Genomic DNA, 144,179 nt, shown 5'->3' with positions numbered 1-144,179 from the left:
GGCTCACACACTCATCTTCTGCATTTCGTGTGTACAGTATTTCATGTGTGTCCTGTGGCTCACACACTCATCTCTCTGTATTTCGTGTGTACAGTATTTCATGTGTGTCCTGTGGCTCACACACTCACCTGCCTGTATTTCGTGTGTACAGTATTTCATGTGTGTACCATTGCTCACACACTCATCTCCCTGTATTTCGTGTGTACAGTATTTCATGTATGTACTGTGGCTCACACACTCACCTGCCTGTATTTTGTGTGTACAGTATTTCATGTATGTACCGCTGCTCACACGCTCACCTCCTTGTATTTCATGTGTACGGTTTTTCATGTGCGTACCATTGCTCACACACTCACCTCCTTGTACTTCATGTGTACAGTATTTCACGTGTGTACCACTGCTCACACACTCACCTCCTTTTATTTTATGTGTACAGTATTTCATGTGTGTCCTGTGGCTCACACACTCACCTGCCTGTATTTCGTGTGTACAGTATTTCATGTGTGTACCATTGCTCACACACTCATCTCTCTGTATTTCGTGTGTACAGTATTTCATGTATGTACTGTGGCTCACACACTCACCTGCCTGTATTTCGTGTGTACAGTATTTCATGTATGTACTGTGGCTCACACACTCACCTGCCTGTATTTCGTGTGTACAGTATTTCATGTGTGTACCATTGCTCACACACTCATCTCTCTGTATGTCGTGTGTACAGTATTTCATGTATGTACTGTGGCTCACACACTCATCTCTCTGTATTTCATGTGTACAGTATTTCATGTATGTACTGTGGCTCACACACTCATCTCTCTGTATTTCGTGTGTACAGTATTTCATGTGTGTCCTGTGGCTCACACACTCACCTGCCTGTATTTCGTGCGTACAGTATTTCATGTGTGTACCATTGCTCACACACTCATCTCTCTGTATTTCGTGTGTACAGTATTTCATGTATGTACTGTGGCTCACACACTCATCTCTCTGTATTTCGTGTGTACAGTATTTCATGTATGTACTGTGGCTCACACACTCATCTCTCTGTATTTCGTGTGTACAGTATTTCATGTATGTACCATTGCTCACACACTCATCTCTCTGTATTTCGTGTGTACAGTATTTCATGTGTGTCCTGTGGCTCACACACTCATCTCTCTGTATTTCGTGTGTACAGTATTTCATGTATGTACTGTGGCTCACACACTCACCTGCCTGTATTTCGTGTGTACAGTATTTCATGTGTGTCCTGTGGCTCACACACTCACCTGCCTGTATTTCGTGTGTACAGTATTTCATGTGTGTCCTGTGGCTCACACACTCACCTGCCTGTATTTCGTGTGTACAGTATTTCATGTGTGTCCTGTGGCTCACACACTCATCTCTCTGTATTTCGTGTGTACAGTATTTCATGTATGTACTGTGGCTCACACACTCATCTCTCTGTATTTCGTGTGTACGGTATTTCATGTATGTACTGTGGCTCACACACTCATCTCTCTGTATGTCGTGTGTACAGTATTTCATGTATGTACTGTGGCTCACACACTCATCTCTCTGTATGTCGTGTGTACAGTATTTCATGTATGTACTGTGGCTCACACACTCATCTCTCTGTATTTCGTGTGTACAGTATTTCATGTATGTACTGTGGCTCACACACTCATCTCTCTGTATTTCGTGTGTACAGTATTTCATGTATGTACTGTGGCTCACACACTCATCTCTCTGTATGTCGTGTGTACAGTATTTCATGTATGTACTGTGGCTCACACACTCATCTCTCTGTATGTCGTGTGTACAGTATTTCATGTATGTACTGTGGCTCACACACTCATCTCTCTGTATTTCGTGTGTACAGTATTTCATGTATGTACTGTGGCTCACACACTCATCTCTCTGTATTTCGTGTGTACAGTATTTCATGTGTGTCCTGTGGCTCACACACTCACCTGCCTGTATTTCGTGTGTACAGTATTTCATGTGTGTCCTGTGGCTCACACACTCACCTGCCTGTATTTCGTGTGTACAGTATTTCATGTATGTACTGTGGCTCACACACTCATCTCTCTGTATTTCGTGTGTACAGTATTTCATGTGTGTCCTGTGGCTCACACACTCACCTGCCTGTATTTCGTGTGTACAGTATTTCATGTGTGTCCTGTGGCTCACACACTCATCTCTCTGTATTTCGTGTGTACAGTATTTCATGTATGTACTGTGGCTCACACACTCATCTCTCTGTATTTCGTGTGTACAGTATTTCATGTATGTACTGTGGCTCACACACTCATCTCTCTGTATGTCGTGTGTACAGTATTTCATGTATGTACTGTGGCTCACACACTCATCTCTCTGTATTTCGTGTGTACAGTATTTCATGTATGTACTGTGGCTCACACACTCATCTCTCTGTATTTCGTGTGTACAGTATTTCATGTATGTACTGTGGCTCACACACTCATCTCTCTGTATTTCGTGTGTACAGTATTTCATGTATGTACTGTGGCTCACACACTCATCTCTCTGTATTTCGTGTGTACAGTATTTCATGTGTGTCCTGTGGCTCACACACTCACCTGCCTGTATTTCGTGTGTACAGTATTTCATGTGTGTCCTGTGGCTCACACACTCACCTGCCTGTATTTCGTGTGTACAGTATTTCATGTATGTACTGTGGCTCACACACTCATCTCTCTGTATTTCGTGTGTACAGTATTTCATGTGTGTACTGTGGCTCACACACTCACCTGCCTGTATTTCGTGTGTACAGTATTTCATGTGTGTCCTGTGGCTCACACACTCACCTGCCTGTATTTCGTGTGTACAGTATTTCATGTATGTCCTGTGGCTCACACACTCACCTGCCTGTATTTCGTGTGTACAGTATTTCATGTATGTACTGTGGCTCACACACTCACCTGCCTGTATTTCGTGTGTACAGTATTTCATGTGTGTCCTGTGGCTCACACACTCACCTGCCTGTATTTCGTGTGTACAGTATTTCATGTGTGTCCTGTGGCTCACACACTCATCTCTCTGTATTTCGTGTGTACAGTATTTCATGTATGTACTGTGGCTCACACACTCATCTCTCTGTATTTCGTGTGTACAGTATTTCATGTATGTCCTGTGGCTCACACACTCACCTGCCTGTATTTCGTGTGTACAGTATTTCATGTGTGTCCTGTGGCTCACACACTCACCTGCCTGTATTTTGTGTGTACAGTATTTCATGTGTGTCCTGTGGCTCACACACTCATCTCTCTGTATTTCGTGTGTACAGTATTTCATGTATGTACTGTGGCTCACACACTCACCTGCCTGTATTTCGTGTGTACAGTATTTCATGTGTGTCCTGTGGCTCACACACTCACCTGCCTGTATTTCGTGTGTACAGTATTTCATGTGTGTCCTGTGGCTCACACACTCACCTGCCTGTATTTCGTGTGTACAGTATTTCATGTGTGTCCTGTGGCTCACACACTCACCTGCCTGTATTTCGTGTGTACAGTATTTCATGTGTGTCCTGTGGCTCACACACTCACCTGCCTGTATTTCGTGTGTACAGTATTTCATGTGTGTACCATTGCTCACACACTCATCTCTCTGTATTTCGTGTGTACAGTATTTCATGTATGTACTGTGGCTCACACACTCACCTGCCTGTATTTTGTGTGTACAGTATTTCATGTATGTACCGCTGCTCACACGCTCACCTCCTTGTATTTCATGTGTACGGTTTTTCATGTGCGTACCATTGCTCACACACTCACCTCCGTGTACTTCATGTGTACAGTATTTCACGTGTGTACCACTGCTCACACACTCACCTCCTTGTATTTTATGTGTACAGTATTTCATGTGTGTCCTGTGGCTCACACACTCACCTGCCTGTATTTCGTGTGTACAGTATTTCATGTGTGTACCATTGCTCACACACTCATCTCTCTGTATTTCGTGTGTACAGTATTTCATGTATGTACTGTGGCTCACACACTCACCTGCCTGTATTTTGTGTGTACAGTATTTCATGTATGTACCGCTGCTCACACGCTCACCTCCTTGTATTTCATGTGTACGGTTTTTCATGTGCGTACCATTGCTCACACACTCACCTCCTTGTACTTCATGTGTACAGTATTTCACGTGTGTACCACTGCTCACACACTCACCTCCTTGTATTTTATGTGTACAGTATTTCATGTGTGTACTGTGGCTTACACACTCACCTCCCTGTATTTTATGTGTACAGTATTTTGTGTTGTATACTGTTGCTTACATGCTCACCTCCCTTGCCCTTCATCTCCCCACTCTTGCTCATATATTCCCCTCTTTACTCCACCCCATCCCCATTTGTGTTGATTCTAATCACTAGAGAAAGAGGGGAGCTCACAGCAGAACAGTCCTGACACCAAGTAGGAGAACTTGAGCCACGTCAAGGGGGTCTGTTTCATCTGTTGGAAAGGTTAGGCCAAATGCAACCCCTACAGTGGGTGGCCAGGCTGTCTGGGTACCAGACCCAGGGCAAGGCTGCTGCTAACCATCTCCCCTGCTGCTTGGTGCAGCATTCCAGGGCCCAAGCATTGACCTCCATACAGGCCATGCAGCCCAGGCCCCGGGTGGCTGGGAAGCGGCAATGGGAGGTGGCAGCTTCCTACAGTGAGAGGGTTGAGATGGAAAGTTACAAACTCACAGGTGGGGGAAACTCAGTATTCAGAAGAATTACCTACTGGAATGGGAACTCTCTGAGATCGAAACTTTTCTTTGTGCCTGTACCTAGAGAAATGCCCATAGTAAGGGCCCATAAATAGTTCTTAAATTAATAAATGAATGAACAATTCATTCCTTCTTCAAAGTGTCCAGTGGATCCACTAATGGGTAGATAGGAGACTTAGATAAATTAATGATACAAAAGTACTTTGTCAGCTTTTCGTGTTTTTAACTTACATAAAGTAGAAGTCACTTTGGATGTAGAGTCCTCTCTGAGTTTTAATACAAGCACAAATTCATGTAACCACCACTACTAACAAGATAAAGAACAATTCCTACATCACAAAGCATTTCCTCATGCTACGCCTTTGCATTCAGGCCCTTCCTTCATCCCAAGCTCTGTGCAACCACTGATCTATTTTCTGTTCCTGTAACTTTGCCTTTTTCAGAATGCCATATAAATGGAATTACACAGTATGTAACCTTTTGAAACTGGCTTCTTTCACTTAGAGTTTAAAGAAAGGGGAAGGAGGATGGAAGCAGTGAGTTCTGATTTGTGACAGGCCTTTCACTTAGCATCATGCATTTGAGAGTCATTTAAGTCGTTGTATGAATAGTTTTTTCCCCTTTACTGCACAGTAGTTTCCATTGTATGAACGTCCCATAGTTTGTTTATCCACTCATCCAATGAGGGACATTTGGGTTGTTTTCACGTGTTGGAGGTTATGAGTAGTGCCGCTATGCATATTGGTGTAGCTTTTGGTAGGAGCATGTTTTCATTTCTCCAGTAGAAATGCCTGGAAGTGGGATTGCTGTGTTGTATGGTAAATAGGTTCTACTTTATAAGAAATAATCAAACTATTTTCCAGTGTGGCTATACCATTTTGTATTCCCACCACCAATGTATGAGAGTTCCAGTTTCTTCACCTCCTTGTCAGCATTTCGTATCGTCGGTATTTTTAGCCATCCTAATAGGCATGGGATGGTATCTCATTCTGGTTTTAATTTGCATTTCCTTTTTTTTTTTTTTTGAGATGGAGTTTTGCTCTTGTTGCCCAGGCTGGAGTGCAAATGGCACGATCTCGGTTCACTGCAACCTCTGCCTCCCGGGTTCAAGAGATTCTCCTGCCTCAGCCCCCTGAGTAGTTGGGATTACAGGCAGCACCACCACGCCTGGCTAATTTTGTATTTTTAGTAGAGATGAGGCTTCTCCATGTTAGTCAGGCTGGTCTCGAACTCCCAACCTCAGGTGATCCGCCCACCTCGGCCTCCCAAAGTGCTGGGATTACAGGTGTGAGTCACCATGCCCTGCTAATTCGCATTTCCTTAACCACTAATAAGCATCTTTTCATGTATTTGTTTGCCATTTCTATATCTTAATTGGTGAAGCATCTTTTCAAATCTTGCCTAGTTTTTAAAAATTGGTTGTTTCTGTTCTTACTGAGTTTTTAAAATAGTCTAGACGTCTTTTTATAGTCTAGATGTCGTTGTCTGATATGTGATCTGCAAATATAGCCACCCAGTTTGCAGCTTTTCTTCTCACTCTCTTTAAAATGTCTTTCACAAGAGTAAAGGTGTTTAATTTTGATAAAGTCCAATTTATTGTTTTTCTTTTATAGAGCATGCTTTGGTTGTCGTATCTAAGAACTCTTTGTTTAACTCAAGATTACAACGATTTTCTCCTATGTTTTCTTCTAAGAGTTTTATAGTTACATACTTTACATCTAGGTCCATGATCTATTTTTAATTCACTTTTCTATAAGGTGAGGCACAGGTCAAGGGTAATTGTTTTTGCATAGGATATCTAATTTCTCCAACACCATTTATTAAAAAGACTGTCCTTTCTCCATTGAATTGCCTTTATATATCTTTGCCAAAAATCAATTGACCATATTTGTGCATGTCTATTTCTAGACTCTTTATTCTGTCTATCCTTTCACCAATACCACACTGTTTGCATGACTGTAGCTTGATAGTATCAGGTAGTGTGAGTCTCCAAATTTGTTCTTTCCCAAAATTGCCTTGGCTTTACCTTCTCATATAAGTGTTAGAATTCACTTGCCTGTATCCACAAAGAATCCTGCTGTGCTTTGGATTGGGATTGTGTTACATCTACAGTTTCATTTGTGGAGAACTGGTATCTTAACTACAAGAAGGATTCCAATCCATAAACATGCTCCCCTGGGGAAGCCAGGTGACACTAACGCCTGCCTGGGGGTGGGAGGCCCTCCTGGCCCCAGCCCAGCTCTGCCAAAAACAGCTGAGTGAGCTTGTGAAAGTTACTTTCCCTCTCTGGCCCTCAATGTCCTCAGCTGTAAAATAGAAAGGTCGGATAGTTAAACAGAAAGATTACCTTTCAGCTCAGAAGTTCTGGGATTCCCAGTGTAACCTTGAAATGACCTGCCAGGAACAGGAGTGATGTTATCAGGTCTCTCCTCAGGGCCTGTCTGATGAGATGGTTCAACAGAGCCACATACAGGAAAAGCCAAATTCACAGCAAACAGCTCAACATGAAAGCCCTGCTGAGTCCAGAGCCCCTGAGTGCAGCCAGCTGAGGGCCTTGCTCTTATTCCTGGGGCACCACAGGCCTTATAAGAAGTCTCCCAATGACAGTCTGAGATAATAGCCTGTCTGTGACAGAACAGCAGACATTGGCCTCTGTTATTCCCAGCCCAGGGAAGTAGTGTGAAGAATAGGCCTTTCTGGGAATGCAGGAGAGAAAGGGTTCCCTCCCTCATCCCATCCCATCTCCTCATGTACAGGCAAAGGAGAGAAAAACCAGGTGGCCCAGCAGCACTATTAATAGTGTTCAAACATTGGAGGCAACCCAAATACCCAACAATTAGGGAATGCTTAAACAAAGGGTGGTATGTTGGGACCCTGGAATCCGGCGTAGCTATTAACAATGACAAGTATGTGGATTATGCACTGAAGTGTGTAATAGATAAAATAATGTCAAATAAAAAATCTTGAGAACCAACTAGCACTTGCATATCATTACAGTGATGCTAACATGTTTAGAAATTGCATTGACAAGATTTGGAAAGAAATTAGTTGTAATGCAAACAGAGTTTGTGATTTATAATCTGAGCATAATTGAGCCACTGCTCCATTGAAGTTCTGTGTTAAGTGCTTTGGGGATTCAGAGATGCCGATGGCTCAAGGCTTGTCCTGGGACGACCTTGCAGCATAGTTGGGGACACATCACCAAACATAAGACTAGGAGGCGAACTCTGACTGAAGGCTGCTTTCACAATTATTCTGTCTCAAGATTCCTAGCTGAGGTATCAAGAGTCTAGGATGGAAGAGCTTTTACAAAACAGTCCTCCCAGGCTTCTTGTTGACATGGGAGGCAGTTGCTAAGGCACATAATAAAACAAAGCTGGGGGCCGGCTGGAACCCCACCATGGCTGAGGCCCCCGCCTAGGGTAATGCCCTCGGACTTTCAAAGCTCCTGGGGCCGTGTGATGGGCCTCAGCACCAGGAACCCCCCTAAAGGCTGAGTGTCCCCAGGTGCGACTTCTGAAGTTTCCCAGCCTCCCTCCAGCTCTTTGACTCCTGGAGCTCCTGGCCCTCCACCTTGGGGAGCCAGGCAGCTGGAGTAGAGATTCTCCGGGTCTGCTGTCAGGAGGGTACCCGCAAGCCAGAGTGAGCCACTGTGGGCAAGGCTGTCTGGACCTAGGCACCCTCGATTCTGACCCAGGCTCCACTTGCTTGCTGGTGGTTGCAGGCGGGGCACTTAATCCCCTGGGCCTCAGTTTGCATATATGTAGAAGTACCGCAGTGCATTACAAAGCGCCCTACGTTCACTAATGCAACAGCTCTTGTTAGGTTTGTTTACTGATGAAGAAACAAGTTCAGGGAGCCTCCGTGACTAATCCCGGGCCAGAGGCACTTCTTAAGGACACACAGTGGTCAATAGCTATTGGGTTTCTCCAGAGTCCAGTGTTCACTCTAGAAGCTGACCCAGCCCCAGCCTGGCCTCTGGGACCAAGGAAGGTGGCAAGGCTAAGGCCTTAGACACAGCTGAGTGACCATGCGGGGGTTCGAGGAAATTCTGTTTATTTAATAACACAGGCTGGCTTCTCTTGATTCAGAGAGCTTGGGGGCTCCTGGGTGGGAGACTGAAAAGCCAGGCTTATTGCGTCATAATTGCATCACCCCCTTGTTGGTAATTAATTAGTTAATTACTGTGGGAGAGGCAGAACCAGAGCAGAAATGCCAACTCTAGGCTGGAAACAGCATTTAAGCCGATTAACTCTCATTTCCTGTGATATCAGACCTCCTCTCCTGGGAGCAGGGTGTGGGGAGATGGGCTCCCAGGAGACCCTGGGTCCTAGGGCAACTGTACACCAGCCAGTTTCCAGGATGAGAAGGCAGGAGAAGAGACCTGAGTGTCCCCCAGAATGGCAGCGTCCAACCCCACAGGAGTTGGTAGCTGGGGTTTGGGTAACACCTAACTAGGTTAGTTGATTTTCGCTACCCTCCTCCCCAACCTGGGCTGAAGGAAGATCCTGCCTGCCGCCTGCTCCTCTCCCACCCTGTCCTGGCATCTCCTGGTTCTGGGTACTTCATGGCTGACCCTGGAATCTCCAGAGGCAAAACATTCTATCTTCAAACTTCTTTGGGTGACTGGCAGCGTGAATGGTGGTCACAAAGAAACTGAAGGCCGAGACCTCAATCAATTCCTTGGGTTTTTAAAGAAATAGTTATCTTGGAGGGAGAAATGATCTCATGAACGTTCTGAGACCCTTCTGTCGGTGCCCACACTCCTCTACAACAGATAAAGCAGCTGAATTTCTCTCTCCACCCCTCCGTCACAGCCCCACTCTGCTGCCTTCCATGCCCTAATAGAGATAGGTGACCAAATAATTTCCCATCCAACCCAGGCAGCTTTGAAGAGCAAGAGGAGACAGTGCCCTTCCTCACTATGCTGAGGCAACAGACATACACCACGATTGTCCCTGGAAAATGGGGATGAAGGGTTGCCTTCCCTAAGGACGAAGTTCAAACTGGTTAGCACAGCACACGGGACCCTTCAAGGCCGGCTGCACTGCAGCCTCATCTCCGCACAGACCGCCCCTGCCCTCCACCCCCAGGCCCCAGGTTTCTTTCCGCTCCTGCCCACTCTGTCGCCTCAGCACCTGTGCATGAGCTGTTCCCTTGTCCAGCCCACACTCCCACCCGATCCCTCCCAGCTGACTCCAACTCGCTCCAGCTACCAGCTTGAACAGCACTTCTTCTGGGAAGCATTTCCCATGTCTGGGTGAGAAGCTCCTCTTGGTGTATCCATGTCCCCCTGACTGCCCCTTATCACGCACTGGCTCCCTCTTTTAGAGTGCCAGCTCAATGTCTCAGGTCAGCACTGAACAGTAGCTCCATCAGCACAGAGGACGGGCTGTCTTGACCACCTTGTGTTCCCGGAGCCTGGCGCCGAGCAGGTGCTGTTGAATGAATGAATCACTTTTCTACAACTTGCACCCAAGAATGTTCATTCTCACTGAGATGGGGTATTTTCAGGTGAGAGGTGACAAAACCCACCTAGCATAAGCTAAAGGGATAATATTCTCATGATGGATTTCGAATGTCAGTCATCAGTTTGGAAATCACCCCCATGTAAGTGGTGGCTAATTCCACTTAAAATGCACCCTGGTCTGGTTGAAGGTCCTGGTGGAAAAACTGGCCCAGTATTTTCGACATGGATGCACCTGCTTGTGCTTGTCTTATCACTGTATGAACTCTCTAGTCTCTGGGAATCCAAAGGGAACTAGCCTCACACTTGGAAAATTTTATTTTAAAATACTGACCTTTTGTTTCAAGAATAATAATGACATTTTGATGCTATTTATAGTTTGCCAACTGTTTTCATGTACATTAACTTATCTGTCCTCATAATAACCCAGTGCAGGAAACAAGACAAACCATTTTGCAGATGAAGAGCCCAAAGCCCAGAAGGGTCAAGGGGTTTGTGTGAACCTCACAGCCGGCACATGGCAAAGTCTGGAAGCACATCTTGGTGGTCCTGCTCCAGACCCTGAGCGCCAGAGCTCTTTCCCCCATCCGCCCTTGTCACCACAAGCAATGGAACCTGTGACCATTGTTCTTCCCAGCAACAAAGGGCTGCTGGCTAGGTATGGATGATGGCTTTTAGATAAAATATTGCTGATTGATTATTGTGATGGTTTTTTTTTGTTTTGTTTTGTTTGTTTGTTTGGTTTTTGAAACAGAGTCTTGCTCTGTCGCCCAGGCTGGAGTGCAGTGGCGCGATCTCGGCTTACTGCAAGCTCCGCCTCCCGGGTTCACGCCATTCTCCTGCCTCAGCCGCCCGAGTAGCTGGGACTACAGGCACCCACCACCATGCCCAGCTAGTTTTTTGTATTTTTAGTAGAGACGGGGTTTCACCATGTTAGCCAGGATAGTCTTGATCTCCTGACCTCGTGATCTGCCTGCCTCTGCCTCCCAAAGTGCTGGGATTACAGGCGTGAGCCACCGTGCCCAGCTGTGATAGTTTTACACGTCAACTTGACTGGGCTCAGGGATGCCCAGAGAGCTGGTAAAACATGATTTTTGCATGTGTCCATGAGGGTGTTTCCAGAAGAGATTAGCATTGAATCAGTAGACTGTCCAGACGCCTGTAATCCCAGCACTTTGGGAGGCTGAGGCAGGAGGATTACTTGAGGTCAGGAGTTTGAGACTAGCCTGGCCAACATGGTAAAATCCGGTCTCTACTAAAAATACAAAAATTAGCCAGATGTGGTGGCACACGCCTGTAGTCCCAGCTACTAGGGAGGCTAATGCTGGAGAATCGCTTGAACCCAGGAGGCAGAGGTTGCAGTGAGCCAAGATCACACACCACTGCACTCCAGCCTGGGCAACAGAATGAGACTCTGTCTCAAAAAAAAAAAAAAAAAAAAAAAAAAAAAAGAACCAGTAGAACTAGTAAAGTAGATCACTCTTACTAATGTGGGTGAACGTCATCCAATCTTTGAGGGCCCCAATAGAACAAAAAGGCAGAGAAGGGGTGAATTCTCTCTCTCTCTCTCTCTCTCTCCTTGAGCTGGGACATCTATTTTCTCCTGCCTTCAGACATCAGACTTCTTGGTTCTCAGGCCTTCAGACTCAGACTGAACTACTGAATGATACCACCAGTTTTCCTGGCTGCCTAGTTTGCAGATGGCAGGTATGGGACTTCTCAGCTTCCATAATTACATGAGGCAATTTACATAGAAATCCTGGGTTTTTGTTTGTTTGTTTGCTTGTTTTTCAGAGATGGGGTCCGGCTATGTTGCCTGGGCTGGTCTGGAGCTCCTGAGCCTAAGTGATCCTCCTGCCTCAGCCTCCCAAATTGCTGGGATTACTGGCATGAGCCACCATGCCCAGCCAGACATCTTTTATATATATCTTGTTTTTCTGCAGAACCCTGACTCACACAATCACCATGTTTTATTTTCCCAGCTAGATTATGACTCCTTAAGGATAGGGAACTTACTCGTTTTATATTTACTATTTTCCTATCTGTATCACAGTTTTACATTCTGCTAGAATGAAGCTTTGAGAGGACAAGGTCTTGCCTTGTGGGGGACTTTTCTCTTGTTCACAGCCACAGCCTCTGCCCTGATAAGCACATTATCCATATTTACAGAAGGAAATTACTTTTATGTCACAAAGAGAGGTGGCTGCTATAGAGCTTTGGGTATAGCAGATGTTCAATAAATGCTTAAGAATAACACAAAGGTAAGCACTGGCTCCTTCTCCAGGAGGGTGACTCTGAAGCAGACATTCTGGGAAGAAGGTTGCCTACTGAGGCTGACGAAGGAGCCTAGTCATTCAGGAGACAGCTGTGCCCTCATCTGTGCACTCCTTGCACTGAGAGAAAAGGCATTTATAAGAACAGACCTAAAACAAACGGCAGAAACACAAAGGAAGCAAAGCCCAGGGCCCAGGCGTGGAAGCCTCTAAGATGCCACCTTCCCAGGCAGAACCCTTCATTTCACACCAAGATCCCAGCTCCAGATCCTCCTTTGCTGTGGGATGGGGAGTAGGTGCTGCTGCATCCAACTGTCCAGAGCTGGATGTGGGAGAGCAAGCCGAGGCTGTTAATCAGGTTTTAGGACCCAGGGTAGAACCAGCGGCCTGAGCACACCTAGTTGAAGCGAGCCCGCCTTGGCGTGTGAAGGCATGAGCGCATAATTTGTGCCAGGCCTGTTGTTGGCTAAATTACCTGAGACATGTCCCTTCCCCTCTGTAAGTTTCCGTACCCTAAGGTAACATCAGGAGAAGATATTGAGCTGGAGGTATTTGCATGGGCAAATTTTTGTTTATGGATCAGATGGTTCTTCTTTCTCTCCTCTTACCCCACATAAACTATAGGTAGAGTAAGAAATTAGTTTTCTCCCTATAGTCTATGTGAGGTAAGAGGAGGGAAAGAAGAAGCATCTGATCCATAAACATTCACGCCTGAAATGCCTTTCTATAGCAAAAGCATCCACAGCACCGGCTTTGGGGTGCTACTCTTAAATAATAAACCCTGGGCCTAGGACAAGGGCGAGCGTGGGCCTGGTGCAGCCAGCAAGCCTCCCTCCATGACCTGGGATCATCTGTTTGCAGGGAAGGAAGTCTTGGCCCCACATCAGGGAAGCGGCCAGCTCACTCAAGTAGCTCTGAGCCTGGGCCAGGTTCTAGGAATCCCAAATTTCCTCTGCTTTCATAGGTGACTGACACGGTTTGGTTAAGTCTCCACCTAAATCTCATCTTGAATTGTAGTTCCCATAATACCCACATGTCATGGGAGGGACCCAGTGGGAGGTAATTGAATCACGGGGATGGTTTCCCCCATGCTATTCTCATGACACTGAGTAAGTTCTCACGAGAGCTGATGGTTTATAAGGGGCTTCCCCCTTTGCTGGGCTCTCATTCGTCTCTCTCCTGCTGCCGTGTGGAGAAGGATGTGTTTGCTTCCCTTTTTGCCGTGACTATAAGTTTGCTGAGGCCTCCCCAGCCATGTGGAACTGTGAGTCAATTAAACCTCTTTATAAATTACCCAGTCTTGGTTATTTCTTTATAGCAGCATGAGAACGAACTAACACAGTGATTCGTGGCCGAATTCATCATTTGGACCAGAGATGTAGGGGGTGAAGTGGACCTTGGAGATCACTCAAGGTCAGGAGTTGGTGAGTTAGGACCCAGGGTGGACCCAGGGTCCTGAGCACACCTAGTGAGGGTGGCACCTGCTAGAAATCAGTGGCATGGCTGCAGGAGGAAAGCAGGCTTTCCAAGGGTGAGGCCTAGGGCCAGGGAGGAAGCAAAAGGTGGGCTGGATGTGAAGTTCCAGGAAAGGACCCCACTTGTCCTTCCCCCTCTGCCCTGACTCCATGCTGGAGATTCGGGCTCCATTCACGCAACACCTAAAGTCGAATGGACCTTGAGGAGCATCTAACCCTACCCTTTCTTTTATAAAAAGTGGAAAATGAGGTCCCCTGATGTTAAGTGACTTGTCCACGTCCTAGCTGTTGGCCAGAGGGAGAGCTGTGAGGAGAACTGGCTCACTAGGCCTGTCTCAGGGCCCTTCCCCTTCCCTACTCTGGCCTGACAGGAAGCCGGGCACCCAATGCCCAGTGCCACGTGGAGCTGGGGGACATCCAGGCCCAGAGGACATGGAGAAGCATGGCAGAGGGGATCAGTTGAGGTCGCAGGCACAAACTTCAGCATCTTGAAGGATGACAAAAGATTGTGGAAAGAGACTGGGAATGGGCAAAGACGGGCAACCTCCGAGAGTTGGTTTCACATCAGGGACAACACAAATAACTTGTTCAAGGCCCCAGGATAGTCCTCATCGTATATAGTGTGAATATTTGCTTATGCAGATGTTTCTCTCTCTAGCCTGTCAGTTCCTTGCGGGCAGGAACTGTATTATTTATCTTTAGATTTATGCCACAATCCCTGACTCATAAATGTTTGGTACAGGGATGAATGAATACATGAATGAATGAATGAATATCAGCAAGGCTTATGGGACAGGACCTCTAAGGTTCTAGCCCCAGCTCTGCCACTTACCAGCTATAAACCTAGGACGAGGAACTGCAAACTGGGAGGAATGACAGTACTCGCTTCACGGGGCCATGTGAAGATTAAGTGGGATCAGGCATCTGAATTGCTCGATAAATATTAGCTGTTTGTATGACTATTTTCAGGAAGCAGAGCCAAGGTGAAGTGAAGTTAGATGAGCCTGGAAAATGGGCCACAAGGCAGTGAGAAGCTTAGACTCAGATATGTTGTGATCTCAGTTTCCCTCATCACCTCCACTTTCCTCTCCCTCGCCGCCATCATTTCCGGAATCCACTCAGTCTCCTACACTTGAAGATCGATGCAACCTTGCCTATGTCCTGTCTATGCTGCCATAGAAATCCTTGCTTTAGAGGATGACATAGGCAATAAGTATCCCTGCTTTTTTTTTTTCTTTTTTAAGAGACAAGTCTGGCTCTGTCGCCTAGGCTACAATGCAGTGGTGTGATCGTAGCTCTCTGCAGCCTGGACTTCCTGTACTCAAGTGATCTTCCCACCTCAGCCTCCTGAGTAGCTGGGACCACAGGCATGTGCCACCATACCTGGTTATTTTATTTTATTTTATTTTTTTAAAGAGAGAGTCTCGCTATGTTGTCCAGGCTGGTCTCAAACTCCTGGCCTCAGGTTATCCTCCCATCTCAGCCTCTGGAGTAGCTGTGATTACAGGTTTAAGTCACCGTACCCAGCTCCCTGCTTTTCTTGATTCTGTAATGGGGCCATTTCCAAATCCATGGCGCCCAGGAGGAGCAGGTCTTCTGGGCCTTGGCCTTCTTGACTCAAATCACACAATTTGGATGGGCAGCCATGCCATGCCCCTGCTCCTAAGGGCCATCTTGAGCAGGGTGACAGGACAGGCCATAGGCCAGTGAAGGTCAGTCTCCCACTCCTGACCACCTCTCCTCCTAAGCCCGACAAGGTGAGAGAAGGTACTATGGAGGCAGGATGGGAGGGTAACTACCCTAGCAGACAGTGGATGCCCCAGACTCAGTGTCAGCCCTCCCAGGCCAGCATCAACTCTGGGTGGAGGAGAATGAATGCTTGATGAACACCTTTCATTTGACAAGAACTGTGCTAGGCATTTTGTGGAAAGTGAGGCTAAAATGTGGCCTAATATCTGTGGCCCCCTTGGTCATTTTCCTTCCCCCCCCACCTTTTGACTTGCTTGGCAAGCTGTAAATTTTCTTCCCAGACTGGCCACCCTCCTGCAGGAGCCAAGTGGCTGGTCCAAGCAGCGGTAGTAGGAGATCTTGGTTCTGGCCCAGAAGGTGTCCTCGGGGCCTTTTTATTTATTTATTTAATTTTTTTGAGAAGAAGTCTTGCTTTGTCGCCCAGGCTGAAGTGCAGTAGCATGATCTCAGCTCACTGCAACCTCCACCTCCTGGTACAAGCGATTCTCCTGCCTGAGCCTCCCGGGTAGCTGAGATTATAGGCGCCCACCACCACACCCGGCTAATTTTTGTATTTTTAGTAGAGACGGGGGTTCACCATGTTGGCCAGGCTGGTCTCGAACTCTTGACCTCAGGTGATCCGCACACCTTGGCCTCCCGAAGTGCTGGGATTACAGGCATGAGCCACTGCCCCCGGCCATCAGGGCCTTTTTAAAATCCGTAGTTGAAGAATCTTCCTGGTCTCTGTTAGCTTCAGAATCAGCAGCTCCCTTCTGGCCATGGTCTGACTCCTGCCTTTCCTGTTCTGCCACAGCCTGGTTTTCCAGGCTGCCCTGATTCTAGGTCCTAGAGCTCTGTGTCTGGTTGTGACTCCAGCCTGAGCCTGAGCCTGAACCTCTGTCCCCAGTTTCCTGGTCCCAGGAGGCCAACACCATCCCCCTGAGTCCTACTTGGCTTCAGTCCACAGCCAGACCCCCCCTCCACAATCTTATCTTCTGGGTCTGAGTCCTGCTTTCACCCCTGCCCACCATAGTATTCACATCCCTGTGCCAAGCTCTGTGCTGTTTTTTTGTTTCTCTTTTTGCGACAGGATCTGGCTCTGTCACCCAGGCTGGAGTGCAGTGGCGCGATCTCAGCTCACTCACAACTTCTGCCTCCCAGGCTCAAGCAATCTTCCTACCTCAGTCTCCCAAGTAGCTGGTACTACAGGCATGCACCACCGTGCCTGGCTAATTTTTGTATTTTTCTGTAGAGACAGGGTTTCACCATGTTGTCCAGGCTGGTCTCAAACTCTTGGCCTTAAGTGATCCACCTGCCTCAGTCTCCGAAAGTGCTGGGATTACAGTCATGAGCCACCACACACAGCCACAAGCTCTATTGTCTATTACCCTTCCCAGGATGACCAACTACATTCTGAAATGTCCTTTGAAATAACTGACAACAGTATTTCTACCTCGGTGACCTAGAGATGATCATGAAAAGCTGAGGCACCTGAGGGCTGAGTGAAACAATATGGACACCATACAGAAAACTTTTGTGTAGATTGAAAAGGAATTGTTATCAGCAGCTTATATTTAAAGGATGGCACAACCCTGAAAATGGCTCAAAGTTGCTGATAATAGAGATACAGAGGCATTTCAATTCCTTATCCACCCAACACATAATGACTGAGCATCTTGTTCCAAATAGGCTACGCCCTGCAGGGAGCAGCCTCAAACTCCTAGGCTCAAGGGATCCTCCTACCTCAGCCTCCCACATAGCTAGGACTACAGGCACATACCACCATGCCCAGTTAGTTTTTAAATTTTTTGTAGATCCAGAGTCTCGCTCTGTTGCCCAGGCTGGTCTCAAACTCCTGGGCTCAAGTGATCCTCCTGCATTGGCCTCTTAAAATACTGGGATTACAGACATAAACCACTGCACCAAGCACCTCATCCCCCTTTTATAAAATGTGAGTTCTATCACAATAAAAATTGGCTTAAAAAGAAAAAGAAGTGTATCTTGCTTACAGTCTTGCATGCTTGCTGCTCCGGGTTGGCAGGGTGAGCTCTCATGAGGGGCGGGAGGGGACGCAGGAGCCTGCAAGCATCAGCTCTGGTGGGCTGGCTGGGGTGAGTAAAGGCAAAGATGGGCAGGCCCCAGAGCAAGGACCTGGGGCGCAGGTAGGGGCAGTAAAATTAGCCACAGCCGAGCAGAACAGAAAGCAGGCAGAAAGTCACGGCTGTTGAGTAGCAAGTGGCTGCTGCAAAGAGCACAGGAAAATGAGAGGGAGGAGGGGACATAGGAGGGCAGTGGGTGGTGAGGGGAGCCCTCCTGCCAAGGAGCTCCAGAGAGGGGATCACACCTCACAGTACACCCACATGGAGGCAGTGGTTTCACTTTCTGGATGTTGTATCCAAAATGCTGCTCAGGTCCCTCTGAACTGGATATACATAACAAGGACAAGGGGCCAAGGGAAAGCATGATTGTCACCCAGGGTGGCCCCTCTCTGGCCCAGCCCATGCAGGCTTGCTTGCTTTCACTGGGTTCCTGGAAGCCTCTGGTGGGTCAAGTGTCAGGTATACCCTAGAAACGCTATGTGGATCATTTGGGAGGGCAGCTGGTATTGGGGTGTCTTCATTTTCTCCCCATAGAAAGGGCCTACACTGGAGGATGTCATCCTAATAGCTAAGCTAGTTAGTCCAATTTTTAAAAAAAGTAAAATGATGGCAGCCTCACACTCCTTTTTGTTGCTAAGTATCCTAATTGTTGTAGAGGAAGCAACGTGCCCTTCTTCAGTTAATACACAGACATCATTTTTTCCCCTGAAATGGAGTTTAATAATCCAAACTTGTTAACTTTTCTGCCAGGCTCTGTCCCTCCAGGGTACAGTGGAGCAGGTGGCAGCAGTCTGGTGAAATGTATATTTGGATTGTCCTTTTTTAACATATATTTACTAGCAAGTTGCTTGGCCTTTCTGTATCTCAGTTTCTGTAAAACTAGGGCACTGGGCTAGATCGCATCCCAGATGGTCCCTCAACATCCTTCTGCTCTGACTATAATCTCAGCTCTAGTCATTTTGACATTTAGTACTGTGAATGCTGCAGCAACGTGCTGGTGATCTAGTGATCACATTGGCTGGTCAATCATGTAGTCATTAGGCACCAACTGTGTGCAGTTCAACATATTAGAGACTTCTTTTTTTTTTTTAATTAGAGACGGAGTCTCGCTCTGTCACTCAGGCTGGAGCGCAGTGGCGTCATCTCAGCTCACTGCAACCTCTGCCTCCAGGGTTCAATAGATTCTCCTGCCTCAGCCTCCTGAATAGCTGGGATTATAGGCACGCACCACCACGCCTGGCTAATTTTTGTGTTTTTAGTAGAGACAAGGTTTCTTGAACTCCTGACCTCAGGTGATCTGCCTGCCTCGGCCTCCCAAAGTGCTGGGATTACAGTCATGAGCCACCACACCCCGCCCTAGAGACTTCTTGAAGAGAAACAGCAATAGCATGGTTTCTTCCCTTGAGGGCCTTAAGAGAGCACATTCTTGGGAAAATATATGAGAATAATTATAAGAAAGAAAAATACGGATTAATGAATATATACATTAAATCTCTTTGACAAGAAAGATCTCTGCCACTTCACATGAATGTGAGGAATCCTATTATTATTAAGGAGATTAGGACTGTGAAATTAGGTCACTGTATAATTATGTTTGACATTTCAGCACATAAGTGGTTGGGCTACTTTGCATATGATATAGCAACACTCGGCCCAGATAGGGCCTTGATACAGCCAGGTATTATTTTTCACTCTGTTATCCTTAAAACAATTTTTAGGTAAGTTCTTTTTTAATACAGCTTCCCATGATAACATTAAAATGCAAGGTTTAGAGAAATAAAGACCTAGCTATGACTGTTGTGTTGGTCACTAACACGTAGCTGTCCTGAATCAAGCCACAGGTTGATCTTACTGGAAAACTTGGTTTTACTTCTCCCCTGTAAATCACCCACCTGCTGCTCTGAGAGGCTCAAAGGCTCAGGGCTTTGCCAACTCTGCCTAGGGTTAGAGCCTCACGGCCTCAGCCTCCAGGGACTGTGAGTCCCAAACCAAGAAGATCATTACCATGTCTGCTCTTAGGGAATTGGGTAGGGGAGCCCTTGATTGACTTGTCCAAGTTACCTGTTCTCAACAGCTGCTTCCAAGGACAGGTCTGAGCCAAGGAAAAGGGAACGGCACACCGGACCATGAAACCATAGGGACCTATTTCCAGTTATGTTTCCTTACCCTCTACTTTTCTATTTCTTCTTTGAATGACCTCAGTCCAAGCAACAACTACTTTTACAACCACATCTGGTACAAAACATGCAGTTACAATAATCTCAGCTTCCACCAGAAACAACTATCACATGGGTTGGTGCAGAAAAAAAAAGCTATTTAAAGATCAGTACATGGCAAGGACATATGTCGGCACCCATCAGAAACTGTATATTCAACTGATTTGTTACTCATTTCAAATTTCTTTTCCATCATTTTCTCCTTACAAAAATGCTGTGAAAACAGGCCAGGCACACTGGGTCATGCCTGTAATCCTAGCACTTTGGGAGGCCGAGACAGGTGGATCACTTGAGGTCAGCAGTTCAAGACAAGCCTGGCCAACATGGTGAAACCCTGTCTCTACTAAAAATACAAAAATTAGCTGTGTGTGGTGGCAGGTGCCTGTGGTCCCAGCTACATGGGAGGCTGAGGCAGGAAAATTGCTTGAACCCGGGAGGCGGAGGTTGCAGTGAACTGAGATCGCACCACAGCACTCCAGCCTGGGCAACAGAGCGAGACTCCATCTCAAAAAACAAAACGAAACAAACAAACAAAACAAAACAAAACAAACAAACAAAACAAAACAAAACAAACAATGCCACGAAAACAGTTACTTCACTAAAGAAATGAAATATAAATTATTATATTCATTTAAAATTATGACTTGACTTTGTTTTCATTTCTTACTTGATTTCTCATCATGCTCAGCCCTTACAATGTAAACTTTGTCACCACATGTAATGTTTTCCTTTCTAGTAAAATTTTTTCAAGTTTCAGAAAAATAAGAGGGGCTAATTTTTTTTAAAAGAATTGAGCAGAAATAGGGTTAATTTTTCTTTTCTTTTTTTTTTTTTTTTGAGACGGAGTCTCGCTCTGTCGCCCAGGCTGGAGTGCAGTGGCGCAATCTCAGCTCACTGCGAACTCCGCCTCCCCCCTTCACACCATTCTCCTGCCTCAGCCTCCTGAGTTGCTGGGACCACAGGCACCCGCCCCCAAGCCTGGCTAATTTTTTGTATTTTTAGTAGAGACGGGGTTTCATCATGTTAGCCAGGATGGTCTCAATCTCCTGACCTCGTGATCTGCCTGCCTTGGCCTCCCAAAGTGCTGGGATTACAGCTGTGAGCCACCGTGCCCGGCCAAATTTTTCTTTTCATATTGAGAATTGCTATATTTTCTTTTAAGATTTTAAAAATAGGCCAGGCATGGTGGCTCATGCCTGTACAAGGTGGAAGGATTGCTTGAAGCCACGAGTTCGAAACCAACCTGGGCAACAAAGCAAGACCCTGTTTCTGCCAAAAAAAAAAAAAAGGTGTATTACTCACTGTAAGAAAAATACACCCATACACACATACACACACACACACACACACACACAGTCTACAGCCTCTGTATGCTGGTGGCACATCACAGTCACACAGGAGTTTACAAAAACCCCGAAGCCTGGATCCCATCCCCAGAGATTCTGATTTCATTGATCTGGGCTGCTACCTGGGCAGCAATATTGAGTTAAAAGCTGCCTAGGTGATTTAATCGTACAGCCAGGGCTGAGAACCACTGATCTATAGAAAGGCATAAAGAGGAGAGTGAACATCACCTACACACCCATTCCCTGGAGATAACTGCTTTTGATTTTTAGTGCAGTTAGCCAGAGGAGTCGTAAATGTGGGCTGTGGGGACCAGGTCAAGGAGTGAGGATACTTATAATCCATCTCTGGCAGGGAGCACCAACTTAGGTCCACCAGGTTTCCAGTACCAGAGGAGATCATCATCCCTTTGTCCTCCTTCAGAAATCAGGTTCCTATGGTTGTATGAGACTACCTGTCCCTACCTCCCAGGAGCACAGAGAGGCCAAAAAAAAAAAAAAAAAAAAAAAAAGAAAGCAAACACCCAGGCAGCATTTAAGGTCTGTAAGACAAGACTCCAGGAAAACCAAAGCAGAGGGTGTGAAAGTGGTTGTGGATACAGAACTGTGGGAAATCCCACAATGACTCCAGGTCAACAGTGCATTTGCCTCAGCTCACCCAACTACCAACAAAGAATGCTTAGTTAGCTAAACAACTTCTCCTGAGGGGTGAATACCGGTTGTATTAAGCAGGATGGGAATTGGAAACACAGTGGTATAATAAATGGAAGAGAAGGACTAAACCATCTGAAGAAAAAGAAGGTGAGGATTTCAGATGGACTCAGGCATGGAAGAAGGCAAGACATCCTCGTGCCCCTGAATCCCTCACATTGGCAGGAGTTAGCCATCTACTCAAAAAGATGGATCCCTGCAACTTTTTCACTAAGCAGGACGGTCAGGGTTCACTGGAGTAGTGCTGATGACCTAGAGCCTCAGCCAAAGGGGGAGAAATAACTTGAGTCACTTAACACAGTCATTCACCGCACAACCAACCTTACATAATACAAATCTCCTCTAGATGTCTTTATTCTTTCTCCTATAGCCCCTTGTCAATTCCCATTTTTGTCCCCAAAAATTCACCTCTGGTCCTCAGCTTGTGCCCAGATTGAACCATGCAGTTGGCCAGCCCACCCATCTTTGAAAGCGGATCAGTGATGACACATTTTAATCAAGCACATTTTGAAGTCTCACACCTACACACATACCCAGATTTTCACACAAAGCATGTTTCTTTCTAGGCAGGATATGGCAGATATTGTTGCTGCCTGTTTGGCCATCACTTCCCAGACTTCCTGGCCAAAAGAAAAGTCCCCAGGTGCCAGCAATGAATCATAGTTGATTTAACTCAGTCCATCCCCTTAAGGAGCCTTTTTAGATATGTTTTCCTGATTGCTTCCTCCCGTGAAAATTTAATACCTCAGATACACTGTACGTTTATGTACTTTATGCATATCTGTACTTTATACATAAAAAATATGATTTTTTTTTGAAATGGAGTTTCACTCGCGTTGCCCAAGCTGGAGTGCAGTGACATGATCTCGGCTCTGCAACCTCCACCTCCTAGGCTCAAGCAATTCTCCTGCCTCAGCCTCCCTAGAAGCTGGGATTACAGCTGTGCACCACCATGTCTGCTAATTTTTGTATTTTTAGTAGAGACATAGTTTCACCATGTTGACCAGGCTGGTCTTGAACTCCTGACCTCAGGTGATCCGCCTGCCTCAGCCTCCCAAACGGCTGGGATTACAGGTGTGGGCCACCATACTTGGCCCAGTATGATTTTTTTTTTGCCCCCAAGAACCAATTTTCACCCCCTTGAGGGTGACATCACCATCATTAAGAATATATGATCTACATCAACAAAGCAATTGCTTTTGCCAATGATTGGTCTAAGGTTGGCGTCTGGTCCTGTTCTGGCCAATGAAACATGAAGGAATTCTGTTTGGGAAAGACCTTCCTTCAGATCAAAGAGAGATGTGAAAGGAAGTGACCTTTGACCCTTGCCTACTTCTGCTCATGGTGTCTCATGTGAGGAGTTGGTGCTTGGAACTGTGGCCACCATCTTGTTCCTATAAGCGTAGAAGAGAGAAAGGACAGAAGCAGTCCATACCCTGCTGAAATCAATGGGCCACTAAACAATTGTAACCAATGCTTGCTTCCAGACTTGTTAAGCATGATAGTAAATGTCAGTATGCCATAACCCATTACCAGTAGTAAGATATTATGGACCCTGCAGCCTGAAACTTCCTGATGGATAGATAGGATTTTCATTAATAAGGAATGTGGTCCAGGCATCCCAGAAGACCTGCACCAAGGAAGCTGTGCTGAAAAGTCGGCCACCACCACTGCTCACAGACCTCCAATGGCCCACAGTGAAGTGCCAGAATTTGAACACTCAATTCACATAAAATAAATGAGGATAGCTGTTTCAAGCTGTTTTCAAATTCAGAGTGTTTTTCTGAGAGTACTTTCCCCAAAATAAAAGTGCTTTTGTTCTTGCTCTCTGAGTGTCTTACCCAGTGAATCTGGGCCCTGGGCCTGCACACTCACTCAGCAGACCCTGTCCTCAACTCTCCTAACCCCGAGTCTCTCCAGCCCATCAGGTGTCCACCCCTCACCCCAGGACCCCTTTCTCTTCTCTATTTCCACTTTGAATGTGTCTGGTGTAGGGAGGGTGAGGTACGATGAAAGGCCATACCACGTGTCCTGCCACCAGTCCTGTCATGGTCTTCCATAACAAGCCCTGCCCCAGCCATGAACTTGTGGAGCACTTATTCAGAGCCTACAGAACAGGAAAAGCAGAGGCGAGGTAGGGAGTGAGCATCCAGGCCCAGATGTATCCATAGAACAAGAAGAGTGGAGGACCCAGAGGGGTGAATACAGGGAGGTAGGAGTCCAGGCCAGCCCCTCATTTCACAGACTTGGACACTGAGGCTCAGAGAAGTCAAGGATTACTCAGGTAACAGAGCAAGATGTCGGGAGTCCCATGAGCAGAGCCCTGTCTCCCATCCTAGTGTCCTTTTCACAGCAACTATGGTCCATTTGGTCCTCATCCTGTGCTATGCTGGGATGTCCTGAACCGTCATTTACATCTGCTGTCATTTCACTATTCACCTGTTTATAGCTTATCTCCCCAAGTATATTGCAAATTTCTCAAAAGCTGGGATCTTGAGGCACCCGTCTTGTGATCCCTCATAGCACACATAGCCTTCTAGGCACCAACAGTTAGTCAACTTGATTTCTAAGCAGCCGACACGGAGAAAAGGCCAGAGGTGATGTCATGGGCTAGTGAAATGTTTGAGGAACACTTGCACTTCCTTCTGGAAAGGCTACTCCTAGTCACACCGGATCTATACGTGAGAATAACAGTAATACCCCAAGAACCTGAGTCCTCAACCTCTCATCTGATTGGAAATGATATTCTGTATTTATATAAATATTAGAATCACATAATCCCAGGGCTTGAGGGTTCAAAGATACTCCCTTGAATCTAAGCCAAGAACCCAGTGCCACTCCTTTTACCGCTCTTGTCCCCTCCATGACAATCCCTCTCCTAAGCAGTTCTTGCTCTGGTTTTCTGTCTGCAGTGGCTGCGGTGATGGGTATATCTATCACAGCAAGACAGGCCATGAGGATGGGACAGCATTTTGGGACACAATTTTATTTATTTATTTTTTTGGAGACGGAGTTTTGCTCTGTCACTCAGGCTGGAGTGCAATGGCACAATCTTGGCTCACCACAATCTCTGCCTCCTGAGTTCAAGTGACTCTCCTGCCTTAGCCTCCCGAGTAGCTGGGACTATGGGCATGCACCAGCATGCCTGGCTAATTTTGCATTTTTAATAGAGATGGGGTTTCACCATGTTGGTCAGGCTGGTTTCTAACTACTGACCTCAGGTAATTTGCCTGCCTCAGCCTCCCAAAGTGCTGGGATTACAGGCGTGAGCCACTGTGCCCGGCCAAGGGACACATTTTTAAACAATGCAAATATAAAATATTTTTTGTGCAAGGGTTTGGTGGGCTGACAGGAGAGGAGGCTGAGCGACCCAAGCTGTGTTCCTGCGGAAACACTGGAGCCATGTTCCCACGAAGTGGTAAGTGATGAGAAACTTTCTTCTATTTTATTTTTGCATCTTAAAATTATGTGATTTGATAAAGAAACCTTGAGGTCTCTCTTCTCGTTCTTTTATGCTAAGACTCTCTAAATTCGGGGAAGTAATGAAGAGCAGTGAAAAACATGAACGCAAGCCCTGCATTATGTGTTCTGCATGTTTCATCTCACAGCAACTCTAAGATGTAGGTAATGTTTGCAATCCCTATTTCACACCTGAGGAAGCTGAGACCCAGAGGAATAAAGCACTCAAAGTTATACATCTAGTCAGTGACGAGGGCAGGATTTGAACCCAGGCAGTCTAGATGCATCTTTGAGGAGGGTAGTACTGGCATCCCAGCCTCAGTGGAGAAGCGGGGCTCCTGTTCCAGTCAGCGGTCCTCCAGGGACAGGAGGCCTGGCTCCTGGGTTCCCAAGGCTCAAGCACCAGCAGCAGCAGAAAGAGGTAGGGAGAAGAGGAGGAGGAGGAGGAGGCTGGCTACCCCTCTGTTTAGGGCACACACATACCTTGCCGATTAGCAACGATGGGAAAGGAAACACACAGTGAGGGCCCTTGACAGCTTAATGGGATTTTAGAAAAATACACATCTATATTTTTAAACTTTTTTTTCCATTCGAACATTTTTAGCTTCCAGCTCTGAACTGAAATAGCAACTGTCTTAGATAACTCTTCATCCTTAGGCTCCCACATTTGGAAAAGGTCTCTCAGGCTAGCCTGGGGAAAAGAGAGACAGAGAGAGGATATACAAGCTTAGCACATAGATAATACATCTGGCACATAGATAATAGATGCCGGATGGATGGATGAATGGATGGATAAATGGATGGATGGATGGATAAATGGATGGATGGACGGATGGATGGATGGATGCATGGATGGATAAATGGATGGATGGATGGATGGATGGATGGATGGATGGATGGATGGATGCATGGATGGATAAATGGATGGATGGATGGATGGATGGATGGATGGATGGATGGATGGATGGATGCATGGATGGATAAATGGATGCATGAGTGAATGAGTGGATAGGCAAGAGAAGGAATATGGTGGGAAAGAAAGAAAACATGTTCACCCATGAAATTCTCCTGAGAATTATATATCCTTCTGGAAAGATATACTTACACTTTTTGCCACTAACCAAACCCAGAGTCATAGTTAATGGACTGACAGCCTTCCTGTAGCTTCCAGGGCCTGGCTTTCTAGAAGTGGTTTTAGCCAAACCTGTAGCAGGGCGGCACCGACAATTCAGTTCCCATCTACCAGCCCCATTTCCAGTCGCTTCTTGTGTCTTCTGTCTACTCTGGACCACTCACATTTCCTCTATGCATACTGTGGCAGAACCCATGGCTTGGCTTGATGAACACTCATTCCAGTCCCCTTCCATATTACCTTCCACTGCTGCAAAGGGTGAAAAGAGAAATACCCCAATTCTCACTCTCCCCTGCAGGTAAGGTACCAAGTGATATCACTCTGATGGGTTTGAGGCAGGCAGAAGTTCAAGAGACAGGCTTCCCACCAAAATAAATGGGCAAAGCTTTGTCCATCATTTCCCCCTTCTTCCTGCCTGAAACTCTGACATAATGTTTGGAGGTGCAGCAACCATCATGTGATGAAGACAACAAAAGCCTTGATCCAAGATGTCAGAGCAAGAGGATACAAAGAGTCTCCCAGCCCTGGGCTCTTTCCTTCTGGTCTCCCAGTTAAATGAGGAAGATGAGCCCCTTACTTATTTAAGCCACTAGGTTAGAGTTTTCTGCTACTACCTGCTAAATACAACCTTAACTGATACACAGGTGTGAACAAGAGTTCTCTGAAAAGGAATCTGGAGGAAAGAGACTTCATTCCAGTGAACAGGTGGCAAACCTGAGAGACGCAGCAGCCCGTGTAAGACCAAGGTACATTCCAGAGAACACAGGAAGGGTTCCGGTTTCATAGCAAAAGTTCCCACCCAGGTTCCCAATCAGGTCCGTTTATACAAATGAAGGACTGACACTCGCTTAGTTCTGATTGGTCGGTACAACTGAATTTTAATTGTTCCATATAGCTGAACCCTGATTGATCAAGGCAGGTGGGCTCTGATTGATTGGTTCAGGTGAGATTTGTCAGTCCCCACATTGAGCAGAGGTGTGGGTTTTGGGGAAACTCAGAGTATGTGTGTTACCTCTAGTTATCAGGTAGCCACTTTGCTCTATTTGAATTTAGGCCCAGTTAGCCACTGGGGATCCATCTTGAAATATTGGCTCTTTCAGGTTCATGTTTGTTCACAAAGTCATGCATTTTAGGGCTTCATACCTTTGTCTATGTGACTCCCCCTGCCTGAAATGCCATTCCCTGCCTTTCCTCACTAAAGTGCGGACACTAAACACATATTTTAAATGTAGAATTAAATTGGAAGTGCTGTGAAGTAGGACTGAGCAATACTTTCTTTTAAATGCAACTCCCCCCAAACCTACCCAGAATCTTTAATTTCTTCCTGTCTTGGGAGTGCCATCCACTTTGTCTAAAGAAATGCTCCAGTCACCCCAATATTGAACAAACTTTGGTTTGCCCTTGCTTCCTCTTTGAACTATCAATTTTTTCTACCCTTATACTCTCAGAAACTGTACTTGGTTTTTCTCCTAAAGGGAATACGGTGAAAGGTCAGGGGAGTCAGACAAGCTGGGATCAAATCTGACCTCCACCACCTCCATGGGTAGCATGAGAATAATCATTTCCATTTCACAGAGTTGTAGGGAGAATTAAGCTCGGTGATGCATTTCAAGTGCATGACACAGTGTGGAACTTAAATGCTAGTCCCCTCAGCCTTCTAATGGCTTTTGTTTCCTTCCTTCTTTCCTCCCTCCCTTCCTTCCTTTTTTCTTCTTTTTTTCTTTCAGCACCATTTATTAAGTGCATTCTAGGCACTGGGCTAGTTCAAGAGATTACAAGTTGAATGAAGCATGATTCATTCCCCCGCTTCTTTCCCTCCTCAATGTGATCTCAAGGTTTAATCCTCACTCACATTTTGTGCTTTCAGTGCTTTGTTTCTCAAAGATCTCATCCACTTTCACAACTTCGAGCTTCAACTCCTAGTGTATCAATCCCTCCCAAACTTGCAAAACTAGGGCTGACTTTTCTCTTAGATGTCATGCCCCATTCCCAACTCCCTGGAGACCTCTGTCCCTGGAGGTCCTGCAGTCAGCTGTATTCTTTCTTTCAAAGCAAGAAAACACTTATTAAATATATTTATTTGTCCAAAATCCCTGAGGGGTAGTGAGGAACAGGCACAATACATATTCACCACCCTTATCAAATAATAAGGCTATTAAGCCACAAGATACTCTTTTTTTTTTTTTTTTTGAGACGCTCTTATTGCCCATGCTGGAGTGCAATGGCACCATCTCAGCTCACTGCAACCTCTGTCTCCTGGGTTCAAGCAATTCTTCTGCCTCAGCCTCCTGAGTAGCTGGGATTATAGGTGCCAGCCACCACGCCCAGCTAATTTTTTGTATTTTTAGTAGGGGCAGGGTTTCACTGTGTTGACCAGGCTGGTCTCGAACTCCTGACCTCAGGCAATCCCCTCTCCTCAGCCTCCCAAAGTGCTGGGATTACAGGTGTGAGCCACCACACCCAGCCCGATACTCTCTTTCTTAATAAAATTGACCTAAAGTTGGTAAGATGTTTGGTTGTAATGCTGTGAATGAACCAGTGCAAGGGAGTCTCTTGTCAATATTGAAAACCTTGGCTCCCAGGGAGAAGGAAGACAGAAAGTAGGTACAGCTGAGCCCACATTGACAACCCTAGCAGCCTGTGTCCCCAGGGAATTCTGGGCTGCAGACTTCTGAGAGTGTTTTTCTTATGCAGAAGAACCACATTTGTCCCTTCCCCTGGGGATGAGCCTTAGGCCTTGGCTTTGCCCAAAAGCCCCTCCCCTGCGTCTCCACTTAGATGTTCCCTGAATGCTTTGTTAGCTCCAATCAGTCCCAGTTCTCTGTAGCCGTAACCCTGGCGGCCCCACCAAGCACAAAATGGGGGCTTTCTGCAAAAAGCCCCCACCCATCCCCTGGCCCTTCTCTCTTCTCAGAGCACTGCCATGCCACCAGTAGGGCCCTTTGCTCAGCTCTCCAGCTGACCCATAGCAAAAGGGCAGAGGGCAGAGGGCAGAGGGCAGAAAATAACTCATGAGAACCAAAAACAAAACCCCATTGGAACCACAAATGGAAATGGCTTGGGGAAAAAGGGTCCTGGGATGCTTGGGCTATTAATAAAGAGTGTGTGCCTCAGCCCTCTTCTCCCAGGGCACTGGCCTGACCAGCTCATGGCTGGGGACGTTTATTCTTGGGTAGGCCCCAGCTTGCCAGATAAAACGTGCCCTAGAACCCATTAGCTCCGGAAGCCCCCCCTGCAACACACACACACACACACACACACACACACACACACACACACACACACCTGTACACACAATTTTTGCCTATCGAGTCTTCTAGGTGCTGCCTTACCTTTAATCCCTGTAAGGGAAGAAATAAGAACAAATGGTAGTTGAGGTCCAAATGTTCCTGGTTATGAGGGTTTGGAGACTCCTAAGACCTTGTCTCAGCCTCACTTGGTTGGACGTAACGATGTCTTTGTACTTACCCTCTACAATCCTGGGAAGAGAGAACCACCAGGACTTGTTCTCTAAGGCGGTCAGGGACAGACAGACACATAAACTTGCCCCCAGATTGATAGAGAAAATTCCCTAGAGCTTTCATCCCCTAAAGTTGTCTGCTGTTTTCAGCTTGAGTAATTTTGGTAGCCAATGGATTTGTAATTTCCATGCCTTTCTCTCATTTCCTACCACTTTTCCCTTCTTTACTGTCCCAGGATTGTGAAGAACCCTAGAGAATACTCGGGTATGGGATATGCCAAAAGAGCTAGCCCTTCCCAGCTCACATCTTGGAAAACAGCGTGTGAACCAATTAGCACCTCTCAGCCGTGAAGAAAACGTTGAGTCACAGCCTTGTACAGGAGGTTCTCAGAGTGAGATGGGACCACATAGGGCCATCCTGCCCAGCCCCTTCCTGCAGGCAGAGAAGGCGTCATGCTCGTTGTACTCATGAGGCTACTAAGACAAAAGAGCCTCCATCTGGAGCAAAGCTAAGCTGGTCTGCACATCTGCTGGGTCCAGCTGCTTCCTGAGGGTGTCACAGCCTTGGGGTTTCTCCTGGCTCTTCACTCCCTGGTACCCTCTGAGCCAACCTGGTGCAGGGGGAACAAAGGCACAGGATCCTGACCATCCCAAAAGCATTTAGCTTGGTTAGGGACCCCAGGATAAGCTGCTCTCAATTTGATTCAGGAAGAGCACGTGTGTGTGGTTTGGTTTGGTTTGGTTTTTTAGAGACAGGGTCTGACTCTGTCGCCCAGGCTGGAGTGCAGTGGTGCCATCATAGCTCAGTTACCTTGAGGTAACAGTGGTAACTCCTGGGCTCGAGATTCTCCTGCCTCAGCCCTCCAGAGTAGCTAGGACTACAGGTGCACACTCCTGCGTCCTGCTAATTTTTAATTTTTTTGTAGAAACTAAGTCTCTCTGTTGCCCAGACTGGTCTCAAAATCCTGGCCTCAAACAATCCTCCCCCTTCAGCCTCCAATCCTCCAATCCTCAATCCCAAAGTGATGGGATTACAGGCGTGAGCCACCACACCTGGCCACATGTGTTTTTATTAGCACTGGCATGGAGATTAAGTTCCATCCAAACCACCTCTGTGCAGTGCGGGAGGCAGTGTGGCATAGTAGGAACTGTGCTAGACTGGCCTGGATGTAAGTTTCTATTCTTCCCTTTGCAAGTTAGACAGGTGACCTTGGACCACTTACAAACTTCTGGAGCCCCAGTTTCCTGATCTGTGTGATGTGGGATATAATGACTCCTCAAGGATTTGATGGGCAAGTTTCTTGAAAACTCCTAAGTGCCACGCAGATATTACTGTGAAGCTCTTTGGGTCTTTGCTAGCCAAGCAGAAGACAGCAGCAACCACTCTGCTTTGTACATAGATGTTTGTTCTTCTTACTATGGAGCCCCCAGCATCTAGCACAGCTCTGAGTACACAGTAGGCATAGAAAACTATTTGTTAAATAAATGAACAGTGTCATGAACTGAATGCTTGTGTCTGCCCTCCAAATTCACCCACTGAAATTTTAACCCCAAGGTGATGGTATTAGGAGGGGAGACTTTGGGAGGTAATTAGGTCATGAAGGTGGATCCCAAGGGAATGGAATTAGTACCCTTATAAAATATGAGACCCCAGGCTGGGCGCGGTGGCTCACACCTGTAATCCCAGCAGTTTGGGAAGCTAAGGCAGGCTGATCACCTGAGGTCAGGAGTTCAAGACCAGCCTAGGACCAACATGGAGAAACCCTGTCTCTACCAAAAATACAAAATTAGCTGGGGATGGTGGTGCATGCCTGTAATCCCAGCCAGCTACTCGGGAGGCTGAAGCAGGAGAATTGCTTGAACCCGGGAGGCAGAAGTTGCAGTAAGCCAAGATCTCGCCATTGCACTCCAGCCTGGGCAACAAGAGCGAAACTCTGTCTCAAAAAAAAAAGAAAAAAGAGACCCAAGGGTGGGCATGTGGCTCATGCCTATAATCCCAGCACTTTGGGAGGCTGAAGTGGGCAGGTCACTTGAGGTCAGGAGTTTGAGACCAGCCTGGCCAACATGGAGAAACCCCATCTCTACTAAAAATACAAAAATTAGCCAGGTGTGGTGGCGGGTGCCTGTAATCCCAGCTACTCGGGAGGCTGAGGCACGAGAATTGCTTGAACCCAGGAAGCAGAGGTGTCAGTGAGCCGAGATTGTGCCACTGCACTCCACCCTGGGTGACAGAGTGAGACTCTGTCAAAAAAAAAAGGAAAGAAAGAAAAAGAAAGAAAGAAAGGGAGAGAGAGAAGGAAGGAAGAGAAAGAAGAAAGAAAGAAGAGAAAGAAAGAAAGAAAGGAAGAAAGAAAGAAAGAAAGAAAGAAAACGAAATAAAGAAAGAAAGAAAGAAGAAAGAAAGAAAGACCTCAGAGAGTTCTCTCACCCTCTTTCTGTCATGTAAGCACACAGTGAGAAGCTAGTCATCTGCAACCAGGAAGTAAACCCTCACCAGAACAGGACCATGCTGGCACCCTGATCTCAGACTTCCAGCCTCCACAACTCTGAAAAATAAATGTCTGTTGTTGATAAGCCACCCAGCCTATTTACTGGTGCTTTGTTATAGCAGCCCAAACTAAGACAAACAGTGAGCTTATATCAACCTGTTGTTTTAGTAGGCAAATGCCATCAACATAGCCTCTTTGTTTAAAGCTGATGTTTTATCTTAGTATTAGGTGAGCATCTGTGGCCTGGCGTGTAAGAAGATTTCAGCTTTGGTTCAGGGCTTGCTGGCTACTTAGATCAGAAATATCAGACTAGGCTGCTTGGTATAGGATTAGTCCAAGCCACCTGTGGTGTGAGTGCCACTGGGGATCAATGTGGGCACTTGTCATGCCCCATCACAACAGACATCATAACAGAAGCACCTTGGCTGAGTAAGCCGGGAGTCCCCGGTGGTGGGCACAGCCCGTGCATGTTTATAAGGTGCCAGACGTACTGCGTGATTTGTCTTATTCGGTGCACAGTGCTCTATTAAGTGGGTGCTTTTTTTGATCCTTATATTTCAGGCAAGGACACTGAGCCTTAAAGAGGTTATTTGCTGGAGGTCACCCGGTTATTAAGCAGAAGAGCTAGGATTTGGAGTTTAGACTCTTTGACTTTTCTTTAACTGCTGTGACTACCATGAACCACATTGCAGAGCGAAGAACCAGTCACAGAATCACAGACTGCACTAGATGGACTCAGTCCAGACACCTCATTTTGTGCATGCGGCCCAGAGCCATTCACAGATTAGGGGCCACACAGGACCTAGAACCCAGGCCCCTATGGTTAAAGTCCATGCTGTCTGCAGCCCCCTCCACTCCTCTGTTCTGGCAGCGAGATTCCAACCACCCACCTTCCCACTGCCCCAAGGTCCTTTCCAAGGCAGGAAACATACTTCTAGAAGGAACTGAGATTTAACATGGTCCCACGCACACCATCATTTCTGCTGGAGACTGGACAGATGATTCATTCACACCACAAGGAAGTGTAACATCAATAATTTAATGAATGGATTGCTGTGGGAGGCGGTAAAATCTTTTAATCTTGAAAGCTTTAAAATGTAGGTATGTTTGCATGCATTGAAAACAACTGAGACCAAAGATGAAGTGTTGAGCTAGCTTCAAGTTCAGGGTTTTAGGCCCTATGCCCTCTTTCCATAACAAATATTTCATAACACCCCCCCCCATATTATCCTGAAACAAAATTTATAGAAATATAAACTACTTACACATATAATTTTAAAAAGCAATTTAATGAGTTAATAATAATTTAAACAGATAAAGAAAAAAATTTATATATACATGTATGTGTGTATACATATATAATATATATTATGTATTTAGTGTGTAAATGTCTAACCACTATTACACTAAAAGATGCAATGACGCTAGGCGTGGCGGCTCATGCCTGTAATCCCATCACTTTTGGAGGCCAAGGTGGGTGGATCACTTGAGGCCAGGAGTTTGAGACCAGCCTGACCAACATGGCAAAACCCCATCTCTACTAAAAAATACAAAATCAGCCAGGCATAGTGGTCTGCACCTGTAATCCCAGCTACTCAGGAGGCTGAGAAACAAGAATCACTTGAACATGGGAGGCAGAGGTTGCAGTGAGCCGAGATTGCGCCACTGCACTCCAGCCTGGGTGACAGAATGAGACTCTGTCTCATAAAAAAAAGATACGATTAGAGATGTTGGATCTTCATGTAAAATCACCATGAAAGCAATAGTTACGCACACAGGCTGATATCCATCCATGTGTTGTCTTAGCGACTCTGAGTCGGGTTCCTACCAGTGGTGTAATTTTTCAAAACAATAAACAACTCTTATTTACTGAAGTATGGAATGAAATATAAAGTACTGTTTTTCCTCAGTATTTACAGTAGTTGTATTCCTGGAATATTCAATATATATTAAAACCATGCAAAAATACTTTGGGGTTTTATGTAATATGGAGTTGGAGCTTAAAAGATCAGAAGATTATAACCAGAGTTTTCAATACATGAATGTCTGGAGAAACATTGGAAAGATGGGTGAAATACAGAACAATTCTTCATTGTACAGGACGGTCCCATGCATGATGGGACATGTAGCATCCATGGGCCTCACCCACCAGCAAACAAAAGTGCCCCACAGTTTTTCTTTTTTTCTTTTTCTTTTTTTTTTTTTGAGACAGAGTTTCACTCTTGTTGCCCAGGTTGGAGTACAATGGTGCGAGCTTGGCTCACTGCAACCTCTGCCTCCCGGGTTCAAGTGATTCTCCTACCTCAGCCTCCTGAATAGCTGGGATTACAGGTGCCTGCCACCACGCCCGGATAATATTTTGTGTTTTTGGTAGAGGTGGGGTTTCACCATGTTGGCCAGGCTGGTCTCGAACTCCTGACCTCAGGTGATCCACCTGCTTCAGCCTCCCAAAGTGCTGGGATTACAGGTGTGAGCCATCATGCCTGGGCCCCCCACAGTTTTTCAAAACGCTTCCAGGGGATGGCATTGCCCCTTTGGGACCACTGGATTAGATAACCTTTCCGGTTCTCTTCCTTCCAGCCCTTTCATCATCAAACACCCATGGAAAGTCCATGAAATGCCAGGGTTTGGGCAGGACAATGGGGCCATTGTAAATTTGGGAGAGAGAGGTTCTGAAAGGGAGAAAATACTGTCCCTACCCTACAACGTGATGGGAAACAGGGGAAGGGGATAGAAATGGGAAAATAAAGCACATAGCTCCTCCCTTCCAACTCTGAGCATCCTGAGAACAGGAGCTGTGACTTGTATTAATTTTTTTTGACCTAGCATAGGCCCTTGCCAGGGGAGGATTCCCAAGTCCTTGCTGCACGTTAAGTGAAGCAAAGACAGTAAGTTAGAGGCTGCAGCTCTGTTGCTATTGTGTCCTAGAGATAATAGAAATGAAAAGTGGTTTTTTTTTTTTTTTTGAAACAATCTCTTGGTGATAGTTATTGACCAAGAACACACTACAGCACAGGTCCCAAGAATGAAAGGGAAGCCAGAAATTGCTTCTGTGACTGGAAGTGGGTCAAGGAAACCAGGAAGGAGCCCTAAGGCAATCCGCCACTCCCAATACACACACACACACACACACACACACACACACACGGAAGCCTCCTTCATTTCTCCTCAATCAACACAGGTTGTCCTCCATGGCTGAGGGAGGGGCACAGGCCCACATTTTGCAGCTGTCTCCTGCCATTTACAGGTTTGAGGCCAAAGCCACTCCCCTTCCAGCCAAGAAGCGCTTACATGCCCCACAAAGGGCAGTAACCAATCCCAGGCTGGGTCAACCTTGAAATTTCAGGTAGAGACTGTTCTGGCTACAGGGAAAAGAAAGTAATACTTGGATTATCTGCTGGGCTGAGCAACCCATGCTTAGGGCACCAGCCAAATGGGGGAGATATAAGAGAAAACATATGTTTGGAATGATTGCTTTTTTTTTTCTTTAAGCATTAAAGTTGTCATCAAGAAAAAGGATCGAAATTCTGTGGCACTTTCTCACATTCTTTTATGATTTATTTCTGGTTTTATTTTGAACTACCTATGTTGGGGGATCAGGAGTGCCATAAGCCTTTTAGTGCTCATAGTGAAGTAGACTGTAGTGGTTAATAGTCCAGCCTTTGGAGCCAGACTGGCTGCTTCTTATTGTGTGACTTTGGGGAATGTATTAGTCAGTTTCCATGCTGCTGATGAAGACATACCTGAAACTGGAAAGAAAAAGAGGTTTAATTGGACTTACAGTTCCACATGGCCGGGGAGGCCTCAGAATCATGGCAGGAGGCAAAAGGCACTTCTTTCAAATATATGTATATATACATATTATTATTATTGTACTCTAAGTTCTGAGATACATGTGCAGAATTTGCAGATTTGTTACATAGGTACACACGTGCCATAGTGATTCGCTGCACCCATCAACTCATCATCTACATTAGGTATTTCTCCTAATGCTATCCCTTCCCTGGCCCCCGACACCCCAACAGGCCCCAGTATGTGATGTTCCCCTCCCTGTGTCCATGTGTTCTCCTTGTTCAGCTCCCTCTTATGAGTGAGAACATGCAGTGTTTGGTTTTCTGTTCCTGTGTTAGTTTGCTGAGAATGATGGTTTCCAGCTTTATCCATGACCCTGTAAAGGACGTGAACTCATCAAAACACACTTCTTATATGGTGGTGGCAAGAGAAAAATGAGGAAGAAACATAAGCAGAAACCCCTGATAAAACCATCAGATCTCATGAGACTTATTCACTATCATGACAACAGCACGGGAAAGACCAGCCCCCATGATTCAATTACCTCCCCCTGGGTCCCTCCCACAACACAGAGAGACCCACAACTGGGTCCCTCCCACAACACAGAGGGACCCACAACTGGGTCCCTCTGGGAATTCTGGGAGATAAAATTCAAGTTGAGATTTGGGTAGGGACATGGCTAAATTTGGGTAGGGACATATCAGGGAAGTTACTTCTCCTTTGTGATTCAGCTTCCCCATCTGTAAAATTGGATGATGATTATAATACTTACTTCATACGATTATTAAAAGGATTAGGCCAGTTGCAGTGGCTCACACCTGTAATCCCAACACTTCGGCAGGCAAAGGTGGGAAGATTGCTAGAGGTCAGGAGTACAAGATCCAACTGAGCAACATAACAAGACCCCTGTCTCTAAAAACAAATTAAAAATTAGCTAGGCATATTTGTGTGTGGCTGTAGTCTCAGCTGCTCAGGAGGCTGAGGTGGGAGGATCGCCTGAACCCAGGAGTTGGAGGCTGCAGTGAGCTATGACTGTGCCACTGCACTCCAGCCTGGGCAAAAGAGAAAGATCCTTTCTCTGAAAAAATAATTAAGAAGATTAAAAAGAGTTAATATGTATCCAAAAACATATAGAACAGTATTAAGCATGTTGTAAATGCCTTCTAAACATTTGCTACTATTAATAATAATATTATTACTGTCACTGTCAATAAAGATCTTATTCTGGCCCTAGGACAAAGATGGGAGCAACGGCATAGCTGTGTGCTCCCAGACCTGTGAGGGAGTCAACTGCTCAGGGGTTTCTGAATTCTATGTGGGGAGAGTTGAGAAGAAAAAAACAAGAGAGTTTCTCGGTATAGGGAGTTTAAGAACACTGGTTTATACCAAGTGCCTGCTTCTCCTCTTCCAGGGTCTCGATCTTGGCCACTGAAGGTGTTTGTAGACTAGAAAAGTAATTAGAGGACTCTGATTCCAGGGAAGATAGGTCAGAGGTGGCATCCCCCACTGCTAGGGGGGATGTAAGAAGGGGATGTAAGAAGGTCGCTCAGTGACTGTGACTGAGCTGACTGAGATCATCATCCATGTGGCTGTGAGTTCCCATGCAAGCATGTGTGTGTGTCCAAATGTGTGCATATGTCTGTGTGTGAATGTGTGCATGTGTCCTTGTGTGTGCATGTGTTTGTGTGTGTGAATGTGTCATGTGTTTGTGTATATGTGTGTACATGTCTCTGTGTGCACATGTTGTGTTTATGTATGCATGTGTCCATGTGTGCATGTGTGTCCATGTGTGTGCATGCATCTGTGCATATGCACATGTTTGTATGTCCGTGTGTGTATGTGTCCGTGTGTGTGTTTGTGCGTTCATGTGTCTCCATGTGTGTCTGTGCACATGCACGTGTCTGTGTGTGCATGCCTGTGTGTCTGTGTACATGCATGTGTCTGTATGCATGTGTTCAAGTGTGTCTGTGTATGTCCATGTGTGCCCATCTGATATGGTTTGGCTGTGTTGCCACCCATATCTCATCTTGAATTATAGCTCCCATAATTTCCACATGTCATGGGAGGGACCTGGTGGGAGGAAATTGAATCATGGGGGTGGGTCTTTCCCATGCTGTTCTCGTGATAGTGAATAAGTCTCATGAGATCTAATGGCTTTATAAAGGGGAGTTCCACTGCACACACTCTCTTTCCTGCTGCCATGTAAGAGGTGTCTTTGCTCCTCCTTTGCCTTCCACCATGATTGCGAGGCCTCCCCAGCCATGTGGAACCTCTTTTTCTTTATAAATTACCCAGTCTCGGGTATGTCTTTATCAGCAGCGTGAGAACGGACTAATGCACCATGCATGTGCATGTTTGTGTGTGTATGTGTGTCTCTGTGCATGTGTCCATGTGTGTCCGTATGTGTGCATGTGTTTGTGTGTGTCCGTGTGTGCATGTGTTTGTGTGTCGGTGTGCGTGCATGTGTTTGTGTGTGCATGTGTTTTACATCCATGTGCATGTGTTCATGTGTCCATGTGTGCATGCATCTGTGTGTCCATGTGTATCCATGTTTGTGTGTCCATGTGTGCATATGTTCATTTGTGTGCATGTGTGTGTGTCTGTGTGTGCATGTTTTTGTATCCATATGTGTGCTTGTGTGTGTGTGCCTGTGCATGTGTCTGTGTTCATGTGTCTGTGTGTGTGCCTCTGCATGTGTGCATGTTTGTGAATGTGTGTGTATCCATGTGTGCATGCATGTCCCCATGGGCCTGTCACAGCATTCCTGAGATGACAGACTTCAGGACAGATTTCAGGGCCACTTCACCAACGGTGGCCACTGAGCACCATATCTCTTTGGTTTTAAGGAACAAACATAAACTTTGGGTACTCCCAGACCATAATGATTTTATTCTTACTTCCTGGACTCATTCAGGAATTCCTTGGAGAACTGGGTCATCTATTCAACTGGTCAGGAGAACCACCATGATCAGGTGCCACACAAGGGCACTCAGATGTTGACATTTATTAAGATCATGCTCTGTTCCAGGCCCTTTCACTCTTCATGGTAATCTTACGAGGTGATGTCGTTGAAGAATGGAAATTCTTCCCCAGGAATTTCAGGGGTAGGTATCCTATTTTTATCATTCCAGGGGAGAAAATGGAGGCACAGAAATTTAATAACTTGCCCACATGTACTCATCTTGTGACAGAGTTGGAATTTGGTCTCAGACAGTCTGGCTCCAAAATCTAGAGATCATGGTCTCAACCTCCAATCTCTACTGCGTGGCTTTGACCCTCTGAGCACTTGCGAGGTGAGAGGCTGGGGGTGAACAATTCACTAGGCTAACTCAAAGAGCCTTGACCTTGGTCAAACAATGTAGCAGAGGATCTCACAGGAAAACAACCAGGTTCACATCCTGGTCTGTTCTCTTTGCAGCTCCTACAGAGGATGCTGTCATTGTTCCTATTACAGTTTCTTCTAGACTCCGGCCCTCATTTAGGGTTTTACATTGGCCATTTCCTGCTGGAGGAGGAGGGGGAGTTTATTACAATCAACTCCACTGCAAAGCGGACTCTCCCCACCTACAGATTTCATAGCAAGAACCCCAGCCCTTCTTTGGCTGTGTCTGAGTTAATCTGGGAGGAGGGAAAGACCCAGGCCCTGCTCTGGCTGTTCGTTCAGCTCAGGCACTTGCTTTATGTTGTTTTCTAGAACTGACAGTGACAAGTGTGGAGACACCTATCCACTGAATCTCATATGGTAAAGACAGATGCATGATGGGTAGGGAGTACAACACAGACTCATCCTGTCTGCCACTCGGACCTGAGCTTAGCAAAGAGGTAGATCACGAGATGGGGTGCCAGGAAATAGCCCCCAAAAGCAGAGCCTTACATAGAAGTGAGTCTTCTCTGTGAGGAGGAATTTCCTGTCTTCAGTGAGATCACTAGCACAATCACCAAGAAAAATTGCTTCCGTGGCCTTTGGGTCCTGTTGGCTTTTGCTTCCTAACCACCTTCCACAAGCCCCCGAGACTTTGGAGCAACCCACCTGCTTACTGGCTTTTCGTCTTGCCCAGATGCCCCACTCCAACTATATTAGCGAGGGTCTGGGTTGCAAGCAATAGAAACCGGCTCTAGTTAACTTAATCAGGAAAATAATGTCTTGGAAAGGTCCTGGGCCACCCACAGGATAAACAGGAAGGCCGAAGAAAAAAGTACATGTAGAAGCTAAGGGTGGCAAAGGCCCAGGCGAGTCCTCATCACAGGAAGTCAGCGTGGGAGGCTGCTACAGCCATCACTGCCCTACTGGACCCCATCACCTCTGGACACACTTACCCTGCCCCAAAACCCCAACTTCAGCACCACCGCCACCAACAATAACCTTGGGTAGAGCCAAGAGTCTTTGTGTGGCTTCTCTAGAACAAAGTCCCAGGCAGGCACCCACAGTTGGCTGTGCTTAAGTCCCTGCTAATGTTCTAGCCTGACAGGCTGAGCAAACGGGTGATCTATCCCCCACCATTGGAATGACCTTGCTGCTCATCTTTTCCGTTGTTTCCTCCCAGATAGAAAGGGCTTGGGGAGGCAGAGGATCTAAAAAGAACTTACCTTACCACAGATTCTTCTGAAGGAGAGATTAATTAGCTATGTTGAATGGAGAAAGGCAGCCCAAGTCTCTCCTTTGGCTTCTCTATACATAAATGGCTGTATTTCCATTTTAGCTAAACTAATTTAAGTATGGTCTTTGTCACTTGTAGCCAAAAGAATCCTGACTCTTACCACCATCTGCCTACCTAAGGTTCTCAACCAAGGATAGCATAGCCCCCAGGGGATCTTTGGAAACATGCAAAGTATTTGTTTGCCATTCAGTGAATGCTGTTGAAAGGTACTAATACCTGAGAGCCATAGCACTGTCAAACACAGCAAAGATAGCCCTTGCCAAATGCCAGTGGTGCTGCTGACAGGAAGCCTTGCATCTACATCAACAATGGCAGACATCACGGTCAACCTCTCCAGTCTCCCGACTGGAACTGGACATGGCTTCATCGCCGTCAACATGGTGCAGAGTCATGACAAATTCATCACAGTTGGCAAAACTACGCATTTGCCATCCCTGATTATATACCAACTCCCTGTCCCCACTCCCTTTTTAAAAAGCTATGGAAACTGAGACTTGGAGAGAATGCATCATTTACCCAAGGTCACACAGCTTATTTGGTGGCAGGTGGCAGTCTAGAGTCAGTCTATGGCCTCAGATGAAGGCTCTTTCACACTCTGCTGCTGTTGCGCTTTTCACTGAGGCAGGCTTGGAAAGTCTGGACTCGCTTTGGAATGCTCATGTTTCCAGGGACCTCCCTGAGAGCTCCCAGGTGACTGGCTTCAAGGCTCAAGGCAGGACCCTGGGTCCCACAGTGCCACCTGCAGATGCTGGTGATAAGAGAAAGAGAGGCTGTCTGTGGAAGGGGCTGAACTTTGTGGGCAGACTTGGCACCAAGCAAAAGGAATAAACAGTCAGAGAGCTGAAGTCTCACCCAGGGGAGGATGAGGGCTCCATACAGATTTGCAGAGACTTGGCGCAGTTGCTTTAGCCAGATAATCACACAGGAGCTAATTAGCACCTTCCTTCCCAGCTCAGCCCTCTGGGGCAGCAGGATGCTCAGTGGAGAAGAGAAACCCATTAATTACTTTATCAGAAAGTGCTGATAAGAACCCAAAAAAGGTATTGCTGTAAGGCTCTGAGCTAATTAAAGAAGGCTGCAGGGTGAAGGGATGTGTCTTGCCCAGGGAAAGCAGAGCACACACTTTGATCTTGAGCCCCACAGCCCCAGACTGAGCGCAAGCAAGGGCTTCTGGGCCCCCAGGGAAACTTCACCCTTGCAGGTTCAGCAACCCCAAGACTGGGATCATTATGAATGAGGAGTCTGCTGGCAGCCAGGCCAGCTCAGCCTGGGGGTGAGGGGTTCTGAAGGAGGCAGTCGGGGTCTCCCCCAAGATGCCACATAAATAGCATCACTGGCATGTGATGTAAGGGTATGCATCTTCTGACCAGTATTATTATCATACCCATTTTTTCAGGGAGGAAAACAGGGCTCAAATAACATACAGTGTCCAGTCAGGGATCATTCAAGTAGGAAGAGGCAGAAACACAACTTGAACCCAGATCTCCAACTGGAATCTGTGTTATTAGCATCACACTATGATAGTAGTCTGCAGGGTCTGAAGGTGTCGCTTCCAGCCGGGCAGGCCTGGGTTCCAGTCCTGGGATCCTTCTTTTCTTAGCTCCTAAAGCTAATTCCTTCCTTTCTCAGAACGCTTGTTTCCTCGTCACTGCAGCAAGGCTAATCACACCCACTCAAATGGTTATCAGGAGGAGTATATGAGGCAAGAAGACATGTGCCAACCACCTAGGACAGAACCTGGCAGCCATTAGTTTCAGTCTCCAGTGCACAATTTGCAAACCGGTTTTTAACTGCAAAAATTTTAGTTCAAATATAATCTTACAAAGATACCCAATATGCAAAGAGCTAAAAGTGAAACTTCTCTGAAGGAAAGGTGATGGGTGGCTCAGCACCCCACCCACTCTGGCCCCTCTCCCACCAGCAGAGGCTCTGTTGAACACTCAGAATTTCTCGGAGCACAGTCAGGCAACCTGGATCTGGGGGAAGAGGAATGCTCTGAGATCTCAAAGGACTCTGAACAAATGCCCCACATTAAGACACATGATATCCTTTTGTTGCACAGAGGACATTAACGATATCCTTTTGTTGCCAGAGTGGGTGGGGCACTGAGCCACCCAACAACAATAACATTGTTCCGCTGGATATTTATAAAATGGCCTATAGAGGGTGGAATGCCTTTGGTAAGCAGGTATCCAAAGAAAATAGCATAGGTCATACTGAAACCTATGTCCCAGGATGTAAGATGTTATGAGTACAAACCCTGATTCCTCTGAAGACATTGGAGAGATGCAAACATCATCATTGTAGTACCCGAAACATGGCATTCCAGGAGGTTGGGATTGAGGGGATGGAAAGGGGCATTTGTCATGGACTCTACCTTTGATGAACTCATTTGGAATTACTATAGAAGACACCATACCCCATGGATACACGGTTTCCTGCTCCGGCCCCTCCTCTGCTAGCTCGGCTGCTCAAAACCCAACTAATATTGACTGAATGTCTGCATGCCTGCTATGTGTCTGGAACTCCTGAGGCACACTCGGGTCTTACTTCATTGAATCTTCAAAACTGTCCAGCAATTCAGAGACTCTTACCACAGTTCATGGTTGTGAAACTGAGGCTCAAAGCGGTTTGGGACATTAGTCCCGGATTTGCAGCTATTGAGAGGTCAGGGTTCAAACCTAGCTTCATCCAAGGCCAAGTCCAATGCTCTTCCAAGCCCCCTCCATGAAGCTTTCCAGAGAAATCCTACCTATGCCCAGCCATTCTAGGTACTGTCCAGGAGGACACCTTAGAAGCTTAGGACAGCCTGGCTGATTCAGCCTAGAAGAACACACTAGAAGAATGGAGAGAGACCTGTGTTCTAGTCAGTTCTAATTTTAACCCGGTAGGTCCCTTCTCTAGATGTAGTTTTCTCATCTGTAAAGCCGAGAGAGTGGCTTTCTAAACCACTTCCTGCTCTGCCTCTCCTCCCCATGACTGCCTATGTACATCTGAAAGCAGTTGTGCTGGGGCCTGAGTCTCAGTCCGATGCGTTTACATGTCCCTGGTTTCTTTCGGCCTGTTCCCCAAGAACGGTCTCCAGGCCTGCCCCCTCAGTGCCCCTGAGCTGCAGCTGCTTGCCTGGCCTCCCAGCCCCAACTGCACCTGTCCAGCCCATGCTCTGGGGAAGTTAGCAAGGAATCAGGACCCTGGAAGGTGGCACAGGCCCAAGGTGGCTGCAGAGGAGGCAACTACAAGTGCTGCTGCGGGACCTCCTCCCGGCAGCCCTCCAGAATTAGTGCTCCCCAAAGTAACTCTCAGGCTGTTTTAATGAAAGATAAATGCACACTACCCTGTGCTCATTTTTTATTTTCTAGAATGTGTGCAACAGTGAGGGAATTGTAACATCTTTTTTTTTTTTTTTTTTTTTTTGAGTCAGAGTCTCACTCTGTCACCCATGCTGGAGAGTGCAGTGGTGCGATCTCGGCTTACTGCATCTTCCGGCTCCCGGTTCAAGCGATTCTCCTGCCTTAGTCTTCTGAGTATCTGGGATTACAGGCGGGCACCACCACGCTCAGCTAATTTTTGTATTTTTAGTAGAGACAGGGTTTCGCCAAGTTGGCCAGGCTGGTCTCAAACTCTTGACCTCAGGTGATTCATCCACCTTGGCCTCCCAAAATGCTGGGATTACAGGCGTCAGCCACCACACCCGGCCTGTAACATCATTTTTAAAAAATCAAACACCCAGTGAGGTGGTGTCACAACTCCTCAGATGGCTGAGAATTGTTAGGAAATTCAACCCCGTGGCTCAGACTCCACACTCAACTGCTCTCTGGAAGCATCGTTACCTGTGCCCAACCTCGCCTCAGCAGTGGAGAATTGCTGGATCAGTATACAGACTAGCGGAGTGGTTGGGAGAGTAGGAGCCGCTCTGAAGGGATCAAGCCTCAACTGGATGCAGGAATTCTGGTGGTTTATTAGCAAGAGAAGGCACTTGGAGGCGCAAGGAGTGCAATACTGAACAAAACAGTCACGGTCCTTACCTTCCTGGAGCTTAGAGTTGTCAGGGAAGGATATGGACAGTAAACAGGTAAAGTAATAAATACATATGTAATCTAAAATTGAGAAAATGCTACAAAGGTCAGAAGCAGAGTGGTGTGATGGAGAATAAGGGTGTTTTGGGGTTGGAGAGAGGGGCTTCTACTGAAGCAATGTTGTCAAGGATGATCCATTTGAAGAGGTAACATATAAGCTGAGAGCTGAAAGTCAAGGAAATCAACTGGGCTACAAACTGGAAAAAGAGCCAGAGGCAAGGCCAAAGGCCCCAAAAGAGGGTTCAGCAAACATTCGGTGCAGGGCCAGATAGTAAATATCTGGCTTCATGGTCCATCAAGCTCTGTCATGCCTGTGTTCCAATAAAACTTTATTTATAAAACAGAAGCCGGAAGGATTCTGCCAATTCCTGCCCTGAAACAATAAAGCATGCACTGTGTGTTAGGAAAGAATGAGGCTGGCTAGCCGGGCCAGGGAGGAAAGGGAGGGTTTCAAGGCGAGGTGGAAAAGACAGGAGTGAGATCCTGGAAGGCTTTGTAGAACACAGAAAAGACTTCGGATTTATTGTAAAAGCCACTGCAGGGGTTTAAAGCAGCCAAGAGACATGACTTGATTTATACTGTGAAAGATTACTCTGGCTGCTGTGTAAAGAAAGAACTGGAGAGAGGAAAGGGAGGAGGCAGGAAGACCTTCTTGGAATCTACTGTAATAGCCATGCGAGAGATGCTAGTGACCCACCATCTGGTGGAGATAGAGAAAGGCAGATGGCTTGAAGATCCAATTTGGAGATTACATCCACAGGACTTGCTGATGATCACATGTGGCAGAGGAAGAGCCAGTCCTCAAATATGGCCTCCAGGATTCTGGCTTAAGCGAGTGGGTGAATTTACTGAACTGTAGAAGATAGGAAACAGAGGGGCTAGGTCAGGGGATAGACTCAAATATGGAAACCAAAACTTCAGTTTCAGAAACACTAAAGTTGAGATGCTTGTGAGACATGTAAGTGTCGAGGTCCAGTAAGCAAATCTGATCAGGCTCTGAGAGGCAGGGCATATGAGGCTCATAGGACACGCCTCCTTCCTCAGCTTGGCCCCATTTTCCCCTAGGCTCAGTCATTGCCCTGATTCCTAGCTGGAGCAGCCTCACTGTGGTATGATGACCGCCCGGTGGTTATGAACCTCGCTGCCACTGCTATGGCCTCACCTTTCATTGCTGACTGAGCCCCACAGATGAGGGCCGGGCTTCATCAAGCCTTCCATGGTGCCCCTGTCAGGGGCCTCAGTGGCTCCAGAGCCCATGTCTAGCCACCTGAACTCCGGCATCTCTGACTTCTCTGGTGGCTTTCCAAAAGGGCCTAGTGACATAAGCAGAAAGTGCAAAGGACTTAACTCCACAAAGCGCAAACCTTAACCAATGTGAGCAGGAGATGGGAGGGAACTGGCAGATAATTGTTCACCTTCCTTCCCTCAACAGTTCTGCCAAGATGCAGTGGTCCCATACTGCTTCTCTCGATGGCTCACGTGATCAAGCAATCAGCTATGTGTTTTCTTGGGAAGCTGTGGCCAGCTCCACAAAAAACCATCTTGTGATGGTTTCCCTCCTCCCCCTGCCTTACTTCCCCTTTGCCCTCAGTCCTGCTTTCCCTGGGATTATGCTCTCCAGTAAAACATTAGACCCTAAGCTCTGCCTCAAGTGCAGTTTTGTAGGGGACCTGGGCCTATCCAACGAGTTTACATGCTAAAAATGTTAAGCACCATCTATTTATTTCACAAAGATTTTTAAAAGTACTTATCATATGTCAGGTATTGTTCGAAATGCCTTACAAATATTAACTCAATTTATACTTATGACGATCCTGTAAAACAGATATTATTGGTATCCCCATTTTAGAGCTGAGAAAACTGCAACAGAGAGGTCAAGCATCCGTATAGATCAGTGCTGGCTATGGAAACAATGCAAGCCTCATATGTAGTTCTAAATTTTCTAAAAGCCACATAAAAGTAAAAAGAGACTGGTGAAATTAATTTTAGTAATATTTTAATTTAACTTAATATAGCCAAAGTATTATTATTTCAACATGAAATCAACAAAAAGCATTTTAATGAGATTGTTGACATTCTTTCATACTAAGTCCGTAAAATCCAGTGTGGGCTGGGCATGGTGGCTCACACCTGTAATCCCAGCACTCTGAAAGGTTGAGGTGGGAGGATTGCTTGAGTCCAGGAGTGTGAGAGCAGACTGGGTAACACAGTGAGACTTTGTCTCTACAGAAAAAAAAAAAAAAAAAAAAAAAATTAGCTATGCTTGGTGATGTGCACCTGTAGTCCCAGTTACTCAGGAGGCTGAGATGAGATGGGAGGACGGCTTGAGAGCCTGGGAAATTGAGGCTACAGTGAGCCTAGATCATGCTGCTACACTCCAGCCTGGATGACTAAGCAAGACTTTGTTCCAAAAAAAAGTCCAGTGTGTACTTAATATTTACAGCACATCTCAATTTGTACTAGCCACATTTCAAATGTTCAATGGCCACTTGGGGCTGGTGGCTGCCCTACTGAACAGGGCAGGAATAGATCATATGCTATATGCTGCCTTATGAGTAAATGACCATGTAGAGGAGGAAGAAAAGACTTCCCTCAAAACTCAGCTGGCATTCCTTGAGCTGAACACAGGCAAGGAGGAAGACTATCTTTTCTCTATAAGAGGAAATAACTAAGTAGATAGAAATTTCTTTGCTCTTTTAAATTTTTTGTTAATTACAGTTGTATATCTACCAGCAAGTGCTGACAAAAAAATAACATGTAGCAAACATATTTTATAGGAAACATTCTGGAAATACGTGTTTATAACCAGCCTGATTGAACTTTTTTTTTTTTTTGAGACAGGAGACAGGATCTTGCTCTGTCCCCCGAACAGAGGTTTACCCACATATTTATTAACAGCAAACCAGTCATTAGCATTGTTTCTATAGATATTAAATTAACTAAAAGTATCTCTTATGGGAAATGAAGGGATGGGCCGAATTAAAGGAATAGGTTGGGCTAGTTAACTGCAGTAGGAACATGCCCTTAAGGCACAGATCGCTCATGCTATTGTTTGTGGCTTAAGAATGCCTTTAAGCGGTTTTCTGCCCCAAGCAGGCCAGGTGTTCCTTGCCCTCATTCCTGTAAACCCACAACATTCCAGCTTGGGCGTTAGTGCCATTATGAACATGTCACAGTGCGGCAGAGATTTTGTTTATGGCCAGTTTTGGGGCCTGTTTATGGCCAGATTCTGGGGGGCTTGCTCCCAACAATTTACTTCCCAATGTTTGAAATCTTTTGCAATAAAGCTTCGTTTAAAACTAAATTTCCATGGGATTGATTCATTTCATGCATTCAACGACATTTGCTGAGTTCCTAATATGTGATCAGAGAGACGTTTCACACTGGATACGGATCTCTGTAGAGTCCAGGAACAAAGGCAGCATAACGGCTTCTTTGGAGGTAACTTTGTCCTTTCTCACGGGGATCAGTGCTCAGATCTCTTTTCGGTTGGCTTCTTTTTTTCTTTCAAATGAAAAGGAGTACACAGTGAAGCCATCAAATCCGAGGACGACATAGCTCTTCTGGACAATGAACTGTCATACAGATCAAAGAAAACTACAAGAAACTTTCACAAAGCTGTGGAGGGAAAAGCAAACATCAGATGCAATTCAATGAGCTTGCAGTTAGGGGAGTGGATCTGGAGAAAATTGTCCAAAGACACTTACAGGCTGATGAGCTCTGAGCCACAGTTACAAGCTGGGAAAAGGATTCAAGACGTATCACTGGCTATTTGCTGTAGATTTCAGCTCCCAAAGCCATGAGCCCAGGTCAGAATGGGCCTGGAAACCTAAAAGAAGGCAGATTGAGGACAGGCTGGAAGGATGCAAACTATCCTATATCTTTACCCTGTATGCTATCCATTGCAATTCAATAACAGATTTGGGGGGAAAGCCCTACCACATAAAATGTACACACTGATAATAATACACACCCTAATTTCATAAATACTAAATAGTGAAAAACGTATCCCCTGAGAATTCACCATTTATTGGGAACTTAAACTTCATAGCATAATATCTACAACCTTATTTTATTCTAGTAGCAATCCTCTGTGGAAACCCACAGGTTTGGAAACCTGCCTCAGGTTGCCTGACCATATTAAGTGGTAAAGTTGGGTTTCAAATGGGAACTCAGTGTCCTCTAACTGGGATATGTATCAAATTCCAGAGGGTAATTAGGCAAAAATAATAATCAGGAAACCAATTTCCAGATCCTCAACTTGCATCAGACTTCTTCCCTAAAATGGAGTTATCTGAGAATAAGCCTGAATTAACACACTAAGGCTTTTTCCATTTTACAAAACAAAGGGACCCAACGTGGGGAATGACTCCATGAATAATTCCATAGCTCATAGGGCCTCTGCATCCTTGTACTGGTGGTGAGAATAATAACAATTTTCGGCCGGGTGCGGTGGCTCACGCCTGTAATCCCAGCACTTTGGGAGGCCGAGGCGGGTGGATCATGAGGTCAGGAGATCGAGACCATCCTGATTAACACGGTGAAACCCCATCTCTACTAAAAATACGAAAAATTAGCCGGGCGTGGTGGTGGGGGCCTATAGTCCCAGCTACTCAGGAGGCTGAGGCAGGAGAATGGCGTGAACCCGGGAGGTGGAGCCTGCAGTGAGCCGAGATCGCACCACTGCACTCCAGCCTGGGCAACAGAACAAGACTCCATCTCAAAAAAAATAAAAAAATAAAATAAAATAACAATTTTCATTTAATGACTTTGTTCTTCCCTCCCCCTGCTCTTGGGGGAGAGTCCTACGAGACCAAAAAAAAAAAAAAAGTATAAAATACTAAAAATGGCTTTTCCATGTATGTAAATGTGATCAATAAAATACTCTGAAGCATAAGAAAATAATATGTCAGGATAAAAATCTGTGAAAGAAGTTGGAATAGTAATAAGAGTTCCAGGAGATAAAAAGAAAGATGTAAAATTCCTGAATGCCAATCAGCTTTTTCATACATTTTAAAATGGATGATAGGGGATACCAAATTGTCGATGTTATATTCCACTGGATCCATTTTAAAGTGTGAAGTACAGTAGGTTTTAAATATCAATATTTACAATAAGCCAGAAACCATAGTTTTTGCAGCTACTTAACTTTTGAACTTCATTTTTTAAATGTGCTGGGGGTAGACAGTGGATAGCTTTACAAAATTCTGTTAGGGGTACATACATAAACAAGCAAGGCATGGGCCCTACCTGTCTGACGACACTCTCTCTGCTTTTTCCACTTCTCTAAGTTGGCCTCTAAACAGCACCTTCTCAGCACTTGGGTAATAATGACATCAAAAAGCAATGAAGGCCAGGTGTGGTGGCTCCTGTCTGTAATCCCAGCACTTTGGGAGGCTGAGGCAGGTGGATCATTTGAGGTCAGGAGTTCGAGACCAGCCTGGCCAACATGGTGAAACCATGTCTCTACTAAAATTACGAAAAAAATTAGCTTGGAGTGACGCTGCATGCCTGTAATCCCAGCTATTCAGGAAACTGAGGCATGAGAATCACTTGAACCCCCGCGGAGGCAGAGGTTGCAGTGAGCCAAGATCGCGCCACTGCACTCCAGCCTGGGTGACAGAGCAAGACTCTGTCTAAAAAAAAAAAAAAAAAGCGAAGAAGAAGAAAGCAACTCCCCCTCCTCCCATAGCCTAAGAAGTAGAGAGAAAACTATTCTATATGGGTTGAGCCCCTATTATGGGGCAGGTCCTATTTGGGGCATTGCATTCATCTGTCTTTATTGCTCTAATAGGGACACTATCACCCCCATTTTACTGACGAGGAAATGGAGGCTCAGAAGAACACATAAGCTGTTTATGGACTTACAGCTGCTATAGCTTACAGCTGGTAAGCACCAGAGCCAGGATTCAGCCCAGCTCTGGCTTAATCCAAAGCCAGTGCTTCTCCATGATATCATCCATGCTGCCTCCAGAAATCAGAGCAGAATTAGGGGCCACCTTGGTTTTATTTTCTTTCTTTGATAAAAGTGAAGTAGGGCACAAGACCCTGCCCAGTTCTTTTCCTACAGGCCTCCGAACATTCCCCAGAAAAGTGAGAAGGGCAAGCTCAGGACTACCTCCAGTGCTAGCGCAGAGGGCGGGAGTATCAGCTGGCTGGCTGGAGCTGGCCAAGCCCCTCCTCTCCTCCTCCTGCTTCCTCCTCCATCCAGGCTCCACCGGGAACATGTCCCAGACGCCTACCCCTCCTGAGCCAGAGGAAGGGACGAAAACAATAGCAAAAACCAGGGCCCCTCGGACTTGCCGCTGAACGGGGATTTTCGTCGGATGTTGAGTTTACCTGGAATGCCCCGGTGTTATTTTGGGAAGGCAGACATCCCACGGAAACAATGAAGTGGAAAAGAAAACAGCTAAAGCAAAATCTAGAGCCCAGTTTTTGCCATACCAGCCCCACGTGGCCTGGGCAGGCTCTGGAAGCCCAAGTCAGGCCGATGGACAGCGGCTGAGGCCGTGGGTGTCTGGTTTACCAGGAGGGCACATGGAGGATGCAGGAAAAGGAAGAGCCGTATTCAAGTCCCCAGGTCAGTGATGAGGCAGAAAGACCCTGCGCCTGACCACGTGGGAACAGCCTGCAGTGAGCGGTGACGCCGCCTGGCTTGAGCTAGATGCTGGGCTCCAGCATTCATTAGCTGAGTGACCTTAGGCAAGTCACTTAACCTCTCAGAGCTTCCTTATCCTCATGTAGAAGATGGAGGTGGGGCGCGGTGGCTCATGCCTGTAATCCCAACACTTTGGGAGGCCGAGGCGGGTGGATCACCTGAGGTCAGGGGTTCAAGACCAGCCTGGGCAACATGGCAAAACCCCATCTCTACAAAAAATACAAAAATTAGCCCGACGTGATGGTGCGTGCCTTCAGTCCCAGCTACTTGGCAGGGTGAGGTGGGAGGACCACTTCATCCGGGGAGGCAGAGGCTGCAGTGAGGCATGATTGCACCACTGCATTCCAGCCTGGTCAACAGAGCGAGACCCTGTCTCAAAAAGAAAAAAAAAAAAAGGCAGTGGGAGTGGGAGCGATTTGCTTTAAAGAAACAGAGGAAAGATAAAATATATCTCTATATAATTATATACATTATATATATAATTATATATATAATGTATATAATTATATATAAATATATATCTATATGTCCTTAGATATAGGTGTATATTTTCATATATAATTGATGAGAATTATAGATTATAGAGAGCAGTCATCTGGGAAAAAGTTTACAAACTTCTATCAGGCACTGGGGAGAATTTACTCAGGAGAAAAGGCCTAGGGAAGAAGGAAAGAGATAAAGTCCACTGAGCTAGCAGGGACTGAAAAGGGAGAAGATCCTTCGAAGCTCCCTGTGCATGGTTTGACTTTGGTTTGCAACACGGGCTCCTCCCATGCATAATATTACATAGTATTCTGGCTCTCTATGGCCCCTGAAAGACATAATTTATTTTTATGGATTTATTGAGAATCTGTTGAATGCAATGCACCACGCCAGCATGGCAGGGAATCAGCAGCTAAGTCAAATGGGTCCCCAAGAGCTGCCTCCTGGCTGTCACCAAGTCCTCAAGCCGCTGAGTTCACTTTTTCCTTTGGCGTCCGGGTCAACTGCCTGGTGCTGTCTTCCCACTTGCAGTCAGAATTTCAAGCCTTTTTTCATCCTCCTGTTCCAACCCCTGGGAATTCTGCAGAGCTACATGTCTCCCAATCTCATTTCTTGTTTAGACTGGGAGAATCGTGATAGACACCCTCATAGATGTGTCCCCTGCAGATGTTGTCTGCTTTCCATGCGGCCTCATCCCACACATGATGTGTCCCTCTCCCCACACTCCCTAAAGAAGCACTGACCCGAGACAGCTGACGGAACCAACATTTACCCTTTGGTAGGAGCAGCGGATGACCGATGACTGTGAAGTACAGGAGAGGGAACAGTTCACACCACTGCCCTGTGCTTCCTTGGCCAATCCTCCTCAGGGACCTCCTCTGCCAGCCATTCTAGTGCTCCTGGTTCCACCCACTGCCATGTTGTCCACAGACACTGTCTCCTCTTCTCCCCTCTTCCAGACTCTACCATCCCTCAAGAGGCAACAACATCATACCTCTTTCCTTTTGACCTTCCAAGGACCCTTGGAAGTTTCTGTTAGTCTTTTATGTGGAACAATTCAACCTGCCTTTGCTCCAACCCTCTCCCATCAAGGACTCTTCGGTGTAATTCTTGGAATCCTCACAGATACAGAGTGAGTGGAAATCATTCCATTAAGTCACCATGCTGAAAGAAGCTCCTTTAGAGGATGTAGGAAAGGCAGTGGAGAAAGGGCCCTACCGAGTACCAGGCACTGTGCTTGGCCCTTTACACATACGGTCTCATTTCATTCTCCCAACAGTGCTTGAGACAAGCATTATTTTAATCCTCATTTTATAGGTTAGGAAAGAGAGGCACAGAGAGGTTAAGCCATCTGCCTGAGTCAGCAAGTGAGGCCCAGGCTGTGCCTGGTGTGGAGGTTGGGAGAGAGTGGGCAGGAGAACACTGCTTTCCATTACCAAATGGGCCGTCATTTCCCAGAACAGTTCTGACTGCGGTCAGCTGGTACAAGCAACAGTTTCCAGTCATTCCACACAGTACTGTCCCCAAAGGTGCAGACGCCAGACAACTGTAAAAGCCCAGGCGTGACTGTGGGCTAAGGTTGGCACCTTGGCCAGCCTCAAATCCCCATGGGCACATTGATGTCATGGAAGGCAGGCTCTGCTCTTCAGTGGCTCCCAGCGACCTGGCTGATGACAACATCTTGCCTTAGTGTGTTAGTGTCCTAGGATTGCCTTAACAAATTACTACCAACTGAGTGGGCTTAAGACAACGGAAATTTATTCTCTCACAATTCTAGAGACTAGAAGTCCAAAATAAAGGGTGACAGCAGGGCCATGCTGTCTCCCAAGACTCTAGAGGAGGATCCTTCCTCACTTGTTCCAGCTTCTGTGGCTCCTGGCGTCCCCTGGCTGTGGTGGCCGAGTTCTATTTCTGTCTTTATCTGCACACGGCTTTCCCCTGTGTGTCTCAAGTCTTCCTCTCACTTTTTTTTTTTTTTAATAAAGACATCAGTCGTTAGATTCAGGCCCCACCTGAGAGATCCCTAGGGTCTTATCTTGAGAATAATGTTAATCCTTAATTACACCTGCAAAGACCCTAGTTCTAAATAAAGTCACATTCATAGGTACATGGAGTTAGGACCTGGACGTGTCTTTCGGAGGGACACGGTTCAACCCACCATGCTTGGTCTGGGATTACTCTAAAATTCGGGCTTGTTGGCTTTGTGACTTAAAAAATGCTAGAGAGGAAAGTTCCAGAGGCAAGTAAAGGGGAAGGATTGCAGGCCCAAAGTCACGGCAATGGAAAAACCATTAGCAGCAGGAAGCAGGAAAGCCCTCTGGAATGCCTTGCTGCTGTCCTGCCCCATTTCTCACTCCTTCTCTCCTTGCAACATCCCAGATGAGGAGAGAATGAGCCATGTCCTTCCTGAAACATCCAGTGGAGCTCGCTGGAGAACCTGCAAGAGCCGGTAAACCCAGGAGCTTGGCCGTCCATTCGTGGAAGCGGACATTGTCTGTGTCTTCATCCACCAAACCCCTGGCTCTCAACACTCACTGTGGTAGCAAGAACATGGCACCTTGACCCTACACAGTCCTTCCATTTTTCAGAAGCAGGTGAGCACAGATTGCTGGAATGGAGTGAGTGAAAGATATAAACTGAACTGGGTACAGTGGCTCGCACCTGTAATCCCAGCACTTTGGGAGGCCGAAGCGAGCGGATCACTTGAGCTCAGGAGTTCAAGACTAGTCTAGGCAACACAGTGAGACGCTGTCTTAAAAACAATTTAAATAAAAGTTATAAACCAAGGCTTGGGGTTTCTGGGTGCTTTGCCAGGACCTGTTCTTGGGCAGAACTGAATATATACTCAATTCTGAGGAGGGAAGAGGAAGGTCATGGCTAAAAGGTAGGCTCTGAAATCAGACTCCCTGAGCTCAAATCCCAGCACTCTCTGCTTGCCACTTAGACCTCAGGTAGGGGAGGGGGATATAAATGTTTGAGCCTCAGTCCCCTCCTCTGTAAAATGGGGGCAGTAAATGTACCTGCTTCACATAGCTGCAAGGTGTGAATGAGGCGATGCATGTAAAACACAGTGCCTATAGTATCACACTGGGGTTTTTTGGTGTTTTTTGTTTTTTTTTTTGTTTTTTTGACACAGGGTCTCACTCTGTCACCCAGGCTGGAGTGCAATGAAGTGATCTCAGCTCACTTCAGCCTTGACCTCCTGGGCTCAACCACTTTTCCCACCTCTGCCTTCAAAGTAGCTGGGACTATAGGCATGTGCTGCCACGCCCAGCTAATTTTTGTATTTTTCTGTAGAGATGGGGTTTCGCCATATTGCCCAGGCTGGTCTAGAACTCCTGAGCTTGAGTGATCCACCCGCCTCGACCTCCCAAAGTGCTGGGATTACAGACGTGTGCCACCATGCTCAGCCCCACACTCATCTTTAAGAAAATTAAAATAAAATTGTTTTAAGCACAGTGTCTGGCACAGAATAGATGCTCAATAAACACCAGCTGCTACAATTAGAGGGGAAATCATCATAATTGTTGGACTAAAACATAATAAAAGACCCCAGTTGCCTTGTTCAAGGCAGTATTTTCAGAAGCAAAGTTTTAAAAGTTTAAAAAGAGGTCAGTATTTTAAGTCATGTCAGCTTCACAGCCACGGGAGTGCTGAAAAGGCACCAAGCCCCCTCTCGGTTTGCAGTGAAGTGCTCCTCTCCCGTCTGGGGGCTATCGTTCCAGCAGAGATCAACACAGTGGACTCTGGGATGGCCATTGTTCTCCAACAGGCCTGGCCCCGGCCCAGCTGGGGTAAGCATTTCCTTTGCAGCATTCCAAGAGGCGACAGTCCCAAAAGATAATTAAAAATCAGCTAGCGGTGGTGACCAAGAGAAAGGCACTGAGCCCTCTGAGTGTGGAGATAGGGCATCCCGGGTTACTAATTAAGTGTGCTCACATTTGCATGGTGTAGAGGACAATTATCAAGCTGGAGCTGTCAGCTTTAAATGCTGTTTGCGTTTCTGGATGACTTTTTGGCGAGGAGGGTCAGGGAGGCTCTCTAAAGTCATTTTTGGGAGTCTGGAGGAATGGTTAGCAATTCGCACTTCACCTCGTTTTACCCTGCAACTCCATGGAAATTCCAGAAAGTCTTGGTTTTAATGGTCTCTTGCATAGGCCCATGACGTGGGTCACCTCTCTCCTACCTCCTTCCATGCTGAACACATGGAAGGGCATGTAACATAGTGTGGCAAGGACTTAGGAGTCCAGAAGCTCCCAGATGTGCGCAGCTGTGGAATCTGCCACCACGGCCTCCACACACCAGCCTCTGCAACCAGACGGAGAGATGAGAGGTAAGGGGTGAGGATGTGATTGATTTCCATCCTCGGTCCTCCAAGGAGGAGGCTGCCAAAGAAAACAAAGGCCACTGCAGGGGGGCAGCTGGTGGTGACAACCTGCACCACGGCCGGAGGGCAGCCAGCATGGCACCTGGATCTGATCAAGATGAAGTCTTCATCCCCATCTGCCTGTTAATGTCTTCTTTATCAGTTGCCGCCCCCTAATAAGGGGTATGCCATAGACTGGAAGTCACTGGGGACCTGCCCAGTACTCTGTTCTAGGCACTGACTAACCCACTCTCCTTCATCCTGCCTCCCATCCACGTGGTCCAATCAGAGGCTGCCATGCTTGCACAATGTGACACTGTCTCTATGGACACATCACATTAATTGATCCTGATGTAGAACTTGACCCAAGATCAGGGTCAAGTTGAGAGAAGACTTATTTTCTTTCCAGGTGTTTCAATAACATGTAAAACTTGGAAGACGATAGCAGCCATCTTCTGCCATGAGAATTGGGAAGAGAGAAAGCCTATAGTGATAATAAAGTCAAATTATCCCAAACGCTAATCCCAGTTCCGCTGCTTACTAGCTGTGTGTCTTTAGGCAAATTCCTTAGCCTCTCTGAATTTGATAAGAATATGAATACCTGTCACATGGGGTTGCTGAGAGGCTTAGATGATATGTATCAAAAGCCAAACACCTAGAGGTGATCAATAAATGGAGATCCTCCTTCCCTCTTCCTTCCTTTTCCAAGATCAAGGGCAGCCAGAGTGATACGGTCCTAATCCATTGTTTAAGCATAATTGCAATTAAGCAGGGAGTTTAATTGAGCCCAAATATAGTTCTTGCTAGCTCATAAAGGATTTCTTTTTACCATGTGAACATTTTAATACAATTCCATTGCAGACTCTATTGAGGAACACAAAGGTGAATACAGTGAGAGTTATACTCTCAAGTAGCTGCATGTGACATGCAATAAAGTCTATGACAGTCAGTAGGGCCCGTGCCCAGGATAGTGTGATGGGCTCATGCTAACCCTGATGCTTCACTTCACCCATCAATGAGGACCGTCTTTGGACAGGGTCAGGAAGACCTATCTGTGTTAGCCCGGCTTCTGCCTGAGTGGGTACAGTTTGTCTATAATCATCAGAGGAGAAGCCGTGATCCCTCAGCTCCTCTGATGCCCTGAAAGCAAGGGAGGTTACCAGAATGTGCTTCAGGAGAGAGATCATGTAGAGTCACACACACAGAGACAACAGGGCCTTGCGACTGGGGAGGAAGGAGGGTTGGGAGCAGCAGTCAGTGATGCAAGTAACAGTGGGGGCAGGGAAAGAGGTGTCATCTGTAGGTGTCAGCCTACAGATGGGAGTGGCTTGAACTGTGTCTCATCATCAGTGATGACCAGCATATATTTTGCTCCTATCATGGGCTAGGTCTTACATTGTGTTTTATTTGCATAGTCTTATTTAATTCTCAAAAAATCCCATGGAGCAGACATGATCAATGTCTAAACTTACAGATAAGAAAATGAATGTCAGGGAGGTAAAATGACTTGTCCAAGGTCATACTGCTGGTAGGTGGTGGAGTCAGGGCCTGAACCCAGGTCCTTATGATTTCAGAGTCCCTGAGCCACCATTTCTACACTACTTCCAATATTGAAGCCAAACAAAGCCTTTGGAATCAGCCCTTTGCAATTTGATGTGTGGTCCCTAGACCGGCATCATGGGCATCACCTGGGAGCTTGTTAGATATCTAGGCCCTCAGGCCCCACCCCAGACCTGCTGAATTAGAATCTGCATTTCACCAAGATCCCCTTGTGTTTTGCATGCACTTGCAAGTTTGAGAGACCTAGCTCCAGATTACAGCATCATTTCTCATCTGTTTTTCTTCTGTTGCTAGTACGCCAGGATGTTAATAGGAATTAAAAGGGAAAAAAGGTTCATGGCCAAATGAGTTTAGGAAAAAGTGAGTTAAACAAAGCCAGACTGGCTTCTTTGTTACTGGATTTCTCAGAACGATTAATAAGCTAACATATATATATATATATATAGATGTGCTAATTGGGGGTGGAGTTTGCAGGATTCCTCACTTATTTGACCTTTGAGACTTTTTTTTTTTTTTTTGAGAAGCAGATTGCAAAACTAGTGTACTAAATAATTCGCTTTGAGAATGACTGATTTAAACCAACTGCCTTCTAGCACAGCTGTGTAAATGAGGTCCAGAGAAGTTATCGATTTGTCCAAGGTGGCAGTCAGTGGGTGGCTTTGCCAGGACAGCACGTGAGGCCCTGCGTGCAGTGCTCTTTCCAAGACACTGAGCTGGGAGGCCCAGAACTTTGCCTCCTTCATCTCCTTAACTTCATTTCCAGCTGTGAGGAAGTAACCATGCCCTATGATCAAGCCTGACAAAAGGTAGATGGAATCAAACAGGATAACTTGTGCTGAGCTCGTCTCCAGAGGGAAAGCCACTGGCCCGAGATCACAAAGCTAACCAGTGGTGAGGCAAAGAGGCAAAGAAGGGACCCCAGATGCATTGGGTTACAGTGCTCAGGGCTCCTCCCTCCCTGGAGATGAAGGTGTTTTCAGCCTCGCAGCCACAGCAGGCAGAACTGGGCCCAGAGATAGTGCTAAGGTTGAGTCCTAAAAAAGAGGCCTGGCCTCTCCCTGGCTGAGCCTTGGAAAGCTCAACCACCAGGTCACAAAACATAATGACCTGACATAATGACACAATGAGTCACAACCCAACCTTTGGGAGAAAAAATAGACAGTGAGGTGTCATGAGAGTTTTTCTGGACCATCCGGAAGGGGACAGGGATAGAGTCAGTGCTACCACCTGGCTAGGGCTCTCATGTTAAGGGACTTCTCTGGATCTCAAAGAGGCAGCTCCTCCAACTTCTACTAATGGTTGAGCAGTTGGGTAGAGCAAGCCCAATTCCTTGTTGCAAAGCCAGCTCTGCATCTGGGCATCTCAGTGAGAGATCCCGTGAGAATGAGAAAAGCATTAGGGTTGGGATTAGAGTTAGGGTCATGGAGGCAACTCCCTAATCAGCCCCCAAAATGGGTTCATCTCCTCTGGTGCTTCTACCTGTCTCCCTTCTGGACTGTCCTCTAGTTTCCCTTTATTTGGACATCAAGGACTCTTCCATGTGATCCTTGGAACCCAGGCCTCACAGATACAGAGTGAATGGAGATCATTCCACTGGGCCGCCATGATGGAGAGAGCTCCTTTTGAGGAAGTAGGGAAGGAGATGGAGAAAGGGCCTCACAGAATGCCAGCCGCTGTGCTTGGCCCTTTTCTCATATTGTCTCATTTCATTCTCCCAACAGTCCTGTGAGACAAGCACTATTTTTATCCTCATTTCATAGGTTAGGAAACAGAGGGGCACAGAGAAGTTAAGCCATCTGCCTGTAATCACTAAGTGAGTCATCTGAGATGTGAACCCACAGATTTTGGACCCTGACACCCTCTTGGGCAAGAGAACTTTTTAGTCTGGGTAAACTGATCTAGAGACAGAAAAGAAAGTAGGGACTTGCAACATCCATACTCCTGGAAGGGACAGTCCTACTCTGGCCTGTCCATGTTTGGGCCCCTTGAACCCACTGCACAGCACAGAGCCAGAGAAGGTGAGGCTAACTTCATCCTGGAGTGATGATGTCTGAAGCCCCAGGTGGAGCCAGGTCTCAGTGTCTTGAAGCTTCTCTGGTGATTCCAAAGCACAGCCAAAGTTGAGAACCAGCTTTCTCACTTTATGGGAACATTGAGCTCATAGAGGTGAAGCCGTTTTTCCAAGGGTGAGTTGCTGGAACACCAAGGTCTTCTAATTATCCACCAACCAGAACAGGTTTCAGAAACACCTCTCCCACTTACTAGCTGTGTAACCTTGGACACATCATTTAACCTCACAATGAAAGACTTAAATGTACGTAAACTCTTCGGATGGTGTAAGTGGGCAAGAAACATCAGTCTTCTCCCCTTCCCCCGCCCCAAATCCAGCCCTCTTTCTGCTACACAGCAGTAGAGGAGAAAGGATGGGCTTGAGAATCTGACTATTGCGGAGCTGTAAGGACAGGGCAGGTGGTAGGTGCCCTGGGGGTGTTGCCTGCCCACAGGAGTCCTGGGAAAGGGCCTCTGTGTGATAGCAAAGACCAGTGTATTTCCTACTGTCACGCAACACTCAACACACTTCTGACGCCAGATGAATGGGGGCTGTTTTCCCACACACCAAGCAAGCAATTCCCCAGCAGACCTGGAGACAGCGTCAGATTCCACAGGTTGAAGGCTCAGCCCCACAAGACTGTCCCCAACTTCAGATGCCAAGCGCAAGTCCTGGTTGTGACCTGTACTTTTGACCAACCGGCTATAAATTGGGGTTCCCATGGCCCTCTCCTTGGGTTCAATTAATTTGCTAGAGCAGCTCACAGAATTTCAGGGAAACACTTTATTTATGTTTAGCAGTTTATTATAAAGGATTGTTACAAAAGATGCAGATGACGACCTGGGGGAAGAGATGCACATGCATGTGGGAAGGGGCACGGAGCTTCCACACCCTCCCCAGTGCGTCACCCTCCAGGGACCCATCGGCTATCTAAAAGCTCTCCAAGCTGAGCCATTTTTGGTGTTTATGGAGACTTCATTACGTAGGCATGACTGATTAAATCATTGGCCATTGGTGATCTGCTCAACCTTCAGCCCCTCTCCCCTTGTCGAGGTTAGGGGATGGGGCTGAAAGTCCGAACCCTCTAACCACATGGGTGGTTTCCCTGGCAACCCGTCCCCATCCTGAGCCTATCCAGGAACCCACCAGGAGCCACCTCGTTAGAACAGAAGATGCTCTTATCACCCAGGAAATTCCAAGGGATTTAGGAGCTCTGTGTCAGACATTTCTATCATCCAGGAAATTATAGAGGTCTTAGGAACTCTGCGTCAGGAACTGGAGTCAAATACCAAATACCAGAACAAAAGAGTTTCCTAGCACCCCTATCTACCAGAGTTTTAAGAACCAGAAATCAGGGGCTGAAACCAAATCCATGTTTCTTTTCTTTTCTTGTCTTTTCTCTTTTCCTTTCCTTTGCTTTTCTTTTCTTTTCTTCTCTTTTCTTTTCTTTTGTTTTCTTTTCTTTTTTGAGACAAAGTCTTATTCTTGTTGCCCAGGCTGGAATGCAATGGCGCAATCTCGGCTCACTGCAACCTCTGCCTCCCAAGTTCAAGCTATTCTTCTGCCTCAGCCTCCTGAGTAGGTGGGATTACAGGTGCGTGCCACCATGCCCAGCTAATTTTTGTATTTTTAGTAGAGACAGGGTTTCCTCATGTCGGCCAGGCTGGTCTCGAACTCCTGACCACAGGCGGTCTACCCGCCTTGGCCTTCCAAAGTGCTGGGATTACAGGCGTGAGCCACCATGCCCGGCCTCATGTTTCTTATTATACCACAACATCACAGGACTCACGTTTGTCATCTTGGATGCCACACCAAGCATAGGTGAGAAGTGATGGGAGACAGGAGGGCAGGGGGAGCACAGGATGAGGTCGCTGCCACTGAGCTGGAGAGGGAGCCCAGGGCTGGGCGACTCCATCCTATCCTGAAATGCAGGTAGCCACCAGGTGGACAAGGTGCTTTGTTTTAAAGAGCCCTGGCAAGGTGCTCTCCAGCTCCAGAGAGCTGAAAGGCAAATTAAAATTCATGCTTCCCTCCTGCATATGTCTTCACTACATAAATAAATGATTGGCTAAAACCTAGTCTAAATATCCAAAACTATTACCAGTGTTTCTTTCCAGTACAGTGGAATTACAGGGGCTTTCACTTTCTGCGTTATCTATCCTTTGATATTTAGCTTTTTCTTAGGAACCATTGTACTGCTTTTGTCATAAAAAGTAATGCTTTTTTTTTTTTTTTTTTTGAGACGGAGTCTCGCTCTGTTGCCCAGGCTGGAGTACAGTGGCACAATCTCAGCTCACTGCAACCTCCACCTTCCGGGTTCGTGCCATTCTCCTGCCTCAGCCTCCCGAGTAGCTGGGACTACAGGCACCTGCCAACATGCCTGGCTAATTTTTTGTATTTTTAGTAGAGATGGGGTTTCACCGTGTTAGCCAGGATGGTCTCGATCTCCTGACCTCATGATCCGCCTGACTCAGCCTCCCAAAGTGCTGGGATTACAGGCATGAGCCACCGCGCCCGGCCCTAAAAGTAATGCATTTTTAAATGCTGGTATAAATATTTGCAGAATGCCAGTTACCTAAGCTTTTCAATGGACTTTCAAGGAAAATCAGTCATTTGGAGAAATTTTCAAATCATTGCAACCTAGGCACAATTCAGTGCCCTCTTCCTTATCTTTTCTGTTTTCAGAGCAGCTTCCTCAGCACTGGGGCTACCCTTCACTTTCCCAACCGGAAGCGTTTTTGACCTGATCAGTTCCTCTGTCCCTGCTATTGCCTGGGCGCCTAAAGCCTTTCTCCCCCCACCCCCCACGCCCAGGTGCTCTGTCAGGTATGTCACATCAGAGGCTCACATGTTTATCCACCTTTCCCCAGTACAGAGAAGACATCTGCCTCCAGTTCAAAGGATTAATTATTCTCTTAATTAATTACTCCCTTAATAAATGATAACTTTCAGTGCAGGAGGGGGTGGAGGCTCTAAAACATGATTGTGCTAGAGAAACCTCATTGTTTTGTACCAGAAAGTGGTCCCAACCCTGGCTGCCTCATATGTGATGTCGTGAGGAGACAGCAACAAGGAACACTTCAAAAAGAGAAACTTTCTGAAAATAAACCAAGGGTGGCCTATGTGCACAGGTACAAGTCCATAAGGCAGCCTCTCAGCTCTTTTATATTGTTTGTCCCAACACCACTACTTTGCCCAGCCCGACCCACGGCATGGAGATGCTGAGCATCGACACGGTGGAGTCATATCACACGATCACAGATCACAGCTTAGGGGCAGTCATTCGAGCCACTGAGCCTGCTGTTCTGTTTAGTGAACATATGCCCCAGGAGCCAGAAGCCAGCCATCTGCCTGAGTCAGCCCTGGTACCCATATGTGTGAATATGAGTCTAGTGCTTAGTGATACCCACTTCCACACAACATGGTCCCTAAATGTAAGACAATCACTCCATTGCATGTGCACCCAAAATCACAGCATCTGTTCCCAAGCTGACGGAAACACCAATTTGTCAGAGTCTTCAACAGGGTACCTTCTGAAGGAAGAGTCAAGGGTGAGTCTGATCATACGTGATCTTTCCTTGTTTGCTGATTTTAGAGAGTAACTCTGTTTAAAATATTACTCCCTATATGTGTAGGTTGCAGACACCCCTGGATTCTTTGGGGGCAGTTCCCCAGGTCCTGCTACATTTGCTGTTGACATTCCCTTATTTTCTTTTCCATCCTGCTCCAGATCCTTGTCCCCAGGTTTTGACCCCACCCAGACCTTTGCCTGGGATGGAAAGCTGCTTCATTGCAGGAGACACCTGAAGTACCTGAGTTGGTTCAGAGATTACCAGAAGTTTTTGGATTTCTTCTAGTCCTTTAATGGCCAAAAGGACTCAAGGGCCTGGTATGTAATGGAAAAGGCATCACCTCTCTCATGGAACGCAGCTGGAACGACCAACCCCTTCATAGTTACAGGAATCTGAGCTATGAAGACACTGGCCAGGCGACAAGGCCCTGGGCTCAGACACAGATGAAGTTTCTCTGGAAGAGAAATCTGGCCTCTTACAGACCTGGGAAGTGCCAAGGCTTAGCTCCTGAGAAGGATCGCTGGTGCTGACAGCTGGGAGTCAGGGCTCCAGGGCCACTTGTATGGCAGCTGGTGTCCGTGGTGCAGGAGGATGGGGGCTCTGGATTCTGAAACCCCCGCATAGGCTGGCCCCTCAGAGGGCTTCTGTGGTGTCAGAGCCCTCTCACAAGCGCCTGCTGTGGTTATCAGCTCAAGCCGAGTGCTTCTGGAGTGTGGACAGGGGACAGAGGGAGAGAAGCAGCCATGGGCTTCCTGCCAGGAAGCTCAGCAGCTCCGAGGAGACTGGAGAGTCATGGGACACAGTGTGTCCTCCCCAGAACAGCCTCCAGCCTGCCAGTTCAAAGCACATGCTTGGAGGCAGGAAGGCTGAGGTCCAACCCCACTGCTGCTAGGGGCCAGCTGAGAGCTGTGGACAAGTCATTTGGCTTCTCTGAGCCGCAGTCTTCTCAGCTGTAAAGCAGGGGTAATAATACCCTCCTCACAAGGTTGTTGCAAGGCTTTATGGGGAAAAATACAAATGGCACAGAGTTGTTCAGTAAGGCGTGGGCCTGTGCGGAAAGGCGGGGCCATGAGCTGGCCGGGGAGGAAAGGACAGATGGGGACTCCAGACAATGAAAGCATCTTTGCATCCTCAATGATATAATCTGGGCTTGTTGTTGTTGTTGTTGTTGTTGTTGTTGTTATTGTCCCCCAGGCTGGAGTGCAGTGGTGCAATTTCAGCTCACTGCAACCTGCACTTCCTGGGTCCAAGTGATTCTCCTGCCTCAGCCTCCTGAGTAGCTGGGATTACAGGTGCCCGCCAACATGCCTGGCTAATTTTTGTATTTTTATTAGAGACAGGGTTTCACCATGTTGGCCAGGATGGTCTCGAGCTCCTGACCTGAGGTGATCCACCCGCCTCAGCCTCCCAAAGTGCTGCGATTACAGGCATGAGCCACCGCGCCCGGCCCATCTGGAGTTTTTTTGTTTGTTTGTTCCTTATAAAGGCTATGAGGAGAGGAAGGGGCCTAGAACACAGGATGGTGGAAGAGGGGCTCACGGGTGGAGGGGAGGAAAGCAGATGAGCAGGGACACTCCCCCTTCCTCGGCAACCATGGGGTTTGCCACACATATATTTTTGATGTCCCATATATCAGGTGGAGATGTCAACTTCTATGAACTGAAATAAACTGTTTCCCTATTTACAAGATGAAGGGCACTTCAAGTCTGTCCAAGTACAACCAGGTGTCTCTAGATACCCCGAGCCTGAGAAATCACCCGTATAGATGCACACAGGCATACACTCACGTATGCACAATCACATACACTCACATTTTGTTACCTGGGTTCAAATTAGACTAGCTGATAGTTGAAGATGGCCATGGGTTCCAAGCTTAGGCACATCTTTGCTGTGGCTGTTAGGCCTCACCCAGGTTGAGAGAAGTACTAAGACCCAGGTCTCCTTGCTGGTCTGGTCTCTCTATATTATCCTAGTAGCAAGTTAGAGAATTGCACCAGGGAGAATGCAACAAAAAAGAGGAGGATATGGAATCATCCTAGGGCAAGCCAGGAGGCAGGGGTACAAGGGCCTTAGCTTTACTGCACCCCCAGATACAGCCCAGAGTGAACAAAAAGCTGGACTCAGCCCAGGAAGGTCCTGGAAGACCTGCCAGTGCCCGAGTCACACAGTGATGCCCGGGCTGAAACCATGGGGAGTCAGGGAGTGACATTTACAGGGTCTTCTCCCCATGGCTCTCTCAACCCAGGACCAAGCATGGTGGCTTCCTGAGAGTAGCAACACTGAATCATTGAGTTATTTATTCATTCACCCCCACAACCACTTTTGATGCAGACCTACACCCTGTTTTGGGGGAGCTCAAAGCTTATTTCCTGCTCCACACCCCCCACCCCCAATGCTTCCTGCGCCACTGACTTCCCAACAGGATAAAGGGAGCCTTCTCCTGGAATCTGAGTGTAACGTGGGCTGGATTCAGGTTAGCCAAATCCAGGGGAAGACAGGGTTTGAAGCCTCTGGGTTTGGCACGTCCTGGCAAGCAGCGGAGTAAAGAAGATTCTCCTTTACCCTGTGCCCCGGTGCCTCATCTCCACTCTCTGCCTTCTCAAGCTGGTGGCAGACTGAACCAAATGCCCCGACATTGGTAAGTGTCACCCACACCCCCTAGCCACCATACCACAGGTCAGCTCCTGACAAATGTGCAGATGTTAACCAACAGACATGCTGCGAGGACACAGAGGGAAAGGACTGATTCTGGCCTGGGGATTCGAGGAAAGCTTCACAAAGGAGGAAGAGATGAACCAGGCCTGAGAGCTGGTTAGAATGTTGACAGAAGACTGAGGGAACATTGTCAGCAAAAGCTCAGAAGCAAGAACAAATGAAGGCGGAAGACAGGTTGCTATGTACCTCAAGTGACTCACCAACTCAGAACAAAACACTTTCCTTTACATGGTTGAAGGGACATGAGCTTTGGAATCCAAAAGATCTGGCCACTTATTAAACATGTGGCCTTAAGTAAATCACTTAACCCCTCTCTACTTCAGTTTTCTTATCTGTAAAGTGAAAATATTTCTACCAATTGTACCCATCTCACAGGGCTGTCTGAACTGCAAATATATCATCACATAAGCAACTAGCTAGTGGCTGCTTAGCACATGGGAGACGCTCGGGAAGTACTGGGTGTCTCCTTCTCTTCCTTCCTTCCTTCTTTGGGCCTCCATTTCCTCTTCCTTGAAATGACAGGAAGCTACTCTGCCCCCACCCCAATGCCATTTTGCTCTGGAGACCAGTGGATGACTGAGACATTCCAAATTCCTCAGATGCAAACAGCAGAAAGAAAAACAGACTGTGGACTAAGTTAGTATCAAATGTACACGTGATTTTCCCAAGACAAGGTGCCTTTAGGCTCTGTGCAAGAGTGAAGCTTCAGTGGAGAGCCAGGGATATAGCTGAAGCTAACAGGCAGAGGAGAGAGGGGAGAGAAGAGAGAGCTAAGTTGTTTTTCATTTGCAGAGCTCACAGCTCGGCCAAATAACATCTTTAAATACTATTGACATGACAAAGCCAAAGTTCTTGGCTTAGGCTGCATTTTTTTCTGTTCTTTTTTTACATCCAGATTTGAAGAATGTACCTTCTTTAGAACTATGTCTGCCAGCCCAGTCCTTTCTTCCCATGACAGTCCAGCTCAGAGCTGAACCAGGTTTGCCAAGGTCAAGTAGCAATTTCCCTGGCTCCAGCAATGCACACTTAGGGAAAAGAAATTGGGTGCTACAGAAAGCCAGGCATGGACGATTCCTCCTTGTGGAAAATGAGCCTCCTCAATGTTGCTTTCTGTCACTCTCTTAAACTCCTGTTCCCCTTCACACTCCTGCGTATGTGTATTTGCATGTGTGCACGTGTGTGTGTGTGTTTACATGTACAGCGCGTGCTTGGCTGCTGTGTGTCTGCTGTAGGTCTCGCTTTCTTAATAGGGTAGGATTTCCACATCCGTCTGTAGGTAGGGCTGCAAGAATAAAGTGCAATGGAGAAAGTAGGTAATTATTCCTGTTCTTCGGGTTTTAAACTACTTCCACCTAAAATAAGATAATTGAGGTTGAAGTGGGTGGTCCATCCTGCTCGAATTACCCATATAATTACTTCACTTTTCCCATTCACTTTGTGTGCATAAGACATGGCACCCGTATCATCCGGGTCAAAGAACATATACATTAAATAAGCCACATAAATAGAGATGGAGGTCACCAGCCCAGTCTCTCCACAGGTGGCACATTGAGTCATATAACCAACAAGTATTTTTTTCAATCAGCAAATGTTTACAGTGCCAGACACTGTGCTAGATGTTGGGGACACAATGATGACTAAAGCGAACATAGTCCTTGCCCAGATGGAGCATATATTTTGGTAAGGAAAAAAGACAAAAATAAGTAAATGAACAAATGCAATGATTAGAAATTATAATGCAGATCAGAATGAGTCACAATTTTTCTATACTTATTCTACATAATTTTTGGTAATAGCCCACAAAAATAATTTACACCTGTGGGTGAAGTTTGATCATCTGCAATTGTCCCCTCTCCCAGCTACCTGGTTCCTTGTCTAATTGCTGCCACAAGCGCTTTCTCAGGTCAAGGGCTGTCCTTGAGACTTTATTAAATAAACAGGTGTAGGGTGGGTGCAGCGGCTCACACCTGTAATCCCAGCACTTTGGGAGGTCAAGGCAGGTGGGTCACTCGAGGTCAGGACTTCAAGACCAGCCTGGCCAACATGGTGAAATGTCATCTCTACTAAAAATACAAAAAAAAAAAAAAAAATTAGCCAGGCATGGTGGCACATGCCTGTAGTCCCAGCTACTCGGGAGGCTGAGGCAGGAGAATCGCTTGAACCCAGGAGGCGGAGGTTGCAGTGAGCTAAGATCAGGTGTGCAGGGAAAATCATCGACTCTAGCAGGAGAAGCCCCGAGCCTATGGCGTCTAATAGCCGAGTGACCCCAAGCAAGTCATTTTTCTCATCTGTAAAATTAGCATCCTACGTACCCTACCAAACCACAGGGTCCCCATGAGAACCAAGGAAAACCAAAGCGGAAATTCTCTGCAAAAATGAACACTCCAAACGAAGTAGGTGCTGTTGATAAAGTTTCTCTGGAAAGAAGTTTAGCAAGTCTGAGAGGGAAGGGGACATCCTCCCCAAATGAATGGGAGAGAAGAAGAGGAGGAGAAGGGGGAAGAGAGGAGAGGAGAGGAAATGCGGAGGAAAGAGGAGGGGAAAAGAGGGGAGGGGCAGGAAAGGGAGAGAAGCGGGAGGAGAGGAGAGTAGTAGTCGGGGGAAGAGAAGAGGGGAGGAGAGGGCAGAGGAGAGGAAGAGAGGAGGAGGAAAAGCTGGAATGGTAAATTTTTCCTGACTTGGCAGCCGAGATGAGAGAATGAAATGATGCAGGAAGAGGTATCCTGTTGGAGAAGCTACATAGTGCTCTATAATAAGTGCCGTTCACTGCCTCCAGAGGTTGTACAGGTGGAAAACACCAGTGAGTTCCAAAGAGGTTTATCTAATTCCCACTGGAACAGGCCAGCCAGGTGGAGACGGCTGGCCCAGGGAACCCTACCTGGCCTTTCTGTGGCACTGGAGGTTGTCACACTTGGCAAAGATGGCTTTTTGAAGAGGTAAAAGAAGGAAAGAGTTGGCAACTAGGCAGGTATTTTGACCACCAAGGACTTTTCAAACTGGACAAATCTTTGAATGACTTTTCTTTTTGTTTAAGTAATTACAGCAATGGCAACAGCCACTATAATTTAAGCGCTTGCTGCATGCCAAACATTGTGGTTAGGATTTCACTGCCTTTGTCATATTTAACCCCCACAGCGGCCCTATGAGATATCATCATCCTCCGTACAGATAAGGAAACCGAGGCACTGAGAAGTTAAGGAACTCTCTAATCTGTGGGGAGCTGGGGTTTTATATGTCCACCTCCAAAGCTCATCCTTCTACCACAAGGTTAAAGACAGACCAGCAGAGGGAAGACAACAATCTCCCCTTTGTTCTCAATCCCAGATTGGGCTGGCCTGGGAAATGCCACAGATGATTCTTTTTAAAGGAAGGAGACAGAACCACACAACTTCTGAGAGTCAAAGAGATTGATCTAGCTTGTACGTGCATCCCCGCCCAAATTTCATGGTGAATTATGATCCCCAGTATCGGAGGTGGGGCCTGGCGGAAGGTGGTTGGATCATGGGGCGGGGTTTCTCATGAACGGTTTAGTACCATCCCCTTGCTGCTGTCCTTGCACCAGAGTGAGTTCTCTAGAGATGGGGCTGTTTAAAAGTGTATAGTGCCTCCCTCTCTCTCTCTTGCTCTTGCTCTGGCCATGTGATGTGCCGACTCCCCCTTTGCCTGCCACCATGATTGTAAGCTTCTGGAAGCCAAGTGGATGCCAGCACCATGCTTCCTATAAAGCTTGCAGAACCATGAACCGGTTAAACCTCTTTTCTTTATAAATAACCCAGTCTCAGGTATTCTTTTATAACAATATGAAAACAGCCTAACACAGAGACTATTGACCAACCCTCTTTCTTTGGATGAAAAACACAAAGGCTCTATAAAGGCTCAAAGCCACATAACTGAGTAGTGATGGCATCAAAGAAAAGAAAAAAGGAAGAATAAATTGATTAATGTTTTTTCAAACTGTGGGTGCTACTCAGCAGTGGGTCATTGAATTCACTTAGTGGATCATAACAAGGAGTTTACAAAAAAAAAAAAAAAAAGAAAGAAAGAAATAGAATAGAAAAGGGAGTGCATTCCACATCGTTCTAGCCAGTCATGGTTGATGGCACTTCTCAGTGTGTGTGTGTGCTTCTATGTGTGGACAATGGAACGGAAAATGACCATGGGCCATAGTCAAAAACCTCTGAACACCACTAGACTGGGGAGTAAGCATAGCAGAGGAAGAGGCCGTGGGATGGACAGGAAGTTTGAGCAAAATCCAAGATTTGCTCCTGCGCTGCTAGCAAAACAGCTCTGAAATAACCGCAGGGCCTATTTTTAGTGCTGCTGAAATTACCTTTCCTTTGATCTCCGGTATTGACCAGAATGGCTCCTCAACAGCACACGCAGCTCCTTGGGGCTGACAGAGGCCCAGGAAAGCCGTCACGCAGGAAGGAGGCCAGGGCGGGCTTTTCTATAAACCCCACGGCTGTTTCCCTTTACTGACTTCCTTAGCCTGCCGGGGGATTAGAGCAGGAGCCTCTGAAAGAGGGAACAGCATCCTTCACAACAGGATGTAGCAGGGACCACACACTGCTCTGAGTCAGGCCGCCAGTGCTGAGCAACGGCTGGTGGCCTCTGAGCCCCACTTAGTCACTGGGGGACAACTTAACCCTGCCAGGAGCAGGAGGAGACATAGCTGAGGGCCCAAAGGGGGCACGGAGGAAGACCCTGGGAACAGGCCCTCTACAGCCTCAGGGTCCCAGTTCCTGCACCTGGGGCCCACCCAGCACACGAATCTTGAGTGGGAAATAGAGGGTGTCTCAAGGATTCTGCTCATATAAGAAGGCATGCTTGGGCTAGTGTGCATATGTGCATGTGTGTGTGTGTGTGAGAGAGAGAGAGACAGAGAGTGTGGTGAGAGTAAGTAGGTGCAGAAGAAACTAGAACTATCAACAAACATATGAGAAAACACCAGGAACCTTGTGCCTGGACCACAGTAGGGGTTGGTAGGGTTCCTGCTGCAAGCAGAAGTGCAAACCTCCATCTTTAATATGTGTGAGAATCAGTGTGCATGTGGGTATATGGGCTGGGGAGTAGAATGAAGATAAAACTGTTCATAGTGACCCAAGAAAACTTCTAGCCCTGATGACAGATTGTAGCTAAGGAATCCACCAAATGAGAATAGAGAAACTAACATTTTGGCTGAGTTATGCAAAAGTAATGGTATACTCACGTTCAGGGACTATTCATCATTTAGGTCTAATTTCTATATAGCTCCATGATTGTGCTTGTCATTGACCCCTATGTGAGATTAACTTTACTGTAGATTTTGTTGCTGTTGTTGTTGTTTTGAGGCAGGGTGTCCCTCTGTCATCTAGGCTTCAGTGGCACAATCACGGCTCACTGCAGCCTCCACCTCCTGGGCTCAAGTGATCCTCCTGCCTCAGACTTCCAAAGTGCTGAGATTACAGGCATGAGTCACTGAGCCTGGCCCATTGTAGGTTTTAATTGTTGCTTTAAGCTCTGCTCATGCATCAGCCTTCAGTGAGTGTTGTTCCTAATATAGGGCTGTTGTGCTTATAACTTAAAACAGTCCTGAGGGAATGTGGGAGATCCTCAGAACCAGTTCCAATTACTGTCCAGAAAACAGCCTTCTCAAGAAAGAAGTGGCTGCTCAGAGATGTGGTCAGCAGAGGGGAAGGCAAGTGCCCAGGTGTCCTGGCTCTCAACCCCTAACCTGCAAGGGAATGGACAGGGCTGTTTCTATTCTCTCTCTGCACCCCAGATTCTGGTAGGAAGGACTAAGAGAGATATTCCTGGGAGAAAGACTCATGGAGGCTCTGAAGCATGACCAAGGGCTACTCTGCAGCTGAAGACACACAAGGAGCCCTCTTGAAAGGCCACAGTGTCCAATGAGTGAGACACACTTGGGTTCTAATCCTAGGTCTTCTCCTTAAAGACTGTGTAGCCCTAGCAAGTCACTTAACCTTTCTGAACTTTATTTGTATCATCTCTTTTTAAAAAGATAATAATACTTGCCTACTAGATTGTGAGGATTAAATGAGAACAGTGAGCAAAACTCTTGGTGCAGGGCTGACAGAGTAAACTCAACACTGGTGTTTGCCTGCTTTGTAAAGTTGCTCATTAATTTGGTGTTGGCCTTTAGGGCAGTGAGGCTTGACCTCTTGTTCCCTTGAGTTCTGATATTTGGAGTGGTCTCCTGGCAGCCAGTGGTCCCAACTCAGTGAGGTCTGAGAATTTCCTTCCTTTCAGCATGGCCTGCAGGGAGCTGTCAGGCCCCAGCAGACAGAGACTTTCTGCCATGGCTCCAAAGCAATTGTGGCTTGGAAAGAATCTTTGGCATGTGTCATGTCGTCCCCCACAAGCCATGATCCATAGCGTGTTGGAGAAGTGCTTTGTTCCGGGGCCAAGAGGTCACGCTGTAGGAGGGTCACCCATAAGTCTACATGCTGAGCAGCTCCCCAGTCATGTCCCTCGCTCCTCTGCTCCCTGTCCTTGGCGCCATCTGCTCTGGATCACAGGTCCAGCCCAGAAGACTGGACAGCTGCCTTCCCGCTGGAGGCCTGGGCTTATGCCTGAGCTCAGAGAGAGCTGTCAATGATTGATGGCTATGGGGCAAGACCAAGTCCTTGGTCCATGGAGAGATTTGTGCACTTAGGGGACAAGGAGGGACTGGAGCTGGTATGGGAAAAGAGTTGTGGTGAGAACACCTGAGGAACCAGATTCTCTCAGCTCCATCACTCAATTGTGTTGGGACCCTGAGCAAGTCACGTTCCTTCTCAGGCCCTGGTTTCTTCATTGTTAAAATAAAGAGGTTGGATCAAACAATCATTAAAGTCCGTTTTAGCTTTATTATTTTTAGGCTACAAATTCCTGGCTTTCTTTTTTTTTTTTCATCTGAGACGGAGTCTTGCTCTGTCGCCCAGACTGGAGTGCAGTGGCGTGATCTCGGCTCCCTGCAACCTCCACCTCCAGGGTTCAAGCAATTCTCTTGTCTCAGCCTCTCGAGTAGCTGGGATTACAGGCGCATGCCACTACACCCTGCTAATTTTTGTATTTTTAGTAGAGACGGGTTTCACCATGTTGCCCAGGCTGGTCTCGAACTCCTGACCTCGTGATCCACCTACCTGGGCCTCCCAAAGTGCTGAGACTACAGGCATGAGCCACCGTGCCTGGCCAGTTCCTGGCTTTCTTACAAGGCTCACAGTTCTGTAAATAGGAGCACAGTTTAGCATGTTTCATTGGATGGGATGGGGTACAGGCTGGAAGAGGGTCCTCTTGGCCACCATGGTGTGGCAGCAGAAGTGGAGTGTGGCATGTGTAGGCAGAGAACCCCCGAACCCCTGATCAATGCAAGAGTTTGATTTCCCTAGTCAGAAGGCTCCTCTAGGTACAAGGTCATTTTCTTTATTTTTCTGTAATTGGTCTTATTTTTCATTTCAAGCTCTTATTTTAGCTGATGCAGAAAAACTAGTATAGTTACTTCCAAGTAAAACAGTCCCTTAAGTCATTTTCTCAATCATTTCAGTATTCAATTCTATAAATTTAAGATTTCCATTCTTACTCACTCCCCGGAGTTGATGCCATGGGCGGAATCTGGAGCATCCATGGAAAAGGGAGGCTATGTCTCTGCTCAATCTGCCCCGAGTTCTTTTTTTGAGATGTAGCATGTTCCTGTCTGGTCCTTAAACATGTCCCCTTTCTAAGCCATTATAGGGGCTGCCCTTGTTTAATCCCTGGCAGATGCTCCCTGTGGCGGCATCCTCTCTGCTCCATGTCCCCATTCCTACTGAAAGCCCCTTTGCAGGCTGGCAGCTGCCTGGAGGTCACTTGCTGTGCTTACTTCCACCCCCTGGAAAAGCCATGTAAACCTGGATGTTTGGGGTGAGAAGGAGGGGAAGGGGAAGGGGTAGGGTGGGGGTCAGGGATTCTCTGCCTAGACATGCCACATTCTACTTCTGCTCTGCAGCTGCCACACCATGGTGCCAGAGGACCCTCTGAGGCTCAGCACCACTCAAGGCTTTCCCAGGGAAGTGACACATGGTCCTCACCTCCCTGAACCCCGTCCTTGTAGGAGTGTCCTGTCATCTCCTCCACGCCAGGACCCAAAAGGAAACAGGGCTCAGGCCTCCCAAGATGCATCTAGCTCCCTAAACTCTCTTCCTCCTCTCCAGCTTAGAGGGTATTGGTCTGGGGTGGGGCAGGGGACAGGGAGAACTATTAAATAAAGATTTTACATATCACATCTTTTCAAAATAATTTCAACTTTTGGCCAGGCACGGTGGCTCACACCTGTAATCCCAGCACTTTGGGAGGCCGAGGCAGGTGGATCACCTGAGTTTGGGGGTTCAAGACCAGCTTGACAACATGGTAAAACCCTGTCTCTACTTAAAAAAAAATACAAAATTAGCCGGGCGTGGTGGCGCATGCCTGTAATCCCAGCTACTCAGGAGGCTGAGGCAGGAGAATCGCTTGAACCTGGGAGGCACAGGTTGCAGTGAGCCAAGATCGCTCCATTGTACTGCAGCCCGGGCAACAAGAGCTAAACTCCGTCTCAAACAAACAAAACAAACAAACAAACAAACAAATTCAACTTTTATTTTAGATTCAGGCTCCATATGTAGGTTTGTTACATGGGTTTATTTTATGATGCTGAGGTTAGGGGTACAAATGATCTGTCACCCAGGTAGTGAGCACAGTACCCACTAGGTACCCATCATTCCTGTCTCACACCTGGATTGAGGCCTTGGGCCTCAAAAGTCAAGTATTTGGTGTCTTTGTTATGTGGTTCCTTTGAGACTACTACCCTTTTTTGCCTGATTGGGAAAAAAAAATCACACATCTGTTAACACTTCCAATATCAAAGACTCTGGAAAGTGCTGGTCAAGGGTCAGAGGTAGTCCTAGGTTCTGAAATGCCTTTGACAATAATATGGAATTGCTAGTGTCCAAAAAAAAAAAAAACAGACCTCACAAAATCAAATAATCCAAAGGCTCTATAGTAAGTACAAAGCACAAATCCTTCACCTGGACTTGAAGGTCTTATTCTTCATGGCCCATCCCAACTTTCTCTAGAAACTTCTCAGTTTCTGATAGTTGGAGCACAGAGGGCAACAGGGTGAAGAAAAATGAGGCTGGGGAGGCAATAGAGTACCAGCAAGAGGTGGGAGAGCACATTTGGTTTGATGCAGTCAACTGGTTGGTACTCACTTCTTCAATCCTTTCCTGTCTCGAATCCTGAGAGGAGGGTTGGATTTTTTTCATGCCTTCTATAGCATCTGATATGGTTTTCCTGTGTCCCCACCCAAATCTCATCTGGAATTATAGCTCCCATAATTCCCACATGTTGTGGGAGGGACCTGGTGGGAGATCATTGACTCATGGGGGTGGTTTTCCCCATACTGTTCCCTGATAGTGAATAAGTCTCATGAGATCTGATGGTTTTATAAGGGGAAACCCCTTTCGTTTGGTACTCATTCTCTCTTCCCTGCCACCATGTAAGATGTGCCTTTTGCCTTCCACTATGATTGTCCGGCCTCTCCAGCCACGTGGAACTGTGAGTCCATTAAACCTCTTTCTCTTTATAAATGACCCAGTTTTGGGTATGTCTTTATCAGCATTGTGAAAACAGACTAATACAGTATCTAGCTTGGGGCTTTGCATAAAGTAAGCACTCAATTAATTCTTGTGTAGTAGTTGACCAAAGATAGGAGTTAATAAAGGGTTAGGAACCTGGTTCTACATAGAGATCCTTTGAAAATTAAAGCATGCACTTCCAACCACGTGATCTGTAAGTTTATGGCTCTGCAGTTGTTGTTTTATAACTAAAACAAAATACTCATTAAAAACTAATAGGAATGTGTAAAATCAGCACTGGCAAACCTAAATTGGCAGGCAGGAAAATCTGGCTCCTCGAAGCCTGCCTGGGTCCGTGGTCTAAACATGCTTTGGGTGGAGATCCAGAGGTGAAAAGTCATTTGCTTCTGGGAACAAGAAACTGAATCAAACCCAAAGTAGCAGGTTTGAGCTCTCAAGGGCAAAATGACATTGCATGCCTCAAATGGCTGTGGGTTGTCAGCTTAAATTATTGCACAAACACATTCACGCAATGGGACTTGAGAGAGGCAGCCAGTCCTAGCTGGAGTAATTCGGGGAAAGGTGTAGGATGTGAGGCTTGAGCTTGGTTGGGCCACAGCCACGTCAGGGGAAACCAGGGCTTCCCAGAACCCATCCTGTCTGCTCTTCAGATGCCCAATGGCCTCCTGACTCTCCTTCCTTCCAGCCACTCTCTCTCCCACCTCCTCCTGCCTGGGCCCACAACTTTGCTGGCTGCACCTTCTCAGCACACTTTCTGTCACCTCCTTACACACACATGGGCCATCTCTAAGCAGAACACTCTCTTCTGTACTAAGCAGCTTTGTCAATTCATTTCCCAGCATTTTTTTTTTTTTTTTTTTTTTATGAGACGGAGTCTCACTCTGTCGCCCAGACTGGAGTGGAGTGGTGAGATCTCAGCTCACTGCAACCTCCACTTCCTGGGATCAAGTGATTCTTCTGCCTCAGCTGTAGCTGGGGTTACAGGCACCCGTCACCATGCCCAGCTAATTTTTGTATTTTTAGTAGATATGGGGTTTCACCATGTTGGCCAGGATGGTCTCAGTCTCTTGACCTCGTGATCTGCCTGCCTTGGCCTCCCAAAGTGCTGGGATTACAGGTGTGAGCCACCACACCCAGCTTCTCAGCAATTTAGAAATGCTAACTGAAAATCTTGTTTTCTGATTAAACACCATCCTTAGATATTTTCTCCTTTTACCCCACATCTTCTCTCCAGATCCTTCTCCTGACCCCATCCCATCCATCTTTCCATTGTTTTATTTAGGAGTTGAATGAGTTTCCTAGAAACATGCCATAGAAAGAAATTCCTCAGAGGCAATGCAATAAATTATCCGAGTTATGCATGAGTGATGGAGCCTTTTGGTTGGAGACATAAAGAATGCTGATCATGGAAAACAAATTTCAAGAGGCCAAATTTTACAGAGAGCAATTAGTATTAAATAAGAATATGTCACAGGCACTGGGGCATTGGAAACTGGCTGCCCCAGCCTCCTTTTTGTAAGCTGGGTTTACTAAATGGAACATAATGATATGTAACCAAAATACTGAAAGACCATTTCTTTGCAAAGGAGATCCAGCCAACAAACACGGTGGAAAATAGGAAAATATCAGTGATACTTTTCCCCCTGGGGATTTATTTATTTATTTATTTTTTTAGATAGAGTCTCGCTGTGTCACCCAGGCTGGAGTGCAGTGGTGTGATCTCGGCTCACTGCAGCCTCCGCCTCCCGGGTTTAAGCGATTCTCTTGCCTCAGCCTCCCAAGTAGCTGGGATTACAGGCACCCACCAGCAAGCCTGGCTAATTTTTGTATTTTTAGTAGAGATGGGGTTTCACCATATTGGCCAGGCTGGTCTTGAACTCCTGACCTCAGGTGATCCGCCCACCTTGGCCTCCCAAAGCGCTAGGATTACAGGTGTGAGCTACTGCACACGGCCTTTTTTTTTTTTTTTTTTTTTTCCCCATTTTTAAATCTTCCCTGGGTGGAAGAAGATAGACCACAGAGCCTCGGAATGTCCTCCTAGTCCAGAGATTCAGTGGAGAAAGTTCTCTGCCACTCCTGAGCTGGGTGCAGATAAAAATGTCACTTTTAAAGAAAGAAAGCTGGTCATTGTTCAGTTAAATGTTTGCATTTGTGAACATTCTGTTCTGTGTTAAGAGAGGAATTTTTTTAAATAAAAATGTACATTTTCATGGAAATGATTGGTTGGTGTTGTGCCTTCACTGGAAGCCTAAAGAGAAAACTATTTGGGGTGACAAAATGGGAAAAATTAGTCACCAATGATTCACAGAGACTATAAATATGTGGTTATATTGTTCTCTTCTTTATGACCCAGCTGGGATGAGTGGTTTGGGAGTAGGCAGGAAGACACAAACAGTGCCAGAGGGGAGCTGGAGGCCCCACTCCAGGTTTGGCAGCGTGAGCTCACCCCAAAACCTCCTGTCACAGCCTCTCTCTGTCTCAGCACTGGGGCTGCACGGGCTCAGCCCCTAGCAGCCTGTCCAAAACTTCTGCGGGGCCAGGAAAAAGAACAGGCTAACGGCCCCCTTTGTGTCCTGCATGAAGCTGCCCGTGCTGCCACAAGGGACACCACAGGTTGATGTGCAGTATCTTCGGAGCAGCACAGGGACAGACATATTGCTAGCTTTGCCATTTCGCAAGCTAGGGAGAAAAGTTAAAGCTGGGACAAGGGGAACTGTCAGCTGACACAGCTCTGCTACCTGTCCGTGTGAATTCCAATAACTCATACCCTAAATCCTCCTTACATACACACCACACACACCACACACACACATCCCCACACACCCCAAAATGATTAACCAAATCATTCCTTCACGTATGCACTCATCTACCAGAGCACTGAGCCTCTGTGGCATGTCAGGTACTGTGTGGAGCACCAGGGAAGCAATGGTGAGAGCAACTAGCCTGGGATGTCCTCACAGAGCCTCCAGCCTAGTGGGGAAGACAGTCCTAGCCTCGCGATTATTACAATGGAGATTGATCATTGCCAGGACCAGGAGTTCTGGCAACATGGAAGCACTTAGTAGGCTCAGCCTATCCTTTCATGGGCCGGGAAAGAATTTCTGGAGCAAAGAATGTTTAAGCTGAAATCTCGTGGAATCTGCACTGGCTAAGATCTCGGATGACCTCCTGACTGCTCAATAAGATGGCGATTGCCTGTTGATTACTTCTGCCTCCTGCTGACCTGCCTTGCTGATCATTTTTCTCTTTTCCCCTGCGTCTCCATTGTTTTCTACTAGGTGTATCCCAGGGTCCTGATTCTGGCCTCTTCTCACTCTATACTCACATCTGAGAAATTGTCAGCTATCCTTGCGGTTTTCAACCCTTCTTCAGTGTATGTGATTCCATTATATAGAGAAAGAAGCAGGGTCTCGCTCTGTCGCCCAGGCTGGAGTGCAGTGGTACTATCTTGGCTCATTGCAACCTCTGTCTCCCAGGCTCAAGTGATCCTCCTGCCTCAACCTCCCAAGTAGCTGGGACTGCAGGTGCACACCACCATGCTTGGCTAATGTTTTTTTGGTAGATATGGGGGCTTCCTATGTTGCCCAGGCTGGTCTTAAACTCCTGAGTTCAAGCAATCCTCCCACCTTGGATTCCCAAAGTACTGGGATTGCAGGCATGAGCCACTACACTGGCTTTACAATCTATATTTCTGATGCCGGCCATTCCTACATTCCAGAGCCCTCTATCAACAGCTTCCCCAAACCCTTCCAACTCAACATGTTAAATCTTAAACTCGCCGTCTTTTCCTTCAGCTCTGATCCTTAGCTTAGCTGATGTATCACTATCCACCCAGTCTCCCAAGCCAGAAACCTGGATTCCTTCCTGCCCCTTGACTTCCACATTTGACCAGTTCCCAGGCCTTGTTGATTCTACACATGGAATACTTCTCCACCTCTCTTGCCCTCTGCCACCATCCAAGTTGAGGCCCTCCTCCACAGAGCAGAATAGCAGAAACAGCCTCCTACACATGTGTTTCTGCACCTGGCTTCACCCACCAATGCTTCCCGTGCACTGTGGCCAAAGCTAACCACATGACTGCCTTTCTTCGTTGATTCTCAGGATAAAGCCAAAGCATCTTAATATACAAGATTCTCCATAATGTGGATCCTGGCCTCCAACTACTTTTCTAGCCCTGTCTCCCAAGATTCTTCTCTTAGTCTTAATTCTCTAGGGGTACCAAGCTGCTGTTGGTAAACACGTGTTGAGGACCCCAAAATAAACTCCCCTAGTCCCTCCATCTTATCCCTCTTTTTCCTTCATTGTACTTATCATAATCTAGAATTATCTTGGTCTATTATCTGTTCATTTATTTATTGTCTGTCTCCTCTTCCAAAATGTAGGCTCTACGAAAATAGGAATTTTTAAAAACTGTGGTAAAATATACATGACATGAAACTGACCATTTTAACCATTTTTAAATGTACAATTCAGTGGCATTAAATGCATTCACGTCATTGTGCAATCATCACCACTATCCATTTCTAGAACATTTTCATCATCCCAATAGAAACTGTGTACCCATTAAATAATAACTCCCCAGTCCCTTCTCCCCTCAGCCCCTGGTAACCCCTCTTTTACTTTCTGTCTTCATGAATTTGCCTATTCTCAGTAATTCATACAAATAAAATCTTACAATATTGTTCTTTTGTGACTGGCTTATTTCATTTAGCATAATGTTTTCAAGGTTCATCCATGTTGTAGCACGTATCAAAATTTTATTCTTTTTTATATTAAGTAATATTTTATAGCATGTATATGCTACATTTTATTTATCCATTCAATGATCACTGGTGTACAATTATTTGAAAATAGGAGTCTTGTCATCAGTAATTCCCCATGGTCTGGAACAATGCTGGTGCATAGTAGGTAATCAATTAAATATTCATTGTGTTCATCCTTGCCTATATATATATACCATTACCTCTGCCTAGAAACTCTTCCGCTTCTTGCTCTTGGAGAAACTGTTTTTAATCCTTCTAAATACACGTTTCACCTTCTCCAAAAAGTCTTTCCTGACAGTCCCCCATCACACATTTTCTTTCTCTCCCTTTTCTCAGTGCTATCATTATGTTCCATATAGAATTTAGGAAAACATTTGCTTTGCAGTTACGTTCTGTATTGTAATTTATTGGATTCTACATCTCTCTCATCTGCTTGACTGGAATCTTTTGAGGGATGCTGCCCTAGGCATCTCTGTGGCCTGCAAGTCTCAGACAGTGCCTGGAACAGAGTAGTTATTTAGTGTTTGACGAGTGAGCAAATGAATGAATGAATGAATCCCTTACATCTTCCATAGTCTTTGTTATATATCCAACCACACAGATAGGACTCTGGCTGCCCTTTTCCTCAGTTATTTTAATCATTATAGAACTTGTTAACACAAAAGAGCAAGAGGGAGGAAGTTTACAGGCCTAGATAGGAAGGGTATCCAGAGAGGTGGAGTGACCGTCCACATGGCATGCCTGGAACCATACTCATTCATACCTGTTGTCCCAGCATAATTGTTAATAGTGTCCCCTTCACTTTTAAAAGTGTCATAGTTCTGATAATAAATTACATGGCCACTCTACAAAGATAACTAACTTTTACTGACCCACCAGCTGGGAAATGATACCATACCCTCAACCCAGGGGTGGGTAAGTAGCAGGGCCCCACCCTCAGGCCTTACCAATTCAGTGTGTTCCTCCAGTTTTCCAACTGCCAGGAGCTGCCTCTATTCACTTGAGGAGGGTTTGAGAAACCACAGAAAGCTTTTCTATCCAAGTGCAAACCAGGCTGTAATGGCAGGGAATTGACATCTCCTGGGAGCAGCCTTCACCCATCGATGAAAGGGATATGTATACAAATAGCCTGGCAACTGCACCCCTAAGATGGGATGGCTGTGAGGTATGTCTTTTATGTCATTTCTCAGAATTTCCCCGTACGATTATGCTCCGGTTGCACACAGGAGTAACTGCTTGATAACCTAGGGCGCTACTAAGTTACACTGAGCCAATAGGTATAAATTCTTTATTGGTTTTCCCATCCCTGTTCCACTTCCCCATGCCCCTGCACTTGCCAAATCAACTACTTGCTCTTGAATCCTTGCTTCAGAGTTTGCTTCTGGGGGAGCCTAAACTGGGAGACTTAGCTTCCTTAGTATTACCTTCTTCCATACCCCTTCTGGTGCAACCCCCTCTCAGCCATCTCTGTCCCCACAAGCCTCAGCCCTTCACCTGCCTCCACAGTTCTTCTGCCAGGACCAGTTTTGTTTGTTTGTTGGTTTGTTTTGTTTGTTTGTTTGAGATGGAGTCTCACTCTTTCGCCCAGGCTGGAGTGCAGTGGCGTGATCTCGGCTCAATGCAGCTTCCACCTCCCAGGTTCAAGCAATTCTCCTGCCTCAGCCTCCCGAGTAGCTGGGACTACAGGCACGCACCACCATGCCTGGCTAATTTTTGTATTGTTAAACGGAGTTTCACAATGTTGGCCAGGATGGTCTTGAACTCCTGACCTCAGGTGATCCACCCGCCCCAGCCTCCCAAAGTGCTGGGATTACAGGCATGAGCCACCGCACCTGCCCAGGACCCATTTTTTTTTCTTCCCAGCTGGGTCGGTGTAGGACTGGCTCATCAGTAGGTAGGAGTGGCCCTGGGTGTGGGAGGCTGAGATTTCCTGTTAGCTGTGCCCAGCTCTGGTCTGGCCACCCTCATGATGGATTCTAATGTCTTTGCAGGTTCTCTAATGCGACACTGCTGCAGAATCAAATACCAATGTCAGTTCAATAGCACCCTGATGATTCACTCCTGGATCCAACTGCACATGTTCACCTCATCACCATTCTACAAGGAGCAGAGGCTACAGGGATGGTCAGGGCCGAAGGAGGAAAGGAAGCTGCCACATCTGGGGTATCTAATTGATGTGTAGTAGGCTCTTTGTCGGTGTGGCCTTACAACAACTGTGGAAAGTAAACAGGATTTTCATCAGCTTTTTAGAACTAAATATTTTATCTATGATAAAATAACGGAATGATTATTATAGAAATATGGAGTGGTGGTGGGGAGTAAAAGATTACCTATAATTCTACCCGCTAGGAATCACTGCTAATACAGCAGTTGCTGGTTTCCTCCTGGCCCTTTACCCATGTGAGCCTAATTGAAATCACATTGGCTACCTTTCCTACTCAATATTAGACCAGAAACATCTCTCCTATGCTACTTCATACGCTTCAAAGCTTAGGAGAAAAATGCTTCTCTCTTCCTTGTACATTTTATATGGTGGAGAGAGAATATGTGTTCCACTCCTAGGGAACACATGTGGGACACTGTGGGAGAGATTCTTCCAGCATTGCTGATCGATTCACTCCATTATGAAAATCGAGAAAAGGACAGAGGCAGAGACCTGCTCTCTTTCTGGTCCCTTTTTCTGGGTGTCAAAAAAATCAAGAAGTAACAATAAAATCTTATTATTTTAGATAGATAAAAGAAAAAACCAAATATTCAGCAGAAGGAATTAAAGACTATTGTTGCGTCTGGAGACAGGTGACTAGGGGAACTATTGTTTTTCTTAACAAGCGTTGTTGAACTATTTGTTTTTTTAATCCATGTGTAACTTCGATTAAAATGAAACAACCTCAAAGAGGAAGACAAGGCATGATTTATTGATCTAACAGTAAACGCAGTGTGTTATAAACTTTGTAAATGTCATTTTTAATGGCTATATATTACCCGATTGTGTGACTGTACTACAATTTATTTTTCTATTTTCCTGCTATTGAACACGTTGTTTTTTCCAAACTGTGTTTTTTAGATAGTATTGTGATGAACAACCCTGTGCATAAAGCTTTTTCTGTATTTGAGATATTCCTTATAAGAGAATGACAGTGTTCACCACATATGAGTGCTTATTTTGCCATACTGTAACCAGCTTTGATTAAAATCCTTTTTTACCTCAATTAGGTAATGTATGAAAAATTATTTTCCTTTTCAGCAGTTGAGAAAATGAAAGCTTAGAGATCTCCAACTTTTCTTAGTGTGTGCAAGGTTAATAAGTGGCAGAGCTGGCTTTTAAGCCTGTTCTATCTGATTGCCAAATCCTTATCCTCTCCACTTCTGGCTTCTCAGTAGAAAAGCCAGGTAGAAAGAATGAAATGTCAGGAGAGCTGCATCCCAATCCAGCCTCTTCCATTTTCTAGCTAGTACTCTTTTAGTCCCAATTTCCTTGTCTATAAAACACAGTTACCACCTGCCACCACCCTACAAAGAGCTGTAAGTACAAAATAAGATCATGAATATGAGGACTCTTAGAAAATTCTAGAAAATTCCATTTGATTATAGGCTTCAAAAAGGCATGGGCTAGCCAGATGTGGTGGCTTGTGCCTATAATCCCAGCACTTTGGGGGGCCAACTCAGGAGGATCACTTGAGGCCATGCATTTGAGACCAGCCTGGGCAAGATAGCAGGACCCTATCTCTATGAAAAATTTAAAATTTTTAAAAATTAGCTTGACATGGTGGTGAGCATCTGTAGTTACATCTACTTAGGAGGCTGAAATGAGAGGATCACTTGAGCCCAGGAGGTCAAGGCTGCAATGGGCTGTGATCACACCACTGCACTCCAGCCTGAACGACAGAGCAAGACCCTGTTTCCAAAAAATAAATAAATAATTTTTAAAAGGCATGGGCCTCACATTCTGTTTCCTAGACAGAGAAAGAGAGAGATCTCACATTTATTTAGCATTTACCTATGGCAGTTACTTTAAGTGCTTTATATGAATTATATTATTCAATCCTCCTAACAGCCCAATGAGTTAGATATTGTGGTTTCTATTTCAGAGACGAAAAACTAAGGCTATGCTCCATAACCAGTAAATGGTGGCGATAAGCTTGAATCCAGGAGATCTGACTCTAGAGCTTGAGCTCCTATTGTTTTAAAATGTAGTTATCAGTATTACCGATGCTCCCCAACTTACAATGGCTTGACTAAACTTTTTTACTTTACAATGGTACAAAAGCGATTCACTTTCAGTAGAAACTGTACTTCGAGTACCCATCCAACCATTCTCGTTTTCCCTTTCAATACAGTATTCAATAAATTACATGAGATATTCACCACTTTATTATAAAATAGGTTCAGTGTTACTGCCCTACTGTAGGCTGGTGTAAGTGTTCTGAGCACATTTCAGGTAGGCTAGGCTAGGCTATGAGGTTCAGTAGGTTAAGTGCATTAAATGCATTTTCTATTTATGATATTTTCAACTTACAATGGGTCTATTGGGACATAACCACATCATAAGTTGAGAAGCATCTGTATTATTATTATTATTAGGCCAAAAGATCAGAAGATGACTGCCATTGAAAAGATATGTTGTTACTCACAGTTCCCAAGAGGAAGGGTCGTGAGAGGCCATGCAGAGTCACATGAGGAAGCAGCAGCATTGGTCAGAAGGCAAAGGAAGTGAGGGGAAAGCATGGACAAGAGCTTTATTGTAGCTTCTTTTTTTTTGAGACAGAGTCTCGCTTTGTTGACCAGGTTGGAGTGCAGTGGCACGATCTCGGCTTACTGCAACCTCCACCTCCCAGGTTCAAGTGATTCTCTTGCCTCAGCCTCCTGAGTAACTGGGATTAAAGGTGCACACCACCACGCTTGCCTAATTTTTTTTTTTTTTTTTTTTTTTTCAGTAGAGACTGGGTTTCACCACGTTGATCAGGCTGGTCTCAAACTCCTGACCTTGTGATCTGCCTGCGTCGGCCTCCCAAAGTGCTGGGATTACAGGTGTGAGCCACTGCCCCTGGCCTGCTTTATTGTAGTTTTGCATGAAGGAATGGGTGAGGCAGGGTAAGCAAGCTAGGCAAGTTTAGGATTGGCTAGTTGAAATAGTTTCCATGGGGTCTCAGGGTGGAGGGACTGCCCCCCAGTTGCCTGGTTCCTAAGACCGGGGTGATTATCACAGGGGGATGGTAGCTCAAACTGAGAGCTCCATAAAGGAGGCGTTGGCAGGTTATGGGGTCTGGATTGGTTGGTTTGCATATAAAAGCTGTGCTGTATCTAGGAATTAGCTAGCTCTGGAGGAACAGTCTCTCCAGGATCAGCAAGGCTCCACATGCCAGAGCATCAAGAATACAGAAAATAAAGAACATAGTTAATACACTTATGCACTAACCAGAACTGCCTGCGCTGTAGCTGGGATGGTTATCATCATCATCATCAAGAACCATTATAACAATAAAAATTTCCTGTTCTTATCCAAACGTAAGGTCCATGGGACAGAGACTCTGTAGCACCCAGCACAATGCCTGGCACACAGTAGCCTTCAGGACAGATTTGTTGAATGAATGAATGAATGAATGAATGAATGAGCGAATGGTCCCATGCCCCTGGTAAGCCTAGGACTTTATGCACCGTGAAGGACACATGGGTGTAGGCGCTTAATAAATAGATTACTTTCTTCATCAGGTAAGCAAGAAAAATGAGGAGAATACCATGGAAATAGCCAAGATCTAGAACAATGTGCTTAAGAAGAGCTCTTCCTAAAGAAACCCAGATAATGTTCAGATTTCATCCAGTGAAGATCTCACGAATGCCCAAGAATTCTTGACTTTGTCTTTAGAAAATCTAGCTGACCCCTCTCGGGACAAGAAGTCTGCTCTCAGTCTTCTTTCTCCAGTGGCCAGATGTCTTCCTTATTAAACCATATGGAGAACACACTCAGAAGATTCTGGTTTTTCTTTAATCCTCACATAACTGCCCTCATCACCAAGTTCATCACAAGCATCTTTATTCATTTACATTTATTCATACACTGAAGAGAGCTTATTGTGCACATTAATTTGGAGTCATCTCATTCATAGATTACAAATGTCTTCAAGGACAACACAACTACTTAACACATTTCAACCACTTATCGAAATTGGGGACTCCAGGAGTTGACAGGTGGGAGGCTAAATACAGCTTTCGGGTAGGCATTCCGAGCCCTAAGAAGATTCCATGGTGCTGTGTCATGCAAGCAACACTATGACAGATTGGAGGAGTTTCTCAGTGCAATGGGGAAAACCAGGAAGAGGACTCCCTGCCCTCAAGGAGTTTACAAAGAATAAAAAACAATTAAAACAAAACAAAACAAAACAAAAACCCCAGATGTACAGGATTTAATACTGCCAACATGAAGTGACAAATACATTTTAAGAGGATCATTGACAAGGAAAACATGAGAACAGCAAAATAATACAGCACACACCACCCCCTTCTTCAGAAGTTCCCATCCTTCCCCTACCCCCTCAAGCAGCCTGGCCTCCCATCCCATCTCTGTAGTGCCAGTGGGATGTCCGATCCTACCTCCCATCTCCTCTCCCTGTCCAGCCCATTAAATAGGCACTAACCAACTCTACAAACTGTTTCTTTGAAGAAAACAAGAACCAATGACTATAGAAAATTAGAAGGGCTGGGACAAGGGAAAGAAAGATGAGGCTTCAACTAGGAAGGGAGCAGAAGGGCTCGCCCCTTCTGCAGAGACTGTCATGGCCACTTCCTTTCCCAGTCTATTCCAAAAACATCTCTCCACATTTGTTCAGGGATGGCTGTTGCCATGGCTACTGGTGACAGATGCTTTTTGAATCTGGTATTTGAAGAGCTCTTCAATTTGGGATCTGACCTGGAACAGGTGGCTATTTTTAGCCACACACTGCTCAATATATCCTTTAGAAAAGTCAGTTCTTCGCTTTGTATTTAAATGTTGCCTTACTCCACACTCCCCCATTTGGTTGCCCAAGTGGCTTAAAATATTTATGGGAATTTTTATTCACTGTTACCACAATGTGAAAGACACGACAAAGACCTCAAGATGCAGCCGTAAATGTTATATTTCAGGTGTAGAACACTCAGGGGGAGCCAATACAAGCCCTGAGTAGCAGATGTCAGCTTTATGAGAGAAAGGATTGTCCTCTCCAGAGCAACTCTGGGGGTTGGTTCCCCATTTGATGTTCAGAAGTGCTGCCACCACCTTGCTCTGGAGTTCCTGTGCTGGTCTTGTCATTTTGGTGCATTCTCCATTGTGCCTGAATTTGTGCTATTATTTATAAAGTGATACTTAGGATTCTGCATTTATCCCATGCACGTGTGAAGGCAATGGTGTGTAATGATAAGAGTTTTAGACATCACCCACCTCCAAATTAGCTTGACATTAAAGTCTTTGTATGATGCAGCCAGCCCAAGTTATCTTCCTAAACCTACTTACTTTTCAAATATCTCAGCCCTGAAGCCTGAAATCCCTAGGGTTTTCTCCAAACATGCAGTGTATTTCCACTGGAAATTTTACACATTTTCTGATGCCCATCTCAAACTTCACATGCCCAGTAATTCATCTTTGTGCCATCTCTCTCTACCCCTTAGTTAAAAGCATTCAGGCATTCCCTCCTTCCTCTTGGATCTCATTATATTTCATACATAAATGTATTAGAGCTTGAAGCATTGAACACAGCTCCTGGTGCTGTGTTATTTGGGCATCTCTTAACTTCCTGATGACTCCTGGAAGCTTCATAAAACCACAAAGGGAAATTTTTCTCCATATTGCTTCTCTAGTGCCTGATTCAGTGCCTTGCATAGAGTAGAAACTCAAGAAGTATTTGTGGAACTAAATTGCTATATAAAAGTCTTCAGATCAGGATTCTAGTATCACCTCTGTCAGTGATCTTGAACTTTAAGTTTTCCAGATCTCAGTTTCCTTATCTGTAAAAAGAAATTATGATACATATTTTGCTTTCCCCACAATTTTATCATAAGAGCCAGACCAGCTTTACCTTATAAATGGCACCTCCTGAGATGAAAGCACATGTTTCCCCCAAGAAATGAGAAAAAAGAGAAGAGTAAGAAAATACTATAGGACTACCAGGGCTATTCAAGCTAGATACTAGAGCAATAGGAAATACTGGAGAAATTCAAGCAGGCTATCCAAAAAGAGAAAAAAAGAAAAAGTAGGGTTGAGGTGGAAGATGAAGAGGAGGGTAGGAGGAGCTGGAGGGCCTAGATAGGAGACCATATGACAGTCCCAAACCACACGCGGTCCAGTGGGAAGCAGAGAGCTATGGAGCAGGAATAGACGCTGATAGGAATGATAATGTGAGGGTTTGGAGAGGCACAGCTCAGATCCACTTTCTCATGTGCTGGCCAATGCTTCATTGGAACAGGAGTCTGCAAGTCCATAAGAAGGGAAATCAGATGGAAAGGGGCCCCAGTCAAAGCCAGAAGAACTGCTCAGAGATGGAATCCAGAAATTTAAATGCCATGGGGGATTTTGATTCATATATACTCTGAGACATTCTTTGAGAAACCCTGAGGCAGAGAAACTAAGACAAATCAAAGCTAAGAAACATATTTGTTAACTATTGCTGGAATAAAAAAACTCAGAAATAGGTAAGTGGCAATAGAAATAATGTATTGCATATAGCCCAAGAAACAAGAAAGAGACAAAGAAGGCAAAGATAAGAGGGGGAAAAAAGACTTGAAGGAAAAAAGATGTTAACAAAGTACTGGTAAAGCAGGACTTAAGCCAGATACACGGGGAACAAGGGCATAAGTATGCAGAAGGCTAGAAAGAAAAACTGTGGGTTGATTTTCATTTTTCAAGGCTGAGGATGAATAGAGAAAGTCATTATTTCTCAAGGAGCTGAGTTTACTGTTTGCTTTAAGGATGGCAGTCAAGCAGGGGAAAGTTTTTATAGAGCACACGTCTAACTTTGGACCAAGAGACACCACTGATCTTGAAACCCGCTGAAATAATAACCAAGGAAAAAAGAGAAGTCACACGAGACAGAACAGTTAGTGAGATTCAAAAGAGTAAGTTATGCAGTAGTGGACAAGTAAAGAACAAGTCAGATGGGCGGTGGTTGCAGTGGTCAGCAGAGGCTCAGGGCAGGCGATCTCAGTACCATGGATAGCTCTGTGCCTGCTCCATGTCTGGGAAAAGGCTGGCCTTCTAACCCAATGCTACCTTGATTGGTTTCACTGCCTGGGTCCCATTTTGGATATTAAAAGGATCTGCTCACCCATTTAAGATAGAAGTCTTTCGATCTGGGGAATAGTTGTTCTCTATCTGGTGGCCTTTGATAACTGTTCAGAGGTGGTATGAAAGAATGGAAGGAAGGACCACTGGACTTGGAATGCAGAGGTCTGGGTTTTGCGCTCAGCATTGCACTTGCTAGCTGTGTAACCTTGGTGAAGGGAAACTTAGTAAAGCTCTGTTTTCTCTTCTGTAAAATGGGGTTAATAAGGTTATCCCTGCTTCCTATAAAGGAAAATTTGGGGAAATCAAATAAGATTATGCACGTGAAAGCACTTTTAAACTGTAAAGCCCTAGCTAAATATGTAAAGTTGTTAAAATTAACTTCCTAACAAGGGAATAAAAGGGTTCCATAGAACTCTGCAGGGTCAGGAGACAGGGTTGATAGTCCAAAGGTATGTCAGAGCCCAACATCTCATAAATAACAATAAAGTCCAGAAAGGAATGTGAATTTTCAAAAGCAGTGGGATGTTGGTGGGAAGATGAACAAAGGTGAAAGAGAAACAGGAAAAAGTAAAAGAATGAATTTGCAAATATTCATGACTTCCCCCCCAAAAGCTGATTATTTTATGTAAATTTATGGATAAAATCTGAAACACGCTAAAATATCAAATATGTAAAATAAATTTCAGAAGAATTCAAAACAATTTCAATAATCAAATGTCTTTCTGCAGGCCAGGCACGGTGGCTCACGCCTGTAATCCCAGCACTTTGGGAGGCCGAGGTGGGTGAATCATGAGGTCAGGAGATCGAGACCATCCTGGCTAACATGGTGAAACCCCGTCTCTACTAAAAAAATGCAAAAAATTAGCCTGGCATGGTGGCAGGCACCCGTAGTCCCAGCTACTCGGTAGGCTGAGGCAGGAGAATGGCGTGAACCCGGGAGGTGGAGCTTGCAGTGAGCCGAGATTGAGCCACTGCACTCCAGCCTGGGTGACAGAGTGAGACTCCATCCCAAAAAAAAAAAAAAAAAAAAGTCTTTCTGCAATATGTAAAAAAACTCACTGGTCAAACTGGACCTCCTTCTTATTATTTTAAAAGCCTTTGCTTTAATTTATTATTAAAAAGTAACATGTTTTCATTATAGAAAAAAATCAGAAGAAATAAGACAAAAAGATAATTAAAAATATTCTCAAAAACCTATGAACCCAAAGACAATCTTCCAAACGCTCTCCTAACTCTTCCATGCACATAGAAGGAACTGGGTTCACTTACATATATATATGGAGTTAGTGCAGTGGCTAAACCTATGTGTTCTGCTGCCAAACTATCTCAGTTCAGTCCCCAGGTTTCCTATATATTGACTGTATATCTCCGGGAAAGTTAATCTCTTTAAGCCTCTGTTTCCTAATCCATGGCAATGGGTTTTAATAATAGTACCTACACCAAAACCTATTGTTAGAATTAAGTAAAATAATATATTTAAAATACTTTATACAATGCCTGGAATATAATAGGTACATAGTAATAATGACAACATTGTCAAGTAATAATAATATTATCAAGTAATATATACTTATAGATTTACATAGTGTCATCATAATACTGTAATATTTAAAATGATAGTAATGTTACTACTGCTTATATTATTTTAATATTAATAATAAATATAGCTAATCTTTGTACTTATCCTTAATTATATCTGTAAGATAAATTTCCAGAAATAGAATTTCTGCATCAAAGTAAAAATGTAAATATTTTAGAGCAATGTCATATTTTAAAGGTAGAGAGAGGAATTCAGTCATTATGGGGAAGAGGGACAGATGTTAAAAATGAAAAGTAACATATGGATGAAAGGATTTAGGATTCATTGCTATTAAACTATGAGTGAGCAAATCCTAGAAGCCAGCAATACTACCTCTGAGAATATGCTACAGAAATAATTGCATGAATATATATATATGTGCAAGAATGTTCATTGCAGTACCATTTATAAGAAAAAACTGAAAGCAACCTAATTATCTCATTGATAGGAGAACGATTATATCTACATAGGAGAATGATTATATAGATAGGTACATAGGAGAACAAATCATCAATAAATGAATCATGCTATGCTTCCTGTCTGTCACTCCACTTTCTCCCATAACATTGTATCAGGAACCCACTGCAAAGTTAACACGTGTAGTTTTACCTTTTTCTTTTTAATGGCTATATAATATTCTCTTTTATGAATAGGTATATATGTAAAGTTGAATATACATATATGTATACATACACACATATCCATAAAGCTGAATATACATGTAAGTATATATACACATATGTATTCTATGTGTGTATATACATACATATATACATACATATACATATATTATTTATACATACATATTTATAGAGTTGAATATACTTATATGTATATATACACACATATCCATAAAGTTGAATATACATATATGTATATATACATACATATTCATAAAGTTGAATATTATATAGCCATTAAAAGGAAAAAGATAAAGCTACATATGTTAACTTTGCAATGAGTTCCTGATACAATGTTATGGGATGAACTGAAGTGATAGACAGGAAGCATAGCATGATCTTATTTTATGTGGCAAATTTTAAGGATGCAGGAGTCAGGGCTTGCTAGTTACATGTGTGAGCAATGGAACCAATCTAGATAATGCATATGAAAAGTATTTGAAATTGTGAAGTGCTGCACAGGTTGTTTTTCTTTTTTTTTTTTTTTTTTGAGACGGAGTCTCGCTCTTTCACCCAGGCTGGAGTGCAGTGGCGCGATCTCGGCTCACTGCAGGCTCCGCCCCCCAGGGTTCACGCCATTCTCCTGCCTCAGCCTCCCGCATAGCTGGGACTACAGACACCCGCCACCTCGCCCGGCTAATTTTTTGTATTTTTACTAGGGACGGGGTTTCACCGTGTTAGCCAGGATGGTCTCGATCTCCTGACCTCGTGATCCGCCCGACTCGGCCTCCCAAAGTGCTGGGATTACAGGCGTGAGCCACCGCGCCCAGCCTTCTGTTTTTCTTTTTTTTAATCCCAATAATGTGACATAAACTTACCAAAAGGAGAGAGAAATGGGCTACTAAGAGGCACAGGATATGTATGAACTGGAGGTTTGTTACAAAACAAAAGCCATCCCTTTTCTGATCATTGAGTCCTGGTGTTAAAGCAGTAGAGATGCTTGAGAAATTATCTTATCCAGCACTTTGCCTATAGGGAAAGTATGTTTATGATGTAAGTGGAAAAACTGAGGTACACAGAGCTAAGTGACCCAAAGACACATGGTTCATGGGAGTGGGGTGATGACCAAGATTCTCTTTCCTGATCGAAATGGAATTCTCAAAATCTTGGAAACTTGGCAAGATCAAATAGGGAATATGCAAATTCCTACTGAAATCGGAAGAAATTAAAACTATAATAGGAATCATTAAGGGGAAAGGAGACTCTCCCCTTTCAAAATGCCACGAAGAAGTAGGACATGTTAAAACTACATTAAAAATACTCAAAAGGAGGCACCAAGCCAAGGACTTTAAATAACAAAAATAGCTCTCCCCTTTTGCAGGAGTGATCAATGCAGAGCATCTTTTCCCCTATAAAGGTGAAGAAAATGGAGCAGAAATAGTAAAAATCAAAGAACAAATGAGGAAAGTCTCCATAAACCTTACTCATGGAATTCATGGAATGAGTAAAGAAAGCAAAGGTTAATCAAGAAAAACAATAATAGCTATTAATAACAGAAGACAAAAAGAAAGACAGAGTATGGGACATAACGGAGAGAGGTCCAAAAGGTAGTCTTCCTCCTAGAGAGCCACTCTGCAGATGGTCACAACAGACATCGCTGCTCAAGAGAGCAGTGCCACAAGGCTAATGAAAGGGGCCATGCTCTTGAGCCCTGTAACTTTACTGCTGAGACCTCACAGTAGACCTCCAGACCCCACTGGACCACATGATTTCCTACAAACGTAGCAAAGTACAAAAAAAAAAAAAATAGTTCAATGATCAACTGGTACAGTGAAGTGGTGTTAATTTAAAACAATGCAGGGATGCTGGGAAGGAAATCAATCGCTCGAGGAGGGAGAGCTTGTGAAAACTTAGGTGGACACAGAATCTCTGCAGCTTTCCCATCTTTGAGTTTTCAAAACTTCTCTGCTCCAGCTCAGTGAAACTCTCTGTACTTCCTCACCTGGGAGGGCCATTAGCAGCACCACGCCTCTCCTCAGAGCATGAATTTTCCTATTTATGCGGAGAAAAACAATAGACCCTTTTCAAATGGAACCTAAAACAAAGACTAGCAATAACTGGGAAAAATAAACCCAACCCTATTCTCAAACACTCAAAATACAATAACTACCAAAAATGAGTATAATTTTCCTGTTTGTGCAGAGAAAGACAGTTGACCATTTTCAAATAGAACCTAAAATAAAAACAGAGAGAGAGTTTGTGAAACTCTTCAAGTTTAAATGGGTAACTAAGGCTTAAACTGGTGTGGCTGTCAGAGTCTAGTGAGAAGGCAGTATGCTGCTATTACGTACATTTCAACCCCACCTAGTTAAATTTGCCTGAAGTACATTCAGGAGTTGGTTCAGTCTCAGTGCTGCTCTGCGGATCCATTGTTCTACACTCATGTCTTGGGCTGAGCCTCCAAAGAGTCCCATCAACCATCTTCCAAGGAGTGGCTTGTCTTCAAATGAACTCTTGCACAAGAGACAAACTTCTCAGCCTCTTCTAAACCTCACAGCCCCAGGTTGAAAAGATTGCTCTCTATTTCAGTCCCAGAATCACCTAAGTTTCACTCCTCAAGCAGCCAACGCCTCTTGCACACCCACCTAAGTGCTTTTGGGGGACCCCATTCTCAGGGGATAGAATTTAGTAATTTTTTAAATTTTAATGTGCCTGCTCTTGTACAAGCTAGGATTGCAATCCACCACAAAATAAAAGAAAGCCCAACTATGGCTTAAACTAACAGGGGGTTCACATTTCAGAAAGAGAAGTAGCCAGTCAGTGGGAGCCATGGCTAAGTCTTCCCACTGGGGACTCAAGACTTCCTCTCCCTCCCTGGAGGGGTGGCCTGCTGGCTTTCATCTTCTTGCTTTTTGCCTCGTGGTTGCAAGGTGGCTGCCCTACTTCTAGCTTTCATCCATGTTCAACGCAGGAAGAAGGGAAAAGGTGAAGAAGTGAAGGACTGTCTCCTTACAAGGCTTTGGGCTTTTACTCAGGAAGCTAAGACTCCCCAGGGTATTTGCACCTGCATTTCATTGGTCAGAACTGCATGACACAGTCACACCCAGCAGCCAGGAAGCTGGGAGATCTAGAACTGTACTTTCACAGGCCAGGCACGGTGGCTCCCTCCTGTAATCCCAGCACTTTGGAAGGCCAAGGCTGGTGGATCACCTGAGGTCAGGAGTTCAAGACCAGCCTGGCTCACATGGTGAAACCCCGTCTCTACTAAAAATACAAAAAATTAGCCAGGTGTGGTGGTTCCTGCCTGTAATCCCAGCTACTCCAGAGGCTGAGGCAGGAGAATCGCTTGAACCCAGGAGACAGAAGTTGCAGTGAGCCGAGATCGTGCCATTGCACTACAGCTTGGGCAACAAGAGTAAAACTCCGTCTCAAAACAAAACAAAACTGTACTTTCACATCTGCATTGGAAAGGCACAAGAGGAGAATGGATATTGATGGGCTATTGAATGTTATCTACCACAGTTGTTCTTCTGACTCCTAGGCATCCATGGGCATTCCTATTCCTGTGTATATTCTCATGCTATCATCACCGATGAAGAAAACCAAAGTCTTGTCCCATCCAAAGTCCAGGATCACTGGCTACTGTGCGAACTCCCTGTCAGGTCTGCATGTGCTTCTCATGACCATGGTCCGTAAGTCGAAAAGACAGCTTATCTGCCCTAATGCCTCTGATACACAAAGGTGAGAGAGAAACCAGAAAACCACATAAAAACTCCAACTCAACTCAAGAAAAAGAAAAAATGGGAAATGCACATGGGACCACAGACCTATCAAATCCTGCTGGTCACAAAAAAAAGAGAAGTTTCTGCCCTGGCAGTAAAGCCAATCAATCTGGCAGGCAGGCTCTAGGTCTGCTTTCTGGGAGGAAATTCCTTGCCCTTTATTCTTTGTTGCTATATCCTCACAAAAATTCTCAGTGGCAAAAATGGTTGATATTCTTATACCTATCCTAAAGATTAGAAAATTGAGGCCCAGGGAGTAACTTTACTCAAGGTCATACAGAATCCAAGCTCAGATCATTCGACTGCTCAGCATCTGCCTTTACTATCCTGTGATAAAGTTTCTCTAACAAAACAGGAGTTGTATTCTAAGAGCCCAGGATTTCACTTTGAAAAAGAGGTAGAAAGAAGTAAAAAGCTAAAAAGAAAGGAAATATTTTTAAAGGGTCATTTAGAATTAATCCAAGAAAACAAGACATTTGAAGCAACATTTGCTGGCAGAGGTTTTCTTTTATAGAATATAGTCAGGGTCCTTCTAGTGGTGCTATGGCCCCAAAGAGGAGGATGAGTTCAGCCTGAGAGAGAGGCTGTTCCCTAGGAGGATGCCCTTTTTCCTGCTAAAGAAGGAAGAGGAAGAGGGCCAGCATGAGCCATTTAAGCCATCTTAGGGTTGTGATGAATTGCTTGTATAGTGGAAAGAAAAGTAGGTACCACTGGAAGCCAAATTCTGACTCTACCATTGCAAAGGTATCAGGAAGGGAGAGTTTCACTGAGGAGAAAACAGGTTCCAGATGGCACAGGGGCAACCCATGGGCCCATCTCCAGGATTTAACTTTAAAATATTCCTGGGCTGGCTGTCTCAATACAGGCTCAATGACCCACCTTTCCTCAGAGGGCTTAAGAAGGAAATTGCAAAAGCGAAATACTGTGAAGCCTTACACAGTAGATGCTGGTGTTCTAGAGAAAAGGAAGTTTTTAAATCCTTGTAAGTTTTTCAGGATGGAAAAAGTTCCAAAGATTGCACAACAATGTGGATGTACTTAATACTACTGAACTGTATACTTACAAGGTTAAGATAATACTTTTTATAATATGTTTATTTTAATGTTACCAAAAATCTTAAAAGGCTCCTTACGAAGTAAAAGGAAAATAAAAAGGAAGTGGGTCAACCCAGTACTGTCCCAGAGAATGTCTTATCACTAAGAATTGTGTCGGAATGTTACCTTCGAATTTCAGAGGCATTTTTACACACCTTCCATTTGATCCTTACAACTATCTTGGTGGGTGAATACAGAAGATGTTTATTATCCCCATTTTATGCATGTGCTACTTGAGACTAGAATGAAGGTCTAGTCCAAAGAGGCAAAAGCTGGAATTAAACATAGGTCTAGTGATTTCACAGCCAAGTGGTTTTCCAATAATGCTGTGTTCCTAGTTAGTTAGAAAGATGTGAAAGTGCACTGAAGAGATTAGGAACTGACATTGATAGGCACCCACCCCATACCAGGCACGAGGCTCTATGCATCACTATCTCTTTAAGTCTTACCACAAGCCTACTTTCGGTTCTACTAGTATCCTGATTTTACTGGGAATCAGGGAACTGAAGCTCAAAGAGATTAAATAACTTCCCCAAGATTTCCCAGCTAATAATTAAAGAGCTGAATTCAAGACAACATAATATTGAGCCGGACGTGGTAGCTCACACCTGTAATCCTAGCACTTTGGGAGGCCGAGGCGGGTGGATGACTTGAGGTCAGAAGTTTGAGACCACCCTGGCCAACATGGTGAAACTCCATCTCTACTAAAAATACAAAAGAATTAGCTGGGCAGGCATGGTGGTGCATGCCTGCAATCCCAGCTACTCAGGAGGCTGAAGTGAGAGAATCACCTGAACCCAGGAGGCAGAGGTCACAGTGAGCCGAGACCATGCCACTGCACTCCAGCCTGGGTAACCGAGCGAGACTCCATCTCAAATAATAATAATAATAGGCTGGGCGCAGTGGATCACGCCTATAATCCCAGCACTTTGGGAGGCTTAGGAAGATGGATCACCTGAGGTCAGGAGTTCAAGACCAATTTAAACATGGTGAAACCCTGTCTCTACTAAAAATACAAAAATTAGCCAAGTGTGGTGGTGCGTGCCTGTAATCCCAGCTACTGGGGAGGCTGAAGCAGGAGAATCACTTGAACCCAGGAGGTGGGGTTGCAGTGAGCTGAAGTCATGCATCACACTCCAGCCTGGGCAACAGAGCGAGACTCTTTCTCCAAAGTGAGAATAATAATAATATCGAGGAGCAGAAAAGCAGCTGCAGTGAGTGGGAAATAAGGCAGAGGTGATTAGCCAACACTTTATCTTTGTGCCTCTAATTGTCCTCTGGTCCTGAAAGAACCTGGTGACAGCTGGCTAAGCTAATGTGGAAGGAGGCGGTAAAGAGTCAAGCCACAAGTGCAAAGATCAAACCTTTTGTCAGAGGTAAGTGGAAAAGGGAACAAAAGATTACAATCCTGGAGATGTAGACAGGAAAGTGAAATTGCAAAAACCTGCAATTACAGTGTCACGAGAACTGGCCAGAGGAGGAAAGCCTGCTTTAGAAAAGACAGGGAAAAAAGGTGAAAAGATTTTTTGTTGTTGTTACATGTGTTGCAGGTATAGGGAAGTGATAGACAAGTAATGTTTGTGGAAAATATGTGGGTTGAGTGAGGAAAATTATAAAAACATTGAACACTTAGCTAATTTTTAAACAATTTTAAATGCAAAGGGATCAAACGAGAGAATGCACAGGAAATGCTTAAATTATAAAGTGTTATAAAAAGTGGAGTGGTACTTATTTTTATATGAGTATATTTATAATAAAACCAGAAAGACAAAGGAAAGCCAGCGCAAGAGCCTGGACTGAAGCTGTGCTGGGTTTGCTGCCGCTCTCATTGCCTGGGAGGCTCCTCCTTATCTTGAATCGCAGCTCCACTCCACCTCTGGCACTGAGTGCTTGGGCACAGCCGTTCAGCAGCTGGCCTGTGATTACCCCAGGTGGTGCTATGTCAGGAGTCACTTGAGCAATTGTCCCACTATGTGTTGTTTTGGGTTTGCAAGATCCCATCACGATCCTGAAAGACCCATTACCTCATAGGACTCCCTAGATTAGGTGGCAGAAACTAACAGCATACGTTGGTGAAGTGGGTTCTGGGAAGGAAGGGATGCTGCACTGGGGCTTGGGGAGGAGCTTGAGACACCCGGGCTAAGGAGGAGTCTTCATTACATTTGTGGGAAAAGTACCTGTTTTTCTTTCCTGAAGGTTTCTAAAATACATCATTCGTACTGTGGCCATATCTCATCATAGACTGTTGTTTTTCAGGGTCGCTACTCACACTCTCTCCCTTTTGCCATCCAACTCGCTCTTCTTCTATCTTTCTCTTTCCTCCCTTCACTCTTCTTACTTGCTTTTCATTGTCACTCTTTCCTTTCTCCTCTTTTACTCTTTGCCTCCCTCCTTTTCTTCTCTTGCTCTTTCCTTCTGGGCAGTTAGCATTTTCTGAGAATAGATCATGTGGAGCTGACAGATTGGCTAAAATGTGGTATTTTTCAGAAAGATCAACTACTCTCAAAGCATACGCCACATGCCAGCTTCTTCTCCCACCTCGTGGGGCAGGCTGTGTAATCAGAGTCCAGGGGCTGCAGAAAGAGGTTGTGCAGGAGTCACTAAATAATCACTTCTTTTTTGTTTTGTTTTGTTTTTTGAGATGGAGTTTTGCTCTTGTTGCCCAGGCTGGAGTGCAATAGCACAATCTTGGCTGACTGCAACCTCCACCTCACAGGTTCAAGCGATTCTCCTGCTTCAGCCTCCCGAGTAGCTGGGATTACAGGCACCTGCCTCTACGCCTGGCTAATTTTGTATTTTTAGTAGAGATGGGGTTTCGCCATGTTGGTCAGCCTGGTCTTGAACTCCTGAACTCAGGTGATCCACCCACCTCGGCCTCCCAAAGTGCTGGGATTACAGGTGTGAGCCACCACGCCCAGCCAATGATCACTTCTTAAATGAAAAACATTTGTGTCCCTCCAAGAGAGGCTTCCAGGAGCCCTGAACCCGGAGGGACAGAGCTGCTGTGAGTGGATGTGTTTTCTACTGAATCTCACCTCATGTGCTCAGAGCTGCTCCCTTGTGGCCTTAGGATCCGCTCTGCTTTTGGAGAGGCTAATCAATCTACGGAGCAAAGGTTTATAGGAGGAATTCCCAACATTTTTATTTCCAAGGGCCCCTACATTTGCTTTTGAAAGATTTGGTGTCCAAGCAATTAAATGACTTATTTTTAATGACCCTATTAAGATGGCGTTGTTTCTCCATGTTCTAATTAATCACAGATGAATGCATTTGCCAATCAGGCTTCTGATAAGCTCGAAGCGCCTAGTGTTCCCACATGAGAAGGTTCAATTGCAGCCTGGTGCAACACCAGTTGACATTTCAGTTGACCCTTGAGGTCTGATAACAGATAAATATGCTGCTTCTCCTGGGCTTCCCAAAATATTTCAACAACCTAGAGGCCCAAGACACCCAAGCTACCTTCCTGGGGAACATTGATTTGCAATGTTCAATGCAATTGATTTGCATTTGATTTGCACTGAAGTGCAAGTGATGACAATTAAGGTGATTGATGACAGGGATGCTCAGAACGCTGACACGTGACATTTAAGGGGACTTTTAAGAAAAGATCACCTTAGGAAACAAGGAGGGAGAAGTTGTGACTGGGATAGAGAAGTTCTGGATGGAGCAGTGACACACGTTTTGTGGAGTTTGAACCTTATACCTCCTATGGGAGAGCCCTCTCTTTTTTTTATTTTTTTATTTTTTGAGATAGGGTCTCACTCTGTCACCCAGGCTGGAGTACAGTGGTGCGATCACAGCTCACTGGAGCCTTGAACTCCCAGACTTAGGTGATCAGCTTCCCAGGTAGTTGGGACTACAGGTGCACAGAACCACACCGGCTATTTTTGAATGTTTTGTAGAAACAGAGTTTTGCCATGTTGCCCCGTCCAGTCTCAAACTCCTGGGCTCAAGTGGTCCGCCTGCCTTGGCCTCCCAAAGTGCTGAGATTACAGGAATAAGCCACCATATCAGGCCTGGGGGAGCCCTCTCTCACATAAAATTTGCAAAATTACAAATGCAAAATTAATACAGGACCTTCATGGGTCCTAAAGCTTTAGGTTCACTAGCTTCCCAGTCTATCTGCTCTGGCCCTGTAGAAGGCTTCTTTTGGGGCTCAGAACTCTGCTCCAGTGATGCTAAAAGCAACTGAGATTAGCTCCCTGGTCTGCCCAGCAGGTCCTTTCCCCAGAATAGCGGCAGTGGCCATCGGCCCTGATATGTTGACCTTGAATCTGACCCCCTGACCCTTGGCTCAATGAGTATTAAACTCCTTTAAGGATTTCAGTGAGTGTTCTGAGGCCATCTATTTTGTGCCAGGCACTGGGGTTATAAAACCAAATAAGCCAGACCTAGCTGGTAAGGACAGAGCATAATAATAGTGGTGACAAACACGTAAGCTAATGTTTAAGATGGAGGTTGGTGAGGGGTATTTGGGATATTCACAAGTGGCTCTGGAAGAACCTCAGAGGGGGTGACTGACTCTGCCTGAAATGGAAAGAGAGAAAGTAAACATCCAAGGAATCTAGGAGGATAAACGGCAGTTCGCCAAGGAAATTTTTGTTCACTTGTGCTAACATCCATGCATATTATCATCATATTGTCTACAAAAATGTGATTACACTGGAAAGCTTAGAAGTGAGACAGATCCATGTTCTCATATTGGCTTGGCTACTAATTAACTGTGCAGCATTGGGACAAGATCTGTAAATTTTTTGTAAAGACTTGTCTGAAAATGGGAACAATAATAATATTCATGTGGTTGCTTTGATAATTAAATAAGACAACAAATGAAAGCACAAATGCCTGATGCATAGTAAGTTGCTAATAAATATCAACTATTATAATGTGCATACTGTTCTCAACCGCTTATGTATAAATAACTTTGGCTGTCTCTATGAAAATATACAGAGCACTACCATTTTAATGGCTGCAAAGTATCTTTATATCAATGTACCAGTTTACATAACTAGTTCCTTACTGTGGATGTTTAGATGGTTTCCGATTTACAAAGAAAGCTCTAAGAGGCTGGGTGCGACGGCTCCTGCCTGTAATCTCAGCACTCTGGGAGGCAGAGGTGGGAGGATTGCTTGAGGCTGAGGCAGTAGAATCACTTGAGGACAGGACTGTTTGAGACCAGTCTGGGCAATATAGTGAGACCTCATCTCTACAAAAAATAAAAAATTAGCCAGGAATGATGGCACACACCTTTATTCTCAGCCTCTCGGGCGGCTGACGTGGGAGGATTGCTTGAGCCCGGGAGGTTGAGGCTGCACTGAGTCGTGGTTGCACCACTGAGCTCCAGCCTGAGCAACAACGAGACCCTGTCTCAAAAAAAGCTCTTTGTACATATATCTTTGTGCAAGTATTTCCATAGTATTAATTTCATGAACTGAAACGTCTGAGTCCAAAAGCTTTTCACAGATATTACTAATTGCCTTCCAAGTAGAGTGCACCATTTTAAATTCCCACCAATGGTAAATGAGATTTTCCCATCCACTTACCAACACTAGGTATTGTCAGTCACTTAAATCTTTGCCGTGAGGGTTTTATTGGAACAGAAAAAAAAAAAACAAGAGCAAGTCCAAAGAAGGAGGTAGGAAGACATAAGAAAATACATAAAAGGGTTCAAGAAGTCAAAAGAAGAAGAGAGGTCAAGGGCAGAGGGCTAACTAGGGGGAAGGCCTGTCTCCACCTGGCTCTGCTCCATGCAGGATGAGGATGTCCCAGGGTCAAATCCTGGGAGACTGCCCCTCTGCTCAGGTTACTGGGTCACCAGGACTGAGGCAGTACCAGGATGATGCCAGAGGAATTCATTCTCCAGAGTCTCATGATCTGGGCTCAAGACACTAGGCCATGTCATCTGCTCCTTTTGGAGGAGGCCCATGACGAAAGCCTTCTCCATATCTCTGGAGTCTCAACCGATGGCCATCTCAGACAAACCATTCATTTCAAACAACATTTTGAAAACACCCAGCTGGCATAGATTTCCACTGTGGGGCTCTCAGAATAGTAGAGAAGTTCAAGCCCGTGAAAGCAGAGAAACTTTTCTAAAACACTCCCATGCTATCTTTTGTCCTCAGAGGCAGTCTAAGGCAGGAGAAAGAGCTTTGGATGGAATGGCCTCAGATTCACACAGACTTGCATTAAAATCTCCAACTCTGCCACCTACTAGCTGGGTGACTTTGAATCACCCCAGTTACCTCATCTGAAAAATGAGGATCATATTCTCCCCTGTAGGGTGAATCATCTTAGAAAGATTACATAATGCAATCTATGTCAAGGGCTGGGCTCATTGATGAACGGAAGCTCCCTCTTCCCTAAGCAAGGTGGAGAGGTGGTGCTGGTGTCCTGGAAACACCCTGGTACTTCCATTTTCCATTTTACACTGGGCAGTTTAGCATGTGTGAATTGGACTTTTTGTAGAATTCAAAACAAAAACAAAAACAAAATCCATCACCATTGCTCCAGTGTCTACTCTCCAAAAGAACCACTTGTATGGACAGATTGTGGCAATTCTGTGAAGAGGATAAAAACCACTGTTTCATACACTTTAAACAAGTGAATTGAGTGGTATATAAAAAATATCTCAATCACATTATTATATAATATATAATATAATATATAAATTATATATTATAATACACTATATTATTTATATATAATATACATTTATATATAATATAACACATAAATTATATATAATAAATATTATAAATAATATAATATGTATAAAAGTATATATAAAAAAGAAAGATTATTTGTAGATATCAGTTTTCTGCTCCCAAATTATTTGGCCACACAAAGAACCAATGAGAATGAAATATAATCACATATTGAGATATCAATGTTTGTGCTTTTCTTTTTTACAGTTCCTCAGTCTTAATTATTGCCTTCAAAACATCTGTGTCATTTGGGGAATTAAATTGTTCAAACAATAGACATTGGACACTCAGAAGGGTGGAAGGCTGAGAGCGGGGTGAGGGATGAGAAATTACTTACAGGTAATTTGAGTGATGGCTATCCTAAAAGCTGAGGCTTCATCACTACACAACATCTCCATGTCTCAAAACCGCACTGTACCCCCACAAGTTATTTTACTTATACAAAATTTAAAAATTGTTCAAAGGGTACTTCAAAGAGAAAAGAGTCAATTTTTTTTGTTCATTTCCAAATTCCAAATTCAAAAATTTTGAAGACCAGTTTTTTTAAAAATTTATGCAAGGTGCGTTTTGCTGAAAGAAGAAAAGGCTCTTGACAATCCAAAGGAGCTGCCCTGAAGAAAACAAGACAGAGAGTTTATGCTCAAGATTGACTGGGAGGAGCGTGGGGAAGACCAGGCCACCCGACTTTAGCACCCACCCCCAGAGAAACCAGATAATGGTCCTCCAGATTTAAAACTGGGTGGGAGTGGAATAAGGCAGGATCCTGGAGAAGATCAGTGGACTGAAGGGGTGTTAGGTGGGGGGTAGCGGGGCAAGGCCTGGAGGATTCATGAAGAAAAATGGAGTCAACAGTGACCCAGTGAGCCTTCTCCATTGACAGGAGGCTGCCTGCTCCCGAAGGCATACCTGTAGGCTGCCATCATCACCCTGCACACACAGCCAGCAGAAGATGCTGAAGAACAGCATGGTACAAGTCACTGTTCTATGGGTGCCTTTTCCCCATGGCTGCCTGCTTGTCACCTGTGGATGTGATAAGTGACATTTGTTCATCCTCCCAAGATTTTGCTGAGCCTGTCCTAACTTCCCCAATTGCCCAACCTCATTACTCCTTTTCAATGGCCCTGGACAGCAATAGGTCCTAGGAACAGAGAGGGAATCCTGCAAGTATCAAATGAGCACGTGCTGTGGGCAGAGTCCGGCTCTACCTGGCCTCCAGCAGCAGCCAAAGATCTACAGCCATGCATGGGTCCCCACTGAGTGCTTTTTGTAAATACTTTTCGTAGGAGTCCTTAGCTATGGCCGATTTCTTATCTTTTTTTTTTTTTTTTTTAAGCTCAACTCCTGCTGTGTTCAATTCTTGCATCAGCCACTGTTCTGCTCCCTGGCACCAAATGTGAAGAATGAAGAACCCATTCAGCTCATTCTGAATCATTTGATGGTTTCCAGACTCCTTAGCCTAGGAGTAGCCAAGAGGAGGAGACCTAGGAATGTGACCCAAATACGATTTGTCACCTCCATCTTTACTTTGTCAGGAAAGTTTCCAGCTCAAAGAATGGAAGGGTTGAAAGGGAGGACAGTGAAGGACAGATTCTTCTTGTCTAAACAGAAGAAACAAGAACGCCCCAGGAAAAAATGGAGTCACTCCAGCTTTCCAAGAAGCGCCTACTCAGAGAAGTGCCCCTCTCCCACAAAGCCTTCACAAGAGAGTGCTGAGATTAAGATGAGGGGAAGAACAACTCAGTGGGAATCCACAGCTGAGCTGAGTTTGGGGATGACACTTGTGGCCGAGTCAAACCCAGGCTTACCAAGCTGAGCCAAACCTTGAATTTTAGAATTATGATGAGGCTTTGTTATGATTACTTCCAGAGAAAGATCAAGAAGAGGAGAAGCAAGACTGCTTTAAATGTTCTTTTTTCACCCTGCAAAATGTACCTGATATTGAAAAGGGACAGAGCTAAAGCAAGTTCCTGAGTGTAGCACACCCCCAGGAGGAGCATTGAGAATGCAGAGGGACATCTACAATCCATGCTTGGGCTTTCCTTAAAGCCCAGGGCCTGCAATGTGGAGATGAGGTCCCTTTGTGCCCCTTGCTGCTTGGACCATGTCTGAAGTGCTAAGCTAAATGTTGACCAAAAAAGAGGCCTTCCAGCTGGCAGACACTCTCAGCTCATTGCAACTGCCAGCTCTTTTCACTGCCCCAGCCTGAAGCCAAGTACCCCAGCTCCAGAGCTAATCTGGACTGAGGTATCGCGTAGACATCTATCATCTGTGCTTCACCAGGATCCAGCCCCATTTCCCTCGGGGAAATTGCTTCTCCATCATTCTCTGCATTACAAGGTTAGACCTCCACCTCCAAGCTCCAGAAATGTGCACAAGATCCAATTCCAATTCTGGGACTTTATTTTAGAATTTGTAGGAAACAGAGGCTCATTTTCAGTTGAGTTCGAAGCTGAGAAGAAGCTAACACAAGCTGCAGAATCTACCACTTGGAAACACCTGCCTGAAAGGAACATCAACTTGGAGCTGACAGATAGAGAATCACCTGAGTCCAACAGTTCCTGAAGCAGGACCTACCCTCAGTACCAGTACCTTGGAGTTGTATGAACAAATAGATTTTCTTTGTGCATAAGACAGTATGAGTTGGATGTCTGCACTTTCATGCAAAGGAATCCTGATAATACAGACAAGGAGTAGGCCAGCAGCTTTGGCTTCACCTTCTGTTAAACCTTAGGGTTAAACAACAATTCTTCACCTAGACTGCTCCTCCAGCTTCCTCCCAGAGCCTCTCACGTGTCATTCAGACCCAGGACTCTGTATTCTCTAGGCGCGAGGCTTAGGCACTTGGGTTACATATAGTTGCAGGTGACTTTCTTCTCTTTCTACATTATCCCAGCTTGTATCTCTGTACTTTTCCTTTATTCTGACTCCGCAGCCTACACCCCTAAATTGCTGTGGATTCTCTGATCAAGGCACTCTATCTGCCTGTTTGGACTTCCTAGAGCTGTTCTTTAATTGACCAGGGTCTGAACTTGTTGTGAACTTTGGGCACTTGCTGACATCCTCTGAAGTGCTCTGCACAGCCAGGTTCATTCTTTATCCTGGGAACAAGGATCTTCAGCCAGGCACACTGAGATCCATCCCTACAGATTCTTCTTGACTCCAGTGTGATTCAGACACATGCTCTAATGGGAACCCCAGAGGGTACCAACCAGGACAGGAAGCAGTCTGGAAACCAGGGCCTTAAAGCAGATTCAATGGAGTGGTGGTATTAATATTTGGCCCGGAAAAGAGAAGGTTAAAGGAGAAACATGATGCCTTTCTGCAAATATCTGTAGGATCGTCATATAGGACTAGGGCCAGTGAGCAAATGTCCCTGGGAGATGAGTTTGGAGTCAATAGAAGAAATTACTTTGAATTGTTTTTATACGCTTGAGAATTTCCCTTGGCTATGGCAGGAACATCTTTAACATCCTTGTAATGTCTCAGATACCTCTGACTGTGGAGGTCAACAAATATTCATGGATGGATTCCTGGGAATGGCATCTGGGAGGAGTCTGGGAGGCTAGAGTGAGTTGGAGTGACTTTTATGGACCATATCAATTGCCCAGAGCTGGAGCAAACTCCTGAACCTCAGGAGCCTGGGAATAAGAATCATTACCCACTGGCTGAGCTTATTTCCAGGGAACTGAAATATTTCCTCACGGGAGGACAGAGAGGATTGCCCACTACGCTAAGTGAGGAGGCAGCCATCTTCATAAGGCTGGTGGGAAGTAGGAGTCCAGGTTTAATAATGGTAAATCTATCAAAACCAAACGGACATAGCTCACATCCTGTGGGCAATAAATATACACAGGTGAAATTTTATGAGGTTTTAAAGGGAACTTTATGAGCTTTGAGGGAGCCGTAGTATAAACTGAAACCAGCCATGGAAAAACAATATAATGTGAACTATGGAAAGCAATCTCTGAAAATTCTTGTCACCATTACCAAACCAAAGAAATTGTTCTGGGGGAGAAGAAAGATATGCTAGACTTTCTGCCTCTCTCTCATGATTTCTGGTGAGGTGGACTGTCTCGCCGGCAACATTTTCAGCTCCGTGAGAGTAAAGGCTGTTAAAGCCTGCCTGTTTCCCACACAGCTCCTAGTACAATGCAGGTGCACACGTGTACACACACAAACACACAAAATTTCTAAGAGATGGGGAATAACAGTTGTGAGTACTTCCACAGGAAGGCCTCACTGTTCTGGAGACTTTTGTATCACAGGTAGGAAACTTGAACTCAGAGTGTTAAGAAATGTTCCCAAGGCAGATAATTAATTGACTGACTCTAGTTCTAAACCCATCTCTCTCTATCCCTAGAGCCTAGGTCCTTTCAACCACATCTGTAGTTGCCAGACTTGGATTTCATCAATCAATACAGTTTCAAAAACACTCAAGAGAGTTGCCAACATTTTATTCAGAGGATACTGTTAAAAATTGAGAAAGTTGTATTAATAACAGCCCAAAAAGATAGAAAATGATTTAGGAATGAAGAAAAGGAATTCAGCTTTATGAAATACTTCATTCCTTGACACACGTGTATGTGTGTGTGTGTGTGTGTGTGTGCCTCTAAAAATATTGCCACTGACAGGCACCAGACTGGCTCTGGGAACAGTACTCTCTGCCCACACTTTGTCCTCTATCCCCAATAGCAACTAGCACAATAGTACAATATCTTACCCTAAGTAGGTGCTTAAGTCTTGCTATTGAATGGCTACTATTATTTGCTCTTTTCTGTTTGGTCCTCCAAAAAGATTCCAATGACACAAGTTTACCTGTGTTACAGATCCAGGCAACTTACTTCATGTTGTTTAACTTTGTATTTATGGCTTCGTAAAAGCTGGACTTTGCCACCACCTCCTCCTCCTCATTTTCCCTCTAAAACAGCAAGATTTCTCCTCCTGGCAGACTCGGGAGACTCGGGACCCTCCGACAATACAGCTTTGTTTCTTTTCCCTAAAGCGATTCCATCACTTTTCCTCTGGCCAAGAACCTCACTCCCCGGGCTTCTCTGAAAATAGGGTCAGGGAGGGCTGTGCAACCCCAAGAGGCGAGTGGGCACCTTGGCCTGGGGTCCTGTGGTTCAAGAGTCCCACCCTCTTGACCCAGCTCTTCCACTGGGTTACCTTGGAAAATTCTCTCCCCTTTTCTTTGGATCTCAGTTTTTTCACATACAAAATGAGAGGGATTGGACCAAAACATTCAAAGGGTGCTCCCAGCCTTGGCAATCTGCACTTCTCTTCCATCTGGCTGACTCCAGCTCCTCCCACATCAGGGCTCCTTTTGTTTGAGAAAAGCTGGAATTTGGGAATGAATTCAATGACAAGCTGGCTGTTGAGGAAGATTCTGTAATATGATCGTGCAGCTGTTCGGTGATTCTACATGAGTGTAGGATCGCTTCAGGGTGGAATGTCAAGGCTTACCAGACATTATCTTGGACCAATTCTCCTTTTTCCATGAGACCAAGTCGTTATCCTCAAAAGTATTACAAATTGTGCACATCCACCAGATGCTGGGAGGTGCTGGCTGGGAAGCAGAGGACCCACGCTGGGGGTCGTCCACTTCAGGTTTCTCTTTGGCTGAGATTACACTGGAGGCTGGCGAGAAGTCAGGCTATGCCCTGGAATAAATGACTTGTCAAGTCCCCAGCCATGGCCCTAGGAGGTGCGCGCACCCCCACTTAGCCTCCCATTTATCTTTACAGCAGTGAAACCAGCCACCCTGGAAGCCTACCTCACTGAGGGAAAGGCTAAATTGCAGAGCCCAAGTTTTTTTAAAAAATGTTTTTTTGAAAAGACATCCTTGCCCTTTAATTTTAGAATAGTTACTCTCTGGCACTCATCAGAACAGGGCTATTTGGATGTCATCTAGAGACAGAGAAGAAAAGGAGAGAGCTAGCAAAGAGAAGAAAAGGAGAGAGCTAGCAAACTGGCTGCCTGCTGGATCGACTTTGGTTGCTTTTTCACATGCAGATTAAAAGCTTCCTGAGCAGTTAACCCTCAGCAAGGGAGTGACATCCTCTGCAAGGAGGAGGCTCCTACAAACAGAATTTAGCAGAAGTAAGCACTTCATGCAAAAGCCCGGCATCAGCCAGCACTGGAGATGTCTGGTCGCCATATAAATATCCTGAAGGTGAGCTTTGGCTCCACTCTGGAAACATCCAGAATAGTCCCCTGAAATCTACCAGCCTTAAAGTTCCCCAGACTCTTGGAGATTGCCTGGTAGCCATTTCTTAATAGAGATAACTGGGGGTGGAAGTAGAGGTAGGGAAGTTCCAGTCTGCAAGATCTCTTTCTCTTCAGTGGCATCTTTCTAGGCTTAGCCCTGGCGATCACTCTGAGAGCTAGAGTGAAAACAGAAAATGAAAGTCTTGGAGAAGGGGCAAGACCAAGAAAGCAGAGATGCAGAGTTGTGTGTCCAAACAACAAATATTGGGAAGGACAAAATGAGTATGAGTTGATTCAGGACAGGCCTTCAGAGAGTGGCCACAAAAGAAATTTGGGGAGCAGGCAAGAACACAGAGATCTTCAGGGGAGTTGCCTTGGGAGAAGGGATACCCAAAACTAGGGACACACCTCTGAAGAAATGTCTGTGAGGGGAGAATGGGAAAGGACACTGCCCAGGTGGTCAAAGGACCTGCTGAAGTCAAGTCCAATCTAACCTCTGTTGAAGCCTGGGGAACCCAGAGAGAAGGGTCCCACTTGCTCAGCAGTCAGAGATGCCGGGAGGGAAAAAGCCACACTGAAGGGCAACTAGGAGGGATGAGAGGGAAGGAGGGAGAGCTGACAAGGTGTGCAGCAGAAATTAAAGGAGGAGCTAACCACCAAGATGAGTCCAGGCCTTCTAAGAAAGAGCATTTTGATTTGTTACAAGGGATTATGGAGAAAGATTCAATAAATCGAAAGGGCAGAAGGAAACCTTCTCTTTAGGAACCATTTGGCCATCTCACCGCAGAGGCTGTTCTCTTCCTCCTATTGCTTGATTCCTCCAATTTAAGTACAAAAGTATGCCAGCATCACAGATTCAGAGATCAACCCTGCCTCCTCATTTTACCAATGAAGATACCTAAGGTCATAACAAGATCTGGCAGAGCCAGTGCCTCCTTCCCAAATTCCTTCCACTTCTTCATCAATGACCGGCACCTACAGGGTGTGAGTCACTGGGCTGATGCATCTCTGTGCCCCCATTTTTGGAATCTGAGTCTCCTGTGGTATCTGCCTGAGTTTGCGCCCTTAGAGATTCCCCAATCTCAGCCTCTTACTTACATGAACTTGTGTCTTCTCCAGTTGTAGCATATCTGTGTCCTCTAAGTTCATGAGTATGCATTGGCCTTTGCCAGCTATAGTGGGCCTGTCTGCTGCCATCACTCACTGACAGCTGAGAAGCCTGTCCTGGCCACCTTGAGAGGGTAGACTTTTGTTCTCTGGCCCACATGCTCCCCATCTCCTCTCAGGGTAGGCATGTGTGTGATTAGGTGCCAAAGGTGTGGGGAGACATGTTGGAGAGCTGGATAATATAGCATGCAAGCAGCCACTAAGACCTGGCCCGGGGTCCCTACACATTGAAGACACACAGATGGGAGTGATGATCATGCATGGGTGCTGGTTATATTCTGCCCCAGTCCAACAATGAAACTCCCTTGAAACTGTGAAACATGGATTCCCTAGAGTTCTGATTTATTATGGGTTTACTACTTAAGCCAAAAGTTTCTGTCACTTTGAGAATAGGTTAAAGGTTAAGAGGATCAATAGGGGGCCCAAAAGGATGTTTAAAACAGGTTCCATTAAACCAAGATCCCATACAAATCCAAGACCAAAACCAGAAATGAGTCTTAGGGACAAGAAGCAAGGCTTCACAGGAGGAGCTGGTTTCTGTCTGAGGGTGATAAGCTGCCAAATCCTTGCTCCAGAGAAGAGAGTCTTGGGTTCCCAAGTGGCCTGTGAGTTGGGATAGAGTCAAGGCCGGAGGAAGGGCTTTAAGAAGCCGTATGTGGTGGTTCACACCTGTAATTCCAGCACTTTGAGAGTCTGTGGCAGGAGGATCGCTTGAGCCCAGGAGCTTGAAACTAGCCTGGGCAACATGGTGAGACCCTGTCTCTAAAAAAAAAAAAAAAAAATTAAAAAAAAAAAAAATGATCTTTCTCCAGGCCCAGCATGAGGGCCTTGCCTAAATCTCTAGATTCCAGAGACTCCATCCTTTGTTCTTTAAAAAGCTGAGTGACTCTAGTTCTCCCTCCAAGACTCTCTAGATGCTACTTATTTCTGTTCAAACCAAAAAGCACCTATTAAGGTCTTCTTCCGAGCCAGGGCACGATGACTGAGACCTAGGGGTATGGGAAGGTAAGTTGGTTTGATGCTTGGCTTCACAGAACCTAGAACAAAGTCAAGAGAAGCCCAGCTGCTTCTCTGGAAAGAGAAGCCTCAAAATATGTTGCCCAAAATGCTGAGGCCCACTCCCCCACAAGTCTGATTCCAGATGGTATCAGAGCCGCTCTCAGATGGAAGCAGAGAGTCGTTATCTGGCTGGGTCCCTCCCATTTCCCACTCTGCAGTCATTCATCCGGTGGCTGCCCAGAGCCTAGTGCCGAGCTGAGGCTGGTTCCTGGCCTCGAGAGACATTCCTAGTCTGGATGTCCAGTCAGCTCAGCTTTTCCTAGTGAAGTATGGGTGGTGTCGTATCTGTGCCACCTGTGCCTCCTCACGTCCTTAGCATGCCCCCAGGGAAGCACAGAATGCTTCTCTCCATTTCTGTTTGTCTAAAACTGTCCTTAATGTCAGGGGATGGGGGTACTGGATGGACCCCCAGGGAGGCTTTAAAAATTGAAAGCCAGTCCGGGCCAGGGCCCCCACCGGATGGCGAGAGAGCACAGGAGGAAGCAAAAGTGCTTGTATTAACAGAATGTCATTTCCCAACATGATTCAGGCCCCGACGCAGAGGCAGGAAAAGGAGAGCAAATGCCTTCCCATTCATCTCATCGGACACAGTTATTTTTAGAGCAGCACCAGCTCAGCGCTGGACTCCGAGGGCCCTGCCGTGGAAGGAAATGAGGCTGGGCTGATAGAGTCAGTGAAGAGTAGAAATCTTGCAGGCGTGTGTGTGTGTGTGTGTGTGTGTGTGTGTGTGTGTGTGTGTGTATAGGATAAACAGGAGGGGTGAGCAGGCAGGTTTCCTCCCAAACTGCAGACCCTGAGCCTGGCTCCTTATGTGAGCATGAAGGAAATTGTGTGTGGAAGTAATCATCTGAGGAATTGTTGGGGGAGAAGAAAGGGAGACCCTCTTTGCCTGGAACTGAAGTGGGCCTCTGGCTTAGAAAGGGTCCCCTCGCATCTCCACTCTGATCTGACCTGCCTTTTCCCAGGCACTCCCCAGGCTGAGGGCAAAGCAGCCTCGTCCTAGACTGGGTAGGACATTGGCTGACTGCAGGGGTTCTTGGCTTCACTATCACAGCCTTGCAAACATCTGGCCAGCATGAACGCCTCCCTCCACCCAGATGCTGATGGTGAGCTGGCATCTAAGAAATGGATTCTGCTCCAATCAGCACCTCCATGCCCATTTTCTAGAAGGAGAGTCTTAACTGGACATGGTAAGAGAGTCCCTTTTTGCAAGGGACAGATGAAAGGCTTCCCTTCTTTTTCACCCATTTCTGGTCTTCTCTCCTCTCTCAACCAACTAAAGGAAAAGGAAGACCTGAGGTTGAACCCAGCCCTGAGACAAGATTGGGGTCAAGATGTGGTCCCAGGCTGCCTTTCTTCCTAGGCTGGATTCTTCCTTCTCCTTTCATCTTAAATACCCTGCCCTCCTGTTTTCTACCTCTGGAAAGTTCTTGGCTCTATAAAAGATGAATCAACTATCTGGCCTGACCCTAACTAACATAAGCAGTCGCAGCCTAGGATGAAGCTAAGGCCTTCTTTCTTTCCACAAGGCTTTCTAGATATGCTTCAAGGTCTATGGAAATGTAGTTTATACAACATGGGTCTTTAAGGGCCTCAGATTTGATTTACTTTCCCTTAATAGCTGAACTGTCCCTGAGCTTCTGGCCAGTTTTAAACATTCTTACTGGCAAAGAGGTTTAGATAGATGACTTCCTGCACAGTCATTGGATGGATTCCCATAAGCCAAGGCTAGTGAACAGAGCATCCCATAGCAGCAAGTCACTGCTACTGCCTCCACCAGGAAAGCAAAAAAAGCTCACGTGAAGGTTTGATGGGGCTGCCAGCATATTGATAAGAAATCTCCCTGATCCCCATGTTAGCACCCACAAGATGGAGAGCTTATCTGCTTTGCATAACAACCCAGGTGAGTAAAGGGATCGCAAAGTAATGAAAGGGGAGGCATCTGGTTCATTTATTTTTACCAATATTTTTTCTTCTGAAGACGTATTACAAAGATGGTCCAGTCATCATTTTAGCAGAAGCAGACAGGTAAGGAGGAAGCAGTATTGTCTGGGAAGCCAGGTGCACCAACCCAGCTTTGCCACTAATCTACATCCCAACTGTGATATTGAATCAGCCACCCACCTTTCTGGACCACAAAAGGAATGACTTGAACCAAATGAACTTGAAGCTCCTTTCCAAAGTACCATAAAACAACAATAACTGGGGAGGTGGAGATGCTGCCTGGAGAAGTTAGTCCTCACACTGCTGCTTGAAGCTAACAGATAGTAGAATAATCTTGGCTGACAGTTACTTATCTCCTAACCAAATGCACATGTCATCGTCAGCCCTCACAAGAACCCTGAATGGTAGGTATTATTTTCCCATTGTACACATGAAAGAACTGAGGATCAAAGAGGTTAAACCAACTGCTCAAGGTCAGTAAGTGGCAAAAGCAGGCTTAGGCCTACGTCCTTCTGATGTTTAAGCCCATGTGTTTTCTATCCTACCATATCACCTCTCAATGGATCAAGGAGAACAATGTCTGTTTGTCTCTCTCTCTCTCTCTCTCTCTGTGTGTGAGTGTGTGTGTGTGTGTGTTTCTTATTATTGAGCATCCTTTTTAAGGTCTGTCCCTTCTCTATACTTCATTTTTCCTTTCCATAACATTATTTATTATTATAAAAGAGCTGCAATTCTACTCACCTTTTGCTGTGCTGGGAAGAGTAAGGAAAAATGTTGATAAAGTGCCTAGCCCCATATGCCACCAAATCAGTCTTTTGCAAGTCACGACCAGATGATCTCATCTGAAAGCTTCTGTGTGTGTTGGGTGCTTGCAGTTGAATAGGATAAGTCAGATGTCAGCCTATTTCTTTTCCAAGCACCTGAAACCCACCAACTTCCTGCTCTTCTTTCCTTTGAAGCTCTGTGTTTGGTTGTGCTTGGGAGTCCCTGGAAGGGCCAGACTTTGTCCAGGTTCAACACAAGGCTTGGGGTACAGTAGGTGGCGGTACCAGTATATGTTCCAGTCTCTCTGCTAAATCTTTTGTCCCTTTCTCTTTGGCTCACCCTGTTATTTTCAAAACCCATTACCCACTTTGCATTATGAGTTTCTCAGTCATTTTTTCTTCTTTCCTGTCACTCTCCTTGTATCTCTTTGTCCTTCTTCCTCTGATCTCTATGCCTTCCCATTCTTTCTTCTGCTTAATGACTGAGTGGCTGACAACTGGGAGTCACACAGCATTATACACACAGCAGATTGAACTCACCTTCCCATAGACTAGGACAATCGTCATGATGCCACAATACCAGGTGTGGGGTCCTGGAGGGCTGATAAACAAGTCATTCCACTCAGCATGGTATGGAGCAGAAAAAAACTGCATCATCAAGAAATTGACTCACAAATAGCAGTTCCTAGACAGAGACCTTGGCCTGTAGTAGGTGACTATGAGAGTTCACATGTCTGCTTTTTCCTCCTCACTGGTACCTGAGTTAATCACGGGGCTTTGGACATAAGGGCAACAACAGAGTCTCAGAGACACAGGATATTGACAGCATTCCAGAATAATCTGGCACTCTTCTCTTGCTTCCATTCATTACAAGGTCTACTTTAGAGGAACGTTGCAAACAAGGTCCCCAAATGTACCAGCCTCAAAGACTCTAATCCGTTTCCTATAGGCCCAAGAAACTCCAGGTTGGAAAATGAAGTTGGCATGCTTTACTGCACCCTCAGCACAAATGACTTCATATTCTTGGTAGATGGGTGAATAGCAATTGAAAAGGATTGTTGCCAGGTGCGGTGGCTCACGCCTGTAATCCCAGCATTTTGGGAGGCTGAGGCGGGCGGATCACGAGGTCAGGAGATCGAGACCATCCTGACTAATGTGGTGAAATCCCGTCTCTACTAAAAAAATACAAAAAATTAGCCAGGCATAGTGGTGGGCGCCTGTAGTCCCAACTACTCGGGAGGCTGAGGCAGCAGAATGGCGTGAACTCGGGAGGTGGAGCTTGCAGTGAGCCGAGATTGCGCCACTACACTCCAGCCGGGGTGACAGAGTGAGATTCCATCTCAAAAAAAAAAAGAAAAGGATTGTTGCAATAAGTAGAGGTGATATCTAGACACATTTATCTGTGGGTTAAAAAGAGCTTGTCTTATTCTCAGTTCCCTCTCTGACTCTCTACCTGAACTTTAACATTGTTTTCTTTTCCCGTGTCTTGGTTTCCACATTTATAAGCTACGCTTGTACCAAGAAGAAACCAATACATAATTGGAAAAAGAAAATGCTATGTAAATAATATTAGAGGTTCTCCTGCTGTTTGCTTGACAGCAGTTCACTTGGAAGGTTCAAGATCCTTTTGATCTTAGATGAGAGGGACCAGCTGCTGAGAGAGATGAAGTCTGATTTAATCCAGAGTTAACCTTCCAGAATATCTTTGTCAATAATTTGTGATGCTTCTTTGTAGTCTAAGTTCAGGATAAAGGAGGAGAATATGATTTGTGAAATTGGTAGTCACTATAAACTATAATTTCTGATCAAACCGTTTTCTTTTGTGTTGTTTATGTTTCCCACATACGCCCTTCTGTGCAGACTCAAGAAACCAGTATCTGGACAGATACTTAGGAACTCGCAAGGGCCTTTTATCCTGACTATTTAAGCAAAAATAAACGATAGTTCAAGATATCAGAAGCTACACAAAATTCAGAATGGAAAGTATGTCCAGCACTTTTGACTCCTGACTTTGAGAGGCTTTAAGATAATGTGGCTCCACAGAGCCAATATGGAGAAAGGCTCATTTTGGTTGGGGGGGTGGTGGGGGGGGTCACAAAACGTACTTACTGGACTACATACAACTGTCTCCCTGCAATCCTCCCTCACGTCTCCACAGCCAGATTGGAGCAGCCTGTGGAAAAAATTCCTGTCTATTTTCAGAAACAGATAAAAGCATTCAGATTATGCAGTACAAATCTCAGCCTGAAAGCAGCTGGAAAAATCTGTTTCTTGCCACTGTCACTGACCCCCCTGACCCTTGCAAGTAATGACATTCAGGCCTGCTTCTCCCTCCTCCCTTCTCTCGCCTCCTCCCTCCCAGTACAGACTGACCCATCCACTGCACATCTGGTCCTTGTCTACGTTGTCAGAGCATTTATCCCTCAGAGAGCTAGAGACAGTGGAACAGGAATTAAGTTTTCTTGGGATTGAAAAAAAAAATTATCAAGTTGTTCAAGGAGAAGATAGTGTTAAATCCACATCTCCTATTTGGATTTGTGGGGAGCATATTTACAACACTGCCTGGTCCTCTGCTCTATACTCAGGGGTCACAGGGCAGGAGGCTCAATCTCAGGCAGGCACACAGGCTTCATTTGCCAAGATCCTCTCCTGGGTAGTACAGTATTCTACCGCGGGTAGAGCTGCTTGAGACCAGATGTCTCCCTGTCCTGATCTCTCATAAGCACATGAGGTTTGGGAACACTGAAGAGTTCATCAAACTGGATCTCTGGTGCAGGATTAGCTCTGGCTTTAGAGAAAAGCCTGGACATCTCTACTGTCTAGGACATTCATGTTTGCAATAAATCAGTTACGGTCTGAAGATACAAAATTGTAAACACAATAAAACAGGCTTATGCTCAGCGCATTGAGGAGCAAATGTCAGTCATGCACACTTGGGAGGATCACTCCGTTAGTTTTTCATCTGGGAGGTATTAGGGGCCTCAGGGCTCAATACTGAAAATATGTCTTTCCTTCCAGAATGCTTTCTGCTTAGCATTCCTCACTGAACAATTCATTAGGCACCAAACTCCTCCTACAGAAGCACTTGTCTCCCCAAGCCCCTCAAGGCAATAGGTTCACCATCCAAGTAGAAGCCAAATAAAGCCAGCTGCCAATGGAGACAGACAGGATGACTCTTCTCAGGAGAATAAGATGCGTCTCTTTCCCTCCTCCCTGATTTCTTCCTCCATCAAGCAAAAGCCTTTTCAAGAGGGAACGAAAGCTTGTCTGTCTGGCAGGTGGATGGAGCCAGTCACTGCAGCAAAGAGGGCTTCTCAGAATGGAGAGACAGCATACAGAAGCAAAGCCATGGGCTTGAAAATATCCCAGTGTGCAGACAACCCTAAGAAGGATGTGGAGGCCGGGCACAGTGGCTCATGCCTGTAATCCCAGCACTTTGGAGGCCGAAGGGGGCAGATCACCTGAGGTCAGGAGTTCGAGACCAGCCTGGCCAACATGGCAAAACCCCATCTCTACTAAAAATACAAAAATTAGCCGGTCATGGTGGTAGGTGCTTGTAATCCCAGCTACTCGGGAGGTTGAGGCAGGAGAATCGCTTGAACCCAGGAGGCGGAGGTTGCAGTGAGCCGAGATTGCACCATTGCACTCCAGCTTGGGCAACAGAGTGAGACACCATCTCACAAAAAAAAAGGATGTGGACACAGCAAGAGAACTTAAGAGACCTTGCCAAGCCCTGCCAAGGCTCAACAACATTTCTGTTTCTCTACTTTTACATTGGAGGCTCATGTTCTGTGAGACAAGAGCCAAGGATCAATGTGGATAATGGTTATGTTTAATAAAAAGCAATGACTGAGTGCTAGCTAGAAGAAGAGAGAAACCATAGCTTGAATCATACCATCCAGTTAACTTGAGTATCTTTGAATGCCTTATATACCTCCAGACCTCTGCTTAAGTTGGCCCCACTGCCTGGATGGCTCTTCCGCCACCTTCTCCATCTGTCAAACTCCTACTCATCCTTAGAAGCCCAATTCCAATGTCTCCTCTTCTGTAAGGCCTTCCCGTCTTCCTTCAGTCATAATAAACCATTCCTGCCCTTGCATTCCAGCAGAACCACCTCTCTCCACGGTGGCATTTACTGTCTTCTGGCTTGTGTTCTAGTTAGAGCAATGGGCCTGTGTCTTCCAACAGGGAATGAGCACCTTGAGGACAGAGCCAATGTCTTACTGGTGTATTCCCACCATTCCCAGCTGAAACCTTAGCATAAAAAGTGCTTCTCAAATTGTAACATCTCACTTAGGGTCACAGTAGAGTCCCAAATGCTAGCTTAAGTTCAGTGCAGTGAAGTTTAAAGGTCTCTCCGCATTCCTTTTTAAAAAATTTTTTTGAGATGATATTCACATAACATTTGACTATTTTGAAGTGTACAGTTCCGTGGTTTTCAGTATATTCACAAAGTTGTGCAGCCATCATTACTGTCTAATTCCAGAAGATTTTCATCACATCAAAATGAAAGTTCTTCATCCCCCTTCCCCTCATTAGCTCCTCATCCCTTTCTCCCCGGCCCTCACACCTAGGGAATCACGAACCTACTTTCTGTCTCTACGGATTTGCCTGTTCTGGACATTTCATATAAATGTAATTACACAACATGGGGCCTTTTGCATCTGGCTTCTTCACTTAGCATAATGTTTTTAAGTATCATTTATGTTGCAGCATGTATCGGTACTTCATTTCTTTTTATGATCAAATAATATCCCATTGTATGGCTAGACTGCATTTTGCATATCCCTTCATCAGTTGATGAACTTTTAGATTGTTTCCACTTGTTGGCTGTTATGAATCATGCTGCTGTGAACACTCGTGTACAGGTTTATGTGCAGACATATGTTTTCAGTTCTCCTGTGTATATACTTAGGAGTGGAAGTGTTGGGTTATTGGTAATTCTATGTTTAGCTTTTTGAGGAACTGCCAAACTATTTTCCATACCAGCTGTGCCATTTTACATTCAACTAGCAGTATATGAGGGTTCTAATTTCTTCACATCATCACCAATTCTTGTGACTTTCTGTTTATTTTTTATTTTTATTATAGTTAGCATAATGGGTGTAAACTAGTATCTTATTTTGATTTTTATTGCATTTTTCACTAATGACTAATGATGTTAAGAATATTTTCATGTGTTTGTTGGCCATTCATATATTGGCCATTTGTATATCTTCTTGGAGAAATGCCTATTCAAGTCATTTGCCCATATCTAAATTGTGTTGTATGTCTTATTGTTGTTGAGTTGTAAAAGTTATTTATATATTCAACATACTAGACTCTTATCAGACTTACAAGTATTTTCTCCAATTCTGTGGGTTGCCTTTTCACCTTTTTGGTAGTGCCCTTTAATTCACAAAAGTCTTTAATTTTGATAAAGTCCAATTTCTCTACTTTCTCGGTTTTATTTTTATTTATTTATTTTTTGTTTTTGCACGTGCTCTAGTGCATATCTAAGAAACCATTGCCTAATACAAGGTCATGAAGATGTATAGCTCTGTTTCCTTCTAAAAGTTTTATAGTTTTAGCTCCGCTATTTGACTCTTCGATTTATTTTGAATTAATTATCGTGTATGAAGTGAGACGAGGGGTTCAAATTTATTCTGTTGTATGTGGATATCCAGTGGTCTCAGCACCATTTGGTGAAAAGACCCATCTTTTTCTATTGAATGATCATGGCACTCTTGTTAAAAATCAATTATTTATTATTTTTAAACTGTTACCTTCTTTTATGTATCTCTTGAAATAAACTCATTGGTTCATTCCTCAGATACAGAAAACTTGATAATACTAAGTTTTTTTTAAAATATAGCAATTACATTAACCTGAGTTCTTCATACACACCTCAGAATTCATCCAGGAAAAGTTAACAACATCCATGCATTTTCACAAATAGAAATTGCCTGGAGCTGGATGTGGTGGCTCAGACCTGTAATCCCTGTGCTTTAGGAGAAGAAGTGGGAGTTTGGCTTGAGGCCAGGAGTTTGAGACCAACTTGGGCAACAAAGCAAGACCCAGTCTCTACAAATAAATAAATAATAAATAAATAAAAGTACAGACATTTGCCTGTAGTTTCAGCTACTCAGGAGGCTGAGGCAAGAGGATTGCTTGAGCCCAGGAGTTCAAGGTTACAGTGAGCTATGATCGCTCCGCTGCATTCTATTCCAACTGTGCTGTCAGAGAGAGAGGCTTCTCTAGCAGAGCTGGATAATTAAAAGGACTGAAAGGATAGCTAGGCATGGTGGTATGCACCCACCATCCTAGCTACTCAGAAGACTGAGGCGGAAGGATCCCTCAAGCTCAGGAGTTCCAGGCTACAGGGAGCTATGATGGCACCACTGCACTCCATCTGGATGACAGAGCAAGCCACTGTCTCTATAAATAAATAAATAAATAAATGGACTGAAAGGAGTGGATCCTGGTCTCAGACACTAAAATAGCTTTTGTTTTTAAAAGCACCAGGGAGCTGAAAGATAGTTTTTCTTAAACTCATTCTGTTTGTTTCCTTTCCGGCTGGTCTTGGCTAACACTTTTTCTCCTGTTTCAAGCATCCTTTATCCCATCTCATCGCACCCCATCCTCTCCAACCCCACTTCGCCCATCTCTATGTTGCTAACCCCCCACCTCATGCCATCTCTGAATGTCCAGGGTGGGCCAGAACCTTCTTGATGTTTCCCAGAGTGTGATGCCAGATTTCAGTCTTGGGACTTAGCACATTTCTATAGGGAAGAATTTTGGTTTAATATCTATTTTCCTGCTGGAGAGTAAGCTCTTGAAACCAGGGACTGTATCTTGTCCATCTTTGTAAGCCGTGGGTGTGGAACGGAGTGGAGCACTAAAAGACTGCTGAACAGATGTGTAAGTGCACATAGGGTCAACTTACAGAAAAGAATAGTGACTCAAGGATTGGCCCTAAGAAAGAAATTAGAAAATAGGAAGAGGAATAAGAGACAACCCTTAATTCCTTCAGGAATTCTTTTTCAACCATCTCCATGCCACTTGCCTATGCTAAGACTATGTATGGTAAACAGCTAGCCTGATCTTTCCTCTCACTATTGTGACACAGCTGAGTATGTGACCAGGCCTGGCTGCATGCGCCCTTCTCAAGCAGGCCCTGTGGGGCCAAGAGGGATGCTGCTAAAGAATGGAGAAAGGAAAGTTGGGAATCCTGAAGTGATCAGGATAAAGCATTTCCTTTCTTGTTTGCTGCCAGGGTCGTGGTAACACAAAGGGCTCTATCAGGAAGCCAGTGGCAGCCAGATCATTGGAATTTGCCCTGTGGTGGAGCTGGGGATGAGGATGGGAAGATTTGTCTACAAACAGCAGATCAAAATAGAAGTAGTAAGAACTAAAATAAAAATATACTCAGAATTTAAGTTCAGGCCAATATGAGGAGGATTTTTTTCTCTTCTTTTTAATATTTTTTTCCTATCCAAATTGTGTAAGAAACTCAAATAACTCAATACTAAAAAAAAAAAAAAAAACCAAGCAACTTGATTAAAAAATGGGCCAAGGGCCAGGTGCTGTGGCTCATGCTTGTAATCCTAGCACATTGGGAAGTTGAGGCAGGGCAGGAAGATTGCTTCAGGCCAGGAGTTTGAGGCCAGCCTGGGCAACATAGTGAGACCCTGTCTTTACAAGAAAAATTTTAAAAAGTAATTAAATAAAATTTAAGAGAAAAAAATTTTAATAAAAAAAGAGGAAGACATACAAATGGCAAACAGGTTGCTCAACATCACTAACTAATCATCAGGGAAATGAACATTAGAGCCGCAACAAAATGTCACCTACAACTGTTAGCATGGCTATCACCCAAAAAGTGATAGATAAGTGTTGGCGACGATATGGAGAAAAGAAAGCCCTGTACTCTGTTAGTAGGAATGTAAATTAGTACAGCCATTATGAGAAACCATATGGAGGTTCCTTAAAAAATTAAAAATAGACTTGCCATACCATCCAGCAATCCCACTACTGGATATTTATTCAAAGACAAGAAATTAGTATGTCAGACCAGGCACGGTGGCTCATGCCTGTAATCCCAGCACTTTGGGAGGCTGAGGTGGGCGGATCACCTGAGATCAGGAGTTTGAGACCAGCCTGGCCAACATGGCGAAATCCCGTCTCTACTAAAAATACAAAACTTAGCCCAGCGTAGTGGCAGGTGCCTGTAATCCCAGCTACTTGGGAGGCTGAGGCAGGAGAATTGCTTAAACCCAGGAGGCAGAGGTTGCAGTGAGCCAAGATCATGCCACTGCACTCCAAGTGGGGAGACAGAGCAAGACTCCATCTCAAAAAAGAAAAAAAAAAAGAAAAAGAAATTAGTATGTCAAAGAGCTCTCTGCACTCCCATATTCGCTGCAGCACTATTCACAGTAGCCAAGGTATGGAATCAACCTAAGTATCCATCAACAGAGGAGTAAAGAAAATGCACTATACATTCACAATGAAATACTAAACCACTTTGAAAAAGAAGAAAATCCTGTCACTTGTGGTAACATGGATGAACCCGGAGGACATTATGTCAAGTGAAATAAGCCAGGCACAGGGCAACAAATATCACATGATCCCACTTTTACTTGGAATATAAAAAAAGTCAGACTTACAGAAATAGAGAGTAAAATGGTGATTATCAGATACTGGTGGTGAGGTGGGGGCAATGGGGGGGTGTTGACCAAAGGACACAAAATTTCAGTTAGGAGGAATAAATTCAAGAGATCTATTGTATATCATGGTGACTACAGTTAATGACAATATATTGTATCCTTGAAAGTTGTCAAGAGTGTAGATTTTAAGTGTTTTCACCACAAAAAAAGGTATGTGAAGTAATGCACATGTTAAACAGCTTGATTTAGCCATTCCACAATGTATGCATATATTAAAGCGTCATGTTGTACATCATAAATATATAAAATTTTTACTTGTTAATTAAAAATTAATTTTTTTGCCAAATCAAAAGTCAGTATAGCACAATTAAGGAATCTTTTTAATTAAAAAACAATCATAATTGCATAATGTAATACAACCATTTTTACACTTTTGCATATTTTCTTTTGGTTCTGTTAAAACGTATAACTCATTCTACATAATTATATAATATATCATATAATTAATAATTGTATATACAATTATTAATTATATGATATATTATATAATTATTAATTATATAATATATGTATTATATAATTTTTAATAATATAATATGTATTATATAATTATTAATTATATAATATATTATATATAATATGATATGTATTATATAATTAATAATTATATAATATATTATATCATACAATATAATAATTTTTTACTTTATCTTTTGTTTTTTTACTGTTTTTTACTTTTCTTTTACTTTATTTTTTATCTTTTTTTTAGAGACGGGGTCTCCCTCTGTTGCTCAGGCTGGAATGCAGTGGCACAGTCATAGCCCATTGCAGCCTCAAAGTCCTTGATTCAAGTGATCCTCTGGCCTCAGCCTCCCAAGTAGCTGGGACCACAGGCTCACACCACCATGCCGAGCTAATTTTTAAAAAATAATTTTGTAGAGACAAGGTCCTGATATGTTGCTCAGGCTGGTCTCAAACTCCTGGCCTCAGGCAGTGCTCCTGCCCCAGCCTCCAAAAGTGCTGGGATTACAGGTGTGACCCACGGGCCACCATGCCCAGCCTCATTTTAATTATTTTATCATAAACATTTCTATATTTTAACCTTTTTATTATCATTATTTTAATACCTACATAGTGTTCTTAAGGTTCGTAGTCATCATACTTTTCCTTGCTGTGCCCCTTTTGTTCAGCATTTAGTTTATTATCAATTTTGACTATTAAACAAAATTTAAACAATGTCAATCATGAAGCTTTTCTGTTTTTGATTTCTTCCTCAGTATAAACTCTTTGGAGAGCAACATTAAGCTCAAAGGGTGTGAATATTTTTATGGGTTTTGATATGCATTGTCATTTTATTTATCAAACAGGTTGTAAGAATTCACACTGGCATCAGTAATGTATGACTCTCCAGTGTCACCCACAACCAGACCATCATTGACCGTCACATTTTAACTTCTCTTAATTTAGCAATGTAAATTGATGTTTCAATGTTGCTGTAGTCTACATTTATTTAATTATAAAGACAAATTTTTTCTGAGGTTTATGGGCAATCTGTATTTCTTGTTTGTAAATTACTTGTTCTTTTTTTTATTCACCTATTGAAATCTTAATGTTTTATTTTATATTTTTTAATGAGTAATTTTTAAAGTATCAGTACATACTCTTTACCATGATTGATAAAAATATTTTTGCAGCCTCTGTTGGCATTTTATATTCGAGTTACCAGTTTTCATTACTTGAAAGCTCTTAAAATATTTATTTGGGCCTGTCAATCTTCATGATTTATTCTATTGCTCCAAAATTGAGAACCTATTTCTCTATTGATCTGGCTGTTTATGCTGAATTTTTGTAGTTTTGTTGTATAATTTGTTTATTTATGTATAATTCTTAGCCCAATTGCCATTTTCTATATGATATAAAGAATTGATCTAAACAAAACATTTTCCAAATTTATGACCAGTGATACACATAATTCTTATTAAATAATCTTTTCTTACTCTCATATTTATCACATTTTAAATTTATGTAGTGAGATTGAGTTCTGGATCCTTTTTGTGGTTGTTTTGATATAATTTCCCTTTTTTTGTGGTAAGAATCACAAAAACATTTTGTTTTAATTATTTCTGTGTGTTTTTCTTGATATCTCTGCTTTTGACTACATTGACTGGTATGCAGTATGTGTTCAACTGATTTTTATTGACCTGTATTAAATTTACAATATATACACATACCTTCTAAGTTTCAATCTTGAGTATTTTTCAGTTTAGAAAAATCCATTACTGGCTGATTGAGACACACCTAGAAATCTTTTTCTCTGTGATCTCCAGAGCATCTCAGTTCCTCTCCACCTTCACTTGTTGCCACATTCTTTTGGGAAGTCTGAGAAGTTGAGATAGCAAAATGTGCAAGTAGGGAGGCTTCCAGGTTACTTTCTCATCCTAGTCCTTGCAGCATCCCCACTCCCGCAAAGCAGGCAATCTCTTTGCAAGCAGGATGGGGAAGCTCAGAGAATGTCACCGACTTGCTCAGAGTCACACAGCTTGGAATTATGGTTCAAACTTGGATCACCTGGCTCAGAGTTTGGTATTCATACACATCCCTGACTTTATAGATCTTAAAGTTTTTTGTCTTAGTTATCCAGGCAGTACAGCTAGTAAGTTAGTGAATATTTTTAGGCCAAAGGTTGACATAATAAGATTTGTTTGGAAGGGGCATTCTGGCAGATCACCCACAATAAGATATAAGAGACATAGCACAACTCCCACCTAGAACTAATTCTCACCACAACACAGGCTGCTGGTGGAGATGCATGGCAGCATTGAGGGAACCCAGACACCCAATCTGATGCACCGCATACCAGGAGGTGGGGAGGGGACCTGCAGAGCCCTTTCACTGAGTTTTGGCACACAGACTGCTAAAGGAAAGCCTCCGTGGTGGGCTTGAACATGAGCATAGAAGAGCTCTTTTTAAACACAGGCCTTGAGCTGACTACGGGGGTCACAGGCAGAATAGCAAATAGAGACAGGACTATAAATAGCAGCTGCAGCTGGAAAGCAAAAGACAGACCTGACCTGTGCATAGTATAGAAAGGACCTCAGGCAAGCCATCAGTCTCACCCTATTGCTCCCTCCCCTTGCAGGGGCCCCTCCCCGCAACAGGCATCCTCAGCTCCAGCAGAGAAAGACTGTGCATTATCACTGGAAGAGCTGCGAACCTGAACAGATTTCTTCCTCCCCAATCTAAGGAGTTAAAACTTAAAACATGGTGAGTCAACTTCAGATCTGGGGACAAGGCTCCTCCAAGTCCACCCTGCAGGGCTGTGAGCCGATCCTTTATTTCTGCTCAGTTGTCATTGTTCAGTTCTGTCTGCTTAGCCAGATTGGAAATGGCTTGCTGGAAAAAATTATGGTGCTGTCTAACATGATGTAACAAGATGTCATCTTCTAGCTCCAACGCGTAAAATGGATTTACAGGAAGGAGAGGAGAAAAAAAAAAAAAAAAGCAAAGCCCCAGGGAGCACTTGACTCAGATAAAAACCACTGGGTTTTGTTTGTGAATGTCTAAAAGCTGCATGTTATTTTACTTAGAAGAACATGAGAACAGACTGGCATTTCAGGGGAAACAAAAGATGTGGGCTACACAGCCCAGAGGAAAATATGCTGAAAAAACTAAAACTAATATTCATTTCATATTTCACACATATACAAACACACCAAAAACCCTATCTACCAATCACACAGACACACAAAACATGTGCCACAAATACCACCCCCACCCCCCCCCACACACAGGGCATACACACAGGAACACATACCACACCCCTTCTAAGCCTCACCCAGGCATGACATGCACTCACCACCCACACATATTGTCGCATATCCTCTAGCATCGCCCCAACACCCTTGCCATAACGACAAATACACTCATTCTTTTTACTCAAGAATCCTTTAATTCCTATATCACTAAGCCATGCAGGTGAGCATATATTCTGGATCTAAGCTTTTCTAATGAACATCTACAAGACTGTTGTGGGCTTTTCAGAGCTCCCTTTTATGAAGACACATACTGGAAAAGATATAGTGGAAAGAGGGTCAAAGTTTTTGTGGTTCTTTTTAAGTACACAGTGGTTCTAGAAAGGCACATTCTAAGCCAATCCTAATATAGTGCAGGGAAGTAACATGAGTAAGAAAAGATATGATAGGGGCCGGGCGTGGTAGCTTATGCCTGTAATCTTAGCACTCTGGGAGGCCGAGGTGGGTCGATTGTCAGAGCTCAGGAGTTCAAGACCAGCCTGGGCAACATGGCAAAACTCTGTCCCTATTAAAAATACAAAAAAGTAGCCAGGCGTGGTGGCATGTGCCTGTAGTCCCAGCTACTCCAGAGGCTGAGGCACAAGAATTGCTTGAACCTTGGAGATGGAGGTTGCAGTGAGCCAAGATCACACCACTGCACTCCAGCCTGGGGGACAGAGCAAGACTCTGTCTCAAAACAAAACAAAAAAAGAAGATATGATAGGATTCCGTGGTCATTTGTGTTTCTTAGAACTCCATTACTTTCTTTCTACATTTGAAGCAAGTTCTCATGTTCTCATGTTGCCTTGGGGGACTGTCAGTGCCTCAATTATACACATACAACGAAAATAATGGCATAGAAGGAAAGGGAAAGATTGGGCAAACTATAGTCTTTTTAGACCTTCTTCCCTCATCAGCATGCCAAAGACAGGTGGTGTTGGTAGGATGTCATATATTAGGAAATGAAATAAAAATCATTGAATTAGTTTTATGCAGAGTTTTCACTGTTCTGCTAAAAACTAAGTCCATACACATGTATGAGCTATAAAATATGAATTTTGTAATTTCATTAAACACTCTTATGCTTATATTTAAAACTGGCATTATACAACATAAACATAAATGATAAAATTTATGGTGACAATTTTTAAATGATCATTTTTCTTGGAAGGATCTTACATAGCAAATTTTAAAATGCCGTGACAAGTTGAGAGGGAAACTGCAGAAAACAAACAAAAAAAAGCTTTATATTTTAGTACCTTTAACAACACTCTTCTCCTGCTATTTGAACAAAAGATCCCAAATTTCCATTTTGCATGGAGCCTCACTAATTCTCCAGCAGGCCTGAATATCTATCCTTTTTTTTTTTTTTTTGAGACAGGGTCTTGCTCCGTCGCCCAGGCTGGAGTGCAGTGGCGCGATCTGGGCTCACTGCAAGCTCTGCTTCCCGGGTTCACGTCATTCTCCTGCCTCAGACTCCCGAGTAGCTGGGACTACAGGGGCCCGCCACCACGCCCAGCTAATTTTTTTGTATTTTTAGTAGAGACGGGGTTTCACCGTATTAGCCAGAATGGTCTTGATCTCCTGACTTCGTGATCCGCCTGTCTCAGCCTCCCAAAGTGCTGGGATTATAGGCGTAAGCCAACGTGCCCTGCCTATCTATACTTCTTATAAGAATGTCAGCTCCACCTGAGTAAGAGTTTATCTGTTTTACCACTGTTGATAAAACAGCTCCTATATTAGTGTCGAGAACATAGTAGGCTTTCAATACACAATTTTTGAGTACATAAATGATTGAATAAATTAATGTAAGCCCAAAATACCACCCCTGTTCATCTGAAGGCAGAATGAGTCAGAATGCCTGGCACAAACTGCATATTTCATTCTAGAACTAGCCTATTCATTCAATTCCCCTCCAATGAAGTGTTTATTCATTCATTTATTCAACACATTTATGGATCATGTTTTCTGTGCCAGGCAAAGACAAATAAGTCATGGTCCTCAGCTTCAAGGAGATTACTGTCTAAAAATGGGAAACACAGTTATAAAGGGCTAAGCAGCTTGAGAGAACTGCATGCAGGGGACAGTTGGAACATGGGCCGGTGATGCCTTGAAGGCTCTGGAAAAATGCTAGGAGGAGGAAACATGGGGTTCCCCACCATGAACCCTGGGCTCCATTACAGCGAGTCTTCTTACTGCCCAGACTATACTATACAAAGCCTAGCCCTCCTCACACTCAGGACTCTTAGTGCCACCTCCACCGCTCAGTATATGCTGTCCTTCCAGGAAGGTCCTCTTCATTTCTCTAAATTTATTTTATCCTCCAAGGACTTTGTGCCTGTAACTGGTCTCTCCCTGTAGCTGCACAACTACTAAGCAATTTAGCCCTTGATCATACATTATTTTGAATTGTTCCATTATTGCATCTATGTATAAATTGTATCCGTTGCCCTCCCCTTTCACATCACGCGTGCACACACACACACACACACACATCAGACTAGGTTGGAAGAACCTGTGTTCTATCATTACTTGCAGTTGGTGCTGGATACATCATAGGTGAAGTAATCTGAACTAAAGTGAGAGGCACATGTGGGCCCCACTCTCAAAAACTGTAGGCTATAAAGGCCTCCAGCTCAGATGCTCACTCTTTCAAGAAAGAACAAGTCCACTTAGACAAATGTGAGGTCCTTTTCTACTTCAAGGCACCATCCAGACAGGATAGGATCTGGGCTGGGAGGTACAAGGGCCTACTATTGCCACCTGGGAAATGTGAAAAGAGTGAATCCAGGCTCCCAGGCCCTTGTGTTCAAGCTACTGCACTAAAACGGAATCATCTGATGCAGATGAAAAAGCAATTAATTAGCTAACCAAGAGCTGTTTCCTCTCTGACTAGCCTGGGCAGATGTTCATTCTGGATTCAGCTTTTCCGTGACAATCATAAAGAGTGCCAAGACACTGAGTCAGGCTGGCAGCCGCCTGTGCCTCGGAGTCTTGTATGTCCCCATCCACTGTGGATAAAATACTGAGCTGCCAATAATGAGAATTTGCTCTGTGCTTCTCCCCACACTGGGTCACAGTGGCCCAGGGCTTGAGGCTTGAAAATGTGTTACTTCACATAGTTCAAAGCTGGCCAGCTGATTGGAGGACCTCAACTGATGAAAGAAGGGATCCATAGGCCCAGCGCGGTGGCTCACGCCTGTAATCCCAGCACTTTGGGAGGCTGAGGCAGGCAGATCACGAGGTCAAGAAATCGAGACCGTCCTGGCCAACATGGTGAAACCCCGTCTCTACTAAAAATACAAAAATTAGCTGGGCATGGTGGTGTGCGCCTGTAGTCTCAGCTACTCAGGAGGCTGAGGCAGGAGAATTGCTTGAACCCAGGAGGTGGAGGTTGCAGTGAGCCGAGATCGCGCCACTGCACTCCAGCCTGGCAACAGAGCAAGACTCCGTCTCAGAAAAAAAAAAAAAAAAAAAAGAAGGGATCCATGCACCACTGCAATCCAGCTTGGGTGACAGAGCAAGACTCCATCTCAAAAAGAAAGAAAGGATGAAGTGATGAAGATAAAACCCTCCAAAGCAGGCTCCATAAGGCCAGTGGATTCGTGATGCAGCTGTGAGCATCAGTGAGTCCATTTCAAATAAACTGAACAAATATTATTTATTGAACACCTGCTATGTACCTCACCTGAACCTGTAGGGGAACTCATGTTTGAGCTAGGAAAAATAAGACAATAAGGAGAAGTGGAAGATTTAAGCAAGAGTGTAGGCTAATAAGTAAGGTGGCAGGCTCTAGACTTGACTGCTGGGTGTGGCACTCCCCAGACGCTTAGCCTTGAGCAAACTAACCCACAGTTTCCTCATCTGTCCAAAGGGGATGATAAATAGTGCTTTCTTTGCAATATTGGGAGAAAGATTAAATAACATATTACACATAAAGCTCTCAGCCTAGTTGAGCCACAAGTGGAGTATCTATTTGTATCATGATGATGGTGATGATGATGACAATAATGGTAGTGGTGGTGATGAAGATAAAAGGAGAAAGTCACTGACTTTCTGTGGGGTATGAGAGAAGTTATCTGTTTGTAAATGTATCCTTTTTCCAAACTGGTCTTCTTTTCTTCCACCTCAGAGTGTATATGGGGAGTTATTGTACCTTGTGGTCACCCAGTAAATACTCATTGGTGATGGAGATTCTTCATTTATTTTGAGACAGGGTCTTGTTCTGTCACCCAGGCTGGAGTGCAGTGGCAGGATCTTGGCTCACTGCAGCATCAACTTCCGAGGCTCAAGAGGACCTCCTACCTCAGCCTCCTGAGTAGCTGGCACCATGGTCACATGCCACCATGCCAGGCTAATTTTTTTTTCTTATTTTTTGTAGAGACAGCCACCACATTGCCCAGGCTGGTCTCAAACTCCTGGACTCAAGTGATTTTGCCGTGGCCTCCCAATGTGCTGGGATTATAAACATGAGCCACTGCACCCAACCATGATGGAGATTCTGAATTGATGATCCTGGGATAGGATGCCAATGGATCAGCTGAGTGTAAAATCTGGAAGGCAGGATTAGAAGCACTGGGTTTGGAGCCTAGGTAGGAAAGCCACGGTTCATCATACACAGGGCTCCAGCAAAGACCTGGATACAGAGAAGGTGAGGGGCAGAGTCTGAAAAACACCAAATCAGATCTATGCAGGCTTCAAGTCTGTGCAAAATCTCACAGGTTCAATGTCCAGGGATTAAAAAGGCCAATACCAAATCCTACACTGCTGTTCCTGTGTCTCCTTACCCAGGAACCACAAAGCTTGGGGATCTCAGAAGCTGGGGTTCTCTGTGGTATTTGGCAGAGCTATTATTGGGTTCCCTCATTGTGGGGATGACCCCTTGACTTTAGAGACCCCCACATGTGTTCACCGACATAATAATAAAGGACAATAGGGTTCTTCTCTAGAAAAGGATCACGATCCCTGAATGCTTCCAATTTTCCAATGTCTCACAAAATTTTCTCATTCTTTGCCCAAACGGTAAATTCTAACCCCTAGTTTTTCCTCATTCCTCTTTGGTTCTCACACTTTCCCCTCTCTTCCTGTCACACTGGACTTCACCATTTATTTGCATTGCACCACATGTGCCTTTGCCAACCCTAGTAACTAAATAAAATAAATCTTTTTTTATTTCATTGCCTTGTCCTTTATTATTGCTTTGCCTTTGTTATTACTACACCATCAGGAAACTTGGATATGATACATTGGCTGTCAGCATCCAAAAGTAATAAAATGTTTTCCCAAATCTCTTTCCAGCAGTCCATCACCAACAATCTCTTCCTACCTTGAAACGTTTTGTTTTATTGCTCCCCCTTGTATTCTGCCCATAGGCCAATCCACGTTCTGTTGGTGCCAGTTTTCCTCCCGCCGCTCAGACCCGACCTTAGAGGCAGGCCATTTTCATCTCAGGCTCTGATACATGACAGTCTCAAGGTTATTGCTTTACAGAGTTTCTATCTGCTCTTGGGCAGAGACCCTCCATGAGCTGTAATATTTTGCTTGCAATTTCCCAGGGTGCCCACCAGCCTTTATCTCGATGGATGAGCCCAGGCAATAACTACTCTGTCTCCTTTATCTAGATCCAAAGCTGTCTGTCTTACGTGGTAAACATTCCTGTGCATGCTATCTGAGTCTTCCATCTCTTCATCACTTGTAGAATTGCTTTTATTTATGTGCTGCGTCCTATCTCACGTTCAGATTCTCTCTGATAGGATTTTTAGGGTTTATGTGTGTGTGCGCTTCAAAGTCTGATGAAATAGGAAAGACCTGGTTATTTACTTCTCAACAGAGAAGACAACAAATGATGACGAAATTCCATAGCTCACTCTCACCCTCCTCTCTAATTTGATTTTCAGAAGCAATGTGTGACGCTTTTGTTCTTTACCCCTGAAATATGCAACAGTTCCAACTTGCCGTTTGGTGTGTAGTCCTTTCAATCTGAAGACACCTCTTGGGTCTCAAGAGCTAAGTACCAGACAGTATTTGTGGAGTAATTGTATTACATCAGAACCCAAAGTTCCCATTCTATCTTCCTGTTGTCCCCTTAGGGGTGTTTTGACACAGATTGGAACTTTCCACCTGCCTAAATCAAAATTGAAGTAATGTAAAATTTTGACAGCCCCCAAACACCCTCTCTTTTTCCTGAATCTCTGCGTGCTGGGCCTCAGGCTGCACTTCCTGCTTACCAGTAACCTTAAGGAACAACACTGTGTTGTCTAATTCAGATTTACTTTTTAGAGAAATCATTCTCAATATGAAAAGTTTCTGTTTCTCAGACTCCCTGGAAGTCATTTTCCTCTTAGTTTCAGCTTCCCTGTCTTGTTTGGAGGGGTGACCATGGAGCACAAGGGGTGATCCATGGAGTTAAAGTCAAACTAGGGAGTGATTTTCAGGTTCAGTTGTGATAAACCTCAAGGATGGTGTGAAACATAGAAGTTCACACAGATGTCATTAGCGAGGAAAGAGCATTGCTCTACAGCTTCTTTTCTTTTTTTTCTTTTTCCCAAAATCAAAAATAATGTTAACTCTGGTGTCTCTGAAGTACAAAAAAAAAAAAAAGGAGAAAAAAAGAAAAAGAAAAAGAAACCAGCTTCCCACATTTCTGGTCCCATGTCCAGGCCAAGGGGCCACCCCTGCAGGCAATGCCAGTCTGGGGACTGAGCTACAGGTTCACTTGAAGCTGTTTTTTTTTTTTTTGTTTTTCTCTCAATTCCATGAACTTCTCTCCCACTGGTTATCTCATTTAGTAAAAGCTGGAGCTAGCTGGAGGGACAGGTATAATTGGTGGGATTTTGTTCAAATAAAGCTTAGCTTTGAGGGTTTAGATGAGGGCAATTTACAGAGTCTAGTCTTAAAACTATAAAAGTAATATAAAGTAAGTCTGGCTGCACCATTTACTAGCTATGTGTTCTGAAGCAAGTCTGTTAACCTCTTTGATTCTCAGTTTCATCATCTGTGACATAGAACTAATAATAGTATTAACTTGGTAGAATTTTGTAAGATTTAAACTAAATATTCCACACTTCTTGGCACATGGCAAACTCTTAGAAAATACTATCTATTGATATAACTATGTTATAAAAATATTAGAAAATAAGAGAAAAAAGCAATTCTGTAACTGAGTATTTCAGCATTTCAGCTTTTTTTTTTTTTAAATAGAGACAAGGTCTCACTATGTTGCCCAGGCTGGTCTTGAACTCTTGAGCTAAAGTGATCCTCCCACCTCAGCCTCGCAAAGTGCTGGGATTACAGTCATGATCCACCATGCTTGGTCATACTTCAGGTTTGATTTTCCAGGATAAGAAGACTTAATATTTTTTAATGTGTCAATTCCTCCCAAATTAATATAAAGATTCAATGAAATCCTAATTAAAATCATAGCAGGAGTCTTTGTAGAAATTGATGTTGATTTTAATGAAAATGCAAAGGACTTAGAAGAGCCAAAACAACTTTGAAAAACAAAAAAGACAAATTTAGAGAACTAATATTACCTGATTGGGGGACTTACTATAAAGCGACAGTAATGAAATATGTTTAGCATTGGTGTAAAGGTAGATGAATAGATCAATGAAACAGAATACAGAATTACAGAGTCCAAAAATAGTCCCACACATATAGGGACCATAGATTTTCAAGAAAGATACAAAGGCAATTTAGTATAGGAAAGACAGTTTGTTCAACAAATAGAGCTGGAACAACTCGATATCCACAAGCAAAAAAATATAATAACTGATCCATATCTCACACCGTGTATAAAAATTAATTCAAAATGTATTTCAGACCTAAATGTAAAAGCTAAAATTATAAAACTTTGAGAAAAAACATAGAAGAAAAACTTCCTGAAGTTGGGTTAGGCAAACATTTTCTTAGGCAGCACAAAAAGCCCAAATTGATAAATTGCACTTTATAAATTTTTAAGCTTCTGCTCTTCTAAAAACACTGTTAAGAGAATGAAAAGACAAGCCCCATAGAAAATCTTGGCAAACTGCATATCTGATAAAGGGCTTGTATACAGAATGTATGACAAACTCTCCAAACTCAATAGTAAGAAAAAAACAGGCTGGGCACGGTGGCTCACGCCTGTAATCCCAGCACTTTGGGAGGCCGAGGCGGGCGGATCACGAGGTCAGGAGATCGAGACCATCCTGGCTAACACGGTGAAACCCTGTCTCTACTAAAAATACAAAAAATTAGCCGGGCGTGGTGGTGGGCGCCTGTAGTCCCAGCTACTCGGGAGGTTGAGGCAGGAGAATGGCGTGAACCCGGGAGGCGGAGCTTGCAGTGAGCCGAGAGATCGCGCCACTGCACTCCACCTGGGGCACGGAGCGAGACTCCGTCTCAAAAAAAAAGAAAAAAGACACAATTTTTTAAATGGGCAAAATATTTGAATAGACACTTCACCAAAGAAGATAGAAGAATAAGGAACTTCTGGCTAGCTGAACACGTGGAGGCTCCCAGAGCATTGCCTGCCGAGACAGGGCACGAAAACTCCATGCCCCTTCCCCTATACCTCACCCTAGGCACCACGTCATTTACCTCCTGATCTGTGATTCCAGAATTCATTGAATTTCCCACCCACTGCTGCCTAAAAACTTCTGCCACCATGTTCTTCCCCGAACCTCTTGGACGCTAAGGCTCACCCAGTCCAGAAAAGTCTAGAGCTAGATATGGCCTTTCAACAGGGAAATATCTTGTCTTGGATACAATCCAATGTCACAGTTCTTCAGCTTTCCTTTGTCTTTCTGGATATTGGCTTTTCTTGGAGAGTACAAGCTTGCTGTGTTTTAGAATTTCCCTTGTGTGTTTGTCTGATTTTGTCTTATGATGCGATTTAAATTATGCATTTTAGGTAAGACTACTTCAACTGTAATGTAGTATCTTTTTGAATGCATCACATCAGACAGCATCTGATATTAACACTGATATCATTAACCAATAGTTAATATTTTTGGTTATGTTAATTTTGACCCCTTGGTTGAATAATAATATATATAGTCATAAAATATAACAATATAATATAAATATAATCATATAACAATATAATATAAGGGCAGAATGAGCTGGGCACCATGGCTCACATCTGTAATCCAAACACTTGGGAGGCCACGGTGGGCAAACTGCTTGAGCCCAGGAGTTTGAGACCAGCCTGGGCAACATGGTGAAACCCCATCTCTACAAAAAATTAAAAAGTAAAAAAAATTAGCTGGGCATGTTGGCACATGCCTGGAGTCCCAGCTACTTGGGAGGCTGAGGCAGGAGGATCACTTGGACCCAGGAGTCTGAGACTGCAGTGAGCCATGATCACACCACTGCACTCCAGCCCGGGCTACAGAGCGAGACCCTGTTTCTAAAAACAGTAAAAATTAATATAAATAAATAAAGTGTATGATTTGATACATTTGGTCTTAGGTACACCCACAAAACCATCACCACAATCAAAAACATGAACATATCTATCACTTCTAGAAGTTTTCTCATCCCTTAGCCACCCCCTCCTCTGACTTGTTTCCTGCCACCATTCCCAGGCAACACGTGATCTGTTCTTTGTCACTATTGGTTAGCTTGCATTTTAAAGAGTTTTATGTAATGGAATCACATGGTATGTACTCTTTTGGCCTGGCTTATTTCACTCAACATAATGACTTTGAGATTCATCCAGGTTGTTGCATATATCAATAGTTCATTCCTTTATATTGTTGAGTAGTAGCGCACTGTATGGATATATTAGGTTGGTGCAAAAGTCATCCTGGTTTTTGCCATTACTTTCAATGGCAAAAACCGCGATGACTTTTGCACCAACCTAATACTACAGTTTGTATATCCATTCAGCTTTAATGAGCATTTAGGTTGTTTCCAGTTTTGGGCTATTACAAATAAAGCTGTTATGAATATTCCTGTACAAGTCTTTGTATGAACACCTGCTTTCTTTTCTAGTGAGTAAATACCTAGTAGTGGAGTAGCTGAATCATACACTACCATATGATAAGTGCATATTTACCTTTTTAAGAAACTGTCAAGCTGTTTTCCAAATTAGCTCTATCATTTTGTATTTCCACTAGCAGTGCGAGAGTTCTAGTTCCTCTATATCTTTGCCAACATTCGGTATGGTCAGGTTTTTAAATTTTGGCTATTCTAATGTGGTTTTAGTTTGCATTTCTCTAGTGCTAGTATCTTTTCGTGTGCTTATTCATTGTTCTTTTTTTTTTCTAGCACAAAATCTTTATTTCTTTCTTAATCTTCTTCCTTTCGTCCTTTTTTCTTTCTTTCTTTCTTCTTTCTGACAGAGTATCAAAATACCCAGCTGATTTTTTATTTTTTTGTAGAGATGGGGTCACATTATGTTGCCCAAGCTGGTCTCAAACTCCTGGGCTCAAGTGATCCTCCCACCTCAGCCTCCAAAAGTGCTGGGATTACAGGTGCAAGACACCACTCCTGGCCAAACTGTACACTTTAAATACATACAGTTTATTCTATGTCCCTTATACCTCAAGAAAGCTGTTTATACATTTTTTTAAATCCTCATCTACATAAAAAGGAGACATTTTAAAGTTTAGAATTGAGGGGTCAGGAAATAACAATATAAGCATGATATTTAGAAATATGAAGCTAAGCACCAGAACTGCCACAAAAACAAAAGAAAATGTTTAGGAGTAGTTGCCTTTGGTAGCCAGAACTGGGGCAAGACAGTAGGGAGTGGGTGGGGAGCAGAGACAAGAGACTAATGTTTTTCATTATGGACCTTTTGGTTGTGTTTGATTTTTAAACAATGTGCAGGTACTACTTGCTTTCCATAAATGGAAGAAAAGAATATTTTAAATAAGAAATATCTAATTAGATAGGTAATTGAAAATCACTGTGGGTGCCATTTTGGTTAATGGATAGTGAAGAAAGGCATCAAGAAACCAGCGGGCCCAGTTCAGAGACTTCTGCAATAATTTTGGTGGGAAGTATGAACCTAGAAGGGATCTGAATGTAATCTCTCCTTGTGTGACATCTGATGCATGTGACACCCACTCTCTCTCAGTCCGAATCCCAACTCTCTCCCTGCAAGCTCCTACCTCCTCCCCTCAGCAGCCATCAAGCTTCTCATTCTGAGGCATGGCATTTGCAAGAATCTCGAGGTGGCCTGTGGTGTGGGCACATGGGCACTTGGCCAAGGAGCATTGCAAGATTGGGGGACAAGGCCCCAGGGGAGGGCTGGGGGGGGTGGGTCCTGAGATGCTGTTAGCTAGTTCCATCAATGCCAGAACCCTAGCCTAGGTTTCTTCTTTACACAAACATATATTACAGGCTTACTACCTTATCTGCTTCAGGGAGGGCCAATGTCTGGACTCTCATTTCTGACCCCGATGACAGAAGCTGGTGCCTTCTGGTCAGTTTCACAGAATTGTTGCCAGTTACCCATAGTCTGTTCGTCAAATTCTTCCCTTCCTTTGAATGCCTGCATTCCTTTCTTGCCTGTTGACATTGGCTATGGCAACGGAATTTTCCAGTTTCATAGAAACCATAGCAGTTTTAAGGATATGACTGCTTCGTAAACTTGTTGTTTCTGTTACAGCCTGAGCCCTGGAGCTCTTGATGAAACAAATATTTTATAACATGTAGGGTTTGTCGCTGAGTAGACACTACTGGTCAAAGCACCCATTACCAGGCACCAGTTAGCTAGAAAAGCCCTGCACACCTGATTGATTTGTCCTGTTCTAATTTATGTTGCTCAGTTTGTAAATAACTGTAAGCAACTCATGGCAGTAGAAGTGGACACCTGGGCCTCGAGGTAAATAATAAGGCAAGATGACTCTTTAAGGCAGTGAAACATTATTAAGTGAAAAAGCAGGTTACAAATCGTTAAGTACAGGATGACCCAATTTTTCTAAATATATATGTATATATGTGTGCATGTGTGGTGGATACACAAAATTAAGAACATTAAGCAGTTGATTCTCTTAGATTGAGGGATTTGTGAAAGATTTGTACTTTCTTAATGTTTGCTTGCCTGGTTTTTCCAAACTTTTTCAAACATGTGTTACTTTGTAATAATAAGAAAAACAAGTTATTTAAAAACATAAATGAAAACAGCAAGATCCTGGGCAAACACCATGTGTTTTGTCTGAATTCCACATACCCCTTCATGAAGAGCCAAGACTGGTCTGACTAGTGGGGGACCCAAATTGCTGGGGTTAGGAGAGTGGGAGCTTCTCACAGGTGGCAGTAGGGGACATCCAAACTGAGGAGTCAGCAGAAACCACTCCAAAGTCGTCAGATGGGTGGTCCAGAAAGTTGCCACAACAGAAAAGACAGAGGCATGTATTAAAGCTGCACTCAGAGTTAGAAATCCAAGGACACTTATTCTTGCATCCACTGATCACCTACTCTGAGCCAGCACTGTGCTGAGAAACAGGCAGATGGCAACAAGGCCGCCAGGGAGGGGCCCTAGTGGAACCTAAGGTGCAAGGTTTGTTGGCAGGTGTTGGGACATTGGTCAGTCACCATGGCTTCATGATCCCTGTCTTGGTTCATCAGGGCTGCTACAATAGAATACCATAAACCAGGCCAGGTGTGGTGGCTCATGCCTGTAATCTCAGCATTTTTGGAGGCCAAGGTGGGGGGATCACTTGAGCCCAGGAGTTGGAGACCAGCCTGAGCAACATGGTGAAATCCTCATCTCTACAAAAAACATAAAAAATAGCCAGGCATGGTAGCAGCTCCTGTGGTCCCAGCTACTTGGGAGGCTGAGGCTGGAGGACTGTTTGAGCACAGGACAGGGAGGGTGCGGTGAGCTGAGATGGTACCACTGTACTGCAGCCTGGGTAACAAAGCAAGATCCCATCTCAAAAAAAGTTTTTAAGGCCAGGAGTGGTGGCTCACGCCTGTAATCCCAGCACTTTGGGAGGCCAAGGCAGGCAGATCACCTGAGGTCAGGAGTTCGAGACCAGCCTGGCCAGCATGGCAAAACCCTGTCTCTAGTAAAAATACAAAAAATTATCCAGGTGTGGTGGTGCATGCCTGTAATCCTAACTACTCAGGAGGCTGAGGCAGGAGAATGGCTTGAACTTGGGAGGCAGAGTTGCAGTGAGCCGAGATCGTGCCATTGCACTCTAGCCTGGGCAACAGAGCAAGATTCCGTGTCAAAAAAAGAATTAATAAAACAGAAAGAAAAAGAAAAAGAATGTCATAAACTGGGTGGCTTACAGACAGCAAAAATGTATTGCTCATAGTCCTAGTGGCTGAGATATCCAAGATCAAGGTGCTGGCAGATTCTGTGTCTGATGACAACCTGCTTCCTGGTTCATAGATGATGCCTTCTGCTGTGTCCTCATATGATGGAAGGGGAGAGGGAGCTCTTCTTTATAAGGGCATTAATACCCCCCAGAATCTCCACCTCCAAATACCATCACATTGGGGATTAGGCTACCACATATGAATTTGGTGGCGGGCACAAACATCCTATAGCAATCCCCAAAAACAGTAATCACACTGGGCTTGAACTAGGGGAACATGGACCACATGGCTGCAGTGTGGAGTCTGCTTCCCACTCCGGCCCTACAGTCAATTTCTGCATTAATTCACATTTCCAGGTTTTATTTAAAAAAACAGTAGGCTAGGATGGCTGTTATGATTTATTTTTTAACAATTTCTCAATATAATGTACACATATGCAAAGCACTTTGACATGCACTATCTTTACATAAAGCAGATATTATTATCCCCTTTTCACAAGAGAGTAAATTGAGGCTCAGGGAAAATAATTGCTGGTACAGTATTCACACAGTGATTGGGCCAGGGATGGGAATATGGTTTTCTGGCCTTTAGTCCAGCACTCTTTCCACTATATTATCTCACAGTTATTTGTTCATTCATCCATTGATTCATCCAACATCAGTCCTACTTAGAGCCTGTCAGGGTTATTGCAGGTGTGTCCAGAAACTCAGAGGTGGGCCCCAATAATTACACTCCAGTATCCGACCTAAATCAATAATTCTCCATTTTGAATGCACTTACAATTGCCTGGGGATCTTTTAAAAAATACCACTGCCCAGGCCCCATCCTAAACCAAATATAATTATGATCTCTGCTGTTTTGAAAGCTCCCCAGCTGATCCTAATGCATAGCTAAAGTTTAGAAGCATGGTTCTTGAGAGTAAGCACAAAGTGTGACCATTTCAGCGACTCTCTGAACCAACTTATTCTAGTGGAACTGTTCTGAACGATGGTCTTGAACTCCTGAGCTCAGAAGTTCCTCTTGTCATCAGATGCTTGCTGAGGGGTGGAGATTGAGTGTCACAGACATTGACTTTGTATTATAATAGGATGGTCCAGAATGGTGAGAGTTCTGGGCAGCAGCCAGAGGCCCCAAACTGTGCCTGGATATCATACTGGAGAGAATCTGAGCTCTATATAAGGGATTTGCTTAGATTTCCATAGTTGTTTCTATTTTCTGAGTTTTTATATGTAAATGGGGGTGTAGGAGCAGAAAAGAGAACTGAGAACAATTAGACAGGGCTTAAAGAGGATCTCATCCAAGCTACAACTAGCTAGGAAATTGAATCTTAGAGAGGGGAAATAACTTGAAACAATTAGTGAACAATGCTAAACAGGACATGATTCAGCGCCAAAATGTGGCTGCAGGCCACAACTGCCTACTCGCTCAGTGCTTTTGAGGACTAATTGTTCTCCATGGGTCATAGTGCATAAGCACTTTCTTTCTAGGTTGATTGACATTCACATTTTCATCTCCCCTGAGGCATTTACCTGGAGCAAATTCATAAGTCAAATTAGATAAAGATGGACAGAAGGAAGAAGTAAAAAGAAGGCAACTCTCATTTGCTAAGCATCTACTACATGTACTAGCACCTCATCACAGCTCCACAAGGCAGGAACTATTTATTATTCTCATTTTGCAAATGAGAAAACTGAGGCTCAGGGAAGTCAAACTACTTTGCCTCAAATATAGAGTTGGTATGTGGCAGTGGAACTGGATTGCATCTGGCTGTCTTTGCTATGCTTAGCATTTATGAAACCTGACTATAAATCTTAAATTCACTTCTTACTGGTAGTTTGCCTACAGGTTGATGAACCGGATGGTGTTTTATAGTGACAAACCAAGGATTGAGACATCCACTATTCTCCCACCTCTTGTCGTTGTTTATTTATTTATTTATTTATTTTTATTTTTTGCCTTGAGTTATTTATTCCTATTTCCCTAAGTCGATTGATGTGACCAACATAAGCTGATGTGATCATGAAACATGCATGACTTTAGTGGAAGAAATGAATACAGAGGTCAAGAAACAGGAAGTGAATCCAAAGTGAACTTGAATCAGGGCCTAGGGCAGCCCCATCCAAGATAGGGAAGCCATGGTATATAGTATCCTGGGAAGAATTCCAGGGGAAACTCGAAATGAGGACTCTTTTTTCAAGCTATTTTCAATTTATCCAGGAATAGAAGATACTGTTTTCTAAACACATGAACACATTGATGACAAAGGAAAAAAACACCTAAATGACATTGTCTTCTTTTGAGGAAATCCTGGAAACAGACAGGTTTCTTGACCAGCCAGGAGTACTGTTCTGTTTCATTTCACCACTATGACCCAAGCATGGCATATCAGTCAAAAGAGCTTTGTGACCTTGGATACAGCAATCAGTTTTCATATCATTGTTTCTAACTATGGGGCAGCTTCCACATGCTTGCCTCCCCCTATTTGTTCCTGGAAACTGTCTCTCATCACGAGGCACCAAAATGAACCAGCCTAGATTTCTGAGAATAAAGCATGTATATCTGATCCTGAGTGTTGCTTTGCATTTTATAGCCTGGGACATTTATAGCTGAGAATACCTGAAGGTAAGGCCTATTTACTACTCCGTTGGCTTCAAATGGTATTTTTCTTGGATGCCTTTCTCTCTTTTATGAAGAAAGTAATAATTTTCAGGTTCTGTAAAACAGAATATGCTCCAGGATACTTAGAAACTGGCTAGTCGGTAGGCCTAAAAGGGTAAAGGGAAGGAAATGACCATATATTGGGCATCTAGTATGTACCCCTATTCCTAAGGAGCAAATATTACCATCTCAATTTTACAGAAGAGAGAATAAAGAAGTGAGGCACCATCAGAGGCATGGCCTTCAGCATGACATGGACTCATCTGAGTGTGCATTTTGGCTACACCACCATCTAGTTCTGCAGACTTAGTCAAGATTTCTGAGCCTCAGTTTTTTTGTTTGTTTGTTTTGTTTTCTCATTTATTTTAATCTTAACAGCTTTATTAAGGTATAATTGACATGCAGCACACTGCACATATTTAAAGGTCTGTGTTAGTTTGTTCTCTTGCTGCTAATAAAGACATATCTGAGACTGGGTAATTTATTTATTTATTTATTTTTTAGACGGAGTCTCGCTCTGTTGCCCAGACTGGAGTGCAGTGACGTGATCTCGGCTCACTGCAAGCTCTGCCTCCCAGGTTCACGCCATTCTCCTGCCTCAGCCTCCCGAGTAGCTGGGACTACAGGCGCCCACTACCAGGCCTGGCTAACTTTTTTGTATTTTTAGTAGAGACGGGGTTTCACCGTGTTAGCCAGGATGGTCTCGATCTCCTGACCTCATGATCCGCCCACCTGGGCCTCCCAAAGAGCTGGGATTACAGGTGTGAGCCACCACGCCTGGCTGAGACTGGGTAA

At 44.7% G+C, this 144,179-nt stretch overlaps 1 long non-coding RNA gene across 1 annotated transcript; it reads right to left on the bottom strand.

Annotated features, from left to right (window-relative positions):
- Positions 1 to 82,875: 82,875 nt before the first annotated feature.
- On the bottom strand, positions 82,876 to 138,953 carry LOC129057559 (uncharacterized). The gene is made up of 4 exons (XR_008522185.1): positions 138,807 to 138,953; positions 104,796 to 104,909; positions 104,227 to 104,500; positions 82,876 to 83,070 (listed from the first exon to the last, which is right to left on the bottom strand). It is a non-coding gene; the product is annotated as an uncharacterized LOC129057559 (long non-coding RNA).
- Between the last annotated feature and the right edge of the window lie 5,226 nt (positions 138,954 to 144,179).

The sequence above is a fragment of the Pongo abelii genome, chromosome 12, assembly GCF_028885655.2.
Source record: "Pongo abelii isolate AG06213 chromosome 12, NHGRI_mPonAbe1-v2.0_pri, whole genome shotgun sequence".
Lineage (NCBI taxonomy): Eukaryota > Metazoa > Chordata > Mammalia > Primates > Hominidae > Pongo > Pongo abelii.
The sequence above is the reverse complement of the archived record's forward strand: the minus strand, read 5'-3'. Positions and strand labels throughout refer to the sequence as shown.